The 142,294-nt window shown below is 44.5% G+C and overlaps 1 protein-coding gene across 1 annotated transcript; it reads right to left on the bottom strand.

Moving 5' to 3' along the window:
• Window positions 1-53,457: 53,457 nt before the first annotated feature.
• Window positions 53,458-102,743, bottom strand: tmem237a (transmembrane protein 237a). Its single transcript, XM_084310084.1, has 10 exons — window positions 102,671-102,743; window positions 102,448-102,576; window positions 101,789-101,894; window positions 92,011-92,162; window positions 70,384-70,504; window positions 66,146-66,337; window positions 56,693-56,766; window positions 55,211-55,298; window positions 54,898-55,019; window positions 53,458-53,650 (listed from the first exon to the last, which is right to left on the bottom strand). The coding sequence occupies exons 1-10, from the start codon at window positions 102,735-102,737 to the stop codon at window positions 53,583-53,585; spliced, it is 1,119 nt and encodes a 372-aa protein (XP_084166210.1). The 5' UTR covers window positions 102,738-102,743; the 3' UTR covers window positions 53,458-53,582.
• Window positions 102,744-142,294: the final 39,551 nt, after the last annotated feature.

The following is a 142,294-nucleotide window of genomic DNA, read 5'->3' on the forward strand; positions in this document are numbered from 1 at the left end:
TTTTGAGGCGGGACATGGCTGTCTGACTGATGCCGGTGTAGAGGGCATTGCAGTAGTCAAGGCGTGAGGTTATGAATGCATTGACTACCGTTTCCAGGTCAACGGGTGAGAGAATTGGTTTTATTTTACTGATGTTGCGGAGTTGAAAGAAGCATGATTTGACTACGGCATTTACCTGCCGGTCGAATTTGAGCTCTGGGTCAAAGATTACACCCAGGCTCTTGACGTGGGGTTTGAGGTGGGTGGAGAGTTGTCCTAGGCTGTTGGAGAGTGTTTTGGTGGAAGAGGGGGGGCCAAACAAAATGATCTCCGTTTTATTTTCATTTAGCTGTAAGAAGTTAAGGGCCATCCAGCTTTTTATGTCCCTGAGACAGTTTTTAAGAGAGTCTAGGTTAGCTGTGTCAGAGGGGTTGAGGGGAAGGTAGATTTGGGAGTCATCGGCATAAAAGTGATATGAAATGTTGTGTTTCTGGATGATTTCGGCCAGAGGGAGCATGTAGATAGAGAAGAGTATGGGGGCCAGGATGGAACCTTGGGGGACCCCATACGGTAGACTAGCTGTGGGGGAGGAGTGTCCACCCAAACTGACCGAAAAGGAGCGGCCGCTCAAGTAGGATGCGAACCAGTTTAGGGCAGACCCCCCAATACCTAGCCTGTGTTCAAGACGATCGACCAGGGTGGAGTGGTCGACCGTGTGGAACGCGGCAGAGAGGTCCAGGAGGAGGAGCATGGCACAGCTACCTGAGTCGATGGTGAGAAGCAGGTCATTGTAGATTTTGACTAGCGCTGTCTCAGTGCTGTGCCCTGCCCTGAAACCTGACTGGAGTTTGTCTAGGAGGTTGTTGTGATGTAGGAAGGGGAGGAGCTGTGCCAGGACAGCCTTTTCTAAAATCTTAGATAGGAAGGGTAGTTTGGATATGGGCCTGTAATTATTGAAAAGAGCAGGGTCTAGGTTAGGTTTTTTTAGGAGGGGCTCAACCATGGCGTGCTTAAGGGAGGAGGGAACAGAGCCAGATTCCAGAGAGCTGTTTATGATAGACAAAATACTGGGGCCTACTATGTCCATGGAGTCTTTTAGAAGATGGGTAGGGAGGGCATCAAGGGGGGATGTGACAGTCCGCATGCCTGCCACCAGCTCTCTGAGAGTGGTTAGAGAGATGGGTTGGAAGTTGTTCAAAAGAGCTGGGCAGGAGGGGTGGGAGGGAGGGGGAAGTGGGCAGGAGGGCTGGGCAGGAGGGGGGGCCGGGCAGGGGGGCTGGGTAGGAGGGGGGGTGGAGGAGGACGATGAGATGGCTAATCTAATGGTTTCCACCTTCCTAATGAAGAAGTTTAGGAATTCTTCACATTTGGAGGGGGAGGCATCGGGGCAGGGGGCGGGAGGAGGGGAGGTGAAAGAGTTAATGGTCGAAAAAAGGACTCTGGGATTGTGACAATTTTTGGCAATTATTTCTGAGAAGTGCCTTTCTCTCGCCACCTTAACTGCCTCTTGATACTGTTTGAGGTGATGTTTAAGGATCTCATAGTGGATCTGCAGTTTATTGTGTTTCCACCTGCGCTCGGCCTGTCTGCACTGTCTCCTTAAAGCTCTGGTGTTCTCATCAAGCCAGGGCTGAGATCTAGGTCTGGGCCTTTTGAGTTTAAGGGGGGCGACAGAGTCGAGTATGGAGGAGCATGAGGAATTGAACATTGAGATAAGGATCTCAGTGCTGTGCTGGGCAGGAGAGGCCTCAATACTGCAGGTGTTAGGGGCAGCTATATAGGCATCACGGAACTTAATGGCAGTGGAGGGGTTAATGTGGCGAGAGGAACGCGCTGGGACAATAGCTTTGGAAATGGGGACAAAACACAGAGCATCAAAAGAGATCAGTGAATGGTCTGAGAGGACTGGGTCATCTATTTCCATGTTGTCGATGGAGAAACGGCCCCGTTCCTCGTACCTGGATAACTGAGTTAGCCGGATAACTTTCGGGTAATTCTGACTTAAGCCGGACTTTCCGATTCCCCGTACCTGGATTTTCCAAATCACCATGACAACAGATCCAAAAGTTTGAGCCTGGTCGAAAGCAGAGTTCAAGTTCAAGTTAGCCTGAACCATCGCCACGCCCCCGCAAAGAAGTGACAGCCCGTTTCCTGAAATTATTCCCACAGTCTACGATCTGCATTATACCATTCTGAATTACGTTTTTGTGCTCCATTCTTCCAGAGGGGGCTTTTGAAATGTAAAATAGACCCAAAATGCTGATACTAAATTCACTTTGTCCTAAATAATGCACGTTATATATACCGTGGCGCTCGCTCGGTGCGACGTACACATTATGACGTGGTTATTTTAATTGTAACTGGGATTAAGATGTCTGATGAGATGCGCTGTTTGACGGATTTGAGAAATTGAATGAGCCGTTGACGTCACATTAATGAATGAGGATAAAGAAATAAAACTTCATTCAAAATAAAGAATATTCTAAACACGGGTCTCTTGTTCATTAATGTATAAACAATGAATTTATCCCATCTGGCACAGTGGCGCAGCGGTAGTGCTCAAGCCTGCCACGCCAGGGCCAGCCGTGTATAGGTGTAACAGACTGACAGCCAATGAAATGGGTGCATTTGTCACGCTGTCCAAGGAGCTGAACTGCTCTCGTGCAGCAGTGTTCGAATCCCGGTCGGGGCAAAAGCCTGTCATACATTATCAAAGATAAACAGCTATGTTGAATCAATAAACATGAATATCACTAAATAAACATGAATATTGCACAGATTTAGATTATAATAGTAAAGCTATTATAATAGTTCGATGGTTGTGATGGCAAAGTTTGCGTCAGGTTCCTTACTGTATATTTGCATATCGTATGTCACAAATGTAACAGTACTATATACCTGTATGTCATGTATGTCCCTGTCATAAATGTCATGTATGTCATAAATGTCACTATGAATTGAAAATGGCAGACCCTGATGTAAACAAGACAAATGTCTTTCTCATAATACATGGTTTTGTAAACAGGGAGTGGATGGAAGTTAAGGGAAGGATCGTCGTTAAGACACACGAGTGAATCGACGTTAAGGCCAACTACTCCAGGGTGCCGCGCGGGGGCCAGCCGTGTATAGGTGTAACAGACTGACAGCCAATGAAATGGGTGCATTTGTCACGCTGTCCAAGGAGCTGAACTGCTCTCGTGCAGCGTGTTCGAATCCCGGTCGGGGCAAAAGCCTGTCATACATTATCAAAGATAAACAGCTATGTTGAATCAATAAACATGAATATCACTAAATAAACATGAATATTGCACAGATTTAGATTAAAATAGTAAAGCTATTATAATAGTTCAATGGTTGTGATGGCAAAGTTTGCGTCAGGTTCCTTACTGTATATTTGCATATCGTATGTCACAAATGTTACATGTATGTCATGTATGTCCCTGTCATAAATGTCATGTATGTCATAAATGTCACTATGAATTGAAAATGGCAGACCCTGATGTAAACAAGACAAATGTCTTTCTCTGCTCTGCATCCCCTTAAACATTTTGTGTATTGAGCCGTACTGTATTGTACCCATTCTGCAATCTGTTAAATAAAGTTTTCATTCATTAATTCTGTCCCCGTCTCTCCTTGTTGCACATATTTAGATTATCATTAGATTGTAGCGGCAGAGGTTTTTGTCAACTTAAATCATGTTTCTTAATTTATGCACAGGACTGTGTGTGGATGACCACAGGCCTGTGGTCCCCAACACCTCTGGGGTCAAACACCATCTCCTCAGTCTTCTTAACATTTAAAACCAGACAGTTATTGTCGCACCAGTTTACAAACCACTGGATTTCCAAATAATAGTCAGCTAGGTCACTGTCATTCTTAATTAGAGCTAAAATGGCAGCGTCATCAGGAAATGTTCATATCATATCTGGTGAATTACCTAGCTCATGGAAGTCGGCCATGGTTCTCCCCTTGTTAAAGGGCGGAGACCCCTCTGACCTAAATAATTATCGCCCTATTTCCAGATTGTCTGTAATGGCCAAAGTCTTTGAATCTCTTGTAAACAAAGAGTTTCTAGCTGACCATAATATTCTTAACAAGTCTCAGTCAGGCTTCAGATCCATAGTACTTCAGCGACTATGCTAGTCTCAAATGACATAATTGAAGCACTAGACAAGAAAAAACACTGTGCAGCATTGTTTGTTGATCTGTCTAAAGCGTTTGACTCTGTGGATCACGCATTACTGCAGAGGCTTGGTTGCATATAGGTCTTGGAAAAACGGCTTTGAGCTGGTTTAAAAACTATCTATCTGAAAGAACTGTGTCTCAGTAATAATAATAATAATAACTTTATTTGTATAGCACCTTTCATACAGGGGATTGCAGTTCAAAGTGCTTTACATCAGTAAGAAATAAAACATAAAATCAGTGTAAAACAAGCAGCAAGAGCAAAGCATAAAGTGGGATAAAATAATGCAGATATATTAATCAATTCATATCAGAACCTCACGTTCCAATATGCTTCTGTAATCTGTTACAAAACATGATAAGGTTATAGTATGCACCCAGCAGATAGTGGGGCGTAAAGATAAAAGTAGAAATAAGTCAAATGAGCAGACATATAAAATCACAGTTTTTCACATTAGGATCTAACATCCTTTAGGGCCACCTTGTTTATGGTTTGATTCAGTTTTAGTAGAATGTAAAATACATGAATTATGAAATGAGCACATAAAGTGCAGACATACTATAAAATCCTCTGATATATAAAATAAAGGAGAATAAAGACATCCCTCCAGGCCTCCAACTCCCTCTGAAAAAACTCTGTCTCAACAAAGTCCTGGAATGGCATCCTGGGATTGGTGAGTCCTTCTGCTGCATAGGTCTGGAAGACCTTAGTGGAGCAGTAGAAGTACAGTATCTCACCGCTCCAGTCTGATAAAAAAAAAAGTGGATGGTGGAGCCATCTCTGAGGAACCGGGACTTTGGCTGACCAGTTGTGTGTCCTCTTGGGGAGCCGCTGTTGTTGTTTCTGCTGCTTCTCCAGCATCTCACTGAATGAATGAATGAAAACTTTATTTAACAGATTGCAGAATGGGTACAATACAGTACGGCTCAATACACACAATTGTTAAGGGGATGCAGACCAGAGAAAGACGTTTGTCTTGTTTACATCAGGGTCCCCTATTTTCAATTCATAGTGACATTTATGACACACACAACATACATGACATCATGACATTTATGACATAGGGACATACATGACATACAGGTATATAGTACTGTTACATTTGTGACATATACGATATGCAAATATACAGTACTGTTACCCATAGATCCTAACTATTATAATAGTTCAATGGTTGTGATGGCAAAGTTTGCGTCAGGTTCCTTACTGTATATTTGCATATCGTATGTCACAAATGTAACAGTACTATTGTTTCTGGCTTAAAGGCCAACCTTCATATTGTATTTTTGTTCAATAAACAATGTGGACTAAACCTTCAACAATACACAGAAGGTTAACCCTTTCACTGCCACACAACAGCCGGTTAACCCTGTAAACCTTCTAGTCCCAAAACATTCTGTGACTAATTCAGTGCAGATTGTAATGTATTGTCATCATGCAGCACAAGTACAGTACAACTAAAAGAGGTTTGGCATCCAACCAGAGTGACGATGTAGCAGTAACGTGAAATAGTAATATACACTGTACAGGTGGTTAAACTGGGTATAACATATATAAATTAGTACTATGAGTACTACATGTATGTACAGAGTTGTAGTATTAATATGTACAGTGATACAGGTATAAAGACACTATGGTATAAGTCATACTGGCCAGCAGTGTAACTAGTAAGAGTAGGTAAGAGATATGTACAGATATAGATATAGTATTAATATGTACAGTGATACAGGTATAAAGACACTATGGTAGTAAGTCATACTGGCCAGCAGTGTAACTAGTAAGAGTAGGTAAGAGATATGTACAGATATAGATATAGTATTAATATGTACAGTGATACAGGTATAAAGACACTATGGTAGTAAGTCATACTGGCCAGCAGTGTAACTAGTAAGAGTAGGTAAGAGATATGTACAGATTTAGATATAGTATTAATATGTACAGTGATACAGGTATAAAGACACTATGGTAGTAAGTCATACTGGCCAGCAGTGTAACTAGTAAGAGTAGGTAAGAGATATGTACAGATTTAGATATAGTATTAATATGTACAGTGATACAGGTATAAAGACACTATGGTAGTAAGTCATACTGGCCAGCAGTGTAACTAGTAAGAGTAGGTAAGAGATATGTACAGATTTAGATATAGTATTAATATGTACAGTGATACAGGTATAAAGACACTATGGTAGTAAGTCATACTGGCCAGCAGTGTAACTAGTAAGAGTAGGTAAGAGATATGTACAGATATAGATATAGTATTAATATGTACAGTGATACAGGTATAAAGACACTATGGTAGTAAGTCATACTGGCCAGCAGTGTAACTAGTAAGAGTAGGTAAGAGATATGTACAGATTTAGATATAGTATTAATATGTACAGTGATACAGGTATAAAGACACTATGGTAGTAAGTCATACTGGCCAGCAGTGTAACTAGTAAGAGTAGGTAAGAGATATGTACAGATTTAGATATAGTATTAATATGTACAGTGATACAGGTATAAAGACACTATGGTAGTAAGTCATACTGGCCAGCAGTGTAACTAGTAAGAGTAGGTAAGAGATATGTACAGATTTAGATATAGTATTAATATGTACAGTGATACAGGTATAAAGACACTATGGTAGTAAGTCATACTGGCCAGCAGTGTAACTAGTAAGAGTAGGTAAGAGATATGTACAGATTTAGATATAGTATTAATATGTACAGTGATACAGGTATAAAGACACTATGGTAGTAAGTCATACTGGCCAGCAGTGTAACTAGTAAGAGTAGGTAAGAGATATGTACAGATTTAGATATAGTATTAATATGTACAGTGATACAGGTATAAAGACACTATGGTAGTAAGTCATACTGGCCAGCAGTGTAACTAGTAAGAGTAGGTAAGAGATATGTACAGATTTAGATATAGTATTAATATGTACAGTGATACAGGTATAAAGACACTATGGTAGTAAGTCATACTGGCCAGCAGTGTAACTAGTAAGAGTAGGTAAGAGATATGTACAGATTTAGATATAGTATTAATATGTACAGTGATACAGGTATAAAGACACTATGGTAGTAAGTCATACTGGCCAGCAGTGTAACTAGTAAGAGTAGGTAAGAGATATGTACAGATATATATATAATTATATACCAATGATGTAAACTACCCATAACTCAGTCACTCGGTAAATCAATTCAATTGGAGTCTCTTTAAACAAAACCCAATAACCTATTGGTAAACAAACGTATTGTTGAAAATATACAATATGACTGCTGTTGTGACAGTGTTTAGGAATCGGATCTTATTTAGTAGTTTAAACTCACCTTCAAACATTAACAGGTTGAAAAACGCTACTTTCTCCAGCTCTGCTCTTCTTCTGTTCTTCTTCTCCTAAATGTGGATACAGCGCAGCATCCACAAACTCGCAACAGCGCCACTAGTGGCCAAAATAATACATGGTTTTGTAAACAGGGAGTGGATGGAAGTTAAGGGAATTAAGAGCGAGTGAATGGACGTTAAGGCCAACTACTCCAGGGTGCCGCGCGGGAGACCGGGGTTCAATTCCCCGACGGGGAGTCCATTTATCCTTTCTGAAACTCCTGCAGTGGCTGGTATTAATCCTTGACCTTTGATGCCTAAGTTATCTTAAGTCGTGCCCAAAAACCTATCTGTTATACAAGTCTCTGTGGCGCAATTGGTTAGCGCGTTCGGCTGTTAACCGAAAGGGTTAGGGTTAGGGTTAGGGTTAGGGTTATTGTAGGCTCTTGGCCTAGTGGCCACACAACTGGAGGCTTGCCGGATCTTAGCGCCTTACGAGACCGGCTCGATTTTGGAGTCTGTCCTACAACTAGGGTGACCAGGTCCCAATAAACCAAATGTGGGACAAAGGGTATGTTTGTGAGGGACAATGTGGGACACCCCCCCCCCCCCCCCCCCCAGCGCGCAGCCCCCCCCCCCCCCGCCCTTTTGGTGGACTGTCCCTCCTTCAAGGCTCATCCGCCACTGTCCTCATTAAAATGACCACAAGCCTAATATGTTTTGCCCTTATTCATTTTATTTTTATTTTCCTTTTGCCTCTAATGGGTGTCAAAATAATAATAATAATAATAAATACTAAAAAATAAATTAAATACATTAAATAACCACCCAGACTTACAATCACTTATCAAACAGAGCAGGAACAGTAACACAAGTCTCAACTCACAAGTCCAGGGATTCAGGGAATGAGCAGGGGGGAGGAAGGATGAGGGGGGACTTGCAGTGATGGTTGGGAGCAGGAAAAGGACAGTGCTATTTCAATATTTGCTATGAAATGCATGTATTCAGTTCACTCTGACTGCAGGAAGTTGAGCGTGTGATTATCAAAAATATGTGTGCAGTATATTATTAATATATTTTAGTGAAATATATGGCAATATCCATTCCAACCATATCATAATATATGGAAATATAATAATATACACACTAATATAATTACCATGTGTATATTTGTAAATATATTGTGGATATATCCTTTGATATTGATATATTGATATTGTTGTTTTGATATTGTTATTGTAATACATTTAATAATATATTGGCAATACTCCCACTATATTCCTAATATATTTGCAATATATTTCATTTTCCCTAAGGGAATCTACACCCTCATACACACATGAATTTAACACACCTTTGGTTGTTTCCTCCCGTGGCTTAACCGCTGGCGTTTTGAGAGACAACTCTCCACCAAAGCAGGGGCTAGCACGTCGGTTACGATGGCTGCTGCCTTGGTCCGACCACAGGCCATTGTCTTGGCTATGTCAGAGTCGGGGAAAATGGTAGGGGATAGCTTGGTACCACAGTCTGCTGATCTGTATGACTGGGCATGTTGGACAGTGTGGTAAACAGTTGTTGTTACCTCTGCAGCAGTTATTTTGTCTGCTTGTCCAACGTCTTTTGGTCGGAGAAATGCGAACATGGATTTTGACGTCTCTTTTTGTGTAACCCGTTTCTTGTGGGACTCAGCTTGTCTATGTCGTTTTATATCAAATTCGCCCCCATGCCCAATAGAGAACGAACTATTGCAAAGTTCACAATAAACCCTCTCTGCATCCCCCTCGACATTTCTCACCCATGGGTATTCTGTTTTCCATTCGCTACGGTAACTACACCTCTTTTTGTTTGGTGTGTCCTGCATTTTTTAAAGTACGAGTGTGTTCTAGGCAGCTGTCGGTGTCTTCTTCTTCTTAATGGCGGGTCGCACGAGCTGTCAGTGTCACTGTCACTCAGCTCTTTGCTATCGCGGAGATTTCAAATAGGCCCCGCTTGTGTGTATATTTTCCCCAACGGAGCTTCACTTCCGCGTTCTGGGTTCCATTGGCTGGGGGGGACGACGTTCGCGCAGATGACAACCAATAAGAGGGACATGGTCTCAATTTGCGTGACGCGTGAAAAGAGACAGTTTTGCTGTGCAATCACGCGCAATGCGTGATATCTGGTCACCCTACCTACAACATATTTTAGTTGGCATGTTATTCACAATGTATATATTTTGGGCCAACTATAGAATAACTGCAAGAAACGCAGAAGTCCAATCAAATTAAAATGCTCAATTTGTCGGTACATGGTCAGACTAATTTGTTTAACTGTTTATTATTATTATTATTATTATTATTATTATTATTATTATTATTATTATTATTATTATTATTATTATTATTATTATTATTATTATTATTATTATTATTATTATTATTATTATTATTATTATTATTAACTGTAGCAGTGATCATTTCCAAAGTGCCTATATAAAATAAATGCATTGCATCAATACCTGGGAAACCCACATCTGGGCCCTGTTTCTTGTACCTGGATAACTGAGTTAGCCGGATAACTTTAACTGGATAACTGGGTTAGCCGGACTTTCCGGTTTCATGTACGTGGATTTTCCAAATCACCATGACAACATATCCAAAAGTTTGAGCCTGGTCGAAAGCAGAGTTCAAGTTCAAGTTAGCCGGATCACGCAGAGCCACGCCCCCGCAAAGAAAGTGACAGCCCGTTTCCTGAAACTATTCCCACAGTCTACGATCTGCATTATACCATTCTGAATTACGTTTTTGTGCTCCATTCTTCCAGAGGGGGCTTTTGAAGTGTAAAATAGACCCAAAATGCTGATACTAAATTCACTTTGTCCTAAATAATGCACGTTATATATACCGTGGCGACGGTGGCGCTCGCTCGTGCGATGTACACATTATGTGGTTATTTTAATTGTAACTGGGATTAAGATGTCTGATGAGATGCGCTGTTTGACGGATTTGAGAAATTGAATGAGCCGTTGACGTCACATTAATGAATGAGGATAAAGAGATAAACTTCATTCAAAACAAAGGATATTCTAAACACGGGTCTCTCGTTCATTAATGTATAAACAATGAATTTATCCCATCTGGCCCAGTGGCCCAGCGGTAGTGCTCAAGCCTGCCAACCCAGCGACCGGGGTTCAAATCCTGGTGTTTCCAATATGATTTTTTTGAATATAATATTAATGATTATACGCCAAAGTAGCCTGGTTTTAAGTTAAAATATTATAAATCTACATGCATTGAGGATGGCATTCTTTATATAGCTCTCAACGTGCACCAAATTGAATTATTCCTATATTGCAAAAAGTAGGAGACGACTAGGGTCTCGAACCCCGGTCGTCTGTGTGAAAGTCAAAAGAACAACCCGTTAGACCACATTGGAGATAAGTTAAAGATTGACTATACATCAATCAATGGGTAAGAGAGCCGTATCGTAATTCTGTATAACAGTTAACTAATTATTTTCGCTAGCAAGATCTCATTTGATTATTCAATCCAGCAGGCAAGTTTAAAGAAATATAATCTGATTGATTGAGGTAATGAGGGACTTAGAATTAGCCTATAGATAACGCATTTAACTTGTCGGCGAGGCGATTGAGCCGTATTGCAATCTGTCAATAAAGTCTTAAATCAATTAATCAATCAATGCCGTTGAGAATCAGGATCTCTGCCATCGATACGTGCTGGCTTTTCACCTAAAACGGCCGCGCGCATTTAGCCTGAGTCGCAAGTCTGGCTTGAGTTAACGAGACTGAATCCACCTTTGTGAAACAGGAAAATCCCGGCTTCAAACATCGGGTTAACTGAAGCTGGATAATGACATCTTGATCGACTTAGTTGAACCACGTACAAGAAACAGGGCCCAGGTGCTTTGGCAAAACGTTTTCTTTTGGCGTCGCCACTCGAGTGGTCATCAGAGTCCGAGTGCACATACTCCTGATTTGGCCTAATTTTTTTTTATATATATACACACATGTAATAAATGTAGTTATGATGCTTATTAGTCAAGGCTAAAGTCTGAATACATAGTGTGTTATCCTTTTAGCACTACTTGCAACTACAACAGCAGTGCAATTATTTACTACACCCTAGGGCAGTGCTTCTCAAACTTTTTCTGTCAGGCCCCCCTTTGGCGGACCAAAATATTTTGGCCCCCCCCCCCCCCTCGCCCCAACAAAATAGTCATGAAATGGGCCATGTTTAAATTTATTGAAATAACACCAATATCGTGACTGTAACTGAGGGGTACAATTCCCTGACTGTATTGTTAGATATGATATTTAATACCACTACCTCATGTACTTTAACTTCTGGCCACCCAGTACAAGATATAAGTATGATGAACACTTTCCCACCTGATGAAACGAACCAACACAAATGTACCAAATCGAAAGTTTAATACAGCAAAGGGTGTATACAACGATCACTTAATTACATTTATGATTTGAAATATGGAATATGCACTTTTATGGCAAATGAGTATTCGTAGGTAAATCAACATTGAATGTCCAATCTCTGGTTGCGCAGGGAGTAAGTATACAACCTGGAATATTTAGGAAACGATAGCGATGGTACTTAAATGATTATAGCTGGATACACTAAGGGGGGGGGGGGGTCCCGCTGGTTGTAAGACAGTAGGAGGGGGGGGTTAGAGAAGCCGCTGGCGGTATCCCATCTGGCCGACGGTGTCTTGGGAGAATCCAAAGTCTTGGACACGGTGCCCACAGAACCTCGGGCCGCAGACGAATACAGCTGGACCCTCTGTGGAACGGTATCTGCCGGTCCACAACGGAGAGACGTGAGGCGACCTCACGTGTAGAGCGCCGTCTCACCTGGAGTCCTCTCCGGGGGGTAATTCCAACACTCGGCAGTGTTGGCCTTTATCCATGGAATAATCAAAGCACACAAAGCATAATCCAAGCCGTGGAAGGCTCGCCGTCATCTGGGTAGAGTAATCCAATATACAGGTCCAGTCGCTCTTGGCCCGGAGCTCCTCGGATGCAATCACCACTAGGGGTCTGACCAGCTGACCAGATAACGTCAGGAACGATGGGGGTACTGATAACTGTAGAACTCTAACCGAACGATGCACCATACATAAATAGACTATTATTAGCTTAATAGAATACGTCCAACTCGACGGTATGGTGCCAAACTATGACCATTCAACTATTAATCTACACGATATCTCAATGCCTATTCTGGGCCAAGTAGGCCTTACTACACAGCACGTGCGTCGTGGGGAGGCTTTTGCGTCTGTCACTCTGTTGGAGGGTAAAGAACTGGACTAAAAGAAAGTTCTACTTTACGAGCGCCATATATATATGCGCTATGAACAAATAGTACCATTCGTATTTCGCCCGGCATATTACTGCGCGGAACCGGGGGTTGCCTCGACATGTTAGGCGGCACGATTGAACTTGGACCTAGGGGTATGGCAACCTGGCGCCAGGTTCTCGTCCAATGGTAGAATGAAACTATTATGGGCTGTTTAGTAGAAACGGGGATATTCAATGCATATTGTACAAGGAATATACAGGGGATATCAAACGATATACAAATACAATTAAATATATATATATAAATAAATATACATATTCGGTTTAATCTGATCCTTCACAACAGCCGCCCCCTAATTAGTCCCACCTAATTAGCTAAGCAGAGACAGATTAACCGCACTGTCTTCCACTCAAGGTCCGCTGTAAGGGTCAGTCAACTCACAAAGTCATAGGGTCATGGTCATCATCGATAGTATCTGGGAGTCGGGGCAGTTCTATGAGCCTCGCCACGGGACGTGTGTAGGTGCGCCCTTGGACGAGTACTTCAGCTGCTCGGACCTTGCCATCGGCACCGGTGATCACTTTGCTTACGCGGCCAGCCGGCCACATAGCTCTGGGTAGTGACTGGTCAATAATCATGACGACTGTTCCTTCTGTCAAATTGTCTCTCTCTTTTACCCACTTCTGGCGGGTCTGTAGAGACGGTAGGTAGTGAAGTAGGAAGCTGCTCCAAAACTTGTCAGCTAGTACTTGGCTGTACCTCCACATTCTTCGGCCGTTCGCTTCTTGGGGCCTGTACATTGTCTGGGGTAGCGCGGGGTCCAGCCGCCCCATTAGGAGTGTGTTGGGGGTGACTGGGTCGACATCTGCTACATCACTGGAGACGTAACCGAGGGGCTTTGAGTTCAATACTCCCTCGATCTCCGTGAGGACTGTCATTAGGACTTCCTCTGCCACAGTCTGGGCTCCGAGTACAGCATACAGGGCTGTCTTTATAGAACGTACTTCTCGTTCCCAGGTTCCACCGAAGTGGGGTGCGTTCGGGGGATTAAACTGGAAGTCAATCTGGGCTGGAGCGAGGTGGGTCTTAAGTTCTGGGCCCATAGCTTGGAAGCTCTCTCTCAGCTCTCTTTCTCCGCCTTTGAAGTTGGTCCCGTGATCAGACAACAATGTAGACGGTTTTCCTTTCCGTGATGTGAATCTCCGGAAGGCCATAAGGAATGAGTCTGTGCTCATGGTCGGAAGGAGCTCGATATGTATCGCTCTGGTGGTCATGCATTTGAATACAATACCCCACCGCTTCTCGGTGCCTCTTCCTCTCTTTATATACAACGGGCCAAAACAGTCCATGCCTGTGGAGTGGAATGGCTTGTCGCCGATCCGGAGGCGACAGGGGGGTAGGTCAGCCATCCGTGGTATGCTGGGCTGCGCGCGCCACTTACGGCAGTCTAGACAGGTTCGCTGGAAGCGCCGTACTGCTTCTCTCCCTTGCAATATCCAATAACGACGTCTGATCTCCGCGAAGACTCTCTCTGCTCCTGCGTGGTGTACATCCTCATCGTATTTCTTTATGATCAGTTCTGTGACCTTGTGTCGGCTGTTCAAGACGATCGGGTGCTTAATGTCATCTGGTAGATCGGGGGCTCTCCGCAGGCGACCACCCACTCTGATGAGATTATGTGCGTCACTCTCTGGTGCCAGGTGAATCAGTCTGCTGTCTGATGGGACGGGGTTTCCTCCCTGTAGACAGTCTAGCTCATCGGGGAACGAGTCTCTCTGGGCTCGTTGTAGTAGAAGAAGTTCTGCTTCTTCGTAGTCAGCTGCTGACATGTCAGTGGTGGACTGAATCTCTGGGTGGTGCCGCAGGAATGTTCTTTGTTGCGCACTCTCTAGGGTAATGCAGTCATCTATGTTGGGGTCTGTGGAGGCGACAGTGCTCAGTCCACAGAACATAGGCTTCTTGTTCTCAGCCTCCTCGTTACTTGCTTCCCTCGGGTGGGCGTAGGCCAATCTCCTTCCGGGAGCTGGAGGAATGCTGGTCCGTCACTGTAGATGTTGCGACGGGTTAGGTCATCCAGGGACATTCCCCGGGTGATGACGTCAGCTGGGTTGTGTTTGGTATCCACATACCTCCAGCTTGCTTCTTCTGTTAATTCTTGAATCTCGGTGACTCTGACTCCCACGAAGACTTTGTATCTGCATGAATCAGACTTAATCCATGTGAGTACTGTCGTGGAATCTGACCACAAGATTGTTCTATGCACCGGAATGGTGAGTTCACGTTGGATTAACGTGGCTAGATGCGCTCCTGCGAGGGCTGCGCAGAGCTCTAGACGTGGGATAGATTGTTGCTTACGTGGTGCTATTCTTGAGCGGGCCAGTATGAAAGCAGTGTGTATCTTTCCTCCCATCTCTTGGGCACGCAAATAGGCAACCGATCCGTAGGCTACTTCGGAGGCGTCGCTGAAGACGTGTAGCTCAATCTCGCATGTCTCTGGCCTCACTGTGGATGGGAAGTAGCTGCGGCGTATATTGACACCTGGGAGTGAGCGGAGTTCCGTCTCCCACTCTCTCCATGTTGAGGCAAGGTGTGCGGGTATTGGGTCGTCCCAGCCCTGGTCCTTGTCCCATAGTGCTCGTACAATCATCTTTGCCCTGGTGGTGTAAGGTAGAATACATCCCAACGGGTCATATTGTCTGGCGAGTGTTCTGTACACACTCCGTCTGGTGGTCGGTATCGCCGCCGACCTTCCTTGCTCTGGAGCCAAGGGTTTGTGTCTATAGTGGAGCGAGTCTGTTTTGAAGCGCCAGACTAATCCTAGTGTCATTTCTTGGGCTTCTCCTGGGATTGTCGCCATCCAGGTCTCGCTGCTGGCAGCCTTGTCTGCGGAGGAGAGGCTGCGCAATACGTGCGGGTCACTGCTGGCCCACTGCCTGAGATCAAAGCCTCCTTTGATTAGGGAGGCGCGTAACTTGATTAGGAGAGCCTCGGCTTCTTCTTGAGTCGAGACGCTTTGTAAACAGTTGTCCACGTAGAAACTGTTCTTCACACTGTGTTGGACCTCTTCATCTGCTGCTGGGTCCTCTGTGACGTGTTTCTGTAGTGCAAAGGTGGGCATTCCCTCTCGCCTCAGGAGTGGAGTTGCGTATCTCATCACTCCGCCGACTGTGACTCTCTTTGTCCCCTGCTCGAGTAGGTTGATGGCGTAAATGTCTTCTTTAGAGCGAATGTCTTTCTTTTCGTTCTTAAAGGGCATTGTCTCTAGGGTCCATAGCCTCTCGACATGCTGCAGGAGAGTGGTGTCTTCTCCTGTCGTTCTGGAGTGGAAGCAGCTAGTGGCTGCTGTTCGGTTGAGAGATTTAGCGAGGGGGCCTTGCAATGTCCATCCTAGGCGGGTCTCGACTGCTGCAGGACAGCCTCGGGGGCCTGTATGGACCCGGTCAATCGGGACTATGAGTTCTGCATGGTCGGAGCCTATCAACAGGGTCGGGGTAGCGCCGTCTATGAGCGGGATAGGTAATTGACGCAGGTGCACATATTTATCCATCAACTTGGTGACAGGGTAGGTGTACTGCGATAGTCCTATTTCTTGGCTGGTGAAAGCATTTGTGATCTTGTACCGTCGCTCTGGCTGCCCGTTGGCTGCGATAGTGAAGGAGACATTCTCGCCCTTTATCGTCTTTAAATCTCTTCTTATTGTCCGAATCGTCATTTCGTTCTTGCTCCCCCGCAGTCCCAGCTGAGTCGCAGCGGAGGCGAGCAGAAGGGTCTTCTCTGACCCGTCATCAAGGACGGCGTAAGTGTCCATGACTTTATCCTGGTAGCTCAATGTCACACGGACTACCTTTAAGAGCACTTGAGCTCCGTTGCTGCTGGCGGGGTCAATGTACATGACACTTGCCTTGGGGCCGCTCCGTGGTGCAGGTATAGGCCGTCTTCCGTTACTATCGTGTAGTATATCTAGATGGGCTCCATCGCACCGGCTGCACCTTTTCTTTAGGCGGCATTCGGCTGCCATGTGGGGCCGCGCACATCGATAACAGCGCCGGTTGGACTTTATCCATTGGCTCACTTCTTCTGCATTCATCTTTGTGAATGAGTCACATTGTGACAGCCAGTGTTCTTTCTCACAGTAGGGACACGCTATCTTCCACTTCTCCTTTCTCGAGGGGGTGCTGTGACTCTTACTGCTCGGTACTGACTCTGATTGGTGCATGACAGTCACCGATCTTCTTCCATCACTTATTCTCCTGGGTCCCTCTCTGGAGCTTGGCGTGCTCCGCCCGAAGGTGTCCAGTCGTAAGCTGCTGACCTCTCTCGCCAGGAAGTCGGCCAGATCAAGGAGGGATGGCTCGGGGCCGTCGGGATCTCGGTAGTCCCTCTGCCGCCGAAAGCGCTCCTGTCTTGCGGGTGGCAGCTTCTCCAAAATCCTCTCAACGTTAGAGTTGGCGTACAGCTCATGCATGCCCTTCTCCCGTTGAGCTCCCAGCATCCCCACCAGGGACTGCACTTTGATTGACAGGTCGTCTAGTGAGCGATTGTCTGTGGCTGGGGGTAGGCGGTCAATATGCCTTATCTCCTGGATTACGTAATCCCATATACGTCCATATCTCTGATCCAGCGCTGCAAGGGCCGCTGTGTATGGGGTCGAGGAGGTAGCATAGGCTAGTGCTATATTGTGCGCTCGCGGTACTTTCAGGTGCTTCAATAATATTGCATACTTGTGGCGTTCATCAGCGACATCCACCATCATTGTCTCTAAGCACATCCGGAGCTCCGTGTACTGTGCTCGACTCTCATAGGCGAAGTCTGGGAATGACGGCGTGGCGTTGTATGACGCCGTGGATGGCTGATACATCGGCGAGCGTTGGGGGAGAGACCTCCTGGGCGAGTCCCCTCTTGCGCCTCGCTGTGGGCTGGTACTGGCAGGGTACCATGGCCCGCTGGTCCAGGTACTGTTCCTCGGGGCTGGTCGTGCGTCGTGCTCACCCGTGAATAGAGTCGGGGGTCTGTAGCGCAGCGCCGCGGGGGTATAGCCTGGACTGTATGGGACCTCCTGGTCCGGTGGAGTACTGTGCTGTCGTCGGGCCTGGTTCTCCTCTTCTCCCTCTATCAAATCTTCCAGATCCTGTAATCGTTTATCTTGCTTCTCCGCAGTGTATGCCGCTCCTTCCTTGTAGCTGGGTCTCGCTTGGACCGGTCTGGGAAGGGGGTCTGCGGGGGGTATAGGCTTTGTCTGTTGGTCAAGTTCAGGGTCGCTTGCTCGGTTAGGAGGCGCTGCTCTTGACGGTTGTCTCGACGAGTTCCTTGAACCCCTGGTGGAGGGAGAGGGTGTTGCCCTGGGGATCATCAGCCGCTTCATTAGCTGCGCTTGTAGCTTGTCGCGCTCTGCCTGTATTCTGTCGCGCTCGGCTTCGCGCTGGATGAGAGCGAGTTCGTGCTCTGCTTCTCTTTGGGCATAGTCAGCGGCGCGCTGGGCTTCGGCCCGGTCTCTTGCCAGATTCTCTTCCATCTGGAAGCGTCTCATCTCCAGACGTGTGCGCTGTTCTTCGCTCCGTTGCTGCGCTTGGAGGTGTTCGCGCTCGCCAAGCATCTGTGCTTGGAGGCGATCGCGCTCGGCAGAGGCTGTCAGGCTGACGAGGAACGCCTGTTGTAGTGTCCTCTCCGCTTCGTTGGGGGAAGGCGGTAGTGGAGGTGATCCGCTCCTGCGTGAGCCGCTCCTGGGGGTACTCGTTGGGGAGTCCTGGAGCTCTAGTTCCTCGGCGCTCTCCTCCTCTTCTTCCGTGCAGAGTTCTCTCTCTGTAGGGTTGTCTTCCTCCCGGGGCGTGTCGGGGACTACTTCTTGAGTAGTGGCGGGGGGTAAAGGCATGTCAATTCCCTCCTGGTCCCCACCGTGAGCTTGGTCAGTTACATTAGGACCTACTAGGGGCTCTGTGGTCGGGAAAACCTGGTCGTTAAGGTCAGACATAATTTTACTTTCTACTTTTACCACGTTTACCGTTTGTCGAAGGCTAGGTAGTTGACTGACAGTGTAAGCCTCTAAGTACTGAGGTGTCTGTCGTCTGCGCCGCGGGCGTTCTAGGTTAGGAGGATCGTTTCGTGGAGTGTTCATCATAGGCCATTTCGATATTAATAACACTATATTAATATTACACTAGTTACCATCCGGCTCGAAGGACCAATTGTAACTGAGGGGTACAATTCCCTGACTGTATTGTTAGATATGATATTTAATACCACTACCTCATGTACTTTAACTTCTGGCCACCCAGTACAAGATATAAGTATGATGAACACTTTCCCACCTGATGAAACGAACCAACACAAATGTACCAAATCGAAAGTTTAATACAGCAAAGGGTGTATACAACGATCACTTAATTACATTTATGATTTGAAATATGGAATATGCACTTTTATGGCAAATGAGTATTCGTAGGTAAATCAACATTGAATGTCCAATCTCTGGTTGCGCAGGGAGTAAGTATACAACCTGGAATATTTAGGAAACGATAGCGATGGTACTTAAATGATTATAGCTGGATACACTAAGGGGGGGGGGGGTCCCGCTGGTTGTAAGACAGTAGGAGGGGGGGGGTTAGAGAAGCCGCTGGCGGTATCCCATCTGGCCGACGGTGTCTTGGGAGAATCCAAAGTCTTGGACACGGTGCCCACAGAACCTCGGGCCGCAGACGAATACAGCTGGACCCTCTGTGGAACGGTATCTGCCGGTCCACAACGGAGAGACGTGAGGCGACCTCACGTGTAGAGCGCCGTCTCACCTGGAGTCCTCTCCGGGGGGTAATTCCAACACTCGGCAGTGTTGGCCTTTATCCATGGAATAATCAAAGCACACAAAGCATAATCCAAGCCGTGGAAGGCTCGCCGTCGTCTGGGTAGAGTAATCCAATATACAGGTCCAGTCGCTCTTGGCCCGGAGCTCCTCGGATGCAATCACCACTAGGGGTCTGACCAGCCTGGTTAAGCGTCCAGATAACGTCAGGAACGATGGGGGTACTGATAACTGTAGAACTCTAACCGAACGATGCACCATACATAAATAGACTATTATTAGCTTAATAGAATACGTCCAACTCGACGGTATGGTGCCAAACTATGACCATTCAACTATTAATCTACACGATATCTCAATGCCTATTCTGGGCCAAGTAGGCCTTACTACACCGCACGTGCGTCGTGGGGAGGCTTTTGCGTCTGTCACTCTGTTGGAGGGTAAAGAACTGGACTAAAAGAAAGTTCTACTTTACGAGCGCCATATATATATGCGCTATGAACAAATAGTACCATTCGTATTTCGCCCGGCATATTACTGCGCGGAACCGGGGGTTGCCTCGACATGTTAGGCGGCACGATTGAACTTGGACCTAGGGGTATGGCAACCTGGCGCCAGGTTCTCGTCCAATGGTAGAATGAAACTATTATGGGCTGTTTAGTAGAAACGGGGATATTCAATGCATATTGTACAAGGAATATACAGGGGATATCAAACGATATACAAATACAATTAAATATATATATATAAATAAATATACATATTCGGTTTAATCTGATCCTTCACAACAGTGACCTTTCAAATTGGCCCTATATTTTGTTTTCAGAGCTGTCATGGATGAAAAGCCAGCTTCACACAGATACTGTATGTGGTGCTGATGGTATCAACACCTTAACTGCTGCATCATGAGATACTTGGTGAGCCATGAGATGAGATACTTGGTACTCAGCACCACACTCTGAAACTAGCTCTCTAGGTGGTATCAGATGAGATTTCAAAGAGTTCTTCCAAGAGTTTGGATGGAGATGTGTCAGGAAGTTTTGTCTCAATGTTGTCTGTAAAGGTTTTTTTTATCCAGAGTAACTTGGTGATCCTTTTCGGTGTTTTATTAAATAATGATTTTCAGATTTTGAGAAATGGTATTTTCATGGAGAACAGTGCAGCTGCAACAGATAGCACTTTAGTGATAATTTTCTGTAATCCAAAAAAAAAAAACGTTTTTTTTTTTTTTTTTTTTTTTTTTTATCTCAAGGCCCCCCCTGTCATGCCTCTGCGCCCCCCCTGGGGGGCGCGCCCCCCACTTTGAGAAACACTGCCCTAGCGAGAGTTGTCCCTTTAACAAAGTGAACACTGTACCTGGATCTTCTTTTCTGGCGGAGATCTCCTTCGTCCTCAGATTCAATTTCAGAGGTTGGACACATAGTTGAGGTGTACTTGGTCTCTTGTTTTTTGGCCTCATCATGGGTCTCTAGAAAGTGGAGAGAGAAAATGACAATTAACATATCTGCAGTCCAGTGTTTAATGAAAAAATATATATAACACCTCTTATCATATCGTGCATCGTCACAATTTGCGTCCTCACTTTTTGTGTATGTGTTGCACAAATTACTCACCACACATAGTAAGCTCACGTACATCCTTATAGGTGATCCATTTATCATCTGGTTGCAGTCCATCTCGAAGGGCTTTTGTGAGCTTTATGTGTTTAGGGGGCCATAACACAGTCTGGTCTTTAGCATTAAACCAGCTCTCTAGAACTACTGCTGTCCCACCATTTGGGAACTGTACAACTGACCACAGCACCACCTCACCATTCATCTTCAAAGGGCTGAAATGAGAATTTACGGTACTCATAATGATCTCTCCTTACAAGCCATTACCATACCGTCCTACAAAGCCAAAGTGCACTACACACATTGCATTTTTGAAGCATTTAAAGGAAAACTCCAACATTTTGTGAAATTAGCTTATTTGACATCTTCCCTGGAGTTATAAGAAGATACATACCTTTTTCGTCTCTCTGCATGTGTAGCAGCCTGAAAATATTGTTTATTATTCAGAACTGCTGACTTGTGTTTTATATCCCCTTTGTACACAAAGACATCATTGATATTCCCACAAGCAATGATATGAGTTTCTCTTCCTTCTATCGACTGAAGTATGGACCATACACAGTATCGCTGGACCATAATCAACATCCTTCCCTGTGTGACTAGTAGGCGGGACCACCAGGGGGCGGTGTCTGGCAGAGAGTGTTGGAGAGAGCTGGAACGTGATATATGGGAGCGGAAGACGGAAAGAGATTCTCTTCGGCAGTGAACTTGAACACGAACAGTCGCAACGGACGGGGGCTCCGGAGAGCCCTGTTGCAGAGGTTATGTTGGAGGGCCCCGTGGGATAGCGACGGGTGATAGGAAGTACTTGCTAGTGGACACGATATCCTAGCAGTACCAGCGATAGTGTGTGAGCAAACAGTGCAGAGCCAGGCACTAACAATCGGGTTATAATAGTTACTGTGTGCGGTATAAGTAACGTGCGGCTAACAACATATCAAAGTCCTTAACAATCGAGTTATAGTAGTTACTGTGTGCGGTATAGAGTGCGAGCCCCAAGACGTGCGTGTGCCTACAACCGGTCTGCTCCGGCTGCCTTCAATCAGTCTGCTCCGGGTACCTGCGACCAGATCTGCACCCGGCTGCCTGCAGCCTACGGGAGTTCGTCCCGTCCAGCAGGGGTCGTCATCACTCAGCACACGCTCTCAGCCCGCACTGCCTCTCTGCCCCAGCTCCCCCTGCTAGCATCCTCACCGAGAGCGTTCAACGCCATCTTGCTTTCCGGACAACAGTGGCGCGGCGAGGCGGCCATTTTGGATGAGTACAAATGGGCATTGATGCTCCCGAGCTATTATACAGTATACAGTGTGGTGCAGCCTGCGGGCGAAAGTAACGTTGCTACTACCGTTCCATAGGGGTACCCCAAACAATACATGCCGGCATTAAGATAGGACTTTTACTGGTATTTTGTGGGCCCACTCTTTTGCTTTCTGTTTATTTTTTTTGAGTGTGATACCGTGTTGGTGTAATAATATTTTCCCATTCATTGAACCCTTCTATTCCTCCCCTATGTCCTCCCTTCTTTCCCCATATTACGGAGTACTAGAGCAGTATATGTAAACCCTTAGGGAAGGTATTGATACTGTGTCTAGCCCAGACGTGGGCAGCACTTAGTCTGGGTACAGCGAGAGCACTTGGTGCCTAGGGCGTAATTACATAATTACTAGACTGTAACTATCGTGTAACGATGACCATGGTGCAATAATTACCAGACTCTAACTATTGTGTAACGATAACCATGGTGCAATAATCACCAGACCGTAACTATTGTGTAACGAGAACAATGGTGCAATAATAATCAGACTGAATGGGAGCACGGTGTGTGTGTCTTTTATTGAGCCTAATCTTAACCCTTTGATGCGGGTAACATATATATTATTAACCCCTTCCTATTTAACCTTCCCTTTCCCACTGTAAGGTTTCTGGTGTTAATGAGGGAGGGTACTGCTTGCGGGGGGAACCAAGTTATTTATTTACCATCCAGTCACTAGGTGTGGGGGGGTGCTAAGGGGACAATTGGGGAGAGTGAGGGCGTGTTGGGGAGTACTGCTGACTGCCCTGGAAGAGAGAGGAAGACCAGAGTACCGGACTAGGTTTGTAAATCCTGGGCCCCATCCACTCCCACTGCCAGCCTCCAGTTGACGCTCCTGACCCCAAAGACGGAGGTGCAGCTAGCCAGAGTTCTACTGTGTCTCGCTACCTAGTGACCGTGCACCACAGTTCCCACGAAGCAGGGATAATCCACCCTGTTACATTTGGCGTCACGAACAGGATCTACATCCTACTCCACTCCCTCGACCAAGAGACCTAAGATGTCGGAGGGCGACACCCCGAAGCCGGAGGTCAAAGCCGGGCCGTCCCGGGCGGAGCGACGAGATGACCCGCCGGCCCCTCTCAAAGAGGAAGGAGGGAAAGCCGAGACGGTGCAGGCTTTGGCCGCCGACGTGGAGTTCCTAAAGGGTCAACTCCAGGACCAGGCGGGCGTCCTGGACCACCAGGCCGAACAACTGGAACGGGCCAGGCGCCAAGAGTCGCTCGCCGTGGCACAGGCCATGTTCCAACAGCTCCCTCCAGCGCCCCTCCCGGTGGTGTACGTCCAACGAGAGCGGAAGTGCAGCAAATCTGGAGGTGAAAACGAGAGGGGGGAACTGCCTGTGGAAGACTGGATCCAGGCAATGAGGACCCATCTCCGTGCCAGTTGAGTGCCCGCGGAGGAGCAAGCGGAGGTCGTACAGCTTCACCTCAAAGGCGAGGCGAAGCAGACGGTACTCTTCCTGACGGAGGGAACTGTCCCCGACACTGAAGCCTTGTTCTCGCTCCTCGAAGAAACCTATGGGGACAAGGTCCCGGTCTGCATGCGCCTGGGGGAGTTCTTTGACCGAAGACAGGCCGCCGGCGAGACTGTGCGCCAGTTTGCGTATGACTTGCACGAGAGGATCCGTCGCCTACAACGTCGGGCGCCTACACAGGTCACCGTCGCCCTGCTGCAGGAGCAGTTTGTGGTGGGTCTCCGAAACGAGACCCTGAGGCGAGAAATGCGGAAGTACATGAGGGAGGACGAGACGCGGCCGTTTCCCCAGGTACTGAAGGCGGCGATCGACTGGTCCGAAGAGTAGGTGGTCCTGCCCCCCGCGAGGGGTGCCGCCCGGAGCGTGATACACGGCGTCGCCGTGGAGAGACGCGAGCCACCTCTGAACCTAGCCGCACTCCAGGAGTCCATCCGACAGCTCTTCACCGGCCAGGAGCAGTTGGGCGCGCGCATGGAGCAGCTATTCCAGGCGCTTCAACAGGAGCGAGATACGCCCCAGAGAGGCTTCGCCGGAAGCCGACAGAGGGAAGACGTGCCCTCTACCCCGCGCAGACTACCCCACCGGAGCGAAGATGGGAGGCTGATCTGCTACACCTGTCAACAGCCCGGCCATATCGGCCGCGAGTGCCCCCACGCGATGGGAGAACCGCGCCCGAAGGAAGCGCCGGGCGGTGAGGTTCCTCTCCCACCAGTACAGGGCGCCACCCACACAACAGCCGGCGGGTCGCCCGACCTGGCGACCGCCAGACGAGGGGCCGGAGAGAGAAGTGTGATGACGTGCCGGATGATACGCCGCCAAGGTGGCCGGCCCGACAGACGCGCTGGTGCCCGGGCGCCCATTCCAAGGAGACCAGTCACACAAGTCTCCAAGTCACACAAGTCTCCAAGTCACACAAGTCTCCAAGTCACATGAGTCACACAAGTCTCCAAGTCACATGAGTCACACAAGTCTCCAAGTCACACAAGTCTCCCAGTCACACAAGTCACACAAGTCTCCCAGTCACACAAGTCTCCCAGTCACACAAGTCTCCCCTTCAATCTTAGTGGTAGGCACATGTTTTTGTGTTCCTAGCAATGTTCTTCCATCTTTAGGAAGGGTGGGGTGAAACATCTTCAAAATGGACAGCAAAGATGATAGTGCAACCAGAGAGACTAAATAGGATGTTGCCCAATATTTTAAACTTGTCATGAGGAAATCTTCATTATGCTCATCACTGTCAAAGACATGTTCAGGTTCAATTTCGTCATCCCCAGCGATACTTTCAAAATGTCAATATTTTCACTTTGATCACTGATAGTTAGTGGTCTGTTTAGTGGCAAGTCTGAAGTTGATAAATCTAGTGGCAAGTCTGATCTAGTTGTTAAATCTAGTGGCAAGTATGTCTTTGGTAAATCTAGCAGGCACTCAGTAGAGGCTGTGACAGGATCTGTGTTCTCTAAAGAGTGATGGTTTGTCCTTGAATTAGCAGCAACAATTAACTTATAATCAGTGAGGATAGCCTGCTCTGTCTCTCTCAGTAATTTGTTGACTCTACGTATTTTAGCCCGAGAATAAGATGACATAGTGATGAGGTGCTGTAGTCAATGTAATGGTACATAAATTGTGCTATTTACTTGGCTAGAACAGGTCTTTGCTTCAATTGCTGCAACGCGCGGCTTCTTGAAACTGGTACGTGATTCTGGAAAAAGAAAGAAAAAAGGGGGGAGGGTCCTGATTAATGTGCTGCATTGCAATGTGCAGGGTGAAACGCTTGCATAATTCTACATTTTGATCAATATCAAGAGAGTTCATTATTATATTATTGTTATATTGTTCATTAGAAAATACCATGCATATAACCAAACGTCTAACTATATACTATCTGTATGTCATGTATGTCCCTCCCTATGCCATAAATGTCATCATGTGTATGTCATAAATGTCACTATGAATTGAAAATGGGGGACCCTGATGTAAACGAGACAAAAACGTCTTTCTCTGGTCTGCATCCCCTTAACAATTGTGTGTATTGAGCCATACTGTATTGTACCCCTTCTGCAATCTGTTAAATAAAGTTTTCATTCATTCATCCAACATTAGCAGGACCAGTGGCACGCCAAACAGCCTGCAAACTACCTGGCGTTCTATCGCCATGCTCTAAGACAAACTCTAACCTTAACCAACTTCGAAAGAGTGCCTAAGCTTAAAGGGGAGATGAAGCATATAGCGATATAAACATAGTCATAGCATCAAATTAGTATTTAGATAAGCCACAGAAAAAATCACGTTATAAAAATAAGCAGTTTCTAAGAAAAAACGATGTGTTATGTGAAGCGCTTTATCAACATGGGTGCCGCCATTTTGTTTTGTGACATCACCGTCGCGGGGCATTTAGCTAGCTGGCTACCTAGCCGCAGCCGGGATTCAAAGCCAACTAGCCGGCTAACCCAGCTCGCTAAATGCTGCATGTGGCTAGCAGAACTGTAAAATTAGTTTGAACAGCCAGGAGCAATACAAAAAGAACCACGCGGTCCCGTTGTCTGGTAGGCAACGTTGCATTTACGGATCCACGTGTTTACTAGGCCAGCTAGCGCGTGCTTCCTTGACTACTTCCTGTCACCCAATAAGCATGCTTTTGATTGGCTGAGTCGCACAACGTCATTCAGTACCAACGCACGCAATTGGAGCACGCAATTTCTGTTCGTTTGGCGCTAGAATAATTACATCGAAATAATAAATAACTGGTTATAGGTCTTAAACAACCGTACGATTCCACTTGCACACTCTCCAGAGTTATATTAAGTACACGCTAACGAATATACATGAATATTTATCTTAGTTGACGTATAAATATATTTACCTACCAAACTGCAGCATGCACATGCACAACGCCATCAAGAGTACACCGGTCACACTCACAATAACGTTATTTTTCACTGAACACAGTTAAGATAAAAGTAATATAGCCAAAACTTACTGTAAAGCACTCAGTAGAATCAAATCCGGGGGATGTCAACGTTGCTGTTCTGTTGCCAGTTCACAATGAGAGAGCGCTGCATAGAGGAAGCTAGTATGTGGCTGGGACGTACCATATCTGTTTAAATTGGGGGGGGGCATTCGGATCGGTCCAACTTAATGACGACAAACAGCAACATTTATTAGATATTGGCATTTCAATCATTAAAATGCAACCACAAAACAATATTGATTCAATGACATGTTTTCAACATTGGTTAATTGGTTCATCGGTTAATGGATGATCCACCATCAATCGTCGACCTTAACCAAAAATCAAGCATTTTGACCATAAATCAACATTGAATTAACACCTTTTGCTATCTGGGTTTAGCCGTGCCAATTCTCCCCACCCCTGTCTTGATCGTTGCTAGCATGTGCCGCCCACTGGCCAGTCGTAGGGAGGATAGAAGCCCATCACATGTCCCCTCCGATACATGTGGAGGCAGCCAGTCACATCTTTTCACCTGCCAGCGCGGACTCTCAATGGCGAGGAGTAACGTGTAGGAGGCTCACACTGCCCCCGCCATTTTCCTGTCTTTGCTGTGCAGGCGCCCTGACCAACCTGTAGGAGTCGCTGTTTACAACGTCCAGATTAGCACCCATCGACTCCCCTCCCGCTAACTCTGCCAATTGAGTCAGTATGACGGCCGGCCCAAGCCGGAGGCAACGCTGACAGCCGGATTCGATACCGGTGTCTCTTGCGTTGGTGACGAGTGCAATGTCCGCTGCGCCACCCAGCCGCCACAGATTGTTATTTGTGACTTTGACTATACAGATTGTTATTTGTGACTTTGACTATACCGATTGTTATTTTATTTGTGACTTTGACTATACAGATTGTTATTTGTGCAGAACTTGTCAACAGAGCACCTTTTTCACATTAATAATAAATAATAATAATAATCCTAATACATTTTATTTGGGGGCGCCTTTCAATACAGCCAAGGTCACCTTACAGGGCATAAAAGCAGAACAAGACACTCAAAGTAAAACATTGTGATCTTGGCAAGTCAAAGTTATAAACAAAACAAACAGGAAGTATAAAACAGTGACACAGGGTACAGTTATAGTGAATATGCCATTTTGAAAAGGTTGGTTTTTAGTTGGGATTTGAATGTTGAAATGGAGTCAGACTGTCGGACATGTGGGGGAAGGGAGTTCCAGAGTCTGGGAGCTGAGCAGCTGAAAGCTCCAGCACCCATGGTGCTGAGGCATGAGCTGGGGGCGGATAGAAGTCCAGTAGAGGATGAGCGTAGGGTGCAGGAGGGGGTGTACTACTGGAGGAGGTCACAGATGCGGCGGCTAGATTATGGAGGGCTTTGAAGGTGAGTAGAATGTTTTTGTAATCAATCCGCTAGTGCACAGGGAGCCAGTGTAGTTGAATGAGAACAGGGGTGATGTGGTTGGATGAGTTGGTGCGGGTGATTGTTACGACCCTGGCTCATGGGCACGCAACCTATGTGCAAACCAACACCAAAACCCCATGCTCTAACTCAAAGTGCTACTATCTCAAGGAACTACTAATGTAACTGTAAACTAAAGTACTAATGCAACCCAACGGACAAGGACTAGAAGAATGTGACAGCTCTTCCTCCAAACACAGACAGTGCATGTGTGTTACTAGGTCTGCCTTTAAAGCTCCCCAGCAGGTAACCAATCAGCACTAATTGGCTAATTGGCAGGCCTCACCTGCATGCCCGGTGACACAGGAGTGATCAGGCCTCTAGTACATAACACCTCCCCCACCAAACTGGTTGCCCAAGAGGCAACCACTACACAACAACCCATAAACAAAACAAAAAACAACTGTGACCCCTTAGATGTCAGGGCCACTACCACAACAGCGATAACGGGTACCACAAACACCGGTACTATGATCGTGAGAGGGCGTTTGCTAGCACGTTGTCCCTCCCACGATGTGGCGAATATCCAAGTTATACGCCTGGAGGAACAAACTCCATCGCATCAAACGATGGTTCGAGTTCATGCTGCGAAGAAAAACCAAAGGGTTATGGTCTGTATATACAACAAGGGGTAAACTGGAGGATCCAACGTAAACATCAAAATGGTTCAAGGCAAGAACCGGGTCGGCCCCTGTCGAACACGACCACCGATACCGATCTGTCAAAATTATACTGCAAACCAAAATCAACCTGAGAACTGCGCTTAACAGAACAGAACACAGCACAACAAAACCATAGATCACTGATACCACCACCGCACCCATATCCATCCCACCTGGCACTGGCAGTTCAGGATACTGCACACCGTGAACATCCAGAGTAGGCTGTACCGCCTCAGGTACAGCCCCAGTGTACCGGGAACATGGCAGTACGACAGTCACAATAACGTCTGGAACACCATCTAAAATGGCGTCACCCAAAATAACTTTGTCCTGATCAAAATCAAAATGGCTGCCACTCAACAGACCAGGTCGCGAAGGCGGCTCCTGCTCCACAGGACACAGGTAACTAGGTTGACCATCACACCTAGTGCATGGCAGAGAATCAGTGTGGACATGTGGATCAATGTCAGAATCATCAACTGACATACTGGGACCATCCCTGTCCACAAGTGAAACATTAGGGACAATAGAGCTATTGTGGGAAGGCTGGCAGCCTAAGTCAAGCTTAGTAGCCTCTCCAACCAGAACGGTGTCACATGAAACAACAGCACCTCTCATAGCATCCCTCCCACACTCCTCCTCCAATTCGTTCGTGGCCTCAGCCACCGTACAGGCTGGGAAGACCTTGAGACACTGCGCTGCCATATCATCTCCTGTCACATGCTTCTCCGGCACGCCTGTCAACTCTGGTTTCACCACCGGGCCTAACACAAAACCACAATCAAGAGAATCATTATGCAGAGGTACATCCACAGTGTGCTTTCCAAAATTCTCAACAGGTACACATTTTAACTCAACAAAGAATGTGTCACTAAGTGTAATGTCCCAAGCCGAAGTATCAACAACATCACTTTTGTCCTTTGACATTTCTCGTGCCACAGCACACACAGGAAACACTCCTGGATGTTTCTGTGCCAGCTCATTAGAGACCTCAGAAACCACAGGAAGGGGAGTTACAACCGGAGTAGCCAACACTTTGTCACCAGCCAAATCATTCCCTAGAATGAAGGACACCCCCTCTATGGGAATGTGAGAACATACCCCCACAACAACATTGCCTGATACTAAGGGAGAATTGAGCGTGACCTCATGCAAAGGTGCATCCACGAATCCACCCCCAAAGCCCCGAACAACGACACCGGAATGCAAAGAAGAGTTTTCTGAAAACGGCAAAACCCCCTCCAGAATGAGGGACTGAAAAGCACCGGTATCTCTCCAAATTGTTATAGCCTGTTTGGACTCTAGTGCATTAGTCAGGGAAACAAATCCATTCATCATAAACCTTGAGGAACCCTCGAGTTCTTTGTCCACACTTTTGATACTTTCCCCATCCCCATCTAACGTTGGCATAGGCGTCCTGCATATGGTTTCTACCAGAGCCACGGTTCTGACATTTTTCTGCTCAAGCACCGGGCACCCAGCAACGATATGACCAGGTTCTTTACAGTAAAAACAGATAATCCCTTCTGGGAATGCACCAGCAGAACCACCCCGCCTAGGAGGTGAAGTTAACTGACCAGCAGACACGCCTATCCCCGGACTCAACACGGTAGTCCTCCAAAAACACGGACTTGTGTGTCAACACAAACTCATCGGCGAAGACAGCAGCGTCGCCTATCTTCGATACCCCACGCTCATTTAGATGTGTGGAAACGGTATCAGGAACACATCTTTTAAATTCCTCTAGGAGAATCAACTGCCTAAGCTGCTCTCTTGACTCTGCCTTCTGAGAAGTGCACCACCTGTCAAACAGGTTCTCCTTCTCCCTACCAAACTCAACATAAGACTGCCCCTCCTGCCTGCAATAACCTCTAAAACACTGACGATAGGCCTCAGGGACCAACTCATAAGCCCTCAAAATGGAAGCTTTAACCAGCTCATAATCAGCGCTTTGTTCAAGGGACAGAACAGTGTAGGCTTCTTGTGCCCTACCAACCAAAACACATTGCAGCAGCAGTGTCCAGGCGGTATCAGGCCACTTCAATGTGGTTGCCACCCGTTCAAAAAGGGGAAAATATCTTTCCACGTCTTTCTCAAAAAATGGAGGCACCATCCTAATATTCCTGCCTACATCAAAACCGGAACGTGACTCTGGATGCAGAGCACCCGCCTGCAAGGCAGCATGCTTATATTCAAGCTCCTTCTGTGCACGCTCGTGCTCCAACAACATTTGTTTCTCCTTAAACTCACGCTCCTCTCTCCTCTCCTCACGCTCGTGCTGTAGCTGCCTTTCCTTAAACTCCAACTCCCTTATCCTCTAGTCACCCTCTACACCAGGTAATAGCGGAGATGCGCCAGACGAAGGAGGCTCCTCCACCCTCTCCTCAAGCACCTGTTCCCTAATGAGCAAAACCCTCAAAGCACCCAAGGCAGATGGTTTCAAACGTTTCTCACTGGGAGTAAGCTCGACCTTGTAGTGCACAGCAAGCTCGAGAAGCTGTTCTTTTGAAAACCTCTCCAACATGTCATGTGAAGGGTGATCCACAAAATCCCTAACGGAAGCCATCTTTTCTGCACTAGCGCCACAACCCGTTCACTTTAGAGTCACCAAAAAGCTGCCAAAAGCACCCTAGTACACACACAATCCACCTAAAGAGCCACCAAAGAAGCACTAAAGAACCACTGAAGAACGACTAAAGAACCACGACGAACCACTGAAGAACCATACAGAATGCCAAAGCCACTAATAATAACCATAAAGGGACGCGGTGGCAATGTGTGCTACGGAGCGCACATTTCAAGGACGCAAAAAAAACATAAAAAAAACACACCCACCCCAAATAGACGTGTCATACACTCAGGGTGTTAGGTGCTACCAGGTATGCTCACCAAACACTCAAACAAACAAAATAAATCCAACAAACAATTCCAAACAGGTGCGCCTTCTAACCTGATATGACTACATATGCTTCTACGTCTAAACTGCAGAAAAAACCGGCCCACCACATGTCTACCCTAAGAAACACTAAATCAAGCCCTACCACACTACCTGTGTTTTCTGGCCGCCCTAATCTACCTACCCTTAAACTAATGCCCTGTAGACCTAACTTTCTTCAACCACACCTGCTACCAGTCAAAGATCATATACCAATCATTTCATTGACCGCCCCAGGAGTACGTGGTGCACAGGACGCTAACCAACAACCAGAAAATGATGTCCCTATCTACATGTGGTGCCTACTAAACTCGATATTTTAACAGCATAAGTAGTCACATCAAATTACAAACAAATACGGCATACTCACCTGTTTGATGAAATGGCTCAGCCCCCACGTTACACCATATGTAACGAACACCACCCAAACCATAATACGATGACACCCCGTGCAACAAAAAAAAAAAAAAACCACCAAACAAAGTTCTAGGGGTAAAAGATCCCGGACGAGCGCCCAACTGTTACGACCCTGGCTCATGGGCATGCAACCTATGTGCAAACCAACACCAAAACCCCGTGCTCTAACTCAAAGTGCTACTATCTCAAGGAACTACTAATGTAACTGTAAACTAAAGTACTAATGCAACCCAATGGACAAGGACTAGAAGAATGTGACAGCTCTTCCTCCAAACACAGACAGTGCATGTGTGTTACTAGGTCTGCCTTTAAAGCTCCCCAGCAGGTAACCAATCAGCACTAATTGGCTAATTGGCAGGCCTCACCTGCATGCCCGGTGACACAGGAGTGATCAGGCCTCTAGTACATAACAGTGATGATCCTGGCAGCAGAGTTCTGGATCATTTGGAGTCTGTTGAGGAATTTGGTGGGAAGGCCAGTGAGGAGAGCATTGCAGTAGTCGATCCGGGATATGACGAATGAGTGGACCAGGGTTTCAGTGCTAGATTGGGACAGAAATGGGCAGAGTCCATCCACGGAGGTGGAATAAAGCAGTCCGGGTGATGTTTTTAATGTGTGGTGCAAATGTGAGGGAGCCGTCCAGAGTGACATTGAGGCTTTTAACTTGGGGAGAGAACGGTACAGGGAAGCCGTCGATGGTGATGTTTGGAACTGGGGTGTTTTGTGATTTGGTGAGGGTGGATTTGGAGCCAATGAGCAGGACCTCAGTTTTGCTGCCATTTCATTTCAGGAAGTTTCTGCTCATCCAGCTCCTGATGTCTGTAACGTTCGGGAGCCTATCCTCCCTAGGATAGTATCCTACTGTCTACCTGGGTCACTTCCTGTTGTTTTGGGTTCACCTTGTATGTCACCACTGAATTGCTGTCATCACTAATTGTCTGTCACACCTGGGTGCTGTCATTGGTTGTCAGACTGCTGTCACTCATTGACAGCGTGGAATGTTTGGTATGTGCCTATTTAACGTTTGCTCTATCCTTTGTCATTTGCTAGAGCTTCACCTAAACTACGGACAAGACACAGATGGAACAACCACTGACCTAAAGTCTTTATCACTGTACTTGCATATACTCTTATCCCTGGTAATAAACAGTACACCTGTTTTGGAAGAGTAAACCTATCTCTGTCTCGTTCTTCTTCGACAACTTGGAAGTCACTTACCCCGTTCGTAACAGATGTCCTCAAGGCAGGTGGTGAGGGAGGTGGGGGGAAGGGCAGTGGTGGGTTTGGAGGAGATGTAGACCTGTGTATCGTCAGCATAGCAGTGAAAATTGATTATTATACATTATTCTCCTCAATTACAGCTCAATCAAATGATAAGGTAGCAGTCCCTATAAGACAAGTGTTGTGTTAATTACAGCTCATTGAGCTGTAATTAATGCAACACAAGGATTCAATGAATGATGAATGAATGAATGAATGAATGAATGAATGAATGAATGAATGAATGAATGAATGAATGAATGAATGAATGAATGAATGATGAATGAATGACCCGTAACACCACAGAGGTTACTATAGTTAATAATATAAAGTTCTAAAAACCTTTAAAACAAATTATTTTTATAATATTCTAATATTTGTTTATTTTACTCAGATAACATACATTTTTTACTTTAAAATATGTAGTGTAATGTGTGTTGGGCCCATCAAATACAAATAAAATAGGATTGTATGGTTATAAATGCTTATTACATGGCGTTTTCACATTCGCCGAAATGCTTGCTTGTGATTGGTCAACAGCCCCCCGACTGCGGTCATTATTTTTCGATAATGACCGCAGATTTTTCAATAATGACCGCAGAGCGCAGCTGTTCGCAATCAAGCCCACTGACACACACTGTTTCAGTGCTGCCGGCAATGACAGGGGGCGGAGCAACGAGCGGAGCCTGAACACAGCGGAGCCAGAACAGAGGCTGCTGCTCGCGATAATAATAATCACTTTATTTGGGCTGACAGAGCCACAGAACTGCGATTTGTCAAATGAATTAGGTATATTGTTAGTAAGTTAGCCATGTAATAAGCGGGATAATGTATAGCTTTACTCGGTCATTGTCGCAAAATAATTGACCTTCACTCCGTTTAAAACACCTCGGCGCGGCGCCTCGGTATTTTAAACTCCGTGTCGGTCAATTATTTTGCGACAATGACCTCCTAGCCATACATTATCCCTTACATAATAAGTTAGTTATGATGTAGTAAAAACAATATTGGATGATAGACATTGGGTCTCATTCCCCAAAATGTTCCAAATAGTTCTCTTGGAAGACTTATCTTGAAACCGACTGAGACAGAATCAATGACAAGTTCACTCTGAGTCCCCAACGTGCTGGTAATATGTCTTAAGTGGCTCAAACGGTTGCACCTGTGACATCTGCTTGATGAATGGCATTATGTCTCAAACGCGAAAGCGCGTCCCCGTTCAGGTCATTTGCATACAAAACAACGCCTCCAGAGCTCTTTATAAGGCAAAGTAATGACACAGCTGTGTGGAAATGGATGCGGAAGTGCCTTGCGAGTCTAGGCTTATTATTTCATTAATGACTTGTTGCATTAGGATTTAGTAGATACTATGCTCTGCCCTACGTACAGTATAGGTACAGTCTGTACTTATACTGTACGTAGGGCAGAGGCAGAGCATATAATCTACTAAATCCTAATGAAACAAGTAACTAGAATATATTAAGCCTATACTGTTCATTAGACACGTAGGCCATACTGGCGCACACAAGACTTGTTATGGAATATTAATGCAGTCTATTTCCGCCGATTAGCTTTAGTTCTTATTTATTTATTTATCCACTGTCATTTCAGTGTTGGTGTATAGGCTATATAGTGTATTTCAATATAAGTTTAATTGATTAATGATATATTCGAAGGAATGCAGGTTTATATCAAACAAAGGTCTGTCCCATTGTATACCATTAAAACAGATATGTAACAAATAAGAAATACAAATTCCACAGAAGGCATTAAATAATTATTATTTTCAATCATTTCACAATAATTGCATAATTGTGTTTGAATATCTGAGTAATTAAAGTAATTATACATTTGTCCAAAATAGCTGGTTCAGATATGGTTAATCCAGCTGCCCTGTGATCAGATGAATCCATATTATTTATTTTTCCGACATCAAATGCATAATTTCTTATCGTACAAATATTGTCTTATTTATTTGAATTATGATTAAGTAATTAATTTCAAGGAGGCCTGTAGCGTTGACATGAAGGAATCACTATGAGAACACAGTCTGTCAAGTTAATACAATTTTCAATTAGTCAATCAATCATAAGTGTGCTCCTCAGCACTCTTAAATCTGCTCTCAGCCACACTAAAATCTGATCCCAGGAAAATTTGGGGAATCGCGCTACCAGCCCTAATATGTCTTAAATGGGCAGAAATCTGCCTAAGAGGAAATTATTTGTCGTAAATCCGTTCGGGAATGAGACCCATTCATTTTGAGTTTTTTGGACTGAGTTAAATCATGGGTCAAAATGTACCTGCAAACACCATGAACAGAAACAGCTTTCAAACACAACACAAGGTTAAAGGTGCTATAGATAAAAAAAATTATAAAAAAATATTTTAAATTATACATCCACAAAGCTTTTAGAAAGGTGTGGAATAAAAGTATTGCTTTTCCCCCCCAAAAAAGAAATATTGATGAATGAATTTATCATAAAAGAATGTATGTTGTTATTTACGTGTTGCGTGTATGTATACCTTCACTACTTCCCATTTCTCCACATGGAATGCACCTGATTGGATAAAGGACTTGCTGGGTATCTCGTGCGACATCTAGTTGCTGAATATTATAGCACCATTACGCTTCTTGCTCAAGTCCAGCCACCAAGGAAGGTTGTCCTCTACCAAAGGTCCAGCCCAGTTACCACTAGAGAGAGAAGCTGAAGTGTATATCACTGTAAAAATTAACCAGCATTTCACAACATTTAACAGTATTATCTTACAGTAACATATTGTAATTAAGGCCTCCTGTAATATCCCAACAAATACACAGTATCTTTTGATTTCACATTATATTATTCTTATTTCACAATAAAATACCGCAATCAAAATCCTCTGTAATATCACATCAGATGTTGTAATCTCACAATAGCATATCAACATATCACATTATATTATTCTTATTTTACAATAAAATACCGCAATCAAAATCCTCTGTAATATCACATCAGATGCTTTATCAACATGGGTGCCGCCATTTTGTTTTGTGACATCACCGTCGCGGGGCATTTAGCTAGCTGGCTACCTAGCCGCAGCCGGGATTCAAAGCCAACTAGCCGGCTAACCCAGCTCGCTAAATGCTGCATGTGGCTAGCAGAACTGTAAAATTAGTTTGAACAGCCAGGAGCAATACAAAAAGAACCACGCGGTCCCGTTGTCTGGTAGGCAACGTTGCATTTACGGATCCACGTGTTTACTAGGCCAGCTAGCGCGTGCTTCCTTGACTACTTCCTGTCACCCAATAAGCATGCTTTTGATTGGCTGAGTCGCACAACGTCATTCAGTACCAACGCACGCAATTGGAGCACGCAATTTCTGTTCGTTTGGCGCTAGAATAATTACATCGAAATAATAAATAACTGGTTATAGGTCTTAAACAACCGTACGATTCCACTTGCACACTCTCCAGAGTTATATTAAGTACACGCTAACGAATATACATGAATATTTATCTTAGTTGACGTATAAATATATTTACCTACCAAACTGCAGCATGCACATGCACAACGCCATCAAGAGTACACCGGTCACACTCACAATAACGTTATTTTTCACTGAACACAGTTAAGATAAAAGTAATATAGCCAAAACTTACTGTAAAGCACTCAGTAGAATCAAATCCGGGGGATGTCGACGTTGCTGTTCTGTTGCCAGTTCACAATGAGAGAGCGCTGCATAGAGGAAGCTAGTATGTGGCTGGGACGTACCATATCTGTTTAAATTGGGGGGGGGCATTCGGATCGGTCCAACTTAATGACGACAAACAGCAACATTTATTAGATATTGGCATTTCAATCATTAAAATGCAACCACAAAACAATATTGATTCAATGACATGTTTTCAACATTGGTTAATTGGTTCATCGGTTAATGGATGATCCACCATCAATCGTCGACCTTAACCAAAAATCAAGCATTTTGACCATAAATCAACATTGAATTAACACCTTTTGCTATCTGGGTTTAGCCGTGCCAATTCTCCCCACCCCTGTCTTGATCGTTGCTAGCATGTGCCCCCCACTGGCCAGTCGTAGGGAGGATAGAAGCCCATCACATGTCCCCTCCGATACATGTGGAGGCAGCCAGTCACATCTTTTCACCTGCCAGCGCGGACTCTCAATGGCGAGGAGTAACGTGTAGGAGGCTCACACTGCCCCCGCCATTTTCCTGTCTTTGCTGTGCAGGCGCCCTGACCAACCTGTAGGAGTCGCTGTTTACAACGTCCAGATTAGCACCCATCGACTCCCCTCCCGCTAACTCTGCCAATTGAGTCAGTATGACGGCCGGCCCAAGCCGGAGGCAACGCTGACAGCCGGATTCGATACCGGTGTCTCTTGCGTTGGTGACGAGTGCAATGTCCGCTGCGCCACCCAGCCGCCACAGATTGTTATTTGTGACTTTGACTATACAGATTGTTATTTGTGACTTTGACTATACCGATTGTTATTTTATTTGTGACTTTGACTATACAGATTGTTATTTGTGCAGAACTTGTCAACAGAGCACCTTTTTCACATTAATAATAAATAATAATAATAATCCTAATACATTTTATTTGGGGGCGCCTTTCAATACAGCCAAGGTCACCTTACAGGGCATAAAAGCAGAACAAGACACTCAAAGTAAAACATTGTGATCTTGGCAAGTCAAAGTTATAAACAAAACAAACAGGAAGTATAAAACAGTGACACAGGGTACAGTTATAGTGAATATGCCATTTTGAAAAGGTTGGTTTTTAGTTGGGATTTGAATGTTGAAATGGAGTCAGACTGTCGGACATGTGGGGGAAGGGAGTTCCAGAGTCTGGGAGCTGAGCAGCTGAAAGCTCCAGCACCCATGGTGCTGAGGCATGAGCTGGGGGCGGATAGAAGTCCAGTAGAGGATGAGCGTAGGGTGCAGGAGGGGGTGTACTACTGGAGGAGGTCACAGATGCGGCGGCTAGATTATGGAGGGCTTTGAAGGTGAGTAGAATGTTTTTGTAATCAATCCGCTAGTGCACAGGGAGCCAGTGTAGTTGAATGAGAACAGGGGTGATGTGGTTGGATGAGTTGGTGCGGGTGATTGTTACGACCCTGGCTCATGGGCACGCAACCTATGTGCAAACCAACACCAAAACCCCATGCTCTAACTCAAAGTGCTACTATCTCAAGGAACTACTAATGTAACTGTAAACTAAAGTACTAATGCAACCCAACGGACAAGGACTAGAAGAATGTGACAGCTCTTCCTCCAAACACAGACAGTGCATGTGTGTTACTAGGTCTGCCTTTAAAGCTCCCCAGCAGGTAACCAATCAGCACTAATTGGCTAATTGGCAGGCCTCACCTGCATGCCCGGTGACACAGGAGTGATCAGGCCTCTAGTACATAACACCTCCCCCACCAAACTGGTTGCCCAAGAGGCAACCACTACACAACAACCCATAAACAAAACAAAAAACAACTGTGACCCCTTAGATGTCAGGGCCACTACCACAACAGCGATAACGGGTACCACAAACACCGGTACTATGATCGTGAGAGGGCGTTTGCTAGCACGTTGTCCCTCCCACGATGTGGCGAATATCCAAGTTATACGCCTGGAGGAACAAACTCCATCGCATCAAACGATGGTTCGAGTTCATGCTGCGAAGAAAAACCAAAGGGTTATGGTCTGTATATACAACAAGGGGTAAACTGGAGGATCCAACGTAAACATCAAAATGGTTCAAGGCAAGAACCGGGTCGGCCCCTGTCGAACACGACCACCGATACCGATCTGTCAAAATTATACTGCAAACCAAAATCAACCTGAGAACTGCGCTTAACAGAACAGAACACAGCACAACAAAACCATAGATCACTGATACCACCACCGCACCCATATCCATCCCACCTGGCACTGGCAGTTCAGGATACTGCACACCGTGAACATCCAGAGTAGGCTGTACCGCCTCAGGTACAGCCCCAGTGTACCGGGAACATGGCAGTACGACAGTCACAATAACGTCTGGAACACCATCTAAAATGGCGTCACCCAAAATAACTTTGTCCTGATCAAAATCAAAATGGCTGCCACTCAACAGACCAGGTCGCGAAGGCGGCTCCTGCTCCACAGGACACAGGTAACTAGGTTGACCATCACACCTAGTGCATGGCAGAGAATCAGTGTGGACATGTGGATCAATGTCAGAATCATCAACTGACATACTGGGACCATCCCTGTCCACAAGTGAAACATTAGGGACAATAGAGCTATTGTGGGAAGGCTGGCAGCCTAAGTCAAGCTTAGTAGCCTCTCCAACCAGAACGGTGTCACATGAAACAACAGCACCTCTCATAGCATCCCTCCCACACTCCTCCTCCAATTCGTTCGTGGCCTCAGCCACCGTACAGGCTGGGAAGACCTTGAGACACTGCGCTGCCATATCATCTCCTGTCACATGCTTCTCCGGCACGCCTGTCAACTCTGGTTTCACCACCGGGCCTAACACAAAACCACAATCAAGAGAATCATTATGCAGAGGTACATCCACAGTGTGCTTTCCAAAATTCTCAACAGGTACACATTTTAACTCAACAAAGAATGTGTCACTAAGTGTAATGTCCCAAGCCGAAGTATCAACAACATCACTTTTGTCCTTTGACATTTCTCGTGCCACAGCACACACAGGAAACACTCCTGGATGTTTCTGTGCCAGCTCATTAGAGACCTCAGAAACCACAGGAAGGGGAGTTACAACCGGAGTAGCCAACACTTTGTCACCAGCCAAATCATTCCCTAGAATGAAGGACACCCCCTCTATGGGAATGTGAGAACATACCCCCACAACAACATTGCCTGATACTAAGGGAGAATTGAGCGTGACCTCATGCAAAGGTGCATCCACGAATCCACCCCCAAAGCCCCGAACAACGACACCGGAATGCAAAGAAGAGTTTTCTGAAAACGGCAAAACCCCCTCCAGAATGAGGGACTGAAAAGCACCGGTATCTCTCCAAATTGTTATAGCCTGTTTGGACTCTAGTGCATTAGTCAGGGAAACAAATCCATTCATCATAAACCTTGAGGAACCCTCGAGTTCTTTGTCCACACTTTTGATACTTTCCCCATCCCCATCTAACGTTGGCATAGGCGTCCTGCATATGGTTTCTACCAGAGCCACGGTTCTGACATTTTTCTGCTCAAGCACCGGGCACCCAGCAACGATATGACCAGGTTCTTTACAGTAAAAACAGATAATCCCTTCTGGGAATGCACCAGCAGAACCACCCCGCCTAGGAGGTGAAGTTAACTGACCAGCAGACACGCCTATCCCCGGACTCAACACGGTAGTCCTCCAAAAACACGGACTTGTGTGTCAACACAAACTCATCGGCGAAGACAGCAGCGTCGCCTATCTTCGATACCCCACGCTCATTTAGATGTGTGGAAACGGTATCAGGAACACATCTTTTAAATTCCTCTAGGAGAATCAACTGCCTAAGCTGCTCTCTTGACTCTGCCTTCTGAGAAGTGCACCACCTGTCAAACAGGTTCTCCTTCTCCCTACCAAACTCAACGTAAGACTGCCCCTCCTGCCTGCAATAACCTCTAAAACACTGACGATAGGCCTCAGGGACCAACTCATAAGCCCTCAAAATGGAAGCTTTAACCAGCTCATAATCAGCGCTTTGTTCAAGGGACAGAACAGTGTAGGCTTCTTGTGCCCTACCAACCAAAACACATTGCAGCAGCAGTGTCCAGGCGGTATCAGGCCACTTCAATGTGGTTGCCACCCGTTCAAAAAGGGGAAAATATCTTTCCACGTCTTTCTCAAAAAATGGAGGCACCATCCTAATATTCCTGCCTACATCAAAACCGGAACGTGACTCTGGATGCAGAGCACCCGCCTGCAAGGCAGCATGCTTATATTCAAGCTCCTTCTGTGCACGCTCGTGCTCCAACAACATTTGTTTCTCCTTAAACTCACGCTCCTCTCTCCTCTCCTCACGCTCGTGCTGTAGCTGCCTTTCCTTAAACTCCAACTCCCTTATCCTCTAGTCACCCTCTACACCAGGTAATAGCGGAGATGCGCCAGACGAAGGAGGCTCCTCCACCCTCTCCTCAAGCACCTGTTCCCTAATGAGCAAAACCCTCAAAGCACCCAAGGCAGATGGTTTCAAACGTTTCTCACTGGGAGTAAGCTCGACCTTGTAGTGCACAGCAAGCTCGAGAAGCTGTTCTTTTGAAAACCTCTCCAACATGTCATGTGAAGGGTGATCCACAAAATCCCTAACGGAAGCCATCTTTTCTGCACTAGCGCCACAACCCGTTCACTTTAGAGTCACCAAAAAGCTGCCAAAAGCACCCTAGTACACACACAATCCACCTAAAGAGCCACCAAAGAAGCACTAAAGAACCACTGAAGAACGACTAAAGAACCACGACGAACCACTGAAGAACCATACAGAATGCCAAAGCCACTAATAATAACCATAAAGGGACGCGGTGGCAATGTGTGCTACGGAGCGCACATTTCAAGGACGCAAAAAAAACATAAAAAAAACACACCCACCCCAAATAGACGTGTCATACACTCAGGGTGTTAGGTGCTACCAGGTATGCTCACCAAACACTCAAACAAACAAAATAAATCCAACAAACAATTCCAAACAGGTGCGCCTTCTAACCTGATATGACTACATATGCTTCTACGTCTAAACTGCAGAAAAAACCGGCCCACCACATGTCTACCCTAAGAAACACTAAATCAAGCCCTACCACACTACCTGTGTTTTCTGGCCGCCCTAATCTACCTACCCTTAAACTAATGCCCTGTAGACCTAACTTTCTTCAACCACACCTGCTACCAGTCAAAGATCATATACCAATCATTTCATTGACCGCCCCAGGAGTACGTGGTGCACAGGACGCTAACCAACAACCAGAAAATGATGTCCCTATCTACATGTGGTGCCTACTAAACTCGATATTTTAACAGCATAAGTAGTCACATCAAATTACAAACAAATACGGCATACTCACCTGTTTGATGAAATGGCTCAGCCCCCACGTTACACCATATGTAACGAACACCACCCAAACCATAATACGATGACACCCCGTGCAACAAAAAAAAAAAAAAACCACCAAACAAAGTTCTAGGGGTAAAAGATCCCGGACGAGCGCCCAACTGTTACGACCCTGGCTCATGGGCATGCAACCTATGTGCAAACCAACACCAAAACCCCGTGCTCTAACTCAAAGTGCTACTATCTCAAGGAACTACTAATGTAACTGTAAACTAAAGTACTAATGCAACCCAATGGACAAGGACTAGAAGAATGTGACAGCTCTTCCTCCAAACACAGACAGTGCATGTGTGTTACTAGGTCTGCCTTTAAAGCTCCCCAGCAGGTAACCAATCAGCACTAATTGGCTAATTGGCAGGCCTCACCTGCATGCCCGGTGACACAGGAGTGATCAGGCCTCTAGTACATAACAGTGATGATCCTGGCAGCAGAGTTCTGGATCATTTGGAGTCTGTTGAGGAATTTGGTGGGAAGGCCAGTGAGGAGAGCATTGCAGTAGTCGATCCGGGATATGACGAATGAGTGGACCAGGGTTTCAGTGCTAGATTGGGACAGAAATGGGCAGAGTCCATCCACGGAGGTGGAATAAAGCAGTCCGGGTGATGTTTTTAATGTGTGGTGCAAATGTGAGGGAGCCGTCCAGAGTGACATTGAGGCTTTTAACTTGGGGAGAGAACGGTACAGGGAAGCCGTCGATGGTGATGTTTGGAACTGGGGTGTTTTGTGATTTGGTGAGGGTGGATTTGGAGCCAATGAGCAGGACCTCAGTTTTGCTGCCATTTCATTTCAGGAAGTTTCTGCTCATCCAGCTCCTGATGTCTGTAACGTTCGGGAGCCTATCCTCCCTAGGATAGTATCCTACTGTCTACCTGGGTCACTTCCTGTTGTTTTGGGTTCACCTTGTATGTCACCACTGAATTGCTGTCATCACTAATTGTCTGTCACACCTGGGTGCTGTCATTGGTTGTCAGACTGCTGTCACTCATTGACAGCGTGGAATGTTTGGTATGTGCCTATTTAACGTTTGCTCTATCCTTTGTCATTTGCTAGAGCTTCACCTAAACTACGGACAAGACACAGATGGAACAACCACTGACCTAAAGTCTTTATCACTGTACTTGCATATACTCTTATCCCTGGTAATAAACAGTACACCTGTTTTGGAAGAGTAAACCTATCTCTGTCTCGTTCTTCTTCGACAACTTGGAAGTCACTTACCCCGTTCGTAACAGATGTCCTCAAGGCAGGTGGTGAGGGAGGTGGGGGGAAGGGCAGTGGTGGGTTTGGAGGAGATGTAGACCTGTGTATCGTCAGCATAGCAGTGAAAATTGATTATTATACATTATTCTCCTCAATTACAGCTCAATCAAATGATAAGGTAGCAGTCCCTATAAGACAAGTGTTGTGTTAATTACAGCTCATTGAGCTGTAATTAATGCAACACAAGGATTCAATGAATGATGAATGAATGAATGAATGAATGAATGAATGAATGAATGAATGAATGAATGAATGAATGAATGAATGAATGAATGAATGAATGAATGAATGAATGATGAATGAATGACCCGTAACACCACAGAGGTTACTATAGTTAATAATATAAAGTTCTAAAAACCTTTAAAACAAATTATTTTTATAATATTCTAATATTTGTTTATTTTACTCAGATAACATACATTTTTTACTTTAAAATATGTAGTGTAATGTGTGTTGGGCCCATCAAATACAAATAAAATAGGATTGTATGGTTATAAATGCTTATTACATGGCGTTTTCACATTCGCCGAAATGCTTGCTTGTGATTGGTCAACAGCCCCCCGACTGCGGTCATTATTTTTCGATAATGACCGCAGATTTTTCAATAATGACCGCAGAGCGCAGCTGTTCGCAATCAAGCCCACTGACACACACTGTTTCAGTGCTGCCGGCAATGACAGGGGGCGGAGCAACGAGCGGAGCCTGAACACAGCGGAGCCAGAACAGAGGCTGCTGCTCGCGATAATAATAATCACTTTATTTGGGCTGACAGAGCCACAGAACTGCGATTTGTCAAATGAATTAGGTATATTGTTAGTAAGTTAGCCATGTAATAAGCGGGATAATGTATAGCTTTACTCGGTCATTGTCGCAAAATAATTGACCTTCACTCCGTTTAAAACACCTCGGCGCGGCGCCTCGGTATTTTAAACTCCGTGTCGGTCAATTATTTTGCGACAATGACCTCCTAGCCATACATTATCCCTTACATAATAAGTTAGTTATGATGTAGTAAAAACAATATTGGATGATAGACATTGGGTCTCATTCCCCAAAATGTTCCAAATAGTTCTCTTGGAAGACTTATCTTGAAACCGACTGAGACAGAATCAATGACAAGTTCACTCTGAGTCCCCAACGTGCTGGTAATATGTCTTAAGTGGCTCAAACGGTTGCACCTGTGACATCTGCTTGATGAATGGCATTATGTCTCAAACGCGAAAGCGCGTCCCCGTTCAGGTCATTTGCATACAAAACAACGCCTCCAGAGCTCTTTATAAGGCAAAGTAATGACACAGCTGTGTGGAAATGGATGCGGAAGTGCCTTGCGAGTCTAGGCTTATTATTTCATTAATGACTTGTTGCATTAGGATTTAGTAGATACTATGCTCTGCCCTACGTACAGTATAGGTACAGTCTGTACTTATACTGTACGTAGGGCAGAGGCAGAGCATATAATCTACTAAATCCTAATGAAACAAGTAACTAGAATATATTAAGCCTATACTGTTCATTAGACACGTAGGCCATACTGGCGCACACAAGACTTGTTATGGAATATTAATGCAGTCTATTTCCGCCGATTAGCTTTAGTTCTTATTTATTTATTTATCCACTGTCATTTCAGTGTTGGTGTATAGGCTATATAGTGTATTTCAATATAAGTTTAATTGATTAATGATATATTCGAAGGAATGCAGGTTTATATCAAACAAAGGTCTGTCCCATTGTATACCATTAAAACAGATATGTAACAAATAAGAAATACAAATTCCACAGAAGGCATTAAATAATTATTATTTTCAATCATTTCACAATAATTGCATAATTGTGTTTGAATATCTGAGTAATTAAAGTAATTATACATTTGTCCAAAATAGCTGGTTCAGATATGGTTAATCCAGCTGCCCTGTGATCAGATGAATCCATATTATTTATTTTTCCGACATCAAATGCATAATTTCTTATCGTACAAATATTGTCTTATTTATTTGAATTATGATTAAGTAATTAATTTCAAGGAGGCCTGTAGCGTTGACATGAAGGAATCACTATGAGAACACAGTCTGTCAAGTTAATACAATTTTCAATTAGTCAATCAATCATAAGTGTGCTCCTCAGCACTCTTAAATCTGCTCTCAGCCACACTAAAATCTGATCCCAGGAAAATTTGGGGAATCGCGCTACCAGCCCTAATATGTCTTAAATGGGCAGAAATCTGCCTAAGAGGAAATTATTTGTCGTAAATCCGTTCGGGAATGAGACCCATTCATTTTGAGTTTTTTGGACTGAGTTAAATCATGGGTCAAAATGTACCTGCGAACACCATGAACAGAAACAGCTTTCAAACACAACACAAGGTTAAAGGTGCTATAGATAAAAAAAATTATAAAAAAATATTTTAAATTATACATCCACAAAGCTTTTAGAAAGGTGTGGAATAAAAGTATTGCTTTTCCCCCCCAAAAAAGAAATATTGATGAATGAATTTATCATAAAAGAATGTATGTTGTTATTTACGTGTTGCGTGTATGTATACCTTCACTACTTCCCATTTCTCCACATGGAATGCACCTGATTGGATAAAGGACTTGCTGGGTATCTCGTGCGACATCTAGTTGCTGAATATTATAGCACCATTACGCTTCTTGCTCAAGTCCAGCCACCAAGGAAGGTTGTCCTCTACCAAAGGTCCAGCCCAGTTACCACTAGAGAGAGAAGCTGAAGTGTATATCACTGTAAAAATTAACCAGCATTTCACAACATTTAACAGTATTATCTTACAGTAACATATTGTAATTAAGGCCTCCTGTAATATCCCAACAAATACACAGTATCTTTTGATTTCACATTATATTATTCTTATTTCACAATAAAATACCGCAATCAAAATCCTCTGTAATATCACATCAGATGTTGTAATCTCACAATAGCATATCAACATATCACATTATATTATTCTTATTTTACAATAAAATACCGCAATCAAAATCCTCTGTAATATCACATCAGATGTTGTAATCTCACAGTAGCATAATTCACATAATTTATTTATTATTTCACAATAAAATATTGCAATCAAAATCCTCTGTAATATCACATCACATTTTGTAATCTCACAGTAGCATATGAATATTTCACATAATTTATTTATTATTTCACAATAAGATATTGTAATTTTATAAAAAAACAAGACGAAAGTCTTTCTCTGTAATATCGCATCAGATGTTGTAATCTCACAATAGCATATCAACATATCACATTATATTATTCTTATTTCACAATAAAATATTGTAATTTTATACAAAACAAGACAAAAGTCTTTCTCTGTAATATAACATCAGATGTTGTAATCTCACAATAGCATATCAACATATCACATTATATTATTCTTATTTCACAATAAAATATTGTAATTTTATACAAAACAAGACGAAAGTCTTTCTCTGTAATATCACATCAGATATTGTAATCTCACAATAGCATATCAACATATCACATTATATTATTCTTATTTCACAATAAAATACTGCAATCAAAATCCTCTGTAATATCACATCAGATGTTGTAATCTCACAGTAGCATATGAATATTTCACATAATTTATTTATTATTTCACAATAAAATATTGCAATCAAAATCCTCTGTAATATCACATCACATTTTGTAATCTCACAGTAGCATATGAATATTTCACATAATTTATTTATTATTTCACAATAAGATAATGTAATTTTATAAAAAAACAAGACGAAAGACTTTCTCTGTAATATCACATCAGATGATGTAATCTCACAATAGCATATCAACATATCACATTATATTATTCTTATTTCACAATAAAATACCGCAATCAAAATCCTCTGTAATATCACATCAGATGTTGTAATCCAGACCTGGGCATTGTACGGCCCATGGGCCATATACGGCCTGCGGGATGATTCTGACCGGCCCGCCAAAGATTACATGTTAATATTTTTTTTTTTTTTTTTTTCCATGTCAACGTTCACACGAACAATATACGCTTACCTAGGATTTGACTTGATTCAACAACAAAGCAGTCGGGGCAAGCCGAAAACGGTCGAAAGTGTGGTTATTTGAAGTTTGGATTTCTTTTTTCACAACTGAGGTAGGTAGATACCATTTTTAGAGACTAAAGTACAGAAAAAGGTACCATTGGGTACCGTATCGGTTCCAATGTGAACGGTACCCATCCCTACTGAGCACACAACTGCAGGGCAAGGGCATTTTTGCTCATGAAATGCATAGCCATGTGAAAGCCTTCATGACAAAGTTGCAATTAATTTCAAGGCAACTAGGCAGCAACAATCTCAAACACATGAAAACCCTGAAAGAAGTCAAACCATCAGCTGATCACCGGCACAGGTACTCATCCATGTTGGGAGCACTGCATGATGAATTTTCAAGGCGTTTTCAAGATTTCAAAAAGGTTGAGGATGAAATGCAGCTGGTTTCCTCTCCCTTTACCTGCAGTGTTGATAGTGCACCCACTGATGTTCAGCTTGAACTCATTGACCTGCAGTCTGATTCACTACTGAAAGAGCACTTTAAGTCAGCATCACTGCTAGAGTTCTACTCTGCTCTCAAGGAGGAGAACTTTCCAAACATGAGGAGACATGCTCAGAAGATGTTGGTTCTCTTTGGATCCACCTATATGTGAACAGACATTCTCAGTCATGACGTTTACCAAGTCCAGGTACAGATCCTCTCTCACTGATGAACATCTGGCAGCTGTGCTTCGCATCTCCACCTCAGACATGCAACCTGACTTTGATGGACTTGTTAAAGCTCAACAGAGACTGGATTTATCACACTGAATGAAAAAAAAGAGCTGAAGAACACTAAAATGTGGAAATATAACAAGTGAAATGGAACACTTGATCTTTTTTTTTTCTTTTTTTTGCACAGTTCTGAAAACATTAAATGTTTAATATAGGCATGTAGAGTAAAAAAGGCTACTGGGACACTTTTCATGTCTTGTTTATTTTGGCTATAAGATGATGTGATGTCTTTAGAAAGCTAAGAAAATCCTTGTTTCAATAGTATATGAAACTCAAAATAATAACTTTATTTGTATAGCACTTTTTCATACATGCCCTTTGTTATTAATGTTTCACATTTTGTTTATCATTTTGGAAATAAATTCTATTTGAATAAATGATATTTTTGAAAGCTAAGCTCACCTTTTAATTGCCAAATAATAACATACACTCTTACCAGGGGTCAAAACAATGCCATTTACTGCTTTTTATATAGAAATAAAATGTATATTATGCATAATTGAGTTTGGAATTTTGGCCCGGCCCTCCAACATATTTTCAGTTGCTCATTCGGCCCCCCGGGAAAAATAATTGCCCACCCCTGTTGTAATCTCACAGTAGCATATGAATAGTTCACATAATTTATTTATTATTTCACAATAAAATATTGCAATCAAAATCCTCTGTAATAGCACATCACATTTTGTAATCTCACAGTAGCATATGAATATTTCACGTAATTTATTTATTATTTCACAATAAGATATTGTAATTTTATAAAAAACAAGACAAAAGTCTTCCTCTGTAATATCGCATCAGATGTTGTAATCTCACAATAGCATATCAACATTTCACATTATATTATTCTTATTTCACAATAAAATATTGTAATTTTATACAAAACAATACGAGGGGCGCCCCAGTGGTGAACCACATAGCGCGCTCAGCCGCGACACGGCCGACCCGGGTTCGACTCCCAAACCTGTCGTTATTTGCCGAATGTCTTCCCCCCACTCTGTCTCCCATTCCTCCTCTGTCTCTCCCTACTGGACTGCCCAGTAGAAATAAAGCGATAAAACGGCAAAAATTAAATCTTAAAAAAATTAAAAACAATACGAAAGTCTTTCTCTGTAATATCCCATCAGATGTTGTAATCTCACAATAGAATATCAACATATCACATTATATTATTCTTATTTCACAATAAAATACTGCAATCAAAATCCTCTGTAATATCACATCAGATGTTGTAATCAGTGGCGTCGTTAGCCCTGGGCTTCCGGGGCTTTATCCCCGGATGTTTTTCTCCTAGCCCCGGACCTAAAAAAAAAAGATATATATAATTGTTTACATTTTTTTTTTTTTTTTAAGATGTCAGCATCCCCATTGTCTGTGCTGAATGTTTGTTAGTGTTTGGTATTTTTTGTTGGTTTTTAGTACTTTTAATCCATTTTTAGTAAGTAGTTTTCATTTGATCCTATAATTCTTTCATTCACCGATTTGTGGACTTTTTTTTAGTGTCCTGAAAGGCGCCTTATAAATCAGATGCATTATTATTATTATTATTATTATTATTATTATTATTATTATTATTATTATTATTATTATCATCCAGGAGGGAAAAGACACTTTGGATAGTAGGGACTGCATCTCTGCTTGTCCTGACCAGGAAACACTTTGCAACTGTGATCTCCTCTGGCAATAGTTGGATATTGTAATGTGTGGCGAGGGGTTGCAGCAATTCCACTGAGAGAAACTGGTCTGAGGCTGGATAACATGACTGTATGCCTCTCATAAGTTGTTATCCAACTCATGAGAACCTGCTCTCAAGCTCTTGCAGCATTCTGTCGACGACTGGACAGTCTCTGTCTCAGCTGATCTCCTGAGCTGAGGTCTGAGCTTGTGCCACAAGATGACTCTCCGAAACTCTCGTGCAACTGTGTACCTTTGAATTTTCTCTGCGATACTTGTACAACGAGCGTTTCGCAGAGGACCAGTTCTTCAGAGTTAATATGGGATTTTCCTATGGGTAAAATGTGCACAAATTGTAAAAAAAAATAAAAAACAGCCATTTACCATTTCAAGAATAAGAATATAATTCTTTGTAATATAATTCTGTCTTTTGACAATAAAATCCCATAATTAACTCTGAAGAACTGGCGAAACGCTCGTTGTACAAGGCGCATCAGTCAGCTAAAGCCGTTTTGAGCAGTGTTGACCAGCATTTTATAAAATAATATTTAAAATGTTTATTAGCAACGCCGAGCTTTCAAACCATTTTGTTTATCTGTTCGAAACTCTCGAGCAACTGTGAGTACCTTTGAATTTTCTCTGCGATACTTGTACAACGAGCGTTTCGCAGAGGACCAGTTCTTCAGAGTTAATATGGGATTTTCCTATCTGTAAAATCTGCACAAATTGTATATAAAAAAAGAAAGAAAACAGCCATTTACCATTTCAAGAATAAGAATATAATTCTTTGTAATATAATTCTGTCTTTTGACAATAAAATCCCATAATTAACTCTGAAGAACTGGCGAAACGCTCGTTGTACAAGCCGCATCAGTCAGCTAAAGCCGTTTTGCGCAGTGTTGACCAGCAGTTTATAAAATAATATTTCAAATGTTTATTAGCAACGCCAAGCTTTCAAACAATTGCGTTTCTCTGTTCGAAACTCTCGTGCAACTTTGAGTACCTTTGAATTTTCTCTGCGATACTTGTACAACAAGCGGGATTTTCCTATGGGTAAAATATGCACAAATTGTAAAAAATAAAACAGCCATTTACCATTTCAAGAATAAGAATATAATTCTTTGTAATTCTTTGTATATAATTCTTTGTAATAATTCTGTCTTTTGAGAATAAATGCCGGCTTACCTCATTTGTGCGTTTGGACTGTTGTTTTTAATGTACAATAGCCTACGTGCATTTTTGAAGTCCAGCTCCAGTATACTTCCTGGCAGAAGCTCACACTTTGGTTTCCTGTCGTGATTAATCACGTCATCCAATAGTATTTGACAGGAAACTATTGTATGAGCTTCCTCAAGAAGTATACTGGAGCTGCGGACTATACAGTTATGCATATCATTGTAAATTGACAGTTATTTTGCCAAATTATTTATAATTATATGTAAATCACAACTTAGTAGAAATCCATGTTATAACTAAGCTAAATTTGAAGGTGCAACAGGCTATGTGCCCTATATTTAAATAAAACAAAACGTGTCTATGAGCCACAACGTCAACAGACCAACTCCATCACAGATTTCAGTCTGGTACGGGGGTGTGTGTGTGTGTGTGTGTGTGTGTGTGTGTGTGTGTGTGTGTGTGTGTGTGTGTGTGAATGAATGAATGAAAACTTTATTAACAGATTGCAGAATGGGTACAGTACAGCTCAATACATACAATTGTTAAGGGGATGCAGACCAGAGAAAGACTTTCGTCTTGTTTACATCAGGGTCCCCCATTTTCAATTCATCGTAACATATATGACATACATGACATACAGATAGACAGTACTGCTACATCTATACATTTATGACATACCAGATTTGCAATTACAGTACTGTTTGTGATACAAAAAGAGTCCAGAAAGAAAGGAGTATATACATTAGGCGTAGAAACTGTACATTGGATTGGGTAGGTGGGGGTGGGGGGGGACTGTACATTGGAGGTGGTTGGGTGGGTGAGGGGGGGGGGGTTGGGTAGGAGTGGGGGGGGGGGGTTGGGTAGGAGTGGGGGGGGGGGGGGGATTGGGTAGGAGGGGTGGGTGGGGGACACTGTACAACTGTACAAACAACACTGTACATTAGATTATTGACAAGACCATACTTGGTAATTTACTGTACATTGGAGGGGGTTGTGTTCGGACATTTACAGGGGCCAGTTTCGAGTTGCAGTCTCCCTTAGGTGTTTTTTGAGAGTGTTTTTGAAAGTGGGTAGTGATTCACATTCCTTTACAGCTTTGGGTAGGGCGTTCCACATTGATGTGGCATAATTGCGAAACGTGTTTAGTCCCTTGTTTGAGCCGAATCTGGGTTTAACATGATTTGTGGAGCTCCCTCTGGTGTTGTGATCGTGGTATTCACTGACCTTTGGGAAGTATTTTGTCATGTACATGGGTACCTTGGTTGTGTAGTGTATCTTGTAGACCAGGCCGATTGCAAGTTGCTGTACTCTGTCGTCTACTCTAAGCCATCCTAGGTTGTCAAAGTGGGCAGTGTGTGTGTGTGCGTGCGTGCGTGCGTGCGTGCGTGCGTGCGTGCGGCCGTGCGTGCGTGTGTGTGTGTGTGTGTGTGTCTGCCAAAGTTGTCTTTGTTTATAGATATAACTGTCCAAGATTGGAATAACACAATGTTTTAGGGTGAATGTTCCTAATAGTGCCTGCAGTGCTTTGTAGGGCAACACCCCCGCCTAGTGGTAAAACTATGTAACTACAACATACAACTGCCAACAGTGAAGTACTGTACATGTACAAGTTTTTTTTATTTACAAAAGTACACCATGGAATATAAATTGCTATTTGAATCAAAATACCTTTGGAGTAGAAATGTCTATATGACAGTTAATACAAAAACATTCACAAGAAAACATTCAGACTCACAGTTCACAATTAGACAGACAGACAGACAGACAGAAAGAGAGAGAGAGACAGACGAAGAGAGACAGAGAGAGAGACAGACAGACAGACAGACAGACAGACAGACAGACAGACAGACAGACAGACAGACAGACAGACAGACAGACAGACAGAGAGAAGAAGCTTCAGGCGGGAATGTCGAGGTTGTCTTCGTTTCTTGGGTACTGCTCCACTTCCATCGCCATCAAGAAGTCTGCAAATAATACGTTCTTTATTATGTGATGTAACATAATATACACAGACACCAGTACCTCTTATATAATAATAATAATAATAATATAATAATAATAATAATAATAATAATAATAATAATGTCTCCCGCTCTATAGGCCAATATCAATTACCCCACCCTCAAGAGTAATTAAACTAGGATACTACTACTACTACTACTACTACTACTACTAGTTTCAAGTTCAAGTTTCTTTAATAGTTGTCATACAGAAGTACAGAATACTTTTGTACAAAATGCTTCTTACTGTTGCGCTCCAGAGACTGTGCAAGACAAGATAAGTATGAAATAAAATAACATAGTAAAATTAGAAGTAAAAAAATGAGGTCACAGTGTTCAGTTTAGACATATGTACAATGTTCGATGCAGAATAGACGTAGTTACCATACAATATACAATACTGTGCAGTGTACTAATATACAATACTATATAGTGCAAGGCAGAAATGGAGAAATGGGACGAGGTGCAATTTAGGTACAATTCACAGTAGGTGTACGAGTTGTAGTGCAAATCCTTTATCAATAAATATAAAGTGTAAGTGTGTTTGTGTGATCTAAAGTGTGGAGAGTGGGTGCTGCAGTGTGTTGTTTGTTTGAGTGAGTGTGTGCATTTGATGGTTGTTGCATAGTGATTATTGTTCGTTTAGCGATTATTGTTTGTTTAGCAGCCTGATGGCCTGGGGATAGAAGCTTCTTCTGAGTCTTTCTGTGCTCGCCTTAAGACTCCGGTATCGCTTGCCTGACCGCAGCAGTTCAAAGAGGCAGTTGTTCGGGTGGCTCGAGTCCTTAATAATTCTCTTAGCCGCCGCCGCCTGCCTACTGCTACTGCTACTGCTACTGCTACTACTACTACTACTACTACTACTACTACTACTGTAAACTATGGCTGAGTCGGTCACAGCCGACCAGCACCTGCTAACAGGTTCGACCCTTAGCTCAGATGGTTAGTGCGGCCGTCTGTGGATATGGTCCCAGGTTAAAATGCTACTACTAATAATAATAATACTTATTATTATTATTATTATTATTATTATTATTATTATTATTATTATTATTATTATTATTATTATTATTATTATTATTATTATTATTATTATTATTATTATTATAATAAGTATAACAATGATAATAACAGTAATAATAGTAATATTATTAATAAATAATAATAATAATAACAAAAATAGTAGTAGTAATAATAATAAGCTGTCCTACCCTCTGTGTAGTCAACCTCAGGCCGTGTGCAGACGAAGGCCCAGGCCAGACCCACCAGCAATGCCACCACCAGGTTCACCACGATCCAGGGCTGCAAGATCTGCTGCTCTGAACCAGGAGGCCTGACAGAGAGACAGAGAGAGACAGAGAGAGACATAGGGACACAAGAGTGGGCTCAGAACAGAACAGAGAAGGAACAATAGGAAACAGAACATGTGGATGAATAGAATAGAATAGAATAGAATAGAATAGAATAGAATAGAATAGAATAGAATAGAATAGAATAGAATAGAATACTGTAGATCTGTCTCACCATAGGGTTTCGTTGGCGATGGGGTACATGTGGATTCGGTCGCTGGTCATCTGTTGGCTCAGCGACAGGATCAGAGCGATGAAGTACACTGGAGATACCGTACAGAGAGAATAGGGTTATTACACACGTTTAGAATCTTAATTTATGTCCACATAAATACAATGTCTAAAGGACACAAATATTATCAGTGCAATTGGACATTGTGGGTTATTCTGTTACATTTGTGCCCAAATTAGCAGAACCAGACAAGTAGCATACAGCTCATGGGTACAGATAGCAGCGTCATATCCAAATTGCACGGCTGCCAATAATAGCTGACACTGAGCAATATCTTGCTAACTGTTTGTGTGACGGATCATACTGGGTCTGCGTTGTGTTTGATGTTAAATGAGAATGTCCCGAGGGGGAGTCGAACAGGGGGCTCCCGCGTCCGCGGGCGACGACACAGGCCGCTGCACTAAGAAGTGAATTCACTCCTAACTACCGTACCTATGCGTCTGTTAACCCTGTTATGAGGAAGTGAGTTTAATTTACCAGCCCGCACTGCCACAGTCACTCATCAACACACCTGTTTCCGTGACTGTGGACATACCCACGGGCTTCCCCGTTACACTCACCTCCCTAAACTCACGCCCCTCAGGACATCCGGGTCACGGCACCACTGTGACGGATCATACTGGGTCTGCGTTGTGTTTGATGTTAAATGAGAAAATCCCGAGGGGGAGTCGAACAGGGGGCTCCCGCGTCCGCGGGCGACGACACAGGCCGCTGCACTAAGAAGTGAATTCACTCCTAACTACCGTACCTATGTGTCTGTTAACCCTGTTATGAGGAAGTGAGTTTAATTTACCAGCCCGCACTGCCACAGTCACTCGTCAACACACCTGTTTCCGTGACTGTGGACATACCCATGGGCTTCCCCTTTACATTTGGCTCTTCCCTTTGGAAGACCAGCCATCTGAAGGCCTCTGACACCAACTGTATACACATGACCCATACACGCACATACACACACACACATACACATACACACAGAAACTGAACTTTAGCATCATGAGCTGAAATCCACTAAATATATACTTGAAACTGTTTCTAAAAGAAAACTTGTTGTCTAAGTTTGTTATACACTCCAAGTGAAGCGCTGAAGGCACTGTACCACGTATTGTTGTTGACTGCTGGGGATGTATCTATTTGCTGGCTTTGTTGTACACAAGTAAGTTTGGACAAAAGCACAAGCTAATGACTAAATGTGAATGTAAAAATACAACATACCCACCACACCACCACCAGCAGAGCCTGTACAGTGTCTCTGGTTGCTATGGTGACTTATAGAAGGACCAGAGCAGTACACTATGTCAGGTTGCTATGGTAACTTACAGAAGGGTCAGGGTGTTTCTGGTTGCTATGGTAACTTACAGACGGGCCAGAGTGTCTCTGATTGCTATGGTAACTTACAGTAGCTTGGTTGCTATGGTAACTTACAGAAGGAGGCCAGGGCAGTAGGGTCCAGGGTGAGGAATCCTCTCAGAGCCATGGAGGCCTTGGCCAGGTTCACCCTGAAGATAAGACAGGACCGTTAGATGAACAATAACAATATTCTTGACCGCCAGAGGTGTAACCTTTGCTGGCTTTGTTGCACACAATTTGTAAATTACTAAATGTAAATGTAAATTCATCACAGGGGGATTTACTCAGCATTGAGCACATATCAGTGCAGGTTGTCCTCTGAGGTGGCAATCCAATTATACAAGTGCTATGTTATATTCTGATTAGAATCACCACCGTTTGGGCGCAATCTAGTCAGTCTGCTAGGCCACAAAGCATGTCCTACAGTCAGAGTTCTGCCCATTAAAAAAGGTGTCCCACAGGGATAAATCCTGTGTCCTGTCTTATTTGCCATTTATATTAATGTTGTGTCATCTTTGAGTGGCGGTCAAGTTCATGTTTATGCGAATGAAACTATTGTCTATTATTGCTAACTTTGTACAACTAGCCATTGATAACCTGCAACTCTCCTTTAACCTCTTAAGCCTGACGGGTCTGGTACCGGACCCAAAATGACATCACGTCATGAATCTATGTCTACAGACTGTATGAATAATAAGCAGCGATCTTTTCTCAAATGTATCCAAGAGTAAAGACCCTAACCATGTCACAACAGCAGTCATAGTGTATATTTTCAACAATACATTTGTTTACCAATAGTCTAAACTAATTATCTGCATTGTAGGGCTATTTAGACTGTCTTAGTAAGGTTGCAGGCTTGAGATTTAGCACTTGTAAAAAGATATTCGCTTTTGAAATAAAAACACATTCTAAACAGTGCTTTGCCATTCTAATGCCATTATCTGCATTGTAGGGCTATTTAGACTGTCTTAGTAAGGTTGCAGGCTTGAAATTTAGACTCTAAAGTGTTATTAGTGAGATTTTAGTTTATGGAATGTCTTCATAATTGTTAGGTTTTGTAAACAACCCCAACAGCACGACACAGATAGGTAGTTCAGAGTTAGCCAAAAACTACGGGCGCATTTATTTACACAAAAAACAGAAATGTAAAACAAAACAGTAACTCCATTAGAGGGGAATGTCTTCTAGTCAATTAGGGCTCTGCTGCACTGCCCACAGCAGGGTTGACTCTGCGGCTCTGCAGCCCTGTCCTTAGCAGAGTCTACTCTGCGGCTCTGCAGAGCTGTCCTTAGCAGAGTTTACTCTGCGGTTCTGCGGCTCTGCAGCGCTGTAGCCATAGGTTATCCCAACAAAAGCAAAGTGGAAGTGGGTAACGAGGCACAGGTCCATGGGTCCACGGAGGCAGAGAGAGAAACACAGCAGCAACGTGAACCAAGTTTGAACCAAGAAGAAGACGTTCGACTGTCGGACTGTACTGTGGATATTCCACGAGCTGCGTTTAGGAATGTATAGGCGAAAGACTAGGGGGTCGCACTGACCACAGCTTAGCTTCAAGTTTAGGCCTGTTAACCCAGTTAGCTCACGCGTCGCTCCACCGTCTCCCAGCACCGCAGCGGACACCGCAGCAGACGTCGTTGGACCGCACTCGCCTCCAGCATTCTCCTAGCCGACCGCCAGTCCAGCTAATCGCCTGCCTAACGTCAGCCCAGCCAGCCCCCTTGCTATCACAGGTGACAACCACGACGGCCACCTCGCGTCACAGACATTCGTTACGGGAGCAGGCCAGCACTCGGTTGGTACACTCACACCAGGTACTGTTAGCGCTCCAAGTGCTCTGGAACATTATCGGCGAACATTCTCCTTTTCGAGAGCATGCCCTCTAAGGGCGAAGAGAATAAATACTTTGAGCTGGCATGTGCAGCAGTGACGAGGGGCGCCCCAACGTTTGTTGTTTTGGGTAATGCCGGCTTAGATAGGCTTTTTATTTCAACTGTGGGCCCACTTAATTTTCTGGTTACATGTGTTGTGTGATTCAGTTGTGCAGACAGCACTAAGGTATATTGATAATCTTTCTCGCAGAGCTCGCCATTACCCTCTCTCTCCCTACGGGTGAATGAAAAGAATATTAACCCTTACGGGGACCTGTTTCATTACCGTGGAGTGTAAGAAGATGTATTGTGCCGTGTATTGAATGCATGCCAACTTTATATAAAAGGAGAGGCGTAGAAATGGGATCATTGTGTGTGCGTCAATTACTGTGAATGTGTATTACTGCTTAACCCCTTCTTTCCTACGGTCTATGTGCAATTGGGGCAGGTGCTCTGTACAGGTCTTCACCAGTCAACAAGGAAAGGTACTGCTTTGGGGAGAAATTATATTATTTACCATCACTGCCAGCGGGTGTGAGAGGGTGTGGGACGTATTAAGGGAAGTGCGGGTGTTTGAGGATATACTACGGTCGCCCGGGAGGGCAAGAAGGACCAACGTAGAACCCCTAGGTTAGTAAACCCTAGGCCCCATCCATCCCTCTGCTAAATCCCAATTTTAATACTCTTACACTACAGTCGGGGGCTCAACCGGATCTATCACAAAACTGCACGTTATTGGCATAGATTTGAGCGCAGTTAGTGTGTCTACTTTCAATGAACGTTTAGCAACAATCCGTGTTGCAATCAAATCCAAAATGGCGGAGCCATAATCATTATGAGAATGGAACTGTACATACAGTAGATTTCATTCACGGTTCTTGCTGCACGCCTGAAGATACTAAATCCAAATTGAACTCTGGCATTTGAAATAGGACATTTGGCCCGATCCATAGATGTGCGAGTTGGCTATAATAAGGTAATTTATAGGCCTGGTATTCTATATTCTATAATAATATTTCAAATTTCTTATGTCCGGATGGCAGAATTCAGTACTGTATCTACAAAACATTCTGTTTAATCATCTTGCCTTTATTCATTTGCTTAGATTTTTTTGTACACATGATCTCAAGAAGGTACTGAACAGTGGCAGTTTTTATTTCATAATTTTTTGCATGGTGTTATTCACTGTCAAAGATGCAAAGAAAAATCATAATTTATATTCTCCTTTGTTTCATCACAATTTACTCAAGCCTAGTAACAGGCACAATATTTCTGACACTGGGAATACATTCCATGACATCCATAGATGTCCCTAGATACCAAGAACATGCAAATGGACCTTGTAGAAGTGGAGCAATCTTCCATTTACTTAGGTATGTATTTTTAGGATTTTCAAAAAATAGGGCTAGGGCTTAACAGGTTAATGCTTTGTAAGATGCACTTATTAATCTTAAACTTGTACTTAATGCACATAAAACAAACTTCATGATGTTCTCTAGCCTTCGTGCACCCCTGGGACAAAAAACGTCCCAACTGTAAATCAAGTTTCAAGTTTCAAGTTTCTTTAATAGTTGTCATACAGAAGTACAGAATACTTTTGTACAAAATGCTTCTTACTGTTGCGCTCCAGAGACTGTGCATGACAAGATAAGTATGAAATAAAAACATAGTAAAAATTAGAAGTAAAAAAAGAGGTCACAGTGTTCAGTTTTGACATATGTACAATGTTCGTAGACGTAGTTACCATACCATACGTGTTTGTGTGATCTAAAGTGTGGAGAGTGGGTGCTGCAGTGTGTTGTTTGTTTGAGTGAGTGTGTGCGTGTGGGTGTGTGTGCTGTGTGCATTTGATGGTTGTTGCATAGTGATTATTGTTCGTTTAGCGATTATTTTCGTTTAGCAGCCTGATGGCCTGGGGATAGAAGCTCCTTCTGAGTCTTTCTGTGCTCGCCATAAGACTCCGGTATCGCTTGCCTGACGGCAGCAGTTCAAAGAGGCAGTTGTTCGGGTGGCTCGAGTCCTTAATAATTCTCTTAGCCTTCCCCTTGCACCGCTTGTTGTAAATGTTCTGGAGGGTGGGAAGCCCCCCTCTAATTGTGCGTTCGGCTGAACGTGTCACTCTTTGTAGTCTGCTACGGTCTTGTGCAGTGCTATTCCCAAACCAGGAGGTGATGTTGCCGGTCAGGATGCTCTCTATTGTACATGAGTAGAAGTTCCTAAGGATCTTCTGACTGACTTGGAACTTCCTTAGGCGCCTGAGGAAGTAGAGGCGTTGTCGTGCCTTCTTCACAACACTGTCAATGTGTGTGGTCCATGTCAAGTCCTCGGATATGTGGGCTCCGAGGTACTTGAAACTGTTCACTCTCTCAACTGGTGCCCCGTCGATGCTGAGGGGGCTGTAGTCCTTGACCCCCGACCTCCTGAAGTCCACAATCATCTCTTTTGTTTTGCTGACGTTCAGGGAGAGGCAGTTCTCCTGACACCACTGTGACAGGTTCTCTACCTCTTCCAGGTAGGCCCTTTCGTCGTTGGCAGAGATCAGGCCCACCACTACTGTGTCATCAGCAAATTTGATGATGGTGTTGTTGTTCCGCTGTGCTACGCAGTCATGTGTGTACAGGGAGTAGAGGAGGGGGCTCAGAACACAGCCCTGGGGGGCCCCTATGTTGAGCGTGATGGATGAGGAGGTGCAGTTGCCGGCTCTTACCACCTGGGGTCTGCCCGTCAGGAAGTCCAGGACCCACTGGCACAGGTCATAGTTCAAGCCCAGGTCCCTGAGCTTGGCTATGAGTTTGGAGGGGACTATGGTATTGAATGCTGAGCTGTAGTCGATGAACAGCATTCTCACATAGTTCCCCTGCCTCTTGTCCAGATGTGATGCTGCTGTGTGCAGCACATGGGCTATGGCGTCCTCCGTGGACCTGTTGGGGCGATATGCAAATTGCAGAGGGTCCAGGTTGATGGGGAGGGAGGAACAGATGTAGCCCTTCACTAGCTTCTCAAAGCACTTCATGGCTATGGAGGTGAGGGCTACAGGGCGGTAGTCGTTGAGGCAAGCGGGCGTAGATTTTTTGGGTACAGGGATGATGGTGGACTTCTTCAGACAGGTGGGGATGACGGCCTGTTCCAAGGACAGGTTGAAGATGTCAGTGAATACCGGGGCCAGTTGGTCGGCACAGACTTTTAGGACGCGGCCGGGGATGCCGTCCGGTCCTGCTGCCTTCCTGATATCCACTTTTTTAAAGATCCGTCTCACCTCATGCTCTGTTACCCTGAACACTGAGTCTCCATCAGCAGACCCCCCCCCCCCCCATTGCCGTGGTTTGTAGGCTGGTGTTGTTATTCACAGCCTCAAACCTCGCATAGAAGGAGTTGAGATCATTTGCTAAGGAGATGTCACCCACTGGCGCTGCTCTGATGGCTGCCTTTCTGATCGCTCCGACGAGACTGTGCTTTATTTTGTTAATTTTTATAGTATTAGGAGTTTTATTTGCACCAACTGTTGGTGCATTATATGTGTATGACCGTCAGTCAATCATTGACATTGGATTAAGAAAAACTTACCGTTTGGATTGCTCTCTGGATCGGATCGCTGAACAGCAGAAATGGCCCGCCGAGATCCTTTGTTATGCCGGCCATGGCCAAGACAAGAAGAAGCCGCCACGAAGACGAGGAAAGAGAGCCGGGGTCCGGAACAGACTGAGGTCCAAACGACACAGAACCACATTGCCCAGCATATTGTTGGCCAATGTGCAATCGATAGGAAACAAATTGGACGACATCAGAGCAAGGATCCAATTCCAGAGGGACATTCGGGATTGTAACGTCCTCTGTTTCACAGAAACTTGGCTGAGTCCAAATGTCCCGAATCACGCAATAGAACCGGCAGACCATTTCTTCGTTCTCCGCAAAGACCGGACGGCAGAAGAGTCATTAAAGACGAGAGGAGGCGGCATTGCCTTCATGATAAACAAGGAGTGGTGCGATTTAGGCAACACAAAGGAACTGTCTAACCACTGCTCCCCAGACCTGGAGTTTATCACGATAAAATGTCGACCCTTCTTCCTCCCAAGAGAGTTAACGTCCATCATCCTCATCGGAGTGTACATTCCACCACACGCGAACACTGGGGTCGCACTTTCAAAACTTCACGACGAGGTAAACAAACTCCAGGCAGCTAATGTTGACGCTGCCATTTTGGTCTTGGGGGATTTCAACAGCGCGCGTCTTAAAAAGGTGCTGCCGAATTTCTATCAGCATGTGACCTGTCCCACCAGAGGCGAGAACATATTAGACCATGTATACTCGCAATTTAAGAATGGGTACAAGTCACAGGCTCTTAGTCCATTCGGTAAAAGCGATCACGCCGCCATTTTTCTTTTGCCTAAGTACAAACAGAGTCTCAAGCGAACGCCGGTGGTCTCGCGAGAGGTTAAGCGTTGGGCCGTGACGTCAGTGGAGTCACTCCAAGCAGTGCTGGGAAGCACAGAATGGAGTGTATTCCGTGATAACACAGCCAATATTAACGAATACACCGAAACGGTGATTGACTATGTCTGTACTCAGGTAGAAGTAATAATCCCCACCACCAAAATTAATATCTACCCAAATCAAAAGCCCTGGGTAGACAAATCCGTCCGTGAGGCTCTGAAAGTGCGCACATCAGCATACAACACCGGGCTGGTGACAGGCAACATGGAAGAACACAAGATGGCAAGATACAACGTCAGGAGAGCAGTAATAGAGGCAAGTACATACTGTACTTGGGATAACCTTGTCTTGATTTATTGCATATCCCCTGAAATTAAGTCAGGCAGTTTTTCTGGGGCAAAAAAACACTGCACACGGTGTACCCTTTGGTCAAAAAACGTCCCTATTGACTCCCATGTTAAACAAGTTTTTTGAAAACGACGCCATTGCAGATTGAATTATTATTATTATAATTTTTTTTCATCTAGGCCCCTTTATGGGTATTTACGCATGATTACAATTTCTTTTCAAGATGGCCGCATTGCGTCATCTATTTCCGGCGGCCACAGCTTGTGTGTTTACTGCTTATATCCTGCAATGCCGTTCAAAAAATATTTTTATCTAAAATGATTTGAGAATGTTTTATGGAGGTCTTAGTGTGGTGTGCATGCATGTGTTGAGAAATTAATGTGTGTGCATGTGGTCATTTGCAGCCATTATGTGAAAACTAGCCATTACTGTACTAGCATTACTAGTACAGTACATTACTGTGTACTAGCCATTTTCACATAATGGCTGCAAATGACCACATGCACACATATACATTTCTCAACATACGCATGCACACCACACTAAACCTCCATAAAACATTCTCATATAATTTTAGATAAAAATATTTTTGGAACGGTTTGCAGGATATAAGCAGTAAACACACAAGCTGTGGCCGCCGGAAATAGATAACGCAATACGGCCATCTTGAAAGAAATTAGTAATCATGCATATGTAAATGCCCGTAAAGGGGCCTAGATGAAAACAATTATAAAAATCTAAATTCAATCTGCAATGGCGTCGTTTTCAAAAAACGTGTTTAACATGGGAGTCAATAGGGAAGTTTTTTGACCAAAGGGTACACCGTGTGCAGTGTTTTATACACTGAGTCACTGCACAAAACATTTTTATGTATCAAACTTGTTTTTTTTGCCAATCTTCGACACTCCAGGCTCTCATAATCCCACCCAAAAAGAAATGACATTAGCATTTATGGGATGGGGGGCGGCTACATGGCGTAGTGGGCAAGGCGCTCGCCACGAATGCGGAGACGCTGGGCTCGCCTGTTCGAGCCCAGCGCTCCACATTGCTTTCAGTTTAGCTGGTCGTTCATACTAATACACATTGGCCGTATTAGGGGGTGGGAAACTGATGGGTGGGGATCGGGCGTTGTGGACAGCGACTCCTACAGGTTGGTTGGTGCACCTGCGCAGTAGAATCAGGAAGTGTCGGGGGCAGCGTGAGCCTCCCACGCGTTACTCCTCGACACTGAGAGATCGAGCTGCGCAGGTGAAAAGATGCGACTGCTGTTACCTCAAGTACCGGAGGGGACTTGTGCTATGTATGACTTAGTCCACATTGCAGCCGGCTTGTGGGAGGCAAGAAACAGCGTTCGTGACAGGGGAGGGTTGAATTGGATGATACGAAATTGGGATGGGAGAAAATGTTGAAAATGGGAGAAAAAGTTGATAAAAAAAAAAGCATTTATGGGATGGAAAATAATGAACCCTTAGTGTTTTTGTCTTGAAAATAAGCCACGCTTCAATCACACAAACTGGTATTTAAGGGGTTAAAATCCTGAAAATGAATGAATATTTTATATGTATGTTGAGGACTGAAGTTAATAATGGTATTCATAAAATAAAATGTAAAAGAAATTCATAAGTAAATATATATATATTACATGTAAAGTACATGGGACAGAAAACGTCCCAAAGGGTACACTGTGTGCAGTGTTTTATACACTGTGTCACTGCACAAAACATTTTTATGTATCAAACTTATTTTTTTTGCCAATCTTCGACACTCCAGGCTCTCATAATCCCACCCCAAAAAAAATGTCATTAGCATTTATGGGATGGAAAATAATTAACCCTTAGTGTTTTTTGTCTTGAAAATAAGCCATGCATCAATCACACAAACTGGTATTTAAGGGGTTAAAATCCTGAAAATGAATTAATATTTTATATGTATGTTGGGGACTGAAGTTAATAATGGTATTCATAAAATAAAATGTAAAAGAAATTCATAAGTAAATATATTTATATTACATGTAAAGTACATGGGACAGAAAACATTCCAAAGGGTACACTGTGTGCAGTGTTTTAGTGGGGTGCACGAAGGCTAGAGCTAGAGATATTGTTTACAGTAACTTGCATACAGTATCTACTGTGAGTGGGTCTGACATCAAGAGAGTTACAGAATACAAATATCATCTGGCTTGATGAGAAATACCATTTAGGCAATCTTCCCAGTAGACTGTACCAATAATTAGCAGGAAAAGGGTTGTAAATAAAATAAAGAACCATCTCACCGGTGTCTTCCCTACTCTGTTTTTCTCTCAGCCTTCCTACTGTCTCAATAAAGAACCTTCTCTCCTGTGTCTCCTCTACTCTGTCTCCCTCTCAGCCTTCCTACTGTCTCAATAAAGAACCTTCTCTCCTGTGTCTCCTCTACTCTGTCTCCCTCTCAGCCTTCCTACTGTCTCAATAAAGAACATTATCTCCTGTGTCTCCCCTACTCTGTCTCAGCAGTAGATATAATACTGACCTGAAGCCAGCAGTAGATATAATACTGACCTGAGGCCAGGTGTAGATATAATACTGACCTGAGGCCAGCTGTAGATATAATACTGATCTGAAGCCAGTAAATATAATACTGACCTGAAGCCAGCAGATATAATACTGACCTGAAGCCAGTAAATATAATACTGACCTGAAGCCAGCAGATATAATACTGACCTGAAGCCAGCAAATATAATACTGACCTGAAGCCAGCGGATAAAATACTGACCTGAAGCCAGCAGATATAATACTGACCTGAAGCCAGCGGATATAATACTGACCTGAAGCCAGCAGATATAATACTGACCTGAAGCCAGCAGATATAATACTGACCTGAAGCCAGCAGATAAAATACTGACCTGTCAAATGCGGACACAGTACTGATAGCCAACAGTAGATATAGCAGGGACTGTGCAGGGTAGGCCAGTGGGTGGTACTGCTGTAGAAGGTTCGGTAGCTTGGTCATCTGTTCCCCAGCCAACACATACACAACAATGATGTTCCACACAGCATAGCCCGCTAGGAACCCATGGGAGAATAGACCTAGAACCCTGAACAGACAACACAAACAACGGTATACAGTATATAAATACAATGAGTGGAAAATGACTGTGTACTGCATATATAAAATACACAATGAGTGATAGATAGATAGATAGATAGATAGATAGATAGATAGATAGATAGATAGATAGATAGATAGATAGATAGATAGATAGATAGATAGATAGATAGATAGATAGATAGATAGATAGATATAGATATACAGTCAGATGGTCAAAAACACAAAACAGGCTTGCTGATAGAAAAAGCGATTGTTCAATACTCAGGGTAGTCATCCGGTCCAGGGTCAGTACACAAGGGGGTTTTTCAGCCAGTCCAGGGTCCGTACACAATGAACACCTTCTCGGTTCCGAACACAGTTTGTCCTTCAGCTGCTGAAAGGCCTTCTTCGTCTCCTCGGTCCACAGGACCTTGTCTGGTAGTTTGTTCTATGTTAGGTCAGCCAGTGGTGTTGCTAGGGCAGAGAAGTTCGGGACAAAACGTCGGTAATCAGTGGTGCAGTGCTGGTATAACGGCGTTATACCTCGCTCACTGAGGCTGAAGTACGCGCAATCGCTTTTTACATGGCATTATCCAACCGGACTCCCGGAGAAGCATGCAGCTGCAGAGCCGCAGAGCCAGCGGCGCTCTCTGGGCCGCGCACTGACGGCCGCGCTGTGAGGCAATAGTATCCAGCTGCAGGACGAGAGCAGCCAAAAAAAACTGTGCATGCGCGCGCACGTGGAGCGTTTGACCTACTGTCAATTTGCCACTGCAACACTGTCGGTAATAGCTGGCTAGGCCTATGAAGGTTCGTACCTGCTTTTTGGTTTGGGGGCAGGGCCAGCTCTGGATGGCCTCGACCTTGCCTGCTTGGGGTCTGATAGACCCTCTCCCGATAGTGTACCCCAAGTAGTCCGCGTCCTGTAGGCCCAGGTGACATTTCTTCAGGTTAGCGGTGAGCCCCGCCCCTCTCAAAGCCTGTAGAACAGCCGTGACCTGGTGTAGATGCGTTCCGCACTCCTCGCCGTGGATAATAATGCTGCTGCGTAATCTCGGTGGGGTCGGAGGATCTGGTCCATCATCCTCTGAAATGTGGCCGGAGCACCAAAATGTAGACCGAAACGGTGGACAACATAGTGGAACAACCCATCTGGGGTGGCAAATACTGTTTTCTCCCTATCTTCTGGCGCCAGGGGAACCTGCCAGTAGCCTTTAGTGAGGTTTAAGGTGGTGATATATCTTGCTTTCCCCAGCCTTTCAGTACGTTTGTCTACTCTTGGCATAGGGTAGGCGTCAAACTTGGATATGGCGTTTAACTGCCGGAAGTCATTGCAAAACCTTGGGGTTCCGTCTGGTTTAGGGACTAGGACGATGGGGCTACACCAACCACTATTTGACTCTACAATAACGCCCGCCTGCAACATGTCTTGTACTTCTTTCCTTACTGCTTCTCTTCTGGCCTCGGGGAGGCGGTAGGAACATAGTTTCACCTTCTTTCCTATGACAGTAGGGATGTGGTGGTGGATTACGTCGGTTCTCCCTGGTTCTGTGGAGAACACATCCCGATGGCGCTCCACCAGCTCCCTTAGGTCGTTCTTCTGGGGCACGCTGAGTTTGTCTCCCATGGGCACTTCCACCGGTTGGGTCCGGCCTGGTATCTGTGGTGGGGTGGAAGAGTACAAAGCCTCCCAGGATTCCCATTTTTTTAACAGATTCACATGGTACATTTTCACCGGCGGACGTCTCCCTGGCTGTCGCACCCTGTAGTTCACCGGACCCACCTTCTCCATAACTTCATAGGGCCCATGCCACTTGGCTAGAAACACCAACACTCTATCCCCCGACTTGAATTCTCTGGGTTGCGTGCCCCTGGTATAGACCCTGGCTAGGGCCTGCTGTGCTTTTGTCATGTGGTTTCTCACCAGGGGCCACAAGGTGGCCATCCTCTCCTGGATCTCCTCCACATGATCCACCAAACTCTGGTGCGGTGACGGCGGGTGTTCCCAGGCCTCTTTGGCTATATCCAACATGCCTCTCGGTCTTCTCCCATACAGAAGTTCAAAGGGGGAGAAACCTGTGGAGGCCTGGGGAACTTTCCTGATGGAAAACATTAGGTACGGGAGAAGCTGGTCCCAGTTCCTCCCGTCTGCTTCCATTACTTTCTTTAGCATACTCTTGAGGGTACGGTTAAACCACTCAACTAGTCCATCAGTTTGGGGATGGTAGACTGACATGCACAACTGGGTGATTTTCAGTAACCCGGCCAAATCCTTCATTATTTTTGACATAAACGGTGTGCCTTGGTCTGTCCGAATTTAATCCTGGATCCCCACCCTGGTTATTAGTAGCATGAGCTCCCTGGCTATACCTTTTGAGGCCATGGTGCAGAGAGGGATGGCCTCAGGGTACCGGGTTGTTACAATGGAGACAGGTAGGTTCCAGTTGTGGAGTAATAAGTAGAGGCAGAGAAGGTTGCTTACTCGTTAACGGTGGTTCTCTTTATTGTAGAATGGTACACCTAGAGTAATAGCAACAGATAATACACTGACGCAGAGCTTCTAGGAGAGAAGATAATAATGATAACAATAATGACAGCAAAGTCCAGTGTCTGCAGTACCGCCGTGTACTCTGTAGGAGAATGAGAAGATCCGACAACTGGAAGTAGAGAGACAAGGGTTTAAGTACGACCACATTCCTGACATACCAAGCATTCCAACGTGACAACCAATCAGGAGACCCAAACAATAAGTGACAAGTGACAGGGAGATAAGTGTTAGAGAAGCCCAGTGACAGGTGTCAGAATGATGGGTGGTTCTCAGGCGGACCAGAGAACCCAAGCGTTACACCGGGTGGCATAGTCCATGATCACCAGGATGTACTGATGGCCCCTGGCGCTGCGGGGTAGGGGCCCCACAAGGTCCATCCCAATCCTGCTGAAGGGAACAGAAATGATAGGCAGGGAGATCAAGGGGTTACATACAGTGGGTCGTGGAGCAACCATCTGACATTCCGGGCAAGAGCGACAATAGTCCTCCACCGCTCTTTTCACTCCTGGCCAGGAACATCTGGCCTTAATCCTGTCAAGGGTCTTCTCGACCCCCAAGTGTGCCCCTAGCAAGTGTGAGTGGGCTAGATGCAACACCATATTTATATGTGGCCGGGGAACCAGCAACAGCTCTAGAATAGCTTCCCCTTATTTCTTTACCACCTGGTACAGTAAAGTGTTCTTTATTGAAAAATGTGGAAATGTTTTCTCCTACCCCATCCATTTTTTTTACCGTCGACCATGGCTACCTGACGTAGTGCTGGAGCCAGGTTCTTGTCCTCCAGCTGGGCGGTGCCGAACCGTCCCGTCAGTTGTGGTGGTAAGGGTGGGGTGTCATCGTTCGGGTTGCCGGAGAACTGATCTCCCCAGACAGGTTCGTCCTCGTCGTGGAGTGATGAAACCTCGCCTCCGCTGTTGACCGGTGGACCATTGTCCTCTGCTGGGCCGGCGGTGGGTTCCCCCTTGTTGTTGTCCTCGCTGACCGGGCTGGAGTCTTGCTCTGGTAGGGGGTCGGTAGAAGCCTGGGGGTCCACCTCATGTAGACCGCACATCCGGGTCCTTCGTGTCCGGGCTCTGGTCGACATGGTGGTGGGCACTGTTCTGGGGTGACAGCGTCTTTCGGCCGCCAACAATGCACAGTCCGTTCCGATTAATACTGCTACCGGGAGGTTTTCGACTACCCCCACGGTCATCGTACATTTCCCCCAGGTGGAGGTTAGTTCGATGGTAGCGGTCGGATATTGTCTAGTCTCCCCATGTACACAAGTGACTCCTACTGTTTTTCAAGGAGGGGACCGTGCATCAACTCTGTTTTTACGAGTGTTACGGAGCTCCCTGAGTCTAACAATGCTGCCATGTCGTGCTTATTAGCTGTTACTGGAGTGAGTGTGGATGCAGTTGCGTCCTCCGCCCAGCAGGCGGTCGCAAGCGCACACTGTCGGGACAGGTGGTTATATGTTCTCGCTCCAGAGAGAGAGAGAGAGAGAGAGAGAGAGAGACAGGTACCTGAATCCACTGTGAACTCTCAGGGCGACGTCTCTTGTGGTCCACAACTGTCTGACCTCCATATAGTCGTCCACCAGGTCTGTGTGTCTGTGATGTTCTATCCTCTCAGCCTGGAAACGCCCTGACACACACACACACACACACACACACACACACACACACACACACACACACACACACACACACACACACACACACACACACACACACACACACACACACACACACACACACACACACACACACACACACACACACACACACACACACACACACACACACACACACACACACACACACACACACACACACACACACACACACACACACACACACACACACACACACACACACACACACACAAAGAAGATATATACCAATTTCCTCTCATTCCATGCATTCGGTAGAAAGCTATCAGGCGAAACCTAAAGGCAGTATCAGAATAAATCAGTATCTATCTTCTTGTCTGATTCAGGAGAAGGTTTTGGTCTTTAGATGTAGACCTCCTGGGCCATATTGTGATTTAAATTAATAGTTCATTGAATGACACTCCCCTGTCTAAAAGTAGAATGGAGGTCTATGGAGAAACCAAGACACTCCTCTGACTAAAAGTATAATGGAGCTCTATGGAGAAACGATGACACGCCCCTGACTAAAAGTATAATGGAGCTATATGGAGAAACCATGACACGCCCCTGTCTAAAAGTATAATGGAGTTCTATGGAGAAACCACAGCACTCCCCTGACTAAAAGTTATTTCAAAGAAAACATCTGGATGTCATTTTGCCAAATCAGCATGGCTGTGAGTGAGTCCACCATTTACATAATCTAGCTTTGGCATGGATTGATTGTTTAGATTGCTAGCATGGCTAACAAATGCAAATATATTGTAGTCTGCCCCGTCGTTCTGACCAGAATTATGTTTCTTTTTTGCTTCATTGATGCATGTGTAGCAGGTATATATAGGTTATATACTAATATGTTGTATTCCACAAAGAATCCCTCCCTAACGTTTTATTTTAAATTGTTTATTATTATCTTTTACTCGTAGCCTTTTATTTTGAAATCGTCACTTCCTGCCGAAGTGACGTTTTTCCCCTTGCACCTCCCCTCTCGCGCCAGACTATCTGGAATGCTGACAGGGGTAAGACGTGCTTTCAGTGTCTGTAAATATATCAGGTCTAAAAGAACGTATGATGGTTAAAATATTGTAAATAGGTTGTCGGGCAATGAACCGGAGTTGTATATAGAGGTAACTGTGTTAATGATGAACAATTCTGCACTTGTTGTAATGTGGTGGCGAACTGTTGCAAGGACATGTGGTTGAGCTAGAAGTAATGGCTGAGCAAAATGTTGTAGGCCTCGTTCTGACAGCGTGACTTGTTTCCCCCATTGTAGCCTATGCAAGCTGTTGACGCCATCTGCTGGCCAAGTGTGTTGATATGTGCCCTGTTTGAATGTCTTCAACAGGTAATTTGAGATATCTTATTGTATTGTTTCATCATAAATGTGTTATTTCAATGTTTGATTAAAAATGGTGGGCAGACTATCTGGAATGCTGACAGGGCCTATGCAAGCTGTTGACGCCATCTGCTGGCCAAGTGTGTTGATATGTGCCCTGTTTGAATGTCTTCAACAGAATTAAATACTGAAATGGATCACAACTGTCTCATCACTTCCCATGCACGACGACGACTTTAAAGAGGATGGACTTAGACTAGTTACAGTGGTGCCAGTGACCGGATACGCAAGAACCAACGCCAGCTTGGTCACCGGGAGGTCGTCGAACAGAACTACAGAAGAAAGATGCTGTGATCACTAAACATTTTTTTTGCAATGAGGGTCAAGGCCAGCTTGATCATCGGAGGTCGGAGGAAGAGGAGGAAGAAGAAGAAAAGAAAGGTTCCATTGAGATGGCTGTATTTGTGTCGAAGTGACTGTGTCACAGTTGAGAGGACATCGTGTTCTTTCCAAGAAGAAGAGAGAAGAGGACATCGTGTTCTTTCTAAAAAAGGAGGACACGTGTTCTTTCTAAAAAAGGAGGACACCGTGTTCTTTCTAGAAAAAGGAGGACATCGTGTTCTTTCTAGAAAAGAGGACATCGTGTTCTTTTTGAAAAAGGAGGACAGTAGAGTTGTTGAAGAGGACTGGTGGTCAGTTTTTGTTTTTCTGTTTTGTTAAAAGTGCTGAAGCATTTGGAGTTTTTTTTGTGATTAATGGAATATGTATAATTTTTTTCCCTTCTTTCCTGATAGCTCGTTTTGTAGTGAGAGAAGGAAGATGGATCCCTATGTCGTAGAGGGGAGTTCATACATTTTTTTTGATATTGGTTTATATACATGTACATAGTATAATTGGGAATATGGTTATATGGCAGTGAGCAGAGCCTGGAATTTTATTGTCATGTCACTGGAACTCTCTGCTTTGGTGCAGAGCTGGTGCCCTACAGTATACAGAGTCGGGAACTCTCTGTCATGTCACAGGGATTCTGTGCTTTGTGCAGAGGCCAATTTTTTTTTTTTGATTTCTCACGCTCCTTGATTTCCACGTCCTGTGTTTGTATCTTGAGTGTTTAGGTTGGAGGGCAGGTTGCCGTAGTTGCTGCAGTTAGCTCACACCGTGTGGTCAAGGGGCAGTATACTATAGTGACTGCGGTTAACTTTTGCAGGGCAGTGTACTGTAGCGGCTGCGGTTAGCTCACACCGTAGAAACCGACGTTGTCTAGGTCAATGGGCAGTATACTGTAGTTGCTGCAGTTAGTGCATATTTGTTTAGTCTATGTACACTTTTGTCTTGCGATGTGTCACTGTAAGTAGTGTTACTGCATGTACTCACAAGTAGGATATGGGACTCAAGTGGGCCGGGTATAGGTTTGGTGTATAAGGCACCAAGCGATTCTAGGAGGGACATAGGACTGTACACCCTTTTGTTTTCTCTGAACCTGTTTGACAGGTAGCTTCTAGCTGATTCTGAAGATACGTTTCTTCATGTAGACCCGTGCCGGTTCTGACGTGTGTTGGAGGTCCCTGTTAGTGTGTGTCATGTCCTGTAGGTTCGGGATTTTAGCGGAATTCAGGGGGGGGGAGTATGTAGCAGGTATATATAGGTTATATACTAATATGTTGTATTCCACAAAGAATCCCTCCCTAACGTTTTATTTTAAATTGTTTATTATTATCTTTTACTCGTAGCCTTTTATTTTGAAATAGTCACTTCCTGCCGAAGTGACGTTTTTCCCCTTGCACCTCCCCTCTCGCGCCAGACTATCTGGAATGCTGACAGGGGTAAGACGTGCTTTCAGTGTCTGTAAATATATCAGGTCTAAAAGAACGTATGATGGTTAAAATATTGTAAATAGGTTGTCGGGCAATGAACCGGAGTTGTATATAGAGGTAACTGTGTTAATGATGAACAATTCTGCACTTGTTGTAATGTGGTGGCGAACTGTTGCAAGGACATGTGGTTGAGCTAGAAGTAATGGCTGAGCAAAATGTTGTAGGCCTCGTTCTGACAGCGTGACATGTTTCCCCCATTGTAGCCTATGCAAGCTGTTGACGCCATCTGCTGGCCAAGTGTGTTGATATGTGCCCTGTTTGAATGTCTTCAACAGGTAATTTGAGATATCTTATTGTATTGTTTCATCATAAATGTGTTATTTCAATGTTTGATTAAAAATGGTGGGCAGACTATCTGGAATGCTAACAGGGCCTATGCAAGCTGTTGACGCCATCTGCTGGCCAAGTGTGTTGATATGTGCCCTGTTTGAATGTCTTCAACAGAATTAAATACTGAAATGGATCACAACTGTCTCATCACTTCCCATGCACGACGACGACTTTAAAGAGGGTGGACTTAGACTAGTTTCACACGTCCACACTGAGTCTGTGGCGGGCTATACGTGTGCAGATCCATCAATGTCATCACTGACTCCTTCAGTCTGTATCAGACCACGAGATCAGAGATCAGGGCTGAGATCAACGTCAGAGAAGAAGCCAACACCAGATTAGGTCCATGCTGTAGCTAAATTAAGGTTTACCAGCTAGACGCCTTAATCTCTCTCTGGAGCACAGCCCACACAGCAGAACAACATTCACTACAAACTCTGTATCTTGTGTAAACAGTGCATCCAGTGGGCAGTTAAAGAAATGCGCCAACATTATGGGAAATGTCCATCTTCTCCTCGTTCGTCTGCGTTCAGTAGAAAGCTATCCCGCTGCAAGTACAGCATATTGGCCTCTTTAAGGTGGGGCCTGGTGTCTAATGAGGTTTAGGGTTAAGGTAGGGGTGGGTTTATATACACAAGATACCCGGTTTTTAGGGAGTCCCATGGCAGAACAGTGCTGTGTTAGAGCAGTGGTTCTCAAAGTTGGGCTTGGGGACCCCCAGGGGTCCTGAAGGGGATTCCAGGGATCCCCAGCTAAATGAGGAGTAGTTTGGCTATTACTTAATTCAGTAGAAGTTAACCCAATACAATAATGTACAAGACTATATCTAAGAATATCTATTCTATTATCTATTCTATTCTATTATCTCTCTACACTTACATTGAGACAGATTTTGAATTCTGGACTAAAGGACATCTAACAACAGTAATATAGTGAGACATGGCTCTAGGAGCTGCTTGTAGTCATTGGGTCTCATTCCCGAAAATTTTTCAAAGATATATTCTGGAAGACTTATCTTGGAACCACTGAGACATAATCTATGACAAGTACACTCTGAGTCCTGAATGTGCTGGTAATATGTCTTAAGTGGCTGAAAAGGTCGCACAAATTATATTATCTGATATCTGCTTGGAGAATGGCATTCTGTCTTAAACTCTAAAGCGCGTTCCTGTTCAGCTCATTTGCATACAAAACAACGCCTCCATAGCTCCTTATAAGGCAACTGGTGACGCAGCTGTGTGAAATGGAATGGCGGAAGTGCTTTGCGAGTCTTGCGAGCTGCGTGATTACGAAACCTAGCGTCAGTCAGTGCCAATCAGAGAGCGTCTCAGAGAAATGCGGCTAGGTTTCGTAATCACGCTTGCGCCCATCAAAACTAGATTAGATTAATGTATTGGCATCATATACAGCTCGCGGTACACACCTGCCGCAGCGCGCGTGCACAAACACACACGCGCGTGCGCGCGCGCGCAGTACTGTATATGAATGAATGAATGACATAATATATATAGCCTACGGCGGGCGTAATGAATGAACACAGTATGGCTTATTATTCTTAAATTAAGCCTATAGGCTACTGTTCATTCGTAGGTGCACACAAGACTTGTTATGGAATATTAATGCAGTCTATTTCCACCGATTAGCTTTAGTTCTTATTTATTTATCCACTGTCATTTCAGTGTTGGTGTATAGGCTATATAGTGTATTTCAATATAAGTTTAATTGATTAATGATATATTCGAAGGAATGCAGGTTTATAGCTATATCAACCCCCTCCAATGTACAGTAAATTACCAAGTATGGTTGTCAATATTCCAATGTACAGTTTTGCTTGTACAGTGTAAGTCTATCCCCCACCCACCCCTCCTACCCAACCTCCTCCATCAGTTTCTACGTCAAATGTACTCTCTTTTCTGGACTCTTTTTGTATCACAAACAGTACTGTATTTGCAAATCTGGTAGGCTATGTCATAAATGTATAGATGTAGCAGTACTGTCTATCTGTGTCGTGTGTGTCATATATGTTATGATGAATTGAAAATGGGGGACCCTGATGTAAACAAGACGAAATTCTTTCTCTGGTCTGCATCCCCTTATGTCAGGGCTATTCAACTAAATTGTTCAGGGGGCCACATTGTCAGAAACCCAAGGGGCCAGGGGCCGGACTGCCACGGCGCCTCCCTGTGCTATGAATATATGTACACTTGACACAACACGCAACCACATTTTCACAACTTTTATTTAACTACATTGCAAAAGTAGTATACTTTTCAAAAAAAGTGCTTCATTTATGTGCCACATCTGCAACATCTCCTGCAGAAAGTGCTTCATTTATGACTGTGCAACAACTGCAACATCTCCTCTTCAACATTTCAATATAAAAATTAAATAAAAAACAAACAAGTGCATGATGTGCATCTGAACATTCTAACATCAACACTTGAACAAAAAAACACATTTATAGTGCAGCTGAGCTTATGAAAAAGTGCTTCATGTCTGTGCAACAACAGCAAATCACAGCATCTTATTAGCACTTATTGTCCACTCTTAACTCTCAAACAACAGGGGGGTGGGGGAATCACTATGAGAACACAGTCTGTCAAGTTATAATAACATTTTAAATTAGTCAATCAATCATGAGATTTGATCATGGGCTGAGAGCATATTTAAGTGTGCACTCTTAAATCTGCTCTCAGCCACGATCAAATAAGATCTCAGAAAAGTTTGGGGACTCCCACTCCCAGCCCTAATATGTCTTAAATGGGCCGAAATCTGGCTAAGACGAAATATTTTGTTGTAACTTTGTTCGGGAATGAGACCCATTGACCTACTAGAGTCCATTACATACAGGGGCGTTTGTTACTTTAATGAAAGTATTTTGCATTCAATGGGTCTCATTCCCCTGTCTAAAAGTAGAATGGAGCTCTATGGAGAAACCATGACACTCCTCTGACTAAAAGTATAATGGAGCTCTATGGAGAAACGATGACACGCCCCTGACTAAAAGTATAATGGGGCTATATGGAGAAACCATGACACGCCCCTGTCTAAAAGTATAATGGAGTTCTATGGAGAAACCACAGCACTCCCCTGATTAAAAGTTATTTCAAAGAAAACATCTGGATGTCATTTTGCCAAATCAGCATGGCTGTGAGTGAGTCCACCATTTACATAATCTAGCTTTGGCATGGATTGATTGTTTAGATTGCTAGCATGGCTAATGTGGTAACATTGACTGTGTATTTCATAACTAATATGTGTGTATAAATTAGAAAACCAAAATGCAAGAAGCCTGGTGTTGCTGAAGCGGAGTGTGACATGCTGGGAGAGGTTTCAGACAACCCCCACTCTAAACAAATGTACTCAACTATTTGGAACAGAAGGAAAACAGCCACTTAACCCCCACTCGTGTGACTGAGTACTGTATGTAAATGTAGTCACACTCAGCTGGGAGCAGAGTTCAGCAGCAGATAGCCTAACAGATTACAGGCAGAGAAACACAGACCTAACTTGCTTTTGCTAAAGGTTCATGGAAACTAATTCATAAACAAGATCATATTAATTAAACTGACTTAGTAGATAAAAGGTATTTGAATATCATTTAGAATGTCAATCTGGTTATGAAGGTAATAGAGTGTCATTTCATATATGTAAACCATATAAGCTTTAAATCATAGTTGTAATACAAAGTGTCAGTCTGGTAAATAAGGGTTGGTGCTGGCTCCTGTGGACTATTTGGTATTAACCTAGAAGCAATGACTGTACTGGGTTAATGCTAGATAGTCCATAGATTCATTACACAAACCATGTATATGGGAAAATCAAATAATATAAAGGGAATGTTAAAATGTCTGATTCATCCCAGAGGGGAGAAAATTAGCCTCTCCCTCCTTATCAGCAAAGGATGGGACCCCCTCGCTGTTGATACTAGAAGAAGACACCGACGAGGAAATCAGTGGGGGCGGACCGCCCTCCAGAAGACAAACCTAATTGGACCAACGTATTATTATAATGTGCTACTATTGGTGGAAATCAGAGTATAAATAAGAATGTATTGATGAGAGAGAGGCCAGGCCAGACAGATATACCCAACCCCAGGGGTTTTCTGGTCTCCACCAGCTCCACAGACTGTACTCTTGCCATGATGTAAACTGTATGGAATAATCACTGTTTGTTGTGATATAGAGTAAGATGCCTATCTTAGACCAGGTTTAACTATGTGGTGGCAAAAGGAGTAGTCTATTCCATTGATAAACATGACTACTTTTATGTGCAGACTTGTTTTGATGTGAGAGCCACCGTGAATGGGCTATAATTATGTAAACCTCATCAATCCTTTTGTACATCATGTCTTATGTAAAATGATGAATAATCCCTGTATGTAACTGCTGCATTTTCACCTTTGGGCCTCTGTGCAATAAATATATGAGTTTGAATTAGAACTCTGTGGTCTTGACTGCACGTTTATTCCTTGCCGGCTATATTTGAAGTCAGATGAGGAGACCATTCTATCATTTATGATCTTTCCTCCTTCCAGATAGCAACCTCATTGTACTGTAAATAACCTTAGGTATGTGCTTAGAATATACCACAGAATGGTGCATCGTGACCCGTTCTATGATGTCCCACGTAGAAGATGTGTAGTTAGTGGGCTTGGGATGGCTAGCTGCTCAGTGCCACGGCCCCTACGCATCTGGGGCATGAAGAAATAAAGCCGGGGTTGGGGTATAGTCATTATAAGGTATTACAGTTGCAGAGTTTTGCTGTCTGGAAGGGGAGAACGGGAGAATTTGGTCGTGTGGCCACTAGTTGGGGCCTGGGGTGGGTGTTGTTTTTTGCGTACAGAGATGGTGGAGCGGTGATTAGATAGACTGTCCAAAGATAAAGGGGGCGCGCTTGTTGTCCAGTAAATATGCAGCCATGAGCTGTAATGGCTGTGTGATTATTCAGAGGCAGGAGGCCGCTTTCGGCCCGCTTGCTTAGGGGTTTAGGGTAGTGAATGCGGGCAGCGTGTTTAATGCCATGCCTATGTGTACGGGGGGATAGTACTTTTTTATTTTTGTTGTTGTTGTTTAAGTGTGGCGGCCCGACGATTAGTTATTGGTCATATTTAGGGACAGGCTAGGGCTGATGTTAGGGGCGCTAATTATGGAATGGAGTGACAGAGTTTCACGGTTAGGAGGTTGTGTCGGATTACAAAGACCTAAGATAAGGGACAGTACGGCGGATTTGTATGAGTGACTGGTGAATGTAATAGCTGAGGTGATCCAAGCACATAATTTAGGGACAGATAATTACTTAAGATGGAAGTGAGGCGTGGAGCGGTAGAACGTAGATAGTCACAGAAAGGCAGGCAGATTGGGACTGTGAGGTGCTATGGACAGTGGTGGCAAATGCAGTGTAGTCAAAAAGAGAAGATTAGGGTTAGGTAAAAAGTATGATAAGTGTGAAAGTGGGATACTATACCCGGCTAGTGGGTCTCGATTTTATTATTAAATATATGACTGGGCTTGTCGCTATGAGACTGTGTATGCCGCGGTGGTTTAGGAGAAATATGGGGTTTTGGCTTGTGGACACCAGAGGATGTTCGAAATATAAATTTGGGATACTAGTTTGTTCTATATCTCCACGATAGGCGAAGGTCGATGGTGGGGAAGGACGGTCAGTATGCATTTTAGAAAGTCGGCATACCCAGGGTCTTGTATGTTATAAGTGTTGCGCCATATGTAATCGACGCCTCGTACGGGGAGTTGGTTTTTTGTATAAATGTATGTGATCATAGCAAGCTTGGCCGGTTTGTTATGTTGTTAAACGTGGATCAGAACGGTATACGAGTCTGTGGCGAATCATATTGGAAGTTGGGGCTAGCTGGTTAGCTGTGGAGGTAGCCACGGTAATCTATGGACGTTACGGCGGCGATGTTAAAGATTTGACGGAAGGTGGTCTGAGGTATGGGTGTCGAGAGGCAAGTCGAGTGGTACGCTGATGTAATTGTGGCCGTCTTAGTGTTCATATTTAATGCAGTGATAATTGTGTACAGTGTTGTTGTGGAAACGGGTGTCGCCGGTTGATGACGTGGTTGTGTTGAGAACATCCTGGCACTATGGGGCCAGGCGGAGAACGGGTAGGAGCAGTGGTTTATGATTCGTTTTGGACTGTGGTACGGCACTTATTAACATAGGAGTTTTAAATTTCTTTTGCTAGAGTTGTTGTTTAAATATGTGAGTAGTTTAGTTAAGATTGGTATAGTACTGAGCGAACTGGATGGATGCGCAGGTCTTGAACGCATATAGGAACATCACATAACGCGCGGATCTTGGAGAGTGTTGAACCATCACATCATGCTGGCTAGCTGCTTAGCTGGTATGAGCGTTTGTGGGGTGACGCCGTGATAAGGGCTCGTGCAATGTTATGAGTAGAAGCGGCGTAGTGGCGTTGGGTAAGGGATGTTGGTGCGTAGAGCGATTGTTTAATAATAACGTTGATTGAGAGTTATTTGCAAAAGTAGGTCGCTTCTGACGTCATATTGTGGGAGCTCGGAAGGGGAGGACCGCGGTGCATCTCTGGGAGGAAAGTAGGGCTGGCTAGGCTATTAGCTTGCATGCGGCTGTTCTGTGAAATTGCGGGCAGCATGTGTGTGTGGCGGAGTTTTGGAAGTAACGATTAGGAGGGGTTAGAGTGTGCGGTGGACGTCGTGGCGATGTATTAGAACCAAACGGAGTATTTTTTGGTGGAAGTAGTAGTTTGTCGCAATATACATCGTTTGCTCTGACGTTTGCTGATGCGCATGCGCGTTGGTACGGGAGGTATTCTGGAGTCGCGAGGCGATGTTCCATTCACTTGCTCAGGGGACGATGGTGAGTGTTTATATTTTTGCTGTGTTATATGGGTATTCTAGAAGTGGTTCTGTTTCTGTTGTTACTTCAGGTGTGTGTAACAAGGGGGGATGGGTGTACATGTGTGATGATTAGATTATGGGAGATAGTCATGGGGGAGGAATTCAATGAGGGTTTATACTGCAGACAATGCAGTGAGTCTATCAGTAGAGAATGAATACATTGCTTGTATCTAGCTAAACTCACAATTTAGCTACTATGGGTAAATGTATAATTTAATAATGGGAACAATATATATACATTAAGTCTGTTGGGGAAGCAATGTGGTGTTTTACTCAAGTATGCCCTTACCAAGGGGGGTAGTTTGGGAGTGGATAGACTTAATACAACTGCAGTAGGATCAAATATCACATGTGTACAGAGTATCATTCAGGGGCAGACCCGGCTTAAAACAATTGAGGCTTGGCACATTTGAAACCTCGTCTGGGAGTTTGTATGGAAAAATGTTGTTTTATTTCTTGAACGAGTGGCCTTTGATGAAATGTTTGTGAAATGTTTGTGTTTGTAAAATTACTTAAAAGATGTGTTAAATGGCGGTTAGGTGGCCGAGCGGAGATTGCGTTCGTCACCAGCCCCGGAGCTGTGAGCTCGATTCGCCTGTTCGAATCCAGCTCACAGCTCCGGGGTTGTCACCAGCTTGGCTGGCCGTCTGCACTGATACAATTGGCTGTATCAGAGGGTGGGAGAAGCTGGCGGGGTGGGTCCGGGTCGTTGTAAACAGCGACTCCTACAGTTTGGTCGGGGCGCCTGCTAAGCGCGGATTGGACGTGAGGGGGATAGTGTGGTCCTCCCACACGCTACGCCCTCTCAATGAGAATCCGCGCTGCCAGGTGAAAAGAAGCGGTGATTGGCTGGACGTGTGTCGGAGGAAGCACGTGGTAGCCTCCACTCTCCCAGATGATCTGACTGTGGGGGGTAAGTGCGCAGCGATCAGGAAGGGACTGGGAATTGGCATACGACTAACATTGGGATGGGAGAAAATCGGAGGAAAATGGAGGGGGAAAAAGACCAAAAAAAAAAAAAAAAAATGTGTTAAATTGTAATTTTTAAATCTGTTTAGGTTGTGAAATTGTTCTGAAAGATGTTTTAGTATAGATAAGTGATGTTGTGTTTATGCTTGTTTAGATTGTTAAATCTTTAATGCACTGTTGATTTACATAGGCTGATGTTACATTGAAGTTTGATACACGCCCAGTCATAAAGGAGGATAATTTAGTGACGGGGGACTTGTTTATATGTTTTTTTAATGATTAAATGATTGTGTTTACAATAATTGTAATAATTTGCTATTTAGTCCGTAGTTTCTCTGTGTTTGGCTGTTGTTAAGTAGTGGCAAATGTGTGTTAATTTTAACTCTAGGGGACAGCTGCCCCTGGAGGGAAAAAGCGTGTGAAATTAACCCGTTGTTGTTTACAGGAAGATCAACAGGAGGGTTGCTTTAGAATTAGGTCACAAAGTGCTGAAGGGGATGGGGTCCATCTGTTGGTTTATAGATAGCAATTTGGGTAAACCTGTTGTTTATGGTATGCAACTGTTGTTTATGATCACTGTTACAGACCCCAGGGGCAGTAGGGGTCAGAGGTGAAGATTGCAGAGGGCAGTTGGTGGAAGATAACAGTAGAGGTATTTTTACAACAGGGAGACGAAACGTGAGCATGCTGGCCATAGAGGGTGACAGGAAGTGGAGACAGTTGGCGACTAATTCAGGAGGAACAGCTGAGGGAGATGTGAGCAAGGTAATTAGAATAGGAGTCAGTTTCAGATGCAGTTATGACATTGAAATGGCTAACTATTTGATTGAAGGAATAGGTTGTGGTTTATCTCGGTTCTAGTAGGCCGGGGTGACTTCAGGTTGAGAAGGGGTACTAGACCTTTCTTAGAATGAGAGTAGGGGAGCAGAAAATGAGTGTAGACTGAGTTAGAAGTAGAAGAGGGAGAAACAACTAACCATTGTTTGTCTGTATGTTGGTTGATTAACGAGTTGTATGAGAGAGAGTTTGAAAGTATTTGTTTATGATATGTGTAATATATGTTGGAAGCGATGGTGTTTGCAGAGGAAAATGTTAAATGATCAGAGTGACTGTGGAAGATTGAGATGTTGTCTGTTTTTGTGTGTCTTTTTGATTTCAGTGAGTGATTGGGCTGTTGATGGCAGGTCGTAACATGATTCTATTATCTGGTTAAAGCCTAACAATAGCATACCAAGCTCACTACAGGATGTTAGATCTTGTGTCAGGATCAAATACCAGCTGTGAGAACCAGCAGACCACATTTAATATTTGATAATGAATAGTAAGGCTGTTATCTTGTCCATCTGAATAGAAAATCAAAACACTTGGTTTATACTACAAATAGAAACTGGAATTATTATCGCTTATTATTTGGTATCATTTGTTTGAATGAAGGAGTTTATTTAGTTTCATATCATTTGATTTGATTTCTTTTGAATGTTTTAGTCAGTATATGTATGGATGAGGTATTGAATTTAAATTTTTTGATTTATTTTCTTTTTTAATCTTTGATTGTGTGGACTGAAATGTGTTTGAATGGAGCCTGTAGGAGAGACTGCTGAAAACGGAGGTGTTAGGTCATGATGACATGACTGCTTTGTTCAGTGATGTGTGGAATGTGTGTTTGTGAGAGTCACCACGGAGTGAAAAGGCTGAGAGCATGTGATTCATTTAGTTCTTTTTGTTCCTTTTAAAGTTTGTTTTTAAATATGCGTGGATATTTCACTAGTGTTTATTGAGATGTATGGCTTTGGTTAATTTCTTTTTCTTTTGTGTTTTATCTATTTTTTCATGATCTGGGAGAGGACTGGTGCAGTTTTGTGGAAGCGGGAAATACATCAGGACAGGATGTCAAAGGAGCTAAGTAGTTCATTTTCACGTTTGTATGGATTTGTCAAAATGGCTTCTCTTACAAGTATGTTGAATTGTTGTGTAATCAGAATTTGCATTGTGCTTTTGTCTTCACAGCTCAGTGGGTGGGGGAAATACGAAACAGCCCAGGACACATGATCAATACATTACATTAGGAATACGACACAGTAATGTAGAACTTCAGTGTTTCCCTGTTTCTTTTCAGTCCGATGGTGGTTGATTACCAATTTGTCCAAAGAGGATTCTTGTATACGGAAACCCCCGCCCCGCTACAGAACCCCTGAGGGGGGGCCAGGTTGAATTTATGTGAACAGATGTGGTACAAGTTTTGGAAAAATGTTCAGGCTAATGAGAACCATCTGCGACAGGTTGTCATGGGATAAAAGATGACTAGACCGGAGGCATGTAACCTGGCCTGAAACATGGCTGCAGCTGTTAGCTGCTAGGCACAAAGGAGGGGTCCGGAGCCGGTCTGAGGGCTGAGCAGAAAATGTGTGGACGAGATCCTCTGAGGAATTGTGATATTTGGTTGGGCTGTAGGGAACAGGGAAGATGACTGAACAGATACTGATGGTCTTTGTTTTGTGCACATTTGATTTGATAGGAAGCACAGGCAAAGGGCGGATAGATTAACACAACGCAGGGATAAGGTAAGGACATACACATAGATTAGGGAAGATAGGCGCTAGGTTAAGTAGTGAACACTTTTTTTATCCTTGGGTGTTATGTCTGCTTGCCCTGCCCATAGAGCTGTGGAGACCAAGGTGGTGAGATTGTATGACCAGGGATGGTCATAAGGGGGGAGGATAGATGAGAAAGCCAATAATTGATTATTATTGATGAATTATGCAAAATGTGATTGAACTATTTTTAAGAAAGAATTAGCAGGAAGAAAATATGAATGAAAAGTGATGCTAATGTGTGTTTTCTCTCAACCAGATCATCTAAAGAGTGTGGGAACAAACGTTCCTGTAGATTAAGAATACTGGGTATTAAATTTGTGATTTTTAGATTAAAATTGTGATTTTTAGATTAAAATTATGTTTAATTGTTTTCAACATATTCAAAGTTTTTGTTTACAAAGAAAAAGTAGGCCTCTGGCTATGAACCCTGAGGAGCAAAAGCCCATTGATGATATGTACCAAAGAATAATGAGAAAAAATTTAAATTGAGAAAAAAAAATTATGGTTTTTGATATTATGGTAAATTGTATGGTTAGTATGTATAGAAATCAAGTCATGTACTGGTTTATGACAATATTAATTGCCAAAGGGAGGAATGTGGTAACATTGACTGTGTATTTCATAACTAATATGTGTGTATAAATTAGAAAACCAAAATGCAAGAAGCCTGGTGTTGCTGAAGTGTGACATGCTGGGAGAGGTTTCAGACAACCCCCACTCTAAACAAATGTACTCAACTATTTGGAACAGAAGGAAAACAGCCACTTAACCCCCACTCGTGTGACTGAGTACTGTATGTAAATGTAGTCACACTCAGCTGGGAGCAGAGTTCAGCAGCAGATAGCCTAACAGATTACAGGCAGAGAAACACAGACCTAACTTGCTTTTGCTAAAGGTTCATGGAAACTAATTCATAAACAAGATCATATTAATTAAACTGACTTAGTAGATAAAAGGTATTTGAATATCATTTAGAATGTCAATCTGGTTATGAAGGTAATAGAGTGTCATTTCATATATGTGTGGCCAGCTGGGGGGTATTGTGGGTGTGGATCTGGCGTCGGCGTGTATTTCAGCCTGACCGGATGGCGGCTGAAACAAACACTGCTAGTTGGGAACGGGCGATGGCAGCAGCATTAATTTCCCCACGCATGTTACCAGACGAGAGAGAGTGTGGCGAGTAAATACTCAAGTGTCCTGGTGAGTAATTTAACTATAGTGTAAAGAGTTTATCATTATGGCATTATCATGTCGCTAGGTTTAGGTGCACTGACAAGTTGTTTATACCATGTTTGGTCTTCCCCAGGGAACGACAGACTGTGAACAGCGACGAGGCGGGGCGTTGTGCTTGCGCCTGGCGATACCAAGGTATCGCTCGCTCCGTTTGTTTGTGGTTACATGCACAGACTGTTGGGTATAAATAGTATAATACAGACTGTCCTGATTTCCCTCAGGTTGGGGGAATAGTCATACCGTTGCGGTCCGGGTGTGTGCTGGGTGTGGCGTTTGCTACGCCGGGTGTTTCATTCAACGTGTAAGTTTAAGCTCTCTCTCGTTTGTGTCTAGTGCCATGCATTCCATTGTATCGTTATGTGATTATAAGTGTTCGCCGTTTATAGTGTGCAACAAGCAGCATGTTAAGTGTTATATTATGCTTGGATATTCATTGTTCCATTTCCATGTCATAACAGGTGGTGGTCAACAGGTGGTCACTGTTTTTGCTACTTCAGGTTAGGGTGTATGTGAATTCAGTCTGTCTCTCTGTGCGTATTTATACGTGGTGATGGTCTTGTACGAAATTTAACTTACTCTTTCTTTTAACATAGCATTCAATAAAGATAATTATATTAAATATAATTGCTGTGTCTGTCTGTTATATGCCCTAAGCCTCATGGTTACAGTTTGGCGCAGTTGGCAGGATCTAATTTGATTTTGTGACCTAGGCTTCGGGTATTTATGGCAGTACATGGAGAGACAGATTGGATTTGCATACAGGGGGAGGATTTAGGGACAGAGTGGCTAAAAACAGTGACCACACAGCGTCCAAGAAGAGAGGCCGGGGAGTCAGTCAACAGAAGACTATGCCATCACAACAGTCTCCTGCCGGCCGGGTGGACGAGAGGACCATTGGGGAAGTGACGCGACACCGCGGTTTAAGGTGGACTTGTGGGACATAAAAATGAGTGTGAAGGACTTAAGAAGTGAACTGGCTGCTCTGGAAGCCAGAGTGCAGTCTAGTGAAGAGGCCATCAGCCAGTTGAAAAATGAAAATGACTCTTTAGTACAGAGGTTGGACGGGAAGGAATCTCCCTTGTCTACTCAGTCCTCTGGTAATCAGGGGTTGGGGGGGGGTGGGCATGCGGGGGGTGAGAGTCTAGCTGTTGGTCCCAGGGAACGTATTGTATACCTGACACAAGAGAGAAAATGTACAGTGTTCACTGGGGGGTCAAGTGCACATTTTTATGAATGGTTGGATGAAATTAATGCCACTTTGGTCTACCGCTCCTACACTGGAGCTGAAAAGGCAGCGTACATTTATGAGCAGCTGGGGGGGGGAAGCAAGGCAGGAGATAAAGTATCACCCACAGGCTGAACGATCAAATCCAGCACAGGTGTTAGACCTTCTCCGAGAGATATATGGGCAGCCCCCGTCACTCTCTAAGTTACAAAGACAGTTCTTTGGTAGAAGACAGCAGGAAGGGGAGTCTGTCCGGGAATATTCACATGCATTACTGGCTGTCATGGAAGAGATCAATCACTGTAAGGTGAAGGAGGCGTGGTGCAGCGACTTGGCCTTGCGTGACCAATTTGCAGAAAATGTATCTGATATCAGTCTCCGTCGAGAGTTAAAGAAAACAACTCGGCAGCAACCAACCATGTCGTTTTTTGAGCTCCGTAGAGAAGCTTTTCAGTGGGGGGAGGAAGCGGAGTGCGGGGGAGAGCGTAGGAGGCGGGTGGTGGGTTCCTGTGAGAAGGTGGAGGCCACGCCAGTAGAGGCTAGTATGGTTACCGCTGCGATGGAGGTGAAGCCTGAACCTACGCTCGCTAAAGTGTTAGATATGTTACAAAGACAACAGGTTTTAATTGATGATTTATCACAAACAGTTTCAACCACTTGGCAGGCATTAGGGTTCAGGAGAACAGATGCCCGTAAATGGCAGCCGCGATACGATGCCTCAGGGCAGCCTATTTGTTTTAAGTGTCAGAAAGCTGGCCATATCGCACGATTCTGTATGGCCCCACGGCCTAGCCGTAATCAAGACCCTTGGTCTCCTGCTTCGGCCGCAGGGAGGGAGGGGGCAGCCCAGATATCGGAGCAGCATGCAGGGAAACTGTCTCCCTCTGTGGTGAAGAGCCAAACCACGGGTGGAGTACAGCCAGGCTCAGTAACGGTACCCGATATTGATCCACAGGTGTATGAGTGTTTATTAGGGGAGTGTGACACTGGAAGTTTCTATGGGGGGGGTGAAGTTTCAATGTTTAATAGATTCTGGGTCAAATGTTTCAACGGTTACTGAAGGGTTTTTCTTTAAACATCTACTGCCAAGATGGGGTGGGAATTTGGCTGACTGTGGGTGGCTGACATTGAGTGGGGTCCGGGGGTTGAATATCCCATACCTGGGTTACTTCACAATTGATGTGGAGGCGGTGGCGTTGGGCAGGACTATACCGCAGAGGGGTATATTGGTGGTGAAAGACTCAATTGGACAAGCAGAAAAAGAGCGTAAACAAGCAGTGCCAGGCTTGCTTGGGATGAATGTCATTAAGGAATGTTATCAGCTGTTATGCCCTGCGCAGGGTCCTAGCCCACCGCCGCCCCTCCTGAAGGCCCCAGGTTGGCAGACTGCTGTTGCAGCCGGTCAAAGTGAACAAACGGTCATATTGAAAAGGAACATGGTTGCTGCTGCCGTCTCCCCGTTCACGATCCCTGCAGGATCGGTGTGCTTTGTTCCAGCGGCCGGACCTGACAGTCTATGCCTGTCTAGGGCATCGGTACTTGTAGAGCCGTTGGGGTTGGAAGAGGGGAATTTGCCTGCGGGGTTGGTGGTCTCTAGTACCTCTGTAGCAGCCAACGATGGACATCTGGCTGATCCGGTCATTAATGTGGGTTCCTCAGATGTTAGGGTGAAGCCACATCTGGTGGAGGTAGTGGCCGGGGAGGTTCCACAGGAAGTGCAGGTTATGATTAGGGAGCAGCATGGGGTGCAAGGAGAGGAGAGTGAGGATGATGGTGTAATTTGGATTGGTATTGGGTCAGAGGGGGGCTTGGGGGCGGATCCCGGGGAGGGGGGTGCGGAACGGAGCAAGCAGGGTGGTCCGGATGACTCTGGGGAGCAGTCCCATCATTGTGACGGTGGGGCCCGGTCTGAACCGGTGAAACCATGGCCCCACAGGGAACAGAGGGCACCGGAGGAGAGAACCATGCTACCGGTGCAAGTGCGTCAGTCACACCATAGCAATGCGGGTGTGCGTTCGAATCCCTTTAATCTGCCGCGTTCAGCCGTTCGACATCCAGGGGGGAAGAGTGCGGTGCTAGGGGTTGCGGCGTCGCCACTTGGGCGTGGTCGTACGGAGGAGGGGTCCTTTGGGGCCAAAGACGGACTTGGAGATCAGTGGGACCCTGATTCGTTTTCTAGGGGGGTGAGTGTGGCCAGCTGGGGGGTATTGTGGGTGTGGCTCTGGCGTCGGCGTGTATTTCAGCCTGACCGGATGGCGGCTGAAACAAACACTGCTAGTTGGGAACGGGCGATGGCAGCAGCATTAATTTCCCCACGCATGTTACCAGACGAGAGAGAGTGTGGCGAGTAAATACTCAAGTGTCCTGGTGAGTAATTTAACTATAGTGTAAAGAGTTTATCATTATGGCATTATCATGTCGCTAGGTTTAGGTGCACTGACAAGTTGTTTATACCATGTTTGGTCTTCCCCAGGGAACGACAGACTGAACAGCGACGAGGCGGGGCGTTGTGCTTGCGCCTGGCGATACCAATGTATCGCTCGCTCCGTTTGTTTGTGGTTACATGCACAGACTGTTGGGTATAAATAGTATAATACAGACTGTCCTGATTTCCCTCAGGTTGGGGGAATAGTCGTACCGTTGCGGTCCGGGTGTGTGCTGGGTGTGGCGTTTGCTACGCCGGGTGTTTCATTCAACGTGTAAGTTTAAGCTCTCTCTCGTTTGTGTCTAGTGCCATGCATTCCATTGTATCGTTATGTGATTATAAGTGTTCGCCGTTTATAGTGTGCAACAAGCAGCATGTTAAGTGTTATATTATGCTTGGATATTCATTGTTCCATTTCCATGTCATAACAGGTGGTGGTCAACAGGTGGTCACTGTTTTTGCTACTTCAGGTTAGGGTGTATGTGAATTCAGTCTGTCTCTCTGTGCGTATTTATACGTGCTGATGGTCTTGTACGAAATTCAACTTACTCTTTCTTTTAACATAGCATTCAATAAAGATAATTATATTAAATATAATTGCTGTGTCTGTCTGTTATATGCCCTAAGCCTCATGGTTACATATGTAAACCATATAAGCTTTAAATCATAGTTGTAATACAAAGTGTCAGTCTGGTAAATAAGGGTTGGTGCTGGCTCCTGTGGACTATTTGGTATTAACCTAGAAGCAATGACTGTATTGGGTTAATGCTAGATATTCCATAGATTCATTACACAAGCCATGTATATGGGAAAATCAAATAATATAAAGGGAATGTTAAAATGTCTGATTCATCCCAGAGGGGAAAAAATGAGCCTCTCCCTCCTTATCAGCAAAGGATGGGGCCACCAGCAGACCCCCTCGCTGTTGATACTGGAAGAAGACACCGACGAGGAAATCAGTGGGGGCGGACCGCCCTCCAGAAGACAAACCTAATTGGACCAACGTATTATTATAATGTGCTACTATTGGTGGAAATCAGAGTATAAATAAGAATGTATTGATGAGAGAGAGGCCAGGCCAGACAGATATAACGAACCCCAGGGGTTTTCTGGCCTCCACCAGCTCCACAGACTGTACTCTTGCCATGACGTAAGTAAACTGTATGGAATAATCACTGTTTGTTGTGATATAGAGTAAGATGCCTATCTTAGACCAGGTTTAACTATGTGGTGGCAAAAGGAGTAGTCTATTCCATTGATAAACATGACTACTTTTATGTGCATACTTGTTTTGATGTGAGGGCCACCGTGAATGGGCTATAATTATGTAAACCTCATCAATCCTTATGTACATCATGTCTTATGTAAAATGATGAATAAATCCCTGTATGTTACTGCTGCATTTTCACCTTTGGGCCTCTCTGCAATAAATATATGAGTTTGAATTAGAACTCTGTGGTCTTGACTGCACGTTTATTCCTTGCTGGTTATATTTGAAGTCAGATGAGGAGACCATTCCATCATTAAGATCTTTCTTCCTTTCCAGATAACAACCTCATTGTACTGTAATAATCCTTGGGTATGTGCTTAGAATATACCACACTAACAAATGCAAATATATTGTAGCCTGCCCCGTCGTTCTGACCAGAATTATGTTTCTTTTTTGCTTCATTGATGCACGTCCACACTGAGTCTGTGGCCGGCTATACGTGTGCAGATCCATCAATGTCATCACTGACTCCTTCAGTCTGTATCAGACCACGAGATCAGAGATCAGGGCTGAGATCAACGTCAGAGAAGAAGCCAACACCAGATTAGGTCCATGCTGTAGCTAAATTAAGGTTTACCAGCTAGACGCCTTAATCTCTCTCTGGAGCACAGGCCACACAGCAGAACGACATTCACCACAAACTCTGTATCTTGTGTAAACAGTGCATCCAGTGGGCAGTTAAAGGAATGCGCCAACATTATGGGAAATGTCCATCTTCTCCTCGTTCGTCTGCGTTCAGTAGAAAGCTATCCCGCTGCAAGTACAGCATATTGGCCTCTTTAAGGTGGGGCCTAATGAGGTTTAGGGTTAAGGTAGGGGTGGGTTTATATACACAAGATACCCGGTTTTTAGGGAGTCCCATGGCAGAACAGTGCTGTGTTAGAGCAGTGGTTCTCAAAGTTGGGCTTGGGGACCCCCAGGGGTCCTGAACGGGATTCCAGGGGTCCCCAGCTAAATGAGGAGTAGTTTGGCTATTACTTCCTTCAGTAGAAGTTAACCCAATACAATAATGTACAAGACTATATCTAAGAATATCTATTCTATTATCTATTCTATTCTATTATCTCTCTACACTTACATTGACAGATTTTGAATTCTGGACTAAAGGACATCTAACAACAGTAATGTAGTGAGACATGGCCCTAGGAGCTGCTTGTATTCATTGACCTACTAGAGTCCATTACATACAGGTGCGTTTGTTACTTTAATGAAAGTATTTTGCATTCAATGTTCATAAAAGTGATCTGGGAGAGGACCTGAGGGGAGGTTACACACACACACAGTAAACACATACACACACACACACACACACACACACACACACACACACACACACACACACACTTACTGTTTCTTTCTACGAAGACCTTGCCGACCGGCTGGCTGTGTCCGAGGGGGGCAGAGAACAGAGAATGCTGGGGGATGGATTGCTGGAGGTCAGTGATGTCATCATCCTCCACCCCCAGGTCGTTGTTGTAGAGCTCCGGTGCCTTTGCCTTCCTGTCATGTGACACAGGAAGGAGGAAGTATTGTAGTTTGTTGAATGGCCAGCGGTTGGCTAACCAGAGATACTGTGATTCTATTGGCTTTTATTTGCTTCAATCATTGCATACAACCGGCCTCTATATGGGACTGGCCTATATAATTTACATTTAGTCATTTAGCTGGCGCTTTTATCGAAAGCGATTTACAAGTTCTGTACGACAACAAGTCATCAGGAAGGGCACAACTCTATCAGCTGATTAACAATGTTCATCAAAGTGTTGAGTGCTACAGTGTAGGTTAGTATATTAGGACAAGTGCATGACAGTAAGGTTAGTTAGGGTTAGAATTCAATTTAAAAAAATTTCATTTCAGATAATGATTGAAGAAGTGCATATTTAGTCGATGGCGAAAAATTTGACGGTTTCGGGTTCATTCCACCATTGTGGGGCAAGGACTGAGAATAAGCGGCTTCTCCTTGATGACCCTCCCGGAGCTCGGATAGGAGTGGGTCTGAGACGGCCAGAAGATGCAGAGCGTAGGGGTCTTGAGGGTGTGTAGTTATTTGGGATCAGCCTCTATATGGGACTGGCCTTTGAGTCCTTTTGCACAAGACTCTCAGCAAAGATGTAAAGTCAGGAGGCTTGAAGCCTTTTTACAACGCATCAGCGTTTCCGGGTTCCCGTTTTGCGCTCTGATTGGCCAGGTCATGTGACATGAGCGCCAATCGTGGGACGGCAAGTTTCTACACTGGTTAAGCTTAGGCACTCTTTGAAGTTGGTTAAGGTTAGAGTTTGTCTTAGAGCGTGACGGCAAGTACTTTCGCCGGTTAAGCTTAGGCACTCTTTCAAAGTTGGTTAAGGTTAGACTTTGTCTAAGACTTAGAGCATGGCGATAGAACGCCAGGTAGTTTGCAGGCTGTTTCGACGCGTAAATGGGCAAACACGCTATTGGGCGTCATGTCATGTCACATGTCACATGACCTGGCCAATCAGAGCGCCGGAAACGGGTTGCGTTGTAAAAAGGCTACACGCAGTCAGGAGAGGAGAGGGGGGGGGAGTTCTGTCCAAGTCATGTCTCCAAGAGGAGTTAACGTTAACGGTATCAAAAGGAGTTTTTCACCACTAGTTGATGAAAGTGGCGCTATAGAGCATAGTAGGAGAAAGGGGACCTGAATATTGTGTGATTGATTGATTGATTGATTGATTGATTGTATCACGTGTTCTTCCAGGACGCACATGCACACCACAAGCACGGGGGTGACGTAGAACACATGAAGAGTGCACTGGAGGAGTGTAAGTGTAACGGAGGTACCGCATGTCTATCCACAGTCACGAGGGACTTGTATAGTGAAGTGGCTGTGGACGTTAAGCGGTACTGCAAGTAAACTCACTCCCCAGAGGCATCCAGACCCAGTACTTAGAGGTGAATTCACCTCTTGGTACAGTGGTCTGTGATGCCGCCCGCGACGCGGGAGACCGGGGTTCAACTCCCACTCGGGGCAATCCCTTAACAGGGGTTGAATCTGAAACACAACGCAGAGCAATACCAGACCGGCTGCGTGTATGCTTTCCCCAACGCAGTTGTGTTTCCGCGTTCCCGTTTTGCGCTCTGATTGGCCAGGTCATGTGACATGTGACGTTCTGCGCCTATTTCCGGGTCTAACAGCCTGCAAACTACCTGGCGTTCTATCGCCATGCTCTAAGACAAACTCTAACCTTAACCAATTTCGAAAGAGTGCCTAAGCTTAACCGTCAAAAGAAGGGCAGGCGTTCTATCGCCATGCTCTAAGACAAACTCTAACCTTAACCAACTTCGAAAGAGTGCCTAAGCTTAACCAGTGTAGAAACTTACGGTCCCACAATTGGCGCACAAGTCACATGACCAGAAACGCGCGGGCCAATCAGAGATGCGGAAACACAACTGCGTTGGTGAAAGCATACAGGCAGACCGGCTACATAAACATGCCTTGTGCTTCAGTTTGATTGGTCTATATGATCTTTCTCGAAATCTAACAAGGAGGTCGGACTCATTACAACTTCATTACAAAAGTGAAATTTAACACGGATGGGATGTAAACATTGCAAGAGCAAAGAAAACAGCAAAATATACTATATTAGTGCTCTGTTTCTCTGATATTAGTGCTTATTATATAGACTGTCTCTGATATTAGTGCTCTGTCTCATTATATAGACTGTCTCTGATATTAGTGCTCTGTCTCATTATATAGACTGTCTCTGATATTAGTGCTCTGTCTCATTATATAGACCGTCTTTGATATTAGTGCTCTGTCTCATTACATAGACTGTCTCTGATATTAGTACTCTGTCTCATTATATAGACTGTCTCTGATATTAGTGCTCTGTCTCATTATATAGACTGTCTTTGATATTAGTGCTCTGTCTCATTATATAGACTGTCTCTGATATTAGTGCTCTGTCTCTCTGATATTAGTGCTCTGTCCCATTGCATAGACTGTCTCTGATATTAGTGCTCCGTCTCTCTGATATTAGTGCTTTGTCTCATTACATAGACCAGTGTATCTCAAAGTGTGGGGCGCGACCCCCAGGGGGGGGCGCAGATGCATGACAGGGGGGGCATTGAGATTAAAAAAAGAAAAAAAAAAAAAAAAGAAGAAAATGGATTACAGAAAATTATCACTAAAGTGCTATCTGTTGCAGCTGCACTGTTCTCCATGAAAATACCATATTTGGATAAGTTTGACCATTTCTCAAAATCTGAAAATCATTTAATAAAACACAGAAAAGGATTACCAAGTTACTCTGGATAAAAAAAACATTACAGACAACATTGAGACAAAGCTTCCTGACACATCTCCATCCAAACTCTTGGAAGAACTCATTGAAATCTCATCTGATACCACCTGTAGAGCTAGTTTCAGAGTGTGGTGCTGAGTACCAAGTATCTCATGATGCAGCAGTTAACACTTTCCGTGCCACGCCGGGTTTTCCTTTTTACCCCCTTGATGCCACGGTCCACTTCAATGTTAACGTTAATATCGCCTAATCTATGTTTTAAATTATGGCTATGTGTCTAATCTGCCTGTCGCTTATCAAAGAATACTTTTCCAGTCAGTGCTGTCAAGGCAGATTGGTTTTTTATCGCTTCATTTCCGTTTCAGAGCATTTTGAAAAGCACCCGTTTTGAGGTAAAAAACAGTTCTGTGACATAGTGGCTCCGCTCGGCGTCACTCATGCACTATCCCCGCATGTGCACGCGCACTGAATAAAGAGCACAATGTACCTTTATATCCCAATATTTGTCTGACCACACCCCTATCAGCTTCCCATATAAGCAGGGGTGGGGCCACCCCCTCGCCTCCTTCTCGCTTTCACCACAAGGTAGTGCCTTGGAGAGATCCCCACTTGACATGTTGTTAGTAGGAGAAGAGTTGGAAAACAAGAGATACGTTGACATCATATCTTTATTTTCTCTCACTATTTGAGAAAATACGGCGTTATTGTCTTCGTCACTGGAGTGTCTGGAAGATGGTGATCATTCTAAAACCCTCCACCGGTTTTCGTATTGGGAGCACACCGCTACATGCCTCCCAACTACAGCCTTCTTTGCTGCGGCTGGTTGGGGTGAACCCCTCCGGCGATACAGCTGGACTGTAGGACGCGCCGCTGTTGTGAGAAGCGGTGGGTTCCAGGTTGGTGAGTAATGTTGCTTGCGAGCTTCACTTGTCTGTTAGTGCTATGGGGGCTAGCTGACAATGTTTACGAAAACCGGCCCCAGATTAGGGTCTTTTGTTCAGTCTCTTAGGCGACGGCGGAGGACCTTGGTCTGAAGCCCATTATAGTCAACTAGTGGGCCACGACCAGTAACACTGGTGCTCCCTGTGTTCTCTGGAAGAGTGGATTTTTCTCTGTCACCGTGTAGGCCCCGTCTTTCATATACAAATGAAAGTATACCCTCACGAGGAAATATGGGCATGGCTGTTCGTTAGCGGAAGATCCGTGTTCAAGTCAGCTACAGCCCAGATGGGATTTGTGCTGGCTCAGTCGGATGTTGGTAAAATCACCGTTGTAAACTGTGTTAACATCTCGTTTCTCTTCTCTCTTAAACAGTGAGGAGGGTTTCAGAACGGCGGCATGTCTGAGTGTGGTTTGTTATATCATTGTGTACAAGTTCAGGTGATAGCTGCTTAGCTTGCGTGCTAGTTGTGGCCTACTGTGTTAGCCAGTCAGCTGTTAGCTGCGGCGCTAGCTCGCTGTGTTTACCAAGCCTGTTGTGTCTAGGCTAGGTAACGTTAGCTTGCTGCTATCGGCCGAGAGCGGCCGTTAGCTTAATGCTATACTGTTGAACGTGCTGTGACTATAACATGTTTTAAACGCTCTTGACTACGACGTCATCTTTGACAGAGGATGTTCGTCGAACCTGCCCTGAGCCAGGCCGGCGAGGACTGCGTCAACAAGGAGCACCGTAGCGGCGGGTTGGAGCAGCAAGCTGCCCGTGTTGTCAAACACAGGAGGCTGTGTTTACTTCGGTGCCATGTTAGAGACTGCAATTCGCTTGATCTGCGCTCCCGGTAGGCAAGGTCCTGACCAGATCTTGAACACTTCTTCTTGCTTTCCCTTCTAAATGTTTTGTAAATAACGATGTTTTCCAAAACGAGTGTTGCTGCACTACATTTAGGATACGACGCGAGTTATGTGTGAATTGTCTCGTCACTGGTCTCCATGCAAATCGGGTTATTGTTACAGATGTGAAAATGATCTGGTTTGTTGTGTTGAGACACATTGTGTGTTCATGTACCGTGTACTCACAACTAAGGGGGTTAAACTAACCTATAAAGCTATGCTTAGTGACGTATGAGTAAAGAATGATTCTTTTCTCAGCCTGTAATGACAATGAACAGTGTGTTCACATAGGGAGGGAGTTTCCTGGTCCCACGCCCTGGAATATTGGGCGTGTGCACCGCAGAAATTCCCCCGCCATAGAGTACGTCACTGTGCGCGTCTCTGTTGGTAGGACTTCCGTGTGCTGTTCAGGTCCTTATGATGGATCTGTTTCGGGGGGTGGTCAGGGCTCCTCCTCACGAAGCTCCTATTCGGGCCTTCTGTGAGTTGGGACTCTCCTTCCATGCGAGGGAGCCTCCTCAGAGTACAGAGCCTCCTCCTCAGATTGTCAAGGTGAGTGGAACCTCAAGAAGGAGTCCTACTCTATTGTGTGTGTATTCGATTCAATTCGATTATTGAGTGTGTATGGGTTCAGTGCCTCCTCCCCGGAGAGCCCTAAAACCAAACTTTTACATGGCTCAAGGTGCAATATATTCTTTTCAATCTGTACAGCTCGCATGGGAAGTCTCTCTGGGGATTTCCGTCTCCTCCCTATGGGAGGGTGGTGGGATGTAAAAATGTGAAAAATGTTTACCCCCGGCTGTGTAGACTGGGATACATGCCGTTTGGTGCTTCCTTCTTTTCTATTAAGAAGAGTTGGAGTTAGGAAGCATCACACCCCTCTTGTCGTTCCCCTGGGCGCCTTGGGGATTCAATGACAGGTCTAAATAGCCTGTTCATTGATGTGGTTGTGTCCCGACGCACGTATAGTGCTAGCTCGGGGTGTTCTGTAATCAGGCGAATGACTGGCACGCCTTGGTTGCTTGAGGTTAAAACGGCGTTTTTATAAAGCAACTGGGATGGAGGTTTTTGCTCTTCCGACGACCTGTTTTGGTTGTCGACGGATTCTTGTTCATATCTGGGGGATGATGACGGAATGGATCTGAACATATATAGAGGAGTCTCACGCCCTGGGGGTGGGCCACCGGGCGCGGTTCGCCCCGAACGTCTGGGTGGCGCCTTCTTTTCATGTTTAAGATCAACACGCATATCTGCCCCTTCTCCTGGAGTAGGCATGTCGGCGTGGTTAGGGCACGGGACTGGTTCTGGTCACGCTGGTCCAGATCAGTTAAACCCGTTGTCCGCCGGGGATGCAGATCTGCTGTTCTGGTACCCTGAGGGACTTGGGCTTTTTCAGGGGGAAAATGCCAGGTCGGTCCGGGTGTCACAGGGTTAAGCGCTATGGAGACCCTGGTTGGGTACATTTTGTACTCTGCACTGTCGTAATGGCTTACGGCCATGCCAACCTGTACACGCTCGATCTCGTCAGATCTCGGCCGCTACGCAGGTTGGTCCTGGTTAGTACTTGGTTGGGAGACCGCCTGGGAATACCAAGTACGGTGTGCTTGGGGCTGATTCTCCATTATTTTCGCTCCTCTCTCACGCATGGCGAAGAGGGGCCTGTTGGGGTGGTCTTTGACCTCCTCTGGTGACCCTGTGCTTCCCGTATCGCCGGGCCCAGTCCGAAGTAATGTTTCGTCGACCCGTAGGCCTGGGTTAACCCTTTTTTGAAAACTGAAACACTTGTACTGCGGTATAGCCGGTGTGTTTGAGTTTTTTCTTGAGGGGTTATAGGAACAACCACCGCATTGGGTAACACCAAGGTGGTTGATTCCCTGGTGTGTTGGAGCAGTGTCAACTCCCGGGTTACCCGGTTGAGGGTGCCCCTGCACGTTCATGACGTCTGCCAATCGTGTCAGCCTTCTCTGCCCTTAACCCCTCTGGGTGGGGTTTTTTAAATGGAGGCTTGGTCATGCAACAACGCCAGCATACGCCCCTTCCGCCGGGGCGACTGTTTTCAGCTGACTCCTTTGGCGCCTGTCTCGTCCGCAGTGCTCCAGGCTCAGGTTACAGCCTGTTGCCTGGTTTTTTCCCCGGTGCGCTGCCTGCTTCCGTTGGTTAACCTTTTTTGTGTGCTTACGGCCATGCTAACTGCCTGTTCTGCAGGGTCAGTGTGCCAGGCGGTGTACTATTGGGGGGACAGGGCCCGCTCGGTTGAGGGGCCTTTGTCCGAATACGCTGGCGATGTGGGGGGCGGGGTCACTAAGTGCCCACCTGGTGGGGTCTTGATGCTGGCATCATGGACTTCTCCGGGCCCTCGTTCCAGGGGGTCCAGTCCCTTTGGTGGGTCTGGGCCTTCCTTCGCGCTCCGCTGCTACGGCCTTGCCACAGGGTTGGGTTTGCCCTTGACCCCGTGATTCTGGGGGCAATAACGAGGTTGTTCCCTCCGTTCGTTCCCGGGTGGCATGCGGGTTGTGCGTGTGTGTAGTCGTGGGGTCAGGCCACGGTCTGCTCACCCTGTGCGTTGAGTTGCTTGAGTGCCTCTTCGCACGGTCGGGTTTGTCGCCCTCCCGGGAAACCTCCAATAGGGGGGGTGCCCTCCATTAGGGGGGGTCGGGGGGGCTCGGCCCTCCCTGTTCTGATGGTTGTGGGGGGCCTTCAGCGGGGTGTATTTGTCGGCCGGTGGCTCCCGCTCGGCCTCCCTTGTGCATGAGTGACGCTGAGCGGAGCCACTATGTCACAGAACGTTAGGTTATAACTATAACCAAGTTCTGTTAATAGTGGTGACGCTCGGCGTCCGACGCCGCTGCAGCCCTTGATCTCGCCTTGTGGTGAAAGCTTGGGAAGGAGGCGAGGGGGTGGCCCCACCCCTGCTTATATGGGAAGCTGATAGGGGTGTGGTCAGACAAATATTGGGATATAAAGGTACATTGTGGTCTTTATTCAGTGCGCGTGCACATGCGGGGATAGTGCATGAGTGACGCCGAGCGTCACCACTATTAACAGAACTTGGTTATAGTTATAACCTAACGTTCATTCTAGACCATTCTGTGATAATCGTCTTTTACTGGAATATTCCAGAATGTTGATATTCGTTGGCCTATTTATGAATCGTTTTCAAATAAACGCTAGATGATCAATATTATACGCGCACGCAAGCACATTCGCGCCGCGCACGGATAATCGCCGTGTTCATTTCCTCTTGGACTTTTACAGTGAAACCGAAAGAGCCCATTTCACAAAACAGCCTATATTATTCATCAAAATTAGTCTGATTATCCTAACACTGATAACATAGATTCCTTACCTGACATCAGATGGTATCCAACTGGTATATTCCAATTCCTGATCACCATTCGAAAAAATCGATAAGTGTATGGATCCAACGTGATACAGTAGTACACATGATTCCGCGGGGCTGAGAGGCTCCAGAATGAACTGTGGTAACCCCGGCTGGATCAGTGGACTGGAAAATGTGGAGTACCGGATTTTTTTCCCCATCCATTTTCATTGAGTCCATTCCAAAATCCCTTATGTCATCTGGGAGACGATAGGGGGCGCTTTTTTCCACATATGATCGCCGGCGGCGCTCGGGTATACTCGGGTAGGCTCGCGTGATGCAATATGATTTCAGATCGCTAAAAAAAAAGTGGCTTTCAACATAACTATCGGAAACCCGAGATATCTCGTGTGTGGCAGTGAAAGTGTTAAGGTGTTGCCAATTGGCCAAGTTGAGCCTTGAGGATGACATGCGTGTTGCCTTGTCAAAGACTGACAGCAATAAAGACTGTTTGCTTATTTCCTATGTTCGCTTTGTAAATTCCCAGTCACTGAGTGAAGATCTGCTGTTTTGCAAATATGTCAAAAACAGAGCGACAGCTGATGAGCTCTTCAAAATTATTGACAGTTACCTGACAGAACATGGACTGAAATGGGAGAACTGTGTGGGCTTTTGCTCTGACGGTGCGCAGGCCATGGCAGGGAAAAGGAGGGGGCTACAGGCGCTCATCAAGGGGGTCTCGCCAAACGCGCAATGGACGCCACTGTAAATTCACAGAGAGGCGCCAGCGTCAAGACAGCTTAGCCCTGAGCTGATTGAGGTTTTGACAGAAGTTATAAACGTGGTAAATTTCATCAATCCCCGACCCCTGAAAGCGCGCCTGTTCTCTGCGCTGTGTGAGGAGATGGGAGCTGACCATTCTGCAGTGCTGTTTCACAGCAAGGCAAGGTGGCTCTCGCGAGGGAAGGTGTTGTCAATTTGAAAGGTCACGATATTGGTGTTATTTCAATTAATTTAAACATGGCCCATTTCATGACTATTTTGTTGTGGCGAGGGGGGGGGGGGGGGAAATATTTTGGTCCGCCAAAGGGGGGCCTGACGGAAACATTTTGAGAAGCACTGACATAGACTGTCTCTGATATTAGTGCTCTGTCTATCTGATATTAGTGCTCTATCTCTCTGAGATTAATGCTCTGTCTCATTACATAGACTGTCTCTGAGATTAGTGCTCTGTCTCATTACATAGACTGTCTGATATTAGTGCTCTGTCTCATTACATAGACTGTCTCTGAGATTAGTGCTGTGTCTCATTACATAGACTGTCTCTGATATTAGTGCTCTGTCTCATTACATAGACTGTCTCTGAGATTAGTGCTCTGTCTCATTACATAGACTGTCTCTGATATTAGTGCTCTGTCTCATTACATAGACTGTCTCTGAGATTCGTGCTGTCTCATTACATAGACTGTCTCTGAGATTAGTGCTCTGTCTCATTACATAGACTGTCTCTGATATTAGTGCTCTGTCTCATTACATAGACTGTCTCTGAGATTCGTGCTGTCTCATTACATAGACTGTCTCTGAGATTAGTGCTCTGTCTCATTACATAGACTGTCTCTGATATTAGTGCTCTGTCTCATTATATAGACTGTCTCTGATATTAGTGCTCTGTCTCATTACATAGACTGCCTCTGACATAAGAGGACTCTCCTGCTCCTCACCTCCTTTTCTTTGTCTTGCGGGTGACAGCGGTCGTCGTCTCTTCCCCGTCTGTGATTGGCTCAGCTAAGTCTCCGTTACCTATGTCAATGTGGTCTCCTTCCTGGTCTGAAACAGTAGGAGACAAACAGCTGTGACATTCTAACAAACAGCTGAGACATTCTGACAAACAGCTGGGACATTCTGACAAACAGCTGAGACATTCTGACAAACAGCTGAGACATTCTGACAAACAGCTGAGACATTCTGACAAACAGCTGAGACATTCTGACAAACAGCTTAGACATTCTGACAAACAGCTGAGACATTCTGACAAACAGCTGGGACATTCTGACAAACAGCTGAGACATTCTGACAAACAGCTGAGACATTCTGACAAACAGCTGAGACATTCTGACAAACAGCTGAGACATTCTGACAAACAGCTGAGACATTCTGACAAACAGCTGAGACATTCTGACAAACAGCTGTGACAGTCTGACAAACAGCTGAGACATTCTGACAAACAGCTGAGACATTCTGACAAACAGCTGGGACATTCTGACAAACAGCTGAGACATTCTGACAAACAGCTGGGACATTCTGACAAACAGCCGGGACATTCTGACAAACAGCTGACAAACAGTCAAATACACCCCCCCCCCCCCCCTCCCCCCAGTACCTGGAGTGATGGCCTTCTTCTTCTTTTTCTTCTTCGGTGGTGCTGCGTCCTGCAACTCTGGGGTCAGAGGCTCTCTGCTGTCAGAATGTCTTCTATTGGACATGTCTTCCATCTCCACATCCACAATAGCTTGAATAAAATAGAATAGAAAACATTCTTACATGACTCCTATGCAGTACTCCCACAGGTCATTACCCCTATGCAGTAGGCAGAATCATCTCACCATCTGCCTGCTCCTCCCCATCAGTCACCTCCTTCTTTGGCTTCTTCTTCTTCTTGGAAATGGGCATGATGACCTCTCTGTGGATCAACAATCATTCATTCACTAATTATATAATGGTTCTACAGTATTATGCTAACGATTTACAGTGCAGTTTATATAATGGTTATATATATACTGACAATTTACAGTGTAGTTTATAATTAGGGCTGGGACTATCACATTAATTTCGATTAATTAACTACAGAAAGAATTAAAAGTAAAAAAAAATGATGCATTTAATCGCATGATGATTTTTCTTTATTGTGTACGAATGTTACCTTTCAAAGGAGACCAGACTCATGCATGTGCTATAAGTATAAAGTATAATAAATCGCAAATTACTTTTTTTCTTAGTCTGGTTTGTTTATAAAAGAAATTAAATAAGAGAAATTGATAAAATCATTTTTTTTTTTTTTTAATGGTCAACTGTTCTGGAATGTACTTGAAAGTACTGCATTTTACTTTTACCTCGAAAGTGCTTGAGTTTACAAAAGGTCCTTTGCGCTATATATATTATTCCTAAAATTGCTGCACTTTGTTAAAAACTGCATTGATCTGTTGGTCTGTGTAGTAGCTAATACAGGATTTTGCTGCATTCACTCGTATACCAAAATGCATTTGAATTGAAAAATGTTGCTTTTTGCATCAAATATTGATATGCAATTCAAATGTGATTAATTTCGATTAATTAACTACAAAGTCTCGAATTAATTCGATAAACAAATTTAATCGAGTCCCAATACTAATGCAATATATTATATTATATGAAATTATATTAAATTATATTAAATTCCATGCAAGGCCTCTATTAATTCACCATGATCTTCATCAGACAGGCCTCCATTGATACACAATTAATGATCTTCATCAGACAGGCCTCTATTGATACCATGCTTAGAGCGGATTTTTATCACACAGACCTCTATTGATACTAGGGATGGGTACCGAATCAGTTACTTTTAAGGGTACCGACCGAATCACGTCGGTACTACCGAGTTTTTTTTAAGTCCGATGACGTCAACATTTCGTTTACCGCTAAACGAAACCTATGAAGTGTGCCACATGTTTACACGCACAATACACACTTACCTACTGTAGGATTTTACTTAATCCAACAACAAAGCAGTCGGGGCAATGGCAAGCCGAAAACGGTCGCAAGTGTTGTTACACTTTACAAAGCTAGATGCAGACAACGCTCGCTGCAATATTATATATATATTGTAGTGACTGTACATAATTCACAAGGAACTCGTTGGGAATGGTAGTTCCCCCCGGACGATTTATAGGGTGGCACTTCCTGCCACCGGCATTCTTATTTTACTGTCGACACGACTACGTCGACTTGTTGTTACGCTGATGAATAAAGGAATTAGGTTTAACTTCGAGACACCGCCTCCGACTCCTTCTTCTCAGCGCTACACTGGTGACCCCGACATTAGTCTCGAAGAAGTTTCCGAGACGGAGAATACGACGAACATGGCAAACAACGCTGGTTTTCTCAGACTGCCTGAGTTTTGGGAGCAGTCGGCGGCCGCGTGGTTCGCCCAGGCGGAGGCGCAATTCGCCCTACGGGGAATCGTGGATGACGCCGCTCGATACTTCCACGTCGTCTCGAGTCTGAACAACACTACGGCGGCGAGAACGGTAGGCTTCATTACCGCTCCGCCGGCCCGGGATAGATATGAGGCGTTTAAGACGCACCTGCTCAGGATTTTTGAGTTGTCGCCGTCTGAGCGGGCCCGACGCTTGTTGGATATACGTGGCTTGGGAGACAGCAAGCCGTCGGCGCATATGGAGATGATGCTGAATCTACTGGGCGCCGAGCAGCCGAACTTTTTATTTAAAGAGCTGTTCCTCAGACACATGCCGCCACGGGTACAGACGGCGCTGGCCAATACAAACATTGTGGATCCCCGTGCTCTGGCAGAGGAGGCAGATCGGTTCTACCTGGCCACGCAGCACTTAGCCCCAGAGGTGCTGGCCCCGACACGGGCGCACATGCCCAGAGGGGGAGGGGCGAAGATGGAGAGGGGCGCCGCGGCCGACGGCAATAATGACACAGGCCTGTGTTATTTCCATGCACGCTTCGGCGCGAAAGCAACGAAGTGCCGCCCGCCTTGTACTTTTGTCAGGGCGGGAAACGCCAACACCTGCACCCAGTAGCGGCCGTGAGCGCAGGTACGTCGAACAGGCTACTCTTCATTAAGGACACACTCTCTGGTCGAGAATTCCTCTGCGACACCGGAGCACAGAGGAGCGTCCTACCGGCGACGGTGGAGGACACCGCCGGCGGGGGGGGGGGTCCGCGACTGACTACCGCCAACGGTAACCCGATCCGCACCTACGGCACGAGGACCGTGGAGTTGTGTTTCGGGGGACAGCGGTTCATGTGGGAGTTTGTCACGGCCGACGTCTCGTTCCCACTACTCGGGGCGGATTTCCTCTGCGCACATGGGCTCCTCGTGGACGTGAGGCACGGCCGCCTGGTAGACGCCCAGACGTACGCTTCCTTGACTAGTGTGCGCAATGAAGTGGTATACAGCGGGCTGGCCAGCTCGCTCGCAGAAGGTGACGTGTACCAACGCCTACTGCGGGAGTTTCCCGGCTTGACACAGCCTACGTTCTCGGCCGCGACCACCAAACACGGGGTCGAGCATCACATAGAGACTCAAGGAGCTCCTGTGTACGCTAGGGCCCGCCGGCTCAACCCTGACAGACTAGCAGTCGCTAGGTCAGAGTTCGCCAACATGGAGAAGTTGGGGATTGTCCGACGCTCGGACAGCCCCTGGGCCTCGCCGCTGCACATCGTGCCCAAACCGGACGGCTACCCGGTCCCCCACATCCAGGACTTCTCAGGGCACCTGGCGGGTAAGCTGTTCTTTTCGAAAGTAGACCTGGTACGCGGTTACCACCAAGTGCCGGTACACCCCTTGGACGTCCCGAAGACGGCGGTGGTAACACCCTTCGGTCTATTTGAGTTCCTACGGATGCCGTTCGGACTGAAGAACGCGGCACAGTCTTTCCAGAGGCTAATGGACTCGACGCTCAGAGACATGCCGTTTATTTTTGTCTACCTGGACGACACCTACGATGCCTCTTTACGAGGCTGGGCCAAAACGGCCTAATCATCAACCCGGCTAAGTGTCAGTTCGGGTTGACCTCCATACGGTTCCTCGGACACCTCATCGACAGGAGGGGGGCCGCCCCCCTCCCGTCGAAAGTGGAGGCCGTTTCCGCTTTCCCACGACCCCCGACGGCCCGGGCGCTCAGGGAATTTCTCGGGATGGTGACGTTTTATCACCGGTTCATCCCCCGGGCGGCCCACACCATGCGGCCGCTTTACGAGGCGCTGAAGGACAAGTCCCCCAACCAGCCGGTCGACTGGACGGCCGAGAGGACGACAGCCTTCGCGGCCACCAAGGCGGCCCTGGCGGGTGCAGCCATGTTGGCTCACCCGTCACCGGGGGCCCCGGTCGCCATTACCACCGACGCGTCAGACTACGCGGTGGGCGCAGTGCATGAACAATACGTTGACGGCGCCTGGCAACCGCTGGCGTTTTTCAGCCGTCAACTGACCCCCAGGGAGCGCAAGTACAGCGCATTTGACAGAGAGCTCCTAGGTCTCTGGTTGGCGGTGCGCCATTTTCGTTTCATGCTGGAGGGCCGGGAGTTTACGGCCTTCGTCGACCACAAACCCCTCACGTTCTCCATGTCCAAGGTGGCTGAACCGTGGTCCGCGCGACAACAGCGCCAACTCTCGTACATTTCCGAGTACACGACAGACATACGGCATATCGCCGGGAAAGCCAACGTGGTCGCAGACTGCCTATCCAGGGTCGTCATCGGAGCTGTGCAACTGGGCCTCGACTACGTCGCCATGGGCTCGGAACAGGCCTCCGACCACGACATCCAGGCCCTCAGGACAGCGGATACCAGTCTGCGCCTCAGAGACGTCGCGATTGGCGGCTCGGGCGCGTCCCTGCTCTGTGACCTCTCCACCGGGCAACCCCGGCCGCTGGTCCCTATAGGCTGGCGCAGGCGGGCTTTCGAGGCTGTGCACGACCTGTCTCACCCCGGTAGGAAGCCTTCGAGCAGGTTGGTGTCACAGAAGTTTGTGTGGCGGGGGCTCAAGAGAGACGTGATGGCCTGGGTCGACGCGTGTGTGTCCTGCCAACGGGCTAAAGTGCACCGACATACCAAGGCCCCGCTTGTGACATTCGTGGTTCCCGAGAGGAGATTCGACCACGTCAATGTTGACCTCGTGGGCCCGCTTCCTTCCTCTCACGGGTTTACCTACCTGTTCACTATGGTGGACAGGACCACCCGATGGCCGGAAGCCGTTCCCCTCGCCTCGACGTCTTCTTCCGACGTGGCCCGCGCCTTTATCAGCACGTGGATCGCACGTTTCGGGACCCCGTCTGACCTCTCCTCCGACCGGGGCTCGCAGTTCACCTCAGAGCTCTGGAACGCGGTCGCCAGCGGCCTGGGGGTTAAGCTGCACCGTACAACCGCGTACCACCCGCAGGCCAACGGGCTATGCGAACGTTTCCACCGGTCGATTAAGACGGCGCTGCGCGCAGGCCTGACGGACGGCAACTGGGTGGATAAGCTGCCGTGGGTCATGCTCGGACTTAGGAGCGCCCCCAAGGAAGACCTGCAGGCCTCGTCCGCGGAACTGTTATACGGCCAGACATTGCGCGTCCCGGGGGATTTCATTCCGGACGCGACAACCCCTTGGTCCGCGGCCAGCCAGCGTTCCACCCTGCGAGAAGCGGCTCAGACCTTCGCCCCGATTCCCACGTCGCAGCATGGTACCCCCGTTTCCCGGGTGCCGCGCAGCCTGCACACGGCGGAGTATGTTTTTGTTCGCCACGATGCGCACCGTGGGCCCCTACGCCCCCCTTACGATGGCCCGTTTAGGGTCCTGCGACACGGTAACAAGGACCTCATGGTCGACATGGGCGGTAGGACGGAGACCGTGTCAATAGACAGGATCAAGCCCGCTCACATAGACGTTTCACAGCCTTTGGAGTTGGCCCTTCCCCCCCGCAGGGGTCGTCCGCCGTTGCCCCGGGTGCCACCGCCCACAGAGCCACCGGCGGCCTCACCGATGCCAGCGCCCCCGGGTGTCGGTGAGGGTACGGGCGCTTGCGACGCTTTCCCCTCTCCGCCCCCGGTTTTCCGCGCTCGCCGAGGCCGTTTCGTGCCCCCGGGTGTCGTGGACGGCGCGGGCGCTTATGCCACTCCGCCCTCCCCGCCCCCGGCTTTCCGCACACGCAGAGGCCGGGCAATTGTTCCCCCACGCCGGGGGGATTTTGACTATGGGTGAATTCTGGGGGGGCTTGTGTAGTGACTGTACATAATTCACAAGGAACTCGTTGGGAATGGTAGTTCCCCCCGGACGATTTATAGGGTGGCACTTCCTGCCACCGGCATTCTTATTTTACTGTCGACACGACTACGTCGACTTGTTGTTACGCTGATGAATAAAGGAATTAGGTTTAACTTCGAGACACCGCCTCCGACTCCTTCTTCTCAGCGCTACAATATATATATTAGAGCTGGGCTCTAACATTTTTTTTTTTTTACCTTTATTTGCCCAGGGTAGGTTCGCTGAGCACAGATGCTCTTTTTCAGGAACGCCCTGCTTCACATTCACACAGTTCCATTCACACCTGGGAGCTGCCCAGTACAACCACAGTTGACACCATTGGCCACTGAGCAACTCCACTGGAGCAGTTGATTCAAGCCATGTCACATAGTTCAAGTTTGAAATGATTCTTTCTGTTTTGCTCCTGAGAGTGTGCTAGATACTGTACTGTACTGGTAATATTATTTATTTGTGTTAACTTCTGAATAAAACAACTTATTAAACACAAGTACATCTTATTGAACATTATTTTGATATTTCATTATTATCATAGCAAAACAGCTTTTTCAAACAGTCTGTAATGCATTTTGGAAACGGGAGATGGGCTCATGGTGTAATGGGCCACCTGGCCTGAGAAACATAAGGAGGAAAGAAAAAGTAAGGACTTACTTCTGGTCATTATTTGGGTAGAACACACATATTTTGAATGCCTTCTGCAGTTTTTTTTTTTTTTTTAGCCATTTTAATCTAGATTAAATCCAGGATTGCAGATAGATTAATCTAGATTAAAAAAATGTATCTATGCCCACCTCTAATATATATATATATATATATATATTAACAAATTGTTCTAAATAAATAATAATGATAATATATCATTTGAAGTTTGGGAAAAAAAAGATTTACAGGTAGATAGATAACATTTTTAGAGACAAAAGTACTGGAAAAAAGGTACCGTTGGGTACCGGTATCGATTCACAGGTACTGGTACCGGTATCGGTTCAAATGTGAAAGGTACCCAACCCTAATTGATACACCATGCTTAGAGCTGATCTTCATCAGACAGACCTCTATTGATACACCATGCTTAGAGCTGATCTTCATCAGACAGACCTCTATTGATACACCATGCTTAGAGCTGGTCTTCATCAGACAGACCTCTATTGATACACCATGATTAGAGCATGCTTCAACAGACAGACCTCTATTGATACACCAGGCTTAGGGCATGCTTCATCAGACAGACCTCTATTGATACACCATGATTAGGGCATGCTTCATCAGACAGACCTCTATTGATACACCATGCTTACTTAGGGCATGCTTCATCAGACAGGCCTCTGGGGATCAAACATCTGAATGTAAAACCTGGTGATTGATCAACTGGTCTAGCAGGTACGTAACCCCTAACAAGAATATAGGGTCATCTGGTTGAGATAATTCGATTAGCCTGGGTTTTCAGGATAGACCTTTGATTTGATTTGATTTTTATTTTTTTTATTTGTCTCGAACATAGAAACATAAAACAAGTTTAAACTTGACCTTATTAACGTTACCCTAGCCATATTTTGAGATAATCTGGCTAAAAGTACATACCCAAGTAAATGGAAGATTGCTCAATTTCTAGGGACATCTACGGACCTCAGGGAATGTATATATTCCCAGTGTCAGAAATAGTGTGTATGTTACTATGCTTGAGTAAATTGTAAGTCAATTATTATTATATTATTATTATTTTATTTGTGAATAACACCATGCTAACATTGAACAAATGTGAAAAAATGCCACTGAGCTCATTCAGCACCTTTTTGAGATCATGTGTACAAAACTCTGTACACAAAAACAAAAAAATCTAGGCCAATGAACAAAGGGAAGATGATTTACAGTGTTTTTTGTAGATACAGTACTGAATTTTGCCATCCGGACACATTCAATATGAAATATGAATATAGAATATAAAATATCAGACCTATAAATTATATTATTATGGCCAAGTCATGCATGTATGGATTAGCCCAAATCTCCTATTTCCAATGGCAGAGTTAAATCTGGATTTAGTACCATCAGGTGCCTGATATAGAGCAGCAAAGACTGTGAATGAAATATACTGTCAGTACAGTTACTTTTGTATATTGTCCATAGCTCTGCCATTTTCTTACCGGATTGAGACACATTTTTTTGCTAGACATTCACAGAAAGGTAAAGAAACAATATACGTTGTATTGTATGGCAATAACGTTGAGGTTTGTTCGACCTGTATGATATAAACACGAAAATCACGTCAATATTTGGACGAGAAAAATGGTTGGACTTCCGTTGTCGGCAGCTGGTGTGAGCTGGGTAGTGTAGTTTTTAGACGTTTAAATTTAGACGTCCATCAAAAGCCCTGGGTCTCCTCTTTCTTAGGACTACAACGATTTCATGATGGCTTCCTTTATTTGTGTCTAAATCATCCGTTTTCCAATGCAATGCGCATAGATTATTATAAGCTCATATTTAGCTAATAACACTTAAGCCCGACTAGCCCGGTACAGGGCCGAGATTCATATCATGCCATAAATCGATCAATACAAAACATATTAATTAAGTTGTGTGTAGTTGTGTTTTTTTCCCCCCCAAATGTAGTCAAGAGTAAAGACCCTAACCCTGTCAAAACAGCAGTCAAAATGTATATTTTCAGCACTACGTTTGTTTACCAACGATTTTAAGTGTTATTAGTGAGATATGATGTTAAAGTTAGAGGTTCTATGTAGGATTGCAAGTAACTGTCTAACTGCATATATAACTGTTTCCACTAGAGGTGGCGAGTATTTAAAGTGATGACTCCTCCCCCTCTACCTCTTTCCCCACCTGCCTCTCACGGAGAGGAGAACTCATGTGCTGCTGCTCATACCATGTGAATAAATAAACCACGCCAAAGGCTAAAGATAGAAACCATGCCTCTTGACCACATTATTGTCGCCCCATAGCCAGATTCTGTCAACATATGAGTTCATAGAAATCTCAGCGCATCGAGTCCTAAAAAGGCGCATATTGACGCGAGGACTTGGTGCCATATGGACTAACTTATGGACTAAGACAGACCATAACATGACAGACCCCCATGGGTCAGTCCTGGGGCCCCTGCTCTTTTTAATCGACATGCTCCCCCTTGGCAACATACTCAGAAGCCACAACATCGAGTTCCACTCATATGCCGATGACACCCAAATATACCTCCAAACCTCCCCTGACTCACACCTGGCTCTCACTCGGGCTACCAGTTGCCTTGATGACATCCGCCATTGGATGAGTTGTAACTCCCTGCAGCTCAATGGCAGTAAGACCGAAGCCATCCTCATCGGCAACCCCCATCAAAGCAAACAGGCCGGTATCACCCACATCACCATCGACAATCACTCCATCCCCCTCTCCTAGAGCCATATGAAATCCGCGTTCACGGAATCGCGGACGGAATCGCGGAATTGACCAATAAAAATGGAATCAACTGCAAAACGTGGAATATTGCAGAATTTGGCCTAATCTGGACTGAAATTCCGTTTTTGGGTGGAACGCTTGGTGCACACGCGACCGGGGAGGCGGACGCTAGAGCGGGTTACACACAACACAGCCGCGGTGCTCAAGCGTCTGGCTGCTTGTGTTAACATCGTCAAGAAGCTAATAAATTCCCCAATAAGCCCTCAATTCAGAGCAGAGCAGTATCCTAATGACTTTTATGCCTCCGGCGATAAGGTGTTTTGCTAATTCTGTCAACGTTCCGTGGACTGGAGCCACAAAAACACTTGCGACACTATTTTGTGGTTTAAATAGCTATAACGTTAGGACATGATCGCTTCTTGCTAAATCTAGTACACCCATCCATTTGTTTAATGCAAACGAGTCATTATACACTGCCCTTTATAATCTAAATAAACTTAAATAGCTATGAAACATTACAGTACATAGGACTATAGATGGAAATGATAGCTTCTTGCTAAATCTAGTGCACTCATCCATTTGTTTAATGCAAACGAGTCATTATACACTGCCCTTTATAATCGAAATAAACTTAAATAGCTATGAAACGTTTTACAGTACATAGGACTATAGATGGAAATGATAGCTTCTTGCTAAATCTGTTGCAATCCATTTGTTTAATGCAAACGATTGTCATTATACACTGTCCTTTATAAACGAAATAAACTAAACTAAAGGTGCCTAAATTATGCATTACTATATTTCATCACAATAAAATAGATATAGCTAGGCTACTGACATTGTGATAATGTCAGTAGTAGCTAGCTGTATCTATTGTTTACACTTGAAATGTGTATTTTTATTTTGTCACAATATTATTTGAAAAGTATTGTGTAAAATGTAACTGTATTTCTGAGTTGCAGCACTTAAAAACATTAAATGGACTGTTATATCATATTCAATTGTAGACATTTATTCATTCCCACTTATTAGACACTATTTCTGATGGTAAAATGAGCATAAAAAGCAAAATACAGAATTCTGAAATATTAAAACGGAAAAAACGGAATTTGGGAAAAAATAAAATGTAATTTGGAAAATAATAAAACGGATTTCATATGGCTCTACCCTCTCCTCACTTGTCACCAGCCTGGGTGTAAAGTTGGACTCATCACTTTCATTCGACGCACACATAAAAACAGTCTGTCGAACCTCCTTCTACCACCTGAGGAACATCTCCAAACTAAGACCCTCACTCTCCCAGTCTGACGCCGAAAAACTGGTCCATGCATTTGTCAGTTCCCGCATCGACTACTGTAACTCTCTGCTGGCAGGCCTTCCCTCCAAAACCATCCAGAGGTTACTGTGTCCTCACCAAAACCTGGAAAACACAACACATCACCCCAGTCCTCCATTCCCTTCATTGGCTGCCAATAAACCAGCGGATCAGCTTCAAGGTTCTCCTGCTGGACTATAAGGCCATAAACCACTCCGGCCCAACCTATCTCCAGGACCTCCTCTCCCCTCAACCTGCATCCATGGTCACTCAGGTCTGGCAGCCAAAACCTCCTCGCCATCCCACACACTAGGCTCAGCTGCCTGTTTTTTTTGTATCTGCTCCTACTGTATGTTTAGTTTGTAATTTTTATTTAATTGTATTCATTCATTATTATTATTATTATTTTTTTTTATCTTTTTCCCCCTCCATTTTCCTCCGATTTTCTCCCATCCCAATGTTAGTCGTTATGCCAATTCCCAATCCCCTTCCTGGTCGCTGCGCACTTACCCCCCACAGTCGGTCTGGGAGAGTGGAGGCTATCACGTGCTTCCTCCGACACACGTCCAGCCAATCAACCGCTTCTTTTCACCTGGCAGCAAGGACTCTCATTGAGAGGGCGTAGCGTGTGGAAGGATCCCACTATCCCACTCAAGTCCTATCCGCGCTTAGCAGGCGCCCCGACCGAACTGTAGGAGTCGCTGTTTACAACGACCCGGACCCACTCCGCCAGCTTCTCCCACCCTCTAATACTGCCAATTGTATTAGTGTGAACGGCCAGCCAAGCTGGTGACAACCCCGGAGCTGTGAGCTGGATTCGAACAGGCGAATCTAGCCGCTCCGGGGTTTGTTGACGAACGCAATCTCCGTTACGCCACCTGACCGCCCGAATTGTATTCATTTTTAATGTTTTTATGTTTTACATTTTTTGTATTCTTATCTTTTTATTGAATTAATTTGAATGTTTTCATGTTTTAAACCTTTTATTAAAAAAATTTATTTTATTAAATATTCCTTCTGATGTGAAGCACCTTGAGAGCTCACTGAGTTTAAAGTGTGCTATATAAATGAAATCTATTATTATTATTATTATTATTATTAGACCTCAACATGGAGAAAAATGTATTTTTTTTTACTTGTAAAAACTTATTTTTCTTTATTATTTAAACATTTTAATGTAAGTTTTATTTTGCTTAAAGGATAACTCCAACATTTTGGGAAATTAGCTTATTTAACATCTCCCCTGGAGTTAGACAAGAAGATATATACCTTTTTTGTCTCTGTGCGTGCATTTAGCTTAGGGAACAGACGCTCCGTTAGCATAGCTTAGCTTCATCACTGGAAGTGAGGCGGGACAGTACCCCGACGTTCCCTACAAGTTTGTTGATATTCTCATTCCTTCAAAGGATCTGAACCGATTGAAGTTTATGGATACCATGACTTAAAATCCTCTTACCTTGACGATTAAAAGCCTTCCCAATTTAAAAAACAGTAATCCAATGGCTGGTATTGATATACTGCACGCTAACGGAGCTAACCAGCAACCGGACACTCAAGCAGATAACGAGAGCAATGACTTCCTTTCTGGGGGGTTTCAAAATAAAAGGGCGACGTCTATAGCATCGGAAACCGTTTATTTTGTACATTATCTAACGTTAACACAAACCTAAACTAACGTTACAACTAACCTAAAGTTAGTTTAGGTTCGTGTTAACGTTAGATAATGTACAAAATAAACGTTTTCCGCTGCTATAAACGTCGCACTTTTATTTTGAAAACCCCAGAAAGGAAGTCATTATATTTGCTTTACACATCCTGTTCTGCGTTAGCTCCGGTTAGCTCCGAGCGTCCACTAGTTAGTAGTATATTATCAATACCAGCCATTGGATTACTGTTTTCTAAATTGGGGAGGCTTTTAATCGTCAAGGTAAGAGGATTTTAAGTCATGGTATCCATAAACTTCAATCGGTTCAGATCCTTTGAAGGAATGAGAATATCAACAAACTTGTAGGGAACGTCAGGGTACTGTCCCGCCTCACTTCCAGTGATAAAGCTAAGCTATGCTAACGGAGCGTCTGTTCCCTAAGCTAAATGCACGCACAGAGACAAAAAACTCCAGGGAAGATGTTAAATAAGCTAATTTCCCAAAATGTTGGAGTTATCATTTAAGGTTCAACAAGTCGATTTTTCTCCAGGGACTAGTATATAGATATATCTTCAGTATTGAATATATAAAGTACAATATATCTTATTGAACATAAAAAGTATGATATATCTTTAGTATTGAATATCATGAATTATTATATATATTTAGTATTTAATATATAAAATATGATATATCTTTAGTATGTATAATAGTATGGTATATCTTTAGTATTTAATATATAAAGTATGATATATCTTTAGTATTGCATGTACATAAAGTATGATACAGGCTATCTTTAGTATTGAATAGCCTACATAAAGTGTTATAAGAGAAAAACTGGATCCCTGGAGCACAAAATAGAAATGATCTGATTGGCTGTGGTGCTCCTACCCTCCCACCACCTTTCCCAGACAAAGAAGCATCTTCTAAGAGCAATGTTGGTTTACTTTGTTTTAAAGAAACGTCCTCTAAAAGCAACGTTGGTTCACTTTGTTTCAAAGAAGCTTCCTCTAAGAGCAACGTTGGTTCACTTGGTTTCAAAGAAGCTTCCTCTTAGAGCAACGTTGGTTCACTTTGTTTCAAAGAAGCTTCCTCTTAGAGCAACGTTGGTTCACTTTGTTTCAAAGAAGCTTCCTCTAAGAGCAACGTTGGTTCACTTTGTTTCAAAGAAACGTCCTCTAAGAGCAACGTTGGTTCACTTTGTTTCAAAGAAGCTTCCTCTAAGAGCAACGTTGGTTCACTTTGTTTCAAAGAAGCTTCCTCTAAGAGCAACGTTGGTTCACTTTGTTTCAAAGAAGCTTCCTCTAAGAGCAACGTTGGTTCACTTTGTTTCAAAGAAACGTCCTCTAAGAGCAACATTGGTTCACTTTGTTTCAAAGAAGCTTCCTCTAAGAGCAACGTTGGTTCACTTTGTTTCAAAGAAGCTTCCTCTAAGAGCAACATTGGTTCACTTTGTTTCAAAGGGTGATTTTTGGTGGATTTGTGTCGAGATTATAATCAATATTTAAGCATTTGTAACTAGTTATTATAATATTATTTAAGCTGTGCAGCTTTATAATATCAATATCATGTCTGTATTCATATAATATGTGGTGTAGAGAAAGATATAAGAGAAACAAGACAGAGAGAGAGGGTGTGAGAGAGAGTGAGAGTGTGAGAGAGAATTAGAGACTGTAAAGAGTGTGCGAGACTGAGGGCTAGATCCACAAAGAATGGATTGCACGGAGAAGTTGCACCCTTACTTACAATTCATTATGAATTGAAAATGGGGGACCCTGATGTAAACAAGACAAAAGTATTTCTCTGGTCTGCATCCCCTTAACAATTGTGTGTATTGAGCCGCCTGAAGAAGTCCACTATTATCCCTGTACCCAAAAAATCCAAGCCTGCTTGCCTCAACGACTACCGCCCTGTAGCTCTCACCTCCATAGCCATGAAGTGCTTTGAGAAGCTAGTAAAGGGCTACATCTGCTCCTCCCTCCCCATCAACATGGACCCCCTGCAATTTGCATACCCTCCCAACAGGTCCACGGAGGACGCCATAGCCCATGTGCTGCACACAGCAGCATCACACCTGGACAAGAGGCAGGGGAACTATGTGAGAATGCTATTCATCGACTACAGCTCGGCATTCAATACCATAGTCCCCTCCATACTCATAGCCAAGCTCAGGGACCTGGGCTTGAACTATGACCTCTGCCAGTGGGTCTTGGACTTCCTGACTGGCAGACCCCAGGTGGTGAGAGCAGGCAACTGCACCTCCTCATCCATCACCCTCAACATAGGGGCCCCCCAGGGCTGTGTTCTGAGTCCCCTCCTCTACTCCCTGTACACACACGACTGTGTGGCTCAGCGGAGTAGCAATACAATCATCAAATTTGCTGACGACACAGTGGTGGTGGGCCTGATCTCTGCCAACGACGAGAAGGCCTACCTGGAAGAGGTCAAGGTCCTGGCGGGATGGTGCCAGGAAAACAGCCTCTCCCTGAACGTCAGCAAAACAAAGGAGATGATTGTGGACTTCAGGAGGTCGGGGGTCAAGGACTACAGCCCCCTCAGCATCGACGGGGCACCGGTTGAGAGAGTCAACAGCTTTAAGTACCTCGGAGCCTACATATCCGAGGACTTGACATGGACCACACACATTGACAGTGTTGTGAAGAAGGCACGACAACGCCTCTACTTCCTCAGGCGCCTAAGGAAGTTCCAAGTCAGTCAGAAGATCCTTAAGAACTTCTACTCATGTACAATAGAGAGCATCTTGACCGGCAACATCACCTCCTGGTTTGGGAATAGCACTGCACAAGACCGAAGCAGACTACAAAGAGTGACACGTTCAGCCGAACGCACAATTGGAGGGGGGCTCCCCACCCTCCAGAACATTTACAACAAGCGTTGCAAGGGCAAGGCTAAGAGAATCATTAAAGACTCCAGTCACCCGAACAACTGCCTCTTTGAACTGCTGCGGTCAGGCAAGCGATACCGGAGTCTCAAGGCGAGCACAGAAAGACTCAGAAGAAGCTTCTATCCCCAGGCCATCAGGCTGCTAAACGAACAATGAACACTACACAACAACAACCACCAAACGCACATAGCACACACATCCACACGCACACACTCACTTTAAACAAACACACTGTAGCACCCACTCCCCACACTTTATATTTATTGATGAAGGATTGCACTACAACTCGTACACCTTACTGTAAATTGTACCTAAATTGTACCTCATCCCATTTCTGCTTTGCACTATATAGTACTGTACATTAGTACACTGCATAGTATTGTATATTATATGGTAACTCAGAACATTGTACATATGTCTATACCGAACACTGACCTCATTTTCTTCTTCTAAATTACATGCTATACTATGTTATTTGATACTATCTTGTCTAGCACAGTCTCTGGAGCGTAACAGTAAGAAGCATTTTGTATGAAAGTATTCTGTACTTCTGTATGACAACTATTAAAGAAACTTGAAACTACTGTATTGTACCCATTCTGCAATCTGTTAATAAAATGTTCATTCAATCAATCAATCTGCACGGTGATTGATTGAAGGAAAATTGTATTAACAGATTGCAGAATGGGTACAATACAGTACGGCTCAAGACACACAATTGTTAAGGGGATGCAGACCAGAGAAAGACTTTCGTCTTGCTTACATCAGGGTCCCCCATTTTCAATTCATAATGAATTGTATAAGTAAGGGTGCAACTTGCTCCGTGCAATCCATTCTTTGTGGATCTAGTTCTGAGGGTGTGAGAGAGTGTGAGAAAGAGAGTGGCAGAGAGAATGACAGTGTGTGAGAGTGATAGAGAGAGAGAGAAACGTCCTTATCTGAGGAAAAATATTATTGTCTATATTATTTATATAAGGTATTTCTTGTGCTGCAAAATTATATAAACACAAACAACCCCTCAATGGATAGCGATGACGCCTCTCTCGCGGACAAACTCAACTCTTTCTACGCTCGGTTTGGTGTAGACAGTGGCGCCGGGGGGGGGGGGGGGCAACCGCGGGGGGGCGGGGACGCTCTCTCGTTGTCGGAACACAGTGTGAGAAGAGCATTTATGCAGGTGAACACCAGAAAAGCGGCTGGCCCAGATGGTATAACAGGACGCATACTTAAGTCCTGTGCCAACCAGCTAGCCCCTGTGTTCACCGCCATATTTAATCAATCCCTGGCGGAGTCAGTGGTCCCTGCCTGCTTCAAGATGTCTACCATCATCCCTGTACCGAAGAAACCCTCCCCAACATGTCTCAATGACTACAGACCGGTGGCACTCACCTCTGTGGCCATGAAATGTTTCGAGAGGCTGGTCAAGGAGCACATTTGTGCCTCCCTCCCCAGTGATATGGACCCTATGCAATTTGCATACAGGAGAAACAGGTCCACTGACGACGCGGTCTCCCAGGTACTGCACAGCACCCTCTCTCACCATGACCGCCAGAAGGGGGGCTATGTGAGACTGTTGTTCATTGACTACAGCTCAGCGTTCAACACCATAGTCCCCACCAGACTGGTGGACAAGCTGATCGAGCTGGGTCTGAGCTCCGCCCTGAGCGCCTGGGTACTGGACTTTCTGAGTGAAAGACCCCAGGCGGTCAGGGTGGGGGGTCAGACCTCCAACACCATCACCCTGAGCATCGGGTCCCCCCAGGGCTGTGTTCTGAGCCCCCTGCTGTACTCACTCTACACACACGACTGTGTGGCCAAGTTCAGCTCCAACTCCATAGTGAAGTTTGCAGACGACACGGTGGTGGTGGGGCTGATCTCGGACAACGACGAGAAGGCCTACTGGGAGGAGGTTGAGGTACTGGAACGCTGGTGCCAGGACAACAGCCTGCTCCTGAACATTGGTAAAACCAAGGAGCTGATCGTGGATTATAGGAGAGGACAGCAGGAGAGACACACACCACTGAGGATAAACGGGGCTACCGTGGACAGGGTGAGCAGCTTTAAGTACCTGGGGGTCCACATCTCAGAGGATCTGACATGGACAACACACATAGACTCAGTCGTAAAAAAGACGAAGCAGCGCCTCTACCACCTGAGACAGTTAAGGAAGTTCAGAGTATTTGGGAAGATACTCCAGTCCTTCTACTCCGGAGCTGTAGAGAGCATCTTGACTGGAAACATCACTGCCTGGTATGGAAACAGCACGGCACAGGACAAGAAGGCCCTACAGAGAGTGGTGCGCTCAGCCGAGCGTACCACGGGTATTGCACTACCTCCCCTGCAGGTTCTATACAACAAGAGGTGCAAATTCAGAGCCTGCAGAATAATGAAAGACCCTCACCACCCCAACAACAGCCTGTTCCAGCTGCTGAGGTCAGGCAGACGCCTGCGAACCCCAGCTACTAGGAGAGAGAGACTTCGGCTCAGCTTTTTCCCCCAGGCCATCAGAGCATTGAACACTGAACTCTCCACACACAAGCACACATGAGCACACACACGGCACGCACGCTGTACACGCTCGCACACTAGCAGCCACTTTAACATGAGCAAGCACACACTCATGCTGCACACGCCCACACTTATGGCCACTAAGGAAAGGTCACTTTAAAAATAGTATAGTAACAGTAACAGTGTATTGCACTACCAAAGGACCTAGCATGTCCTCCATGCTCTGTAAATAACTTATGTACAAATACCGATATGCCCTACTATGTTACCTGTTTATTGCACAATGTTGTTTTATTGGATTCTATTATATGTTGTTACTACTGTATTGCACATCGTTGCGGGCAAGACCACCCGCATTTCATTGTATACTTGTATGCCGTGACAAATAAAACTCTTGACTTGACTTGACTTGGATGTGGGCATGTCACCTGCTAACCTGCTAGTATTGACCTCAAGCTAACACTAGCTTAATCTACAGTAGCGAAAGTCACATGAAAAATCACAACAGTTAGGTCATTAGGTCACTTTAGTCACAGTAGCCAAAGTATAGACGGTTCCACTGGAACTCTGTTGCTAGGGAAAAGTTTTGGACCCATGTGTATTTCCTGACACGTATTGCGTTAGCAAACACTGCAACAGGAAATAAACGTGGGTCTTTTTACAATGTTATTGTTATCTTTGAAACCGCCTATATGCAGGGGTGTAAAGTACTTAAGTACTTGTACTTCGTTACAATACTTAAGTACTGTTTTTGGGGATTTGTACTTTACTCAAGTATTATTAGGTTTGTATACTTGTACTTTTACCCAATTACATTTCAGAGAAAAAAAAACATACTTTTTACTCCTTACATTTAAAATGCAGACCTACAAAGTACATAGTACAAATCTCGCAGGTCCAACTATTTTAATTAGTATATTTGTTTCTCTGGCCGAACTAACGTTAACGTTATTAATCCTGCAGCCGCATTTATTTAAAAACACTCAATCAAATTCCCATCAATGGAAAATTAACCCGCCCATACCCATGCTGATTGGTCCTTGTGCAATATTGGAAAGTGGGGATCTTTGATGAAACACCTGCTATCAGAAGAATAGACAGTCAGAACAAATATTTTTACTTTTACTTTTTAGTACTTAAGTACATTTAAAAGTATTTTTTTTTACTTTTAGCCAGATACTCTGACTTTTACTCAAGTCAGATTATGAGATGGTAGGCCTACCCATACTTTCACTTAAGTATAATTTCTGGGTACTTTCTACACCCCTGCCTATATGTACAAAGAGGTTGAAATGTAACCCCGGCACTGAAGAACCACATAACTCCATTTGACTTGGGAGTGTTGAACACAACATTGTTCCGCTGAAAACCTAAAACTGAGATTTTCCACCTGAGGTACTTGTTTAACACCAAATGTGGTTGCAGTCTGACTCATCGGCGTATTTAGACCACTATCACTGGGGCACATGCAGTTGCGGGGCGAGATATTGTAGCATGTGCCGGTGTTGGAGGAGATGGAAGCAGGTAGGTACACTACAGACAACCACCAGTTCAATGGAGTCCGACTTGGTAGCTCAAAAAAAGAGAACCACAACTGTAAACAGCATGCATAAAAGCTCAATAGTATAATACTACAGTTAGTTTCAAGTAAACATGATAAATATGAAGCAAAAAGGTTCACTGTGTACCTTCACTGTCTGCCCCACCTTGTTTCATTCATACTGTTTTAAATTTTTTATCACACAAAACAAATAGCACTTGTATTTATAAATGTGATCTAGCTGAGATAAATGGCTAATATTAACCATACTGTTTATGCTGTCTATATTGGTTGTAATTGAGATAACAGTTAACATATTTTGTTAAGTATTAAGTATTTTTACATAAATGGTTATGGCTTATTGTTTTAAAATCCCAATAATGTTGTGGGTTCACCAGACACACACATATTGGGTGAGTAACCAAAACGCGTACACCACACAAGTATGAATATTACTTGTATGATATGTATCAGCATGTACACATCAAATTAAAACTAATAAAGAACTGGCTAAAAATAAAATAGTTACAAAATCCGCCCATTTTCGCCCAAAAACGTACAAAACAAATTTCTCAGCCGTGCACATCCCTGAGTGCCCCCCTGTGCCCCAGTAGAGTGCTTGGTCTAGATACGCCCCTGGTCTGACTGTGTTTGGCACATTCCGTGTCCACTTCCATTCATTGTGCTAAGCTAGGCTAGCTTGCAGCCGGATAGCTTTCTACTGAACACAGGGAGGAAATGAGTCTATCTATCTTCGTGTCAGACTCTGAAGAAGAGGGTAAGTGCATTTCCCATAATGTTGGTGTGTTAGTTCAATCCTTTCAGGCGTATGATCAAACAGGTGAGATTAGAATTTTGAACATTCCAATCATGATGTCACAGTGGCTACTGCTGCAGTTGAAAGCAGCAGATTTGTAGTATTCTAAGATAGAATTCTGAGAAAACGTTTCAACAAACATCGTACACCCAAAAAAGAATTACCAACCATTTTAAGATATAATGTTTGTCCAAGTATGTTAAGGAACAAATAGACCTGCTCACCTTTTCTGGCTCCTCACTCACTGTGTGAGTCCTCCACCATCAAACACATCACAACACAGCAGATTAGCACCTCAACTCAGATGGCTCAGCCTGGCTCCTCCTCTCTCCCTCTGTGTGTGTGTGTGTGTGTGTGTGGTGTGTCTCTTCCTCCTTTCTCTTTCTCTGTCTGATCTAATTGTCCAACCTGAGATTAAGGTGTTTTAGGGTGAGATTCAACAAGTTTACCTCCTCTCCTCTCCTCTCCTCTCCTCTCCTCTCCCCTCCTCCCTTCTCCTCTCCGTCCTGTAACAAGCTTGATAATAATAAACAAACCTGTTCAGCTATAAAGAATGAGAGTACTGGAACAGTGTTAAATTCAAAGTGTTGTATTAACCAAAAAGAAGATCAAAATAAATGGGGCACCCCATAGCAACGTATGGTACAACAAAAATCATCTCAAACCAATAAGAACGGTCCCGTCAGCTTTACAGTCCATTAGCCCCAACATAAATGTTTACCATGTCTAATGCAACCATGTTATAATGTTACCATGTCTAATGTAACCATGTTAATGTTACCATGTCTAATGCAACCATGTTATAATGTTACCATGTCTAATGTAACCATGTTAATGTTACCATGTCTAATGCAACCATGTTATAATGTTACCATGTCTAATGTAACCATGTTAATGTTACCATGTCTAATGCAACCATGTTATAATGTTACCATGTCTAATGTAACCATGTTAATGTTACCATGTCTAATGCAACCATGTTATAATGTTACCATGTCTAATGTAACCATGTTAATGTTACCATGTCTAATGCAACCATGTTATTATGTTACCATGTCTAATGTAACCATGTTAATGTTACCATGTCTAATGCAACCATGTTATAATGTTACCATGTCTAATGTAACCATGTTAATGTTACCATGTCTAATGCAACCATGTTATTATGTTACCATGTCTAATGTAACCATGTTAATGTTACCATGTCTAATGCAACCATGTTATAATGTTACCATGTCTAATGTAACCATGTTATAATGTTACCATGTCTAATGCAACCATGTTATAATGTTACCATGTCTAATGCAACCATGTTATAATGTTACCATGTCTAATGTAACCATGTTAATGTTACCATGTCTAATGCAACCATGTGTTAATGTTACCATGTCTAATGCAACCATGTGTTAATGTTACCATGTCTAATGCAACCATGTTATAATGTTACCATGTCTAATGTAACCATGTTAATGTTACCATGTCTAATGCAACCATGTTATAATGTTACCATGTCTAATGTAACCATGTTAGTCTAATGTAACCATGTTAATGTTACCATGTCTAATGCAACCATGTTATAATGTTACCATGTCTAATGTAACCATGTTAATGTTCAGGCCTACCCGACCATGCAGCCTGCATGGTAGAGCTATTATTGTCCAGCAACACTCAAACCTTTGAGTGTCCAAAAGGTGATAAGTCCTGGGTTGATCCACATCTTAGAAAAAGGAAAGGCAAAAATAGTAATCCACTGGGAAGCACCACTGCAGCTGACCTGTCCTTGGTTACTGAAGAATCTTTTTGGAGGCCTGGCAAAATTCCTCCTTCCTCTCACAATAGCAGTAGCAAACAAAACTCCATGAGGCCATGATTCCAATCCAAGATGGCCCCCCTGATGGTTGGGACCGCCCCTAACCACACCCATACCTGGAATCTTAAAGGTCAAGTGACCCAAATATGCTGACATTGGCATATCCTAACATATTGGGCCCACACTTCATTTATCAACACATTGACATCTTCTTCATAAAGTAACGCATGTTACAGTCCCTCTCTTCTCCCCTCTTCTCCTCTCCTTTCTTCTCCTCTCCCATCTTCTTTTCTCCTCTCATTCCCTCTCCTCTCCATCCCTATTATCTCCTCTCCTCTCCACTCCCATCTTATTTTCTCCTCTCCTCTCCTTCCCTCTCCTCTCCATCCTTATCATCTCCTCTCCTCTCCCCTCCTCCTCTCCGATCCATCCCTATCATCTCCTCTCCCCTCCTCTTCTCTCCTCTCTTTCTCCTCTCCTCTCCTTCCCTCTCCTCTCCTCTCCACCTCTCCCCTCGTCTTCTCTACTCTATTTCTCCTCTCCTCTCCTCTCCTCTCCTCTCCTCTCCTTTCCTCTCCTCTCCTCTCCTCTCCTCTCCTCTCCTCTCCTCTCCTCTCCTCTCCTCTCCTCTCCTCTCCTCTCCTCTCCTCTCATCTCATCTCCTCTCCTCTCCAGCCAAGCACTTACAAATACTCCCTTGGTCCAGTGTATATTACTGTGTATATTACTGTGTGTATATAGGATGTTGTGAATAAGTCCTATTCGTTGTACTGTCTATATACTGTTTATATGTAAAGTTATTTTACATCTTTGGCTGCAATTATGTTTAGTTGATTTATCACTTTTATTATTATTATTATTATTATTATTATTATTATTATTATTATTATTATTATTATTATTATTATTATTATTATTATTATTATTATTATTATTATTATTATTATTATTATTATTATCATCATCATCATTCATAACAAATAGTAACATGGGGTATGATAAATTACCCCTTGGGGAACAGCAATGTTTATTTCATCCTGAGATAAAATGTATACCTATATTTATGCCCTCTGTAGTTGTATTAAGCAGCAGAGAATGAGGGAGAGGCAGCTCATGTCCATGTATTGAGACCGCTCTTAAAACAGGCTTACTAGAGATTGACTAATGGGCCAGCTGTTGAGTTGTGGCACCCTTTCAAAGCCGTGTGGTTGGTTGTGATGTCACCAGATGGCAGTGTTCTAGATTAGCTGCCGATGGATATAGTGCTGCTCACACCCCTCCCCCTCCAGTCCCCCTCCCTCTCCTGAGAATGATGACGTCTGTGATTCGTAAGCTGCAGTAACTATTTTCTGTAACAGCCATTCACCTGCTATCAGAAGGTCTCATTGAGTCATGGTGTCCAGGTCCTACTCAATCAACCCTGCTTTCAGAAGGTCTTATTAAGTCATGGTGTCCTACTCAATCAACCCTGCTTTCAGAAGGTCTTATTAAGTCATGGTGTCCCACTTGATCAACCTGCACCATCTCCACCAGCGGCCAGTCTGTTGTTATTCCATAATTTATTTTATTTCCCATAGCATAAAACTCAGCCCACGCTTTAGCTCTGCCTCTTTTATAAACCCATGCAGAACAGTATTATGTTTGTAGGTGAAGAATTGAACTACCTTGTTTAACAACCAGTAAAAGATAATGTATGTATTTATTGTAGTTGACATCTAGTAATCCATGCACACAAACCTTTTTCTTTTTCAGTGAATCTCTTAGTTACATTGTGTATTTAAAATGATCACTTTGGCAAATATAGAAGTATAGAGGAGGTATAGATGGGGTATGGCGGTATGGAGGAGGTACACAGTAAATCTTGCAGTGTCAAATTAACACTATTCTCGAGTGTATTTGTTCCCAACTACAATTAATGTTAAATTGACTCTTGCTCTTGTGTAAGAGTTAAATTAACTCTAAATAGAGTAAAAATGTAACACTCGCTATAAGCTATAAGCGCTATAAGAGAGCCGTGACCCCCACTATTGTAGGGGTGATATAAAAAAAAGAAAAGTTAAAAATATATATATATATATATATTTTTAAATGTTTGGTTGAAACATGCAAATGTTCAAACGCACACACGCACTAATAAGCATTGGAGGCTTTTAACCAGGGCCGGACTGGGAAAAGCATTCAGGCCAGGAAATATAGCCCCAGTCAGGCCACTTTTTAAGTAGGGGGTCCCCCACCAGGAATTTTTTTGTTACAAAGACTTAATTTCCTTCATTCTTTGAATTTGAATTTGTACCCTTTAAATGCCAGTGTTTGTGATGGCATCACAAATTATTGTAAGGGACATTGTCCTCTTCAAAAACGCCATAAAAATATTATATGTTGAAATAATTTACCACTTTTTCTTTCATAAATCTTTTATTCAACTTCAGCCCTGATCATAACCACCACATATTCAATGAATTTTATAATTCGAACCCTTTAAATGCCAGTGTGTGTGATGGCATCACAAATTATTGTAAAGAAAATACAAAAGGTGAAAAATGTGCAATTTATCAAATGCAAAGTAGATTTTCTGGGGGGGATTATTACAGTCTAGCATGTGTCAATGATTAGCAATAACAAGGATTTTTAGTTTTTTCTTTGTGTGTGTGTGAGCAAGAGAGAGAGAGAGAGATAGTTCTCCAACTTGTGTGAGTTTAGACTGCGTTCTGTTGCAGGGATCTCCTGGTTGTTCCCCACCTAGGTTATCTAACTATCCTGCCGCTGCAGAAACACTAGCCTGGCTTGCTTCTAAGTTCAGTGGCCTGACTGCATGATTAAAAAAAAAAAAAAAAAAAAAAAACGTACCAGGAGGTATGGGGGTATAGAGGAGTTCAAAGATACTATCATAACACCACACACAGTACCCAGACACACACACACACACACACACACACACACACACACACACTGTCACACACACACTGTCACACACACACTGTCACACACACACACACACACACACACACACACACACACACACACACACACACACACACACTGTCACACACACACTGTCACACACACACTGTCACACACACGCTGTGTCACACACACACACACACACACACACACACACACACACACACACGCACACACACACACACACATACGCACGCACAAAACACAAGTATACACTCATAAGGGTGTGCCTATTCAATCCAGACATGTTTTGATTTGAAAAAGAAAATACTTGGTAAAGCTTTGGCAATACCCAATGGTTATTTTTAGATGTTAATCCTCCTACGGTCCATTAGAGTAGACTAGTCTCATGGTGTCCAAGTTACAGTGGAGGATTTTCTCACCTCTCGTTCTCTGGCTTTAAGCACAGAGGTCAAAGGGCTCTGAGAAGCAGGATAAACCGTGTTTTATGTTGCTAAAGCTGAAAGACAGCCAACTATACAACCATCAACCCAAGCTACTGTCTTCGCCTAGTGGGGGGGGGGGGAGGAGGGGTTAGAACTTGTGTCTGACTACGTATAATACAAATTTACATAATGTCAACACGATTCTACAGCATCCATCTTAGATTAACAGTATGCCTCCTGTGCCTGCAAGACTCAATTCTATTCATTGCAATGTAACTAATGTTACCTAATTTAATATCTCAACATTTACCAACTTGTTATCTGATTTAAGTCTGTCAGATATATTTGTCTGTGTGTGGATGTGTGTGGTACTGATGAACACCTACAGCTGTCTCACTGATGAACACCTACAGCTGTCTCACTGATGAACACCTACAGCTGTCTCACTGATGAACACCTACAGCTGTCTCACTGATGAACACCTACAGCTGTCTCACTGATGAACACCTACAGCTGTCTTACTAATGAACACCTACAGCTGTCTCAACTCTGAACTGTAAGTCCGGTATAGATAAAGACAGATAAGAAGGTAGTGGTGGTGGTGTCGTCACGTGGGCCATCGAGTTGGAGGTTAGACGGCGTGCCCAGCCAGACCCAGGCAATGGACCACGGCACGGCTGTTAGTGCCCTCCGCTGTCTGGCCGCAAGTGCTAGAGTGGGGACACTCTAGCCATTTCGCCTGCCACCATGGCATGCACCGGACAGCCGAGTTCATCAGCCGGCGGTTCTGGTGGCCCACTCTCAAGGGAGACGTCGGGGAGTTTGTGGGTGCCTGCACCCTCTACTCCCGTAGCAAGGCCTCCCATCGTCCGCCTGTGGGTCTCCTGTGTCGTCTTCCTATTCCCCGTCGACCTTGGTCACACATAGCCCTGGACTTCGTGATGGGCCACCCCGTGTCTAGGGGTAAGGACACCATCCTGACCATCGTCGACCAGTTTTCCAAGGCCGCCCATTTTGTCTCTCTCCCCAAGCTTCACTCCACTGCTGAGACGGCTGAGCTCCTCCCTACCCATGTTGTGCGTCTCCATGGGATCCCACAGAACATCGTTTCTGACCGGGGCTCCCAGTTAATCTCAGGGTGTGGCAGGCCTTCTGCAAAGGGATTGGGACCACGGTCAGCCTCACCTCCGGTTACCACCCCCAGACGAACGGGCAGGCAGAGCGAGCTAACCATGCCATGGAGGCAGCTTTGCGTTGCGTCACCACCTGCAACCCTGCCTCCTGGGCCAAATACTTGTTCCATGTGTCTCTCCTCAAACCTTTTGCTACTAGCCCCCTGTCCGCCCCGGCGCCAGCTCCCCCACCTCCCCAAGTCCTGGATGATGGCGACCTGGTGTGGTCAGTGAACCGCCTGCTCGCTGTTCGCCATAGGGGACGGGGGTTCCAGTATCTGGTGGATTGGGTGGGTTACGGTCCGGAAGACCGAAGTTGGGTACCCCCGTCCTATCTCGCCGATCCCACCCTGCTGGACGACTTCTACCGGGCCCACCCGGAAGCTCCGGGGTGGTCTTCCGGTGCCTCCCGTCAGGAGGGGGGTCCTGTTGTGACTCCCACCTCGTCACTACCTGTCGAGCCTAATCAGGCGCAATGCGGAGCAGCTGGGCACACTCGGAGGCAGAGACACCTGCAGCATAAGAAGCCCGACAGCCCATCACTCAGTGCTTGATCATACTGATCACTTGTGGTTAGTCATTCTAACGTATCTTCAAGTCTTAGCATAATGTCTCTTGTGTTGGATTATACCCTGCTCCGTTATTTTGTTTTCCCAGTGTTTTGTTCTTTTTCTAACCTGTGTTATCTTTCTCCTCTCTCCATCAAGGAACCAAACCCTCCCTGCCAATCCATGTGTTGCTCCTTGCTTTATTATTATTTTTGTTTATTAAATATTATTATTATTGTATCCGTATGCCTCCTGTGTCCATCTGTCCTGGGGTTCTGCCACACTTGACTGCCTTTGTAATATCGTAACAGATTGTGGCATAATATTATAATGGTTTGTATTCCTTGTGAGTACATCACATGCATGGTGCATTCCAAGTTGGACACTTTCTATGAGATCTGAGATCCATATTTAGTTCATATTGGACCTGCGCTGTCCGCCACTGTACTTGGGGGGGTTTCCATACTACCCTCAACCTCCCTGTATGCCAGTACTGTTCTGTTGGTAAAGCGCGGCAGTATTTTGGGGGGTTGGCTTGTTGTCTTCTCCGGCGGGGGGGATTGATGCCCGTTTTCTCTCTGTGCATTTGGTGGGGGGCTGTCTGGTTGCGCGTTGGCCTGGCGCGTGGGTGGGGGCGGGCATAGCCGGTTTGCCTAGGCATTGTCCATCTAATGCCTCTTCCGAGGGCTGGCCGGTCGTGTCCGCTTCCACTCGTTGTGCTTTCTGCTGGCCGTGCGGAGTTGGGGCTGGTGCCTGTCTTCTTATCTCTCTCTGGGGAGGGCGGTGGGCTTGTTTCCTGGGATGTTGTGTGTGTTTATAAAAGAAAATAATAAACAATAAACAAATTATTAAAAAAAGAATGTTGTCAGAAACATCTTTTATGTTAACTTCATGTAGAAAAGCGAGGATTTACATGTGTATTTTATCAAGATATCTGCACACACATACACACGTATATGAGGTCTCCTCATTTGCAATTCTTTCATTGCAAAACATAACCCACGTTGCTGTGTTTGTGTCTGGGAGCCTGTTGCTAATGTCTTTGGTTGATGCTGAACACTCTAGGGGTGTCAAACTCATTTTCACAGAGGGCCACATCAGCATTATGGTTGCCCTCAAAGGGCCAAAGACCGTATACATGTTAATGTAATGTAAAATAAATGTAGCTACTCATTTACATATTGTTAAACATGTTGTTTCTGTATTTATTACTTATTCAAGTTATACATATTGCATATGCATTTGCATAGATGTAAAAATATATGTTAGCTTATGTTATTTTAACAAATAATTTTAGTTTATCAGAACCCCATATTACTCCATCAATCAATGATCAAACCATTCAAGTAAATAACAAAGAAGAATATCATCAAATACAAGCTATGACATTAAGTTTGTTCAAAACCTTTTTGTCACAGTCAAGAGGGGCAGAACTAACACCTGTGAGCTGCAAAGAACACATGGGACAGATGTAGCAGATGTTACAAAAACAAATGGCTGCACACAACCTTGCAGAGGCCATACATCCAACTAATGGAAGATAGTTTAATTAACTTTAATTAACAGATTGCAGAATGGGTACAGTACAGTACAGCTCAATACACACAATTGTTAAGGGGATGCAGACCAGAGAAAGACTTTCGACTTGTTTACATCAGGGTCCCCCATTTTCTATTCGTAATGAAATTGCTATTATGTGTCTGCATGAACACACAACTGTAACTGTACTAAAAAATAACAAAATAAGGGTTGTCTCAGTTCACAACTATATTGGTCAAGTTTTGGGTGGGACTTGTTTGCGTCCCTACAGCTTCTTATTCAATTGAGCGAGATGCTCGGTTATGTCACAGAGCCAGCTTGCATCTGACAGTTCAGACAATATTTTTTCAACCCTTTGTTACCTATTCCGCCTGGATCTTTTTTGTATTTTGGGCTGTAAAATTGTCAAAGAATGTCTGAGGAGTAAGTGCTTTTGGCTTTTTTCCTTTGTTACTTCATCAATACCTCAGATGTTCAACACACATGTATGTGTAAGAATGTGTAATAACTAAGGCTGTCAAAGCTTTATTAACGCATTAACCCACAATTATTTTAACACCGCTATTTTTTAACCCAAGATTAATGTAAAAAAAATAAAAGAAAAAAATTTAACCAGAGCTCTTGGGGGGGCACATCAAATGACGTGGCGGGCCGCATTTGGCCCGCGGGCCGTGAGTTTGACACCTATGCGAGTCTAGACAGTATTTACCTTGAGTTTTTCAAAGTGCTGTAATCAGTTTTAATGAGAATTAAAATGTGAATGGTTCCCTAAACCGTTAGGGAATTTTAAGGTGGTTATCATTAAAAGTTAAAACCAGTAATAGTTTGATCTGACCAATTGGCTGCCCTAGGCAGGATTTTATCTGGCGCCCCCTTGCATCACAGTTTATTCACTACCAATAACATGCACTCACACTTTTGTTTTCATAGCATATACTGTGAGGGTCACGTCACACTTTACCATTGCCCAGAGAGGGGGAGCGCAGGTAAAGTCTATTTGCCTGGCTGGAGGGGCGCGGGTGACATTAACTAAGAAATTATTATTATTTAATTTGCTATGCTATAGAGTTATGCTGGTTGTTGTGGGGTTATTGTAAGGGTCCACCTGTCCTGAGTTGTTCCCCTGCCCTTCACCCGCCCCCACCCTTGCACAGACTTTCCCCATCTGTACCTCCCCCTGCTGGACATTTATTGCCTCTACTCCTCCTTCACTTGCACTTCATCAAGACATCTATATTTATGTGTTTTCTCCCCTTGTTTTTAACCCTTCCTATATATTTGTTACCCTTTGTTCTCCTGTGGTTTTGTTAAGTGTTATTCTGTCTTTTAGTGGTTTCCTGCAGTGTGTTTGTATCTATTTGGTGTCTTTAGTCCTTGCCCCTTGTGTGTTAGTTCTGTTTTCCTCCCAGGTGTGTCTCGTTCCCAATCACCCTCATGTGTCAATTCGTCTGGGTATATCAGTCTTGTCTGCCCCCTTCCCTGTGTCGGTGCATTATCCTGTTTCCCCTATCTACTCTGGTAACTTGTATCCTGTCTTTTGTTTTTTGTCATGGTCGTTGTCAGATTTTTCCCTGTGTTAGTTTTTTTGTACTTTGTTCTCTGCCAGCATTGCTGAGGTTTTTGTTCACATTTTGGAAAGTACTTTTGTTTGTTGCATTTCTTCCTTGTTTTAAGTAAAGCTCTATTTTTGATTCTCACTCCGTCTCGTCCTGCCTGCTCTCTTCTCGTCCTGTCTTCTATTGGGTCCTCCACAACACCAATCCTTAACAGTTATTTAATATTTAGAAATAACAATGTTAACTAGTAGTATTAGTAAAAAATTCTTTAAATCAGAAACTTTCTCTTCCCATTTGTTGCGCCCGCTCTGGGTGATGGCACCCTTAGCATTTGCCTATACTGCCTATGCCAAAAACTGGCTCTGGTGTCAACCCTAATTAGGAGACAGAGCACTGTGGTGAAATCCATAACACTAAAGATGGCACAACAAAAAAACTGCTTGCTACAATACAAACTTTTTTTTTCTTTTTTTAACACATTTTTTATTTTCAATTTTTGACATGACATAAAACTAGACACACAAACATTAAAAGTAAAAATCCACAATAAATCAAAGGACTATGATAGTCCAGTATTTAAATAAAAAAAAATTTAGATTAAAGGATATACATATACATAATAATTACGATGCACTACAATACATACAAATGCTCTTGCTAGCTCTTCTGCACCCTTCCTTTCTCCTTCCCCCTCACCCCCCCCCCCTCAGGACCCCCCTTGGACAGTAACCACCATTTCGTTTAACACCAAGGATTACTAATTCAAATGCTGTGCTTTATCTTCTCCACCATATCTGACCAAATTGCTATGTTGGCTTCATTGACACCTAGAATTCGTGCGGTAGATATCTCTAAATAAATCACATCTAGATAGGTAAGAATCCATACCTTCAGGCACATTTTATCCGGTTGAATCCAGCGTGATGCTATTATTTTTGGCAGCCGTAAGACCGGACAAGATTAGCCTCTTAACATGTACTGAGTGTGATAACTGAGAGACATTATTCAGCAACAATACCGAAGGCAGTACAGGTATGGTCAGAAACAAAAGTTCTGATAATTGTGTGGTTACTTCTTCCCAGAATACCTTAACAGGGGGACATTCCCAATACATATGCATAAATGTACCGATCTCACCCTTTAAACACAATGAGCATCGAGAGTCCTGTTTAAGCCCCATAAGGTACAATCGTCTAGGAGTCAAGTAAGTCCTATGAATAAAATTAAGATTAATCTGTTGATGATCCGGGTTGCGTGACGACAGCCGAACGTTTGCCCAGACTTCAGGCCAATCAAAATCCACTTCCAAGTCTGGTATATCCTTCCTCCAAACTGAGTCTAGGGGAAGGACTTCATACGAAGTCAGAGACGAAGCCTCTCGATGTCTCCTTTTCATAAAAGAATTTGTGATATCTGTGGTGCTCAAGTGGACTCTTTAAAGGAACTCCATGAGCCTTCAAAGCAGCTCTTAATTGTAGATAGAAATAATAAGTAGAGCAGGTGAGGTTAAATTTGTTATGTATATCTCGATAGCTACAGAAACCCTGTTTGTTGAAAATATCCCCTAATGTATGTATGCCCTTCTTTTCCCATTTGGTAAATCTGATAGGTTGTTTTCCAATAAGGAGTAAATTGTTATTAAATATGGGAGAATGACTATGCCATTTATATTGGTTAGTAAATTTTTTCTGTGTCACGCCATATCCGGATCACATGTGTAATAAGAGGGCCAAATTTCAAGTTGCATTGCTTAATAGATAAGTTGGTGTATACTATATCCTGTAGTCTATGTGGTGCCACTATATTCTCCTCTAATGGTCTCCAGGATACAGCTGTTTGAGAGTCAAACCAGGTGATCAGTGGTCTTAAAGAGAATGCTTTAAAATAGAAGTAGAAGTCTGGAAATGCTAAACCACCATTGGCTTTATTTCTATGTGCTGTGGATCTTTTTATTCGTGGAGGCAGGGCCGCCTCAGGGGGTGTGCAAGCAGTGCGGTCGCACAGGGCCTCACGGGAAGGGGGGCGTCGCACAAAAAAAAATAAAAAAAAATAAAAAATTATATATTTTATTTATTATTTTTTTATTTTTATTTTTTATTTTTTTTTGCGAGGCCCCCCTTCCCGTGAGGCACTTTTTCATCACAGACCTAAAATCTAGTTTTGCTTATATGCTTATATATTTCACATTAGACACGTTTGTAGAATGTGTCTGACTTGTTCCTGGCTCTGCGGCTCTGCAGACTGCAGTGTTCCGGTTTCTGCGGCTCTGCTGCTCTACAGATAGACACGTTTTTAGAATAGTGTTCCGGGCTCTTCCCGGACCCACGAGGTACAGGATCTATTCAGCCCTATTCAGAGGAGCGAGTGGATGTCTTTTGAAAAGCAGCATGGAGCAGAAGAAATTACACCGTGTGCCATAAGCTTGTTATCAATACCAAGTATGATGGTTATGCCAACTTTGCCAAGACGAAGAGGATGTTCGGCAGATGGACTGAAGATGAAAGTTGTTGCATGTTAGAAGAACCTTCAGTCAGGCTATAGCTATGTCGGCTAGTACTAGTAGCAATTTGCTAAAGGCAGGGACGCGTAACTAGCATTAACTAACGCTAGTTAGCTAGTTAGCTAACGCTAGTTACGCGTCCCTGCCTTTAGCTAATTGCTAAGTTATCGAGTGCTAACGTGTGGCAGATAAACTAGGACTCCCAAGGGACTGGTACTTTTCATCTCCACGGAAGGTCTCCTTCCAACTTTGCCATTGATACTGCGTTACGGTGAGTTTTTCATGCAACCTATTCTATTCCCGCCGTTGAGCTCTCTCTCTCTCGCTCTCGCTCTTTCTCTCTCTCTCTCTCTCTCTCTCTCTCTCTCTCTAAAACACAGTGCTTCCCAATCCTCTCCTTGAAGCACCCCAGCCGTTCCATATATTTGTTAAATTCCACAACCAGCACACCTGATTCAACTTAACAAGCCCTTTATTAGTTGAATCAGGTGTGCTGGTGGTGGAATTTAACAAATACATGGAACGGCTGGGGTGCTTCGAGGAGAGGATTGGGAACCACTGCTCTAACACACACACATACATGCTCTCTCTCTAACACACACACAGACATGCTCTCTCTCTCTAACACACAAACACACATGCTCTCTCTCTCTCTCTCTCTATCTTTCTAACACACACAGACATGCTCTATATCTCTCTCTAACACACAAAATGACATGCTCCCTCTCTCTATCTTTCCCTCTCTTTCTAACACACACACACATATACATGCTCTCTCTCTAACACACACACACACACAAACAGACATGCTCTCTCTCTATCTCTCTCTTTCTAACACACACAGACATGCTCTATCTATCTCTCTCTCTTCAATTCAAATGGGCTTTATTTCACATTCTTGTATTTCTCCCAGTAGGTATGGGAGTTTTGAGTTATTGTCCATGTTTTCAAAGTATCTTTGGGTGTTTGCAATTTGTGGGAAGTATGTCTTGGTATAGTGGGCAGGTTGTTAAGAAGTGGAGCTCGGTTTCCACCTCATCTTGTGTGCAGTGGGTGCATAGTCTGTCTTCGCTTGGGAGCCAGGTCTGCCTATGGCGGCCTTTCTCGATGGCTAGGCTGTGATGTAATAAACATTCATTAAATGTCAAGTTTCAAGTTTCTTTAATAGTTGTCATACAGAAGTACAGAATACTTTTGTACAAAATGCTTCTTACTGTTGCGCTCCAGAGACTGTGCATGACAAGATAAGTATGCAATAAAAACATAGTAAAAATTAGAAGTAAAAAAAGAGGTCACAGTGTTCAGTTTAGACATATGTACAATGTTCGTAGACGTAGTTACCATACAATACACAATACTGTGCAGTGTACTAATATACAATACTATATAGTGCAAGGCATAAATGGACGAGGTGCAGTTTAGGTACAATTCACAGTAGGTGTACGAGTTGTAGTGCAAATCCTTTATCAATAAATATAAAGTGTAAGTGTGTTTGTGTGATCTAAAGTGTGGAGAGTGGGTGCTGCAGTGTGCTGTTTGTTTGAGTGAGTGTGTGCGTGTGGGTGTGTGTGCTGTGTGCATTTGATGGTTGTTGCATAGTGATTATTGTTCGTTTAGCGATTATTGTTCGTTTAGCAGCCTGATGGCCTGGGGATAGAAGCTCCTTCTGAGTCTTTCTGTGCTCGCCATAAGACTCCGGTATCGCTTGCCTGACGGCAGCAGTTCAAAGAGGCAGTTGTTCGGGTGGCTCGAGTCCTTAATAATTCTCTTAGCCTTCCCCTTGCACCGCTTGTTGTAAATGTTCTGGAGGGTGGGAAGCCCCCCTCTAATTGTGCGTTCGGCTGAACGTGTCACTCTTTGTAGTCTGCTACGGTCTTGTGCAGTGCTATTCCCAAACCAGGAGGTGATGTTGCCGGTCAGGATGCTCTCTATTGTACATGAGTAGAAGTTCCTAAGGATCTTCTGACTGACTTGGAACTTCCTTAGGCGCCTGAGGAAGTAGAGGCGTTGTCGTGCCTTCTTCACAACACTGTCAATGTGTGTGGTCCATGTCAAGTCCTCGGATATGTGGGCTCCGAGGTACTTGAAACTGTTCACTCTCTCAACTGGTGCCCCGTCGATGCTGAGGGGGCTGTAGTCCTTGACCCCCGACCTCCTGAAGTCCACAATCATCTCTTTTGTTTTGCTGACGTTCAGGGAGAGGCAGTTCTCCTGACACCACTGTGACAGGTTCTCTACCTCTTCCAGGTAGGCCCTTTCGTCGTTGGCAGAGATCAGGCCCACCACTACTGTGTCATCAGCAAATTTGATGATGGTGTTGTTGTTCCGCTGTGCTACGCAGTCATGTGTGTACAGGGAGTAGAGGAGGGGGCTCAGAACACAGCCCTGGGGGGCCCCTATGTTGAGCGTGATGGATGAGGAGGTGCAGTTGCCGGCTCTTACCACCTGGGGTCTGCCCGTCAGGAAGTCCAGGACCCACTGGCACAGGTCATAGTTCAAGCCCAGGTCCCTGAGCTTGGCTATGAGTTTGGAGGGGACTATGGTATTGAATGCTGAGCTGTAGTCGATGAACAGCATTCTCACATAGTTCCCCTGCCTCTTGTCCAGATGTGATGCTGCTGTGTGCAGCACATGGGCTATGGCGTCCTCCGTGGACCTGTTGGGGCGATATGCAAATTGCAGAGGGTCCAGGTTGATGGGGAGGGAGGAACAGATGTAGCCCTTCACTAGCTTCTCAAAGCACTTCATGGCTATGGAGGTGAGGGCTACAGGGCGGTAGTCGTTGAGGCAAGCGGGCGTAGATTTTTTGGGTACAGGGATGATGGTGGACTTCTTCAGACAGGTGGGGATGACGGCCTGTTCCAAGGACAGGTTGAAGATGTCAGTGAATACCGGGGCCAGTTGGTCGGCACAGACTTTTAGGACGCGGCCGGGGATGCCGTCCGGTCCTGCTGCCTTCCTGATATCCACTTTTTTAAAGATCCGTCTCACCTCATGCTCTGTTACCCTGAACACTGAGTCTCCATCAGCAGACCCCCCCCCCCCCATTGCCGTGGTTTGTAGGCTGGTGTTGTTATTCACAGCCTCAAACCTCGCATAGAAGGAGTTGAGATCATTTGCTAAGGAGATGTCACTGTTCAGTTTGAGGGGGGTTCCTTTGTAGTCTGTCATTGTTCTGAGGCCCTGCCACATGCCTCTAGAGTCAGCCTGTTCAAACTGAAGTTCAACTTTATCCCTGTACCGCCGTTTTGCCTCTATTACTGCTCTCCTGACGTTGTATCTTGCCATCTTGTGTTCTTCCATGTTGCCTGTCACCAGCCCGGTGTTGTATGCTGATGTGCGCACTTTCAGAGCCTCACGGACGGATTTGTCTACCCAGGGCTTTTGATTTGGGTAGATATTAATTTTGGTGGTGGGGATTATTACTTCTACCTGAGTACAGACATAGTCAATCACCGTTTCGGTGTATTCGTTAATATTGGCTGTGTTATCACGGAATACACTCCATTCTGTGCTTCCCAGCACTGCTTGGAGTGACTCCACTGACGTCACGGCCCAACGCTTAACCTCTCGCGAGACCACCGGCGTTCGCTTGAGACTCTGTTTGTACTTAGGCAAAAGAAAAATTGCGACGTGATCGCTTTTACCGAATGGACTAAGAGCCTGTGACTTGTACCCATTCTTGAATTGCGAGTATACATGGTCTAATATGTTCTCGCCTCTGGTGGGACAGGTCACATGCTGATAGAAATTCGGCAGCACCTTTTTAAGACGCGCGCTGTTGAAATCCCCCAAGACCAAAATGGCCGCGTCAACGTTAGCTGCCTGGAGTTTGTTTACCTCGTCGTGAAGTTTTGAAAGTGCGACCTCAGTGTTCGCGTGTGGTGGAATGTACACTCCGATGAGGATGATGGACGTTAACTCTCTTGGGAGGAAGAAGGGTCGACATTTTATCGTGATAAACTCCAGGTCTGGGGAGCAGTGGTTAGACATTTCCTTTGTGTTGCCTACATCGCACCACTCCTTGTTTATCATGAAGGCAATGCCGCCTCCTTTCTTCTTTAGTGACTCTAATGCCGTCCGGTCTTTTCGTAGAACGAAGAAGTGGTCTGCCGGTTCTATTGCATGATTCGGGACATCTGGACTCAGCCAAGTTTCTGTGAAACAGAGGACGTTACAATCCCGAATGTCCCTCTGGAATTGGATCCTTGCTCTGATGTCGTCCAATTTGTTTCCTATCGATTGCACATTGGCCAACAATATGCTGGGCAATGTGGTTCTGTGTCGTTTGGACCTCAGTCTGTTCCGGACCCCGGCTCTCTTTCCTCGTCTTCGCGGCGGCTTTTGGTCTTGTCCATGGCCGGCATAACAAAGGATCTCGGCGGGCCATTTCTGCTGTTCAGCGATCCGATCCAGAGAGCAATCCAAACGGTAAGTTTTTCTTAATCCAATGTCAATGATTGACTGACGGTCATACACATATAATGCACCAACAGTTGGTGTAAATAAAACTCCTAATACTATAAAAATTAACAAAATAAAGCACAGTCTCGTCGGAGCGATCAGAAATCGTATCTCTATCGTATCTCTGTGATCGTATAGTGGAAATTACCCTTCATCTACTCTGCGTTGTCATTTCAATGTGGTTCGGTTGTAGGAAGGAAGCACGGACGAGATGTTTTTGAATAAGACTGCTGTGTTTATTCCATTCCAAATAAACACAAACTATGAATCAAACAAGTACTGAATTTCCTTTCTATATCTAAAATCATCTACTTTGGGTTGGCTGTAGGTCCATGTCCTCTGATCGGCTGGGGCCGCTCAGAGCGTCTTCTCCTGGTTTGGTTGTCTCGGCAACACAAGGCCTTTGTTTGCTGCTGATTGGCCCGGCAACACGAGGCCTTCCGTGATCTCAGAGCTGGGAGCTGGGGGAGCGCTCGTTTCGTCTTTCTCTCTGGATCCCTGCTGCGATGGTCGATCCTCCTCAGCGTCTGTAGTTAAAGACAATTCTCCGCCCCTTTTCCCTGCATCGTCCTGTGACGTCAAGCTAGGGTTGACGTCACATATCATTGTACATTTCTTTGGGAATTTTACACATGTTTATTTTGACAATACACGACAGCTGTGCTCGCTGAGTCTGTACCTAGTCAAGGATCTTCTTAGTATTGGGTCAGTCACAGTGCTCAGGTATTCTGCCACTGTGTAGTCTCTGTTTAGGGCCAAATAGCATTTCAATTTGCTCTGGTTTGGGTTGTTCTTTCCAATGTGTCTCTCTTTCTCTCTCTCTCTCTCTCTCTCTCTCTCTCTCTCTCTCTCTCTCTCTCTCTCTCTCTCTCTCTCTCTCTCTCTCTCTCTCTCTCTCTCTCTCTCTCTCTCTCTCTCTCTCTCTCTCTCTCTCTCTGGCCTTGCTCTGGTGGAGGGTCAGGGGCATTGCCGGGTCTGTGCAGCGATAACACTGTATATTGACTGAACGGGAGCGCTCTCTCGCTCTCTCTCTTGCTATATGTTGACTGTATCATGCCCAGCCTCGGGCAGCGCTATTATTTAAGAATATGTTGACTGTATGAAAAAAAATATATATATATATATTTTTTTTTTTTTTCATACAGTCAACATATTCTTAAATAATAGCGCTGCCCGAGGCTGGGCATGATACAGTCAACATATAGCAAGAGAGAGAGCGAGAGAGCGCTCCCGTTCAGTCAATATACAGTGTTATCGCTGCACAGACCCGGCAATATTATGATTTTTTTTTTTTTTACCTTTTAGGGGGGGGGGGGGGGGGGGGTCTCGCGTTTAAATATCGCACAGGGCCTCGCATTTCTCCAGGCGGCCCTGCGTGGAGGTTTGTTGTTCCTAATAAATGTATATGCGACAAACTCTTTTATTGAGAGAAGATAATGATGGTGTGATTGTGTGTTGGGTAGAACAATAATCTACTATAATATAGTATAATAATCTAATCTTGAGGTAATTTTTTTTACTTTGAAAGATATTTAAAATGTATCACTATCTTTGCTGGTCTAAGAGGAAAAAAGGAATTTTCTTTCATCACAAAATTATCCTTTTTGACCAAATGTAACATTGTGTTGTCAGCAATTCAACAGCAGCTTCAAATATGAAAGAAAAAAAATGAATTGTATGAAACATTGTTAGATATGGAGCACTCAGAAACAAGCATTTCATCATAAAGTATTCTGTATTTTGTTGTGACAAATAATAAACAAACTTGAAACTTGAACTTGAAACTTGACTCCCCATTCAAAAAGATAATGGGTCAGGTCTTGTTAGTTGAGAGATAGGGGTCAGGTCTACCATCTAGTTAGAATAGAGATAGGGGTCAGGTGTAGTTAGTCTCGTTATCAAGACGGCAGCAGAGCTGAAAGACCTAATCCACAGATAAACCCCTACAGACCTACATCTACACTGGTAAGGATTAGAGGGGGAGAGAGAGAGAGAGAGAGAGAGAGAGAGAGAGAGAGAGAGAGAGAGAGAGAGAGAGAGAGAGAGAGAGAGAGAGAGAGAGAGAGAGGGGGATACAGATTGATAGTTAGAAATATAGAGGGGGGGAGTAGAGGGACGGAAGGGAGCAAGAGAGACAGAGAGTGACAGTGGCAGAGAGAGGGAGAGAGAGAGGGCATACTATAGGGTATATATCAAATGGCAACTGTAGCAGAGCAGTCTTATCCAGCCAGACTGTTCACTGTCTGGTGTCAGCTGTTGCTATGCAGACTGTTAAACCATAGTCAAACACAGACGGACGTGTGGGGGAAACTATGTAGAACTACAAAAGCTAGTTTGTCATCCATGTGTCCCATTTACAAAGTGTTCTGTGGTCACTGCGGTCAAATCGTCTCGTCGTGTTTCTGTATTGAGCTGCCACATGTAGAGGATCAGTCTGGCTGACTGTGTGTGTTTACTGTGGCTGTCAGTTGTCCCTAGTTGTAGCTACCATTCAAATATTCAAATATAAATGATAGAATGTACCAGGTCAAAGCAGGCGGATAATGCAGTACAGTGATGTTTTAATTCAGTAATAGATAAACAGGAAATAAACATGGCTAGCTGTTCCCCTAGCAACGCAATTCCACTGAAAAGGTCTATAGATGGTTTCAATATAATCCCTTTGCTAGGGGAACTGCTTGGACCAACGTTTATTCCTGGGTAGATTATAACAAATAGTTTGTTAAACACTACTACAAGAAATTAACTTGGATACATTTAGAATGTTTTTGTTGTCAAGTTGAAACTATATAAAGTCAGCCCGATCTTGCTTAGAATATATAAATAATGGTACTAAGAAATATATGTACGTATTGTATTAGAAATGTAACATGTGTACGTTTTACAAATGAGTACATATACATTTTAGTTTTAACTTTTTACATTTTCAAAAAAAGATGTGGTTTCCCTACTTGGGATTGAACCCTTAACCAACCGTTATGGCTTAACCATAACCGTTAAGCTAATGTTAAACTAACCTTAACTCTAATCTAATCTAACTATATAGATCATATAAAGAGCACTCGCCCACAACTGCAATGGTTGTTGGTTCAACTCCTGGTTGTTGTGTTTGTTTGGGACTTTTGCAGATA

This window comes from Notolepis coatsorum (genome assembly GCF_963971535.1).
Source record: "Notolepis coatsorum genome assembly, chromosome: 3".
NCBI classification, from domain to species: Eukaryota; Metazoa; Chordata; class Actinopteri; order Aulopiformes; family Paralepididae; genus Notolepis; species Notolepis coatsorum.

Bases quoted from the DNA above. Each gene is read 5' to 3' on its own strand.
- tmem237a (XM_084310084.1), bottom strand. From the start codon at position 102,737: ATGCCCATTTCCAAGAAGAAGAAGAAGCCAAAGAAGGAGGTGACTGAT. The intron at 92,163-101,788 runs GTGAGGAGCAGG...GTCACATGACAG, and splicing joins CGCAAGACAAAGAAAAGGAG to GAAGGCAAAGGCACCGGAGC. The intron at 55,020-55,210 runs GTGAGACAGATC...TCTCTCTGTCAG, and splicing joins ATCGCCAACGAAACCCTATG to GCCTCCTGGTTCAGAGCAGC.